The sequence below is a fragment of the Capra hircus genome, chromosome 19, assembly GCF_001704415.2.
Source record: "Capra hircus breed San Clemente chromosome 19, ASM170441v1, whole genome shotgun sequence".
In the NCBI taxonomy this organism is placed as follows: Eukaryota; Metazoa; Chordata; class Mammalia; order Artiodactyla; family Bovidae; genus Capra; species Capra hircus.
Window position 1 is genome coordinate 42,327,712 of NC_030826.1, and position 112,851 is coordinate 42,440,562.

A 112,851-nucleotide genomic window follows, 5' to 3' on the forward strand; every position below is an offset into this window, starting at 1 on the left:
CATATGGTGACCATTCACCAGTTTCACATTCCCACATCTGAATGTCCCATTGGTCATCACAGCAGCAGGCCTGTGGCCACCACCCCCACCACCAAGCCCTGGACAGGCAGTAGAGTCAGCCCAAATGCCTTTAATCTTGCAGGCAGGGCAGTGACAGAAAGCCAGTCCTGGAAAGCCCTGGTCAAGCAAGTGGAGTCTAGGATGATCAAATCAGGAAACCAAATCCAAAGCCTGGACTGGAAGCAGGGCCAAAAGTAGACCTATATCTAAGGTGCCAAAATTCGGTTATTTCAAAGGCCAGAGTTGCCTTTTTCTTTTTAATTAATTAATTTGCTGTGGATCTTTAGTTGCAGCATGCAAACTCTTAGTTGAGGTAGGTGGGATCTAGTTCCCTGACCAGGGATTGAACCCAGGTCCCCTGCATTGGGAGCATGGAGTCTTAGCACTGGACAACAGGGGAAGTCCCAGAGCCTTCTACTTCTGGTACAAGATTGCAGGGAAGTAGTCAATACACAGTGGCCTAAGTCCTCAGCAGCAAAAGGACAAAGCAGGCTGTCCATAGACTGGTGGATTGTCAGGGCCCCTCTTAGGTGAGGGTTGTAGTAACTTACATGCATGTGGACCCTGTGCCAGGTGCTCTGCATTATTTTGTTTAATCCTCAGGACAGCCCTATGAAGTAGTAAATGTTATTAACCCCGTTTTGTAAATGAGGAAACAGGCTGAGTGATTAATTTACCAAGTCGCCCAGCTGGTGAAGAGTAGAGTTAGAGTCAAACCCTGGTTTGACTGCCTGGCATAGGTGTTCCTAACCATTGGACATCCTGCTTTTGTGATACCTTCCTGGGCTGGTGTAGAAGAGTCCCATTTCTGGGGTCTTGGAGCCATGGGATGGGTCCACGGTTGTCACAGGATGTGGGGACCTGGAACACCTGTGCATATTGGGCAGGTGGAGTCCAGGGAGGGAGGGGGTGTCGGCCTCAGCAGGCAGCAGGTAAACCCACCAAGCATCCCTATCACCCCGGTCAGGGCAGTCTTCTTGCCTCACCACCAGGATGTCTGGGGCCAAACTCTGCGAACCAGGCCCTGTGGATGGGAAGGATGGTACTGGCAGGGCTCAGCAAGCAGATGAAGCACCAGCCCAAGAAAGTCCCTCCAACTCTCCATGAAGGCTGAACAGTCCCCTTCACTTTGGGTGAACTAGGACTTTTTTCCCTCTTGCTCCCTGTTAGCCTGGGGACACACTTTTCCTTTCACGGACCAATGTATCTTTCATAAAGCTCTGGATGTAAACAAAGTGAGCAACACACAGGGCAGACCTTCATGAACAAAGGGGACACTTACAGGACTGATGGACTGAGAATGCACGGTCACAAGCCAGGCCCTGGGCTGCCTGAGGGTGGCAGGGAGGCTGAACACCACCACTGTCAAAGCATGAGCCTGTCACTTTTGGTTGCCAAGTCTGTAGGTGGTGGACTCAGGAGAGCCAGCCTTGTTGTCAGCCAGCTGCCTGTTCATCCAGGAGGGAAGAAGATGACTTTAGGAAAAACCAATGGGCACCGGGTCCCTTCTCAGCTCTACCTCTGACCCCTGCACCCTGGATACCTTGTGTTGCTCCCACCCTTGCCACTGATGACCTGCCTTTCATCTCCTGGGGCATCTGCACGACTGGCTGGTGCTGAGTAGGGGATCATGAGCTAGCTGGCAGATGTGGTGAGGCTGCTGTACGTGAAGAGCCAGCTGGCCCCCCTCCAGGCCACAACCATCCCAGAACCCTCCTTTGAGAGCCTAAAGAGTATGGAGCCCAGGAGGGAGGGAATACCTAGGGAATCTGGAGTCGAAGTTGTATGTGGATATTACTAGCTACCGACCCAGAGGGGTGAATAACCTCCTCAGGAGGGGGAACTGGACTAAACAAAGATGCCTCCTTTTTCTGACTGCTGAGTGTCTCAGCACAGACTAACACCTCAATGCCAGCTTCAGAGCTGGGCCCCTCCCCCAAGGCTATTTCCAGATCACCCATCACCCCACACCAGCCCAACCCCTCCCTGTTCTTGGCCAGCAGCAAACCCCAAAGTGTGTCAACCAGAGGGCAGCGAGGAGGCCAGGTGGAAAGGGAGGGAGGCCTCTGGGATCAGGGCAGCAGGTGGTGCTGGTGAGAAAAATCCCTGTGGTCTGAGAGCCTGCCAGCCACAGAAATGATGGTCCCTTATGAGCGACAGGACTGTTTCGGAGGAGCTGGAGCAAGCAGAATGCTCAAGCCTGGAACAGGAACTGCTTCTGGACTAAGCAAATCAGAGAAAATGAACAATTTATTTTATTTAAGCATTTATTTTTTGGCTGTGCTGGGTCTTCGTTGCTGTGTGCGGGCTTTCTCTTGCTGCGGTGAGCGGAGACTACTCTAGTTTCAGCAAGCGGACTTTTTGTGGTGGCTTCTCCTGTGCTTTTCCTAGAGCACGGGCTCTAGGGCTTCAGTCGTTGCAACCCAGGGGTTTAGTCGCTCTGCGGCATGTGGAATTTTCCCAGACCAGGGACTGAACCTGTGTACCCTGTATTGGCAGGCAGATTCTTAGCAACTGAACCATCAGGGAAGTTCAAAGATGAGCCATTTAAAGGTAATTTTTCCAGAACACTTCAATGTGATGTGACCACGGGGACCTTTAAATGTGCCTGAGACAGAGATCTAGCAGTAGGAAGCACTTTAAAAACAGACTGAGGGACTTCCCTCGTGGTCCAGTGGTGAGGAATTGTCTTCCAGGGCAGGGGATGCAGCAGGTTCAATCCCTGGTCAGGGAATTAAGATCCCACATGTGTTGGGGCAAATGAGCCCACAAGCGCTGCAGCTAGAGAGAAGTCCATGGGCCACAACTAAGAGCCCATGGGCTGCAATAAAGACCCAGCACAGCCAAAAACATAAATACATTCCTTAAAAAATAAAAATAGAGTGAAACGTTGAGATGAAACCAGGAGGTGATGAACTCAAGGATGGGCAGGTGAGCAGAGCCGCTGCACAGAGTTGGTGAGTCAGTCTAGCAAGCCTTATTCATGGTCTCCACCACACACAGGTATTCTAGAAATCCCTGGAAATGGGCACTCTGCCCTAGAGAGTCAGTTAAAATCCAACACAGAGGGCTTCTCCAGTGGCTCAGAGGTAAAGAACCTGCCTGTAATGCAGGAGATTCGGGTTTGATCCCTGGGTTAGGAAGATCCCCCAGAGAAGGAATGGCAACCCACTCCAGTATTCTTTCTTTCCCATGGACAGAGGAGCCTGGTGGGCTATAGTCCATGGGTTGCAAAAGAGTCAGACAGGATTGAGCAACTAAAATCCAACATACAATCCTCCCTCCTGTAATGCCCACACCGCCCCACCACCACCACTTGCTCACTCTCCAATCCCTCTTGAGGATCTGAAGCAGGTAAGGGGCTGCCCTAGAAAAGTCACAAGAGCATTTAAATTGACATGCTGATTTATTAATCCATCATGTGTAAGTTTAAATTACATATGGCCTGACCACTACAGTGTGAAATGATAAAATTTTCTTGCACAGCTGCAGGCTCTGTCAATCAAGGTCTAATACCTCTGTGAGACCATACTGGAAACACCATCTACATATCTGTGGCATTGCTGTAGTGGTGACCTTGGTCGTGGAATCCAGAAGTAGGTACTTCTCACTAACCCTCAATCCTCAAATCCAGTGGCACTGAATTATTAGTAGGGTGACCAATTCATGCCGGTTTTGGCACTGAAAGTCTTGAGTCCCAGGAACCCCCTTCAGATTCAGTTTTAAAACTAAAATTTCCGTATTTCCTCATTCCTGGGAAAACCAGGACAGCTGGTCACCCTAAATTTAAGAACACCATAGAGAATGATTGGAAAATCTCAAGGCAGTATATGTGAGTGATTGGGGCTGAGTTCAGACCTAGTAGACATTTGTTCATAATTGAGCAAGCATTTATTAAAAATAGAGACTGGGCTTCTCTGGTGGCCCAGTGGTTAAGAATCTGCCTTGCAATGCAGGGCATACCAGTTTGATCCCTGGTCCAGGAAGATCCCACATAACATGGGGTACCTAAGCCTGCAAGCCATGACTACTGAGCTCTGCAACAAGAGAGGCTACCGCAGTGAGAAGCCTGTACACTCCAGCTAGAGAGTAGCCCCTGTTCACTGCCACTAGAGAAAGGCCTCCTGTAGCAACGAAGACCCAGTGCAGTGAAAAATAAATAAATAAATAAATAAATATTTTTAAAAATACAGACCAAGTTGCCCATTAAACTTCACAATGGACCCTACCTGAGGGGGTTTCCAATTTTATCAGGAGTGAAAGAAAGTGAAAGTGAAGTCACTCAGTCGTGTCTGACTCTTTGCGACCCCATGGACTGTAGCCTACCAGGTTTCTCCGTCCATGGGATTTTCTAGGCAAGAGTACCAGCGTGAGTTGCCATTTCCTTCTCTGGGGAGCTTCCCGACCCAGGGATCGAACCCAGGTCTCCCACATTGCAGGCAGATGCTTTACCCTCTGAGCCACCAGGGAAGCTCTTATCAGGAGTGGGCAATATATAATGTGATTTTATTACATATTCATAAAATATTAATAATATAATTTTTGTATGTCATCATGTATTTTAATTAACTGTCTCAAATATAAGTTGTTCAATTTTAAGCGCTGAATGTAAAATGTAATACAAACTAAAACTGGAATCAGTATTGAACATTTAATATACACTAAGCACTATTCTGGGCTTCCCTGGTGGCTAAGCTGGTAAAGAATCTGCCTACAATACAGGAGACCCCAGTTTGATTCCTCAGTCAGGAAGTTCCCCTGGAGAAGGGATAGGCTGCCCACTCCAATATTCTTAGGCTTCCCTGGTGGCTCAGATGGTAAAGAATCTGCCTGCAATGCGGGAGACCTGGGTTCAATCGCTGGGTTGGGAAGATCCCCTGGAGGAGGGCATGACAACCCACTCCAGTATTCTTGCCTGGAGAATCCCATGGACAGAAGAGCCTGGCAGGCTACAGTCCATGGGGTCGCAAAGAGCTGGACACAACTGAGCGACTGAGCACACACACACACAAGTACTATTTTACACACTTTACATTTATGAGCTCATTTAATATTGACAGCCATATAGATAGATATTAGCCCAATTTTACAAACAAGGAAACTGAAGCTCAGAAGAAAGTGAAGCTCAGGGTCATATGGCTAGTAAGTGGTTTTTCTGTACCTGGAAAGAAAAGACAGATGTGATGACTGTCAAATATATGATGGGCTGTCAGCGGCAAGAGGGAGGGTCTCATTCTGTGATACTCCAGGAAGAAGAGTAAGGAACAGTGGAGGGAACCACAGAGGGGCAGGACCCAGCTTCACAGCAGGGGAACTTCTCCATGATCAACACTACCCTCGAGTGGAGTAAGTGGCCACGTGGACCGTGAGTTCCCCTGCAGTGAACTTGGTCAAGTAGATTCTGCACGATGACTTGCTTGGAATGGATGGATCCCAGGAGATGGATGAGGTGACCTTAAATCCACCTTCTAACCTTAAGGACTGTTAGGAATTTCTTGAAAATAATTTTCCTTTATAATAAAGTTTATTCATTTTTATTTTAAAAAAATATTTATTTGCTCTGGGTCTTCATTGTGGCCTGCCTGCGAGATCTTCAGTTGTGGCATGTGGAACCTAGTTCCCTAACCAACGATCCAACCCAGGCCCCCTGCGCTGGGAGCGCAGAGTCTTAGCCCCTGGAAACCAGGTTATTTATTTTTTAAAAAACAAATCTATTAGAGGTGTACCATGTACCCGAATCCTTTCCAGAAACTGGGGATACCTAGATGAATAAACTAAGGTGCTTAGAATCTCAAAAAATTCACAGCCCGAGACATCTACACAGAAAGTGACAGTCTAGATGGTAAGCAAATATCAGTAGGATCACAACAGTGTATGCTCAATAAATATCTGTTGAATATTTGCAAGAAGGAGAGGCTGTGGGAGGTCAGTGTGGGAGTCCTACAGAGGAACAATTGTTGACAGGGTCTTGAACTCTGAGGAAAAGCTTCCCAAGTGGAGATGTAGGAGAGGGCAGGAGGGCTGGCATGTGCAAAGGCCCAGTCTGGGCAGGGGAGTGTGAGGTGTAGCTCACTCTCCTCTGAAGCTCAGCCATTCCTCTCCCATCAGTAGTTTAGAGGGGACACTTGCAACAGGCAAATGAGGCCACCAGGGCTCACCTAGGACTGCATACATGGCATGGCGTGCATGCTCAGTTCAACTCTCTGCAACCCCATGGACTGTAGCCCGCCAGGCTCCTCTGTCCATGGAATTCTCCAGGCAAGAATACTGGAGTCGGTAGCCATTTCCTTCTCTAGGGGATCTTCCCAGTGAAGGGATTGAACCCAGGTCTCCTGCTTGGCAGGTGGATTCTTCACAACTGAAGCACTTGAGAAGCCCCATTTAGGGCTGGGGAGACCAGACAGAGAAAGGAGATTGTGGCCCAACCCAGGTATGATAGTAGGCTTCACAGAGAGAAACCAGCCAGGGTCTTTTACGCAAAGGGAGCAGTTAAGGCACTGACGTCCACAGGGAAAATCATGGTAAGCACCGGGAAGAACGCCTGGGAGAGGAGGGAGGCCCCAAAACAGGACCGTGGGTTTGGAAGCTGCAAAGACGCAGAGGTGCATTTGGGGAAGCAATGGGAGACCAGGTCAGGGAGATATTCCAAGACCAGGCCAGTCACGTAGGGCCTTTTATGCCATGTAGAGTTCGGACTTTATTCTCAAAGCAAAGAGGAGCCCTTGAAGGCCAGCTGGGAAGCTCCAGCCACCAGCCTGCTCTTTCTAGACTTTTCCCCCCAAATGACCCTCACCCCCACCTCCTGCTTTCTTTTTTATCCCCATTATTATTTATTACAGGATGTTGCATATAGTTCCCTCTGCTATACAATAGGACAAAGTTTAACTATTTTATGCATAGCAGTTTGTTTCTGTCAATTCCAAACTCTTAATTTACCCCTCTCCCACCCCCTTTCCTCTTGGGTAACCATAAGTTTGTTTTCTAAGTCTATGGGTCTGCCTCTGTTTCATACATAAGTTCATTTGTGTCATATTTTATTTTTAATAATTTTATTGATTTGGGGCTGTGCTGGGTCTTCACCGGTGCATGGGCTTTCTTCTAGTAGCGGTGTGCAGGCTTCTCACTGTGGTGGCTTCTCTTGTTTGGGAGCACAGGTTCTAGAGCACAGACTCAGCAGTTGTGGTGCACAGGCTTGGTGCTCCGGGGCATGTGGGATCTTCCCGCATCAGGGATCGAACCTGTATCTCCTGCACTGGTACGCGATTGTTTACCACTGAGCCACCAGGGAAGCCCCTGTGTCATATTATAGATTCCACGTAAAGTGATATTATATGGTCTTTTTCTGACTTGCTTCACTTAGTATGATCATCTCGAGGTCCATCCAGGTTGCTGCAAATGGCATAATTTTATTGATTTTGATGACTCAGCAGTATCCCATTGTATACATGTACCATATTTTCTTTATCCATTTGCCTGATGATGGCCATTTAGGTTGCTTCCCTGTCTTGGCTACTGTAAATAGTGCTGCAATGAACACTGGGATGTGTGTATCTTTTCTAATTAGAGTTTTCTCCAGATATATGTCCAGAAGTGGGATTGCTGGATCACAAGGCAACTCTGTTTTTAGTTTTTCTAAGGAAATTTCATACTATTTTCCATAGTGGCTGTACCAATTTACATTCCCACCAACAGTGTAAGAGAGTCCCTTTTTCTCCACACCCTCTCCAACATTTATTTGTAGACTTTTTTTTTTTTTGGCTGCATCAGGTTGCAGCCCATAAGATCTTCGGCACACAAGCTTGCAGCTCCCTGACCAGGAATCAAACCCAGGCCCCCTGCATTGGGAGTGCATAGTCTTAGCCACTGGACCACCAGGGAAGTCCCTGTAAACTTTTGTACTTTTTAATTATCATTTATTTATGGCTGTGCTGGGTTTTCATTGCTGTGCGCAGGATTTGTCTAGCGCAGAGAGCATGGGATACTCTTCGCTGTGGTTCATAAGCTTCTCACGGCAGTGGCTTCTCTTGTTGCTGAGCACAGGCTTTAGGTGTTTGGGCTTCAGTAGGTGCAGCCCTTGAACTCCATAGCATGCAGACTCAGTAGTTGCAGTGGGTGGGCCCAGTAGAGAGCACTTGGGCTTCAGCAGTTGTGTCGTATGGACTTTGCTGCTCCACAGCATGTGGGATCAAACCCGTGTCCCCTGCACTGGCAATCAGATTCCGAACCACTGGACCACCAGGAAAGTCTCCCCTGTAGACTTTTCAATGATGGCTGTTCTGATCAGTGTGGGGTGGTACTTCACTGCAGTTTTTATTTGAATTTCCCTAGTAATTATTGATGTTGAGCACCTTTTCACTTTCCTAATGGCCCTATAGATGTCTTCTTTGGAGAAATTTAGGTCTTCTGCCCATTTAAAAAATTAGTTTGTTTGCTTTTTTGATAGAGTGGTATGAACTGTTTGTATATTTGGGAAATTAAGCGCTTGTCAGTCATGTCATTTGTAAATACTTTCTCCCATTCCACAGGTTGTCTTTTTGTTTTGTTTATGCTTTCCTCTGCTATACAAAGGTCTGATTCAGTCCCAGGGGTTTATTTTTGCTTTCACTGCAATTGCCTTGTCCACCCCCTGCTTTCTATTCCCTCCTGTTCCCTAACTTTTTTTGCAACCAATATTAGGCAAATCTGATACCAAATCTCTTGTCTATGTCCTGCCACTTCTTTCTGAAAGTGGATTCTTAAATGCCGTTGCTGGTACACTGACGCCTGCTCTTTATCATTTTTTTTTCCTCAGGAGCCAGAGCCTGCCCCACCCTAAGCTGCCCCAGACCAGTTCTGCTCAGTAGCCAAGCCCAGCTTCCTTCCCTGCCCCCAAGCCCTCAGATCATTCCTGGCCAGGCCCAGGCGGGCCTCCTCCGGGAGCTCAAACACAATATTCCCCTTTCTGTCTGTAGCACACTAGATGTACAACTTCACAATACTTTGTTAGTGTTACAATTGTATTTTTTCATGTAATTTCCTTTTCTAAACTATCAAACACAACCCCATGTAGTCCATAAAATGCTTTGGCATTCTTGCAATAATTAAGTTCCAACAAATAAAGGTGTTTTGGAAATGTACCCTATTCCTTAGCAGTTAACTCTATAATAAGACAGATTTTTTTGGTTCATTTTTTATAGTAATCAAGAGATGTGGATATGAAATGTGGACATTTTCTGTTAAAAATGAAAATATAAAGACAGGATACAAAATCCTAGCTACACACTGATTTTTTTTTAAGTTTGAAATGGTAAATTCACAGAAAAGTGCAAAGAAACAAACAGTGAGGTCTTTGACACACCCTACCCAGCCACAGGGCTTCCCAGGTGGCGCTAGTGGTATAGACCCTGCCTGCAAATGCAGGAGATGTAAGAGACATGGGTTGGATCCCTGAGTTGGGAAGATTCCCTTGCCTGGAGAATCCCCATGGACAGAAGAGCCTGGCAGGCTACAGTCCATAAGGTTATATAGAGTTGGACATGACTGAAGCGACTTACTTAGCATGCTCGCATGCACCCAGCCTTGGGTTAACATCTTGCATAACTATAGTAAAATATCATAACCAGGAAACTGACATTGGCACAATCCACAGACTGTATGTAGACTTATAGAAAACTATATATATACAGTTAGTGAATGTAAGTGTGTGTAGCCCTGTGCAATTTTACAACATGTATACCTTAACATAACCACCACCATAAACATGACACTTCATTGTAACAACAGCCCATGACTCTCTCATGCCACCCTTTTGTATCCATACTCACCTCCCCTCAGCCTGATTTAAATATGAAAAAATATTAACTGGAACACAGAAAAATTGCCAAGAAAAAAATACAGCAAAATGATTGCCAACAGATGTCTGGATTGTGGGATAATGCTTGGTTTATTTTTTATTTTTACAATTTTTAGTCTTTTTCATTTTTCTTTAGTGAGAATCCATTACTTTTTAAAATTAATTAACTAATTAATTTAAAATTACTTAATTAACTAATTTGGCTGTGCCAACGGGATCTTCAGTCTTCACTGCGGCACGAAGGATCTTTTAGTTGCAATGTGCAGAATGTTCAGTTGCAGCATATGAGATCAAGTTCCCCAACCAGGTATCAAACATGTGCCCTCTGCATTGGGAGCACGGAATCTTAACCACTGGACCACCAGGGAAGTCCCAAGAATCCATTACTTTATGAGAAAAATATCTTGATGAAATTTCTAGTGTACACTGTAACATTTATAATCACATGATCCCACAATTTTCAAACTGGAAGAAGACCTGGTGGATTTTAATTTATATTAAAGTTTACCAACAGATCAAAATAAGCCCTTCCCTTCCATGCATAAAAATTTTTCCATCTCCCACAGAGCAATTTACAAAGTGAAACATTCTGTGTTGTTCATAATTTTATCCTAGCCTGCCTTTATAAGGTTAAACTTGAACACAGTAAAAAGACATTGTTTCTATTATTTACAGATTGCATAAAAACTCTTTGCAAAACGTAGAGGCATAAAATCTTGATTTATCGTTTCTCCTGATTCTGTGAATTGACTGGAAAGTTCTTTTACTGGTCTCCCCTGGCTCACTTGGGCTATTACAGATGGCTGGAACAGCTGGAAATTCATTCCAAGTTGGCCTCATTCACAAGTCTGGCAGTTGGTGCTGAGCAGGGAGTCTCAGCTCTTCTCATGACCTCCCAACCTCCAGTAGACTAGACGCTGATCTGGGACAGTGTTCCATGAGGGTGTGCCCCAGTGCTCAGGTGCTTATCCTCCCAGGTTTGTGGGATGCAGAGCCCAAGGTTGATAGGGAGTTACACAGAGGCAAGAATACTGAGAGGCAGGATTCATTAGGGACCATCAAAAGCAATAATCTACCGCAGATAGAAGGCTTGCCCCTTTATAAGAATGTAAATATGGGCAAAATAAAATACTTCTTTGAGTCCAGTGGAAAGGCTAAGAAAGGCAATTATAAGCAATTTCTTTTTTAAAAAATTAACTTATTTATTTTTGGCTGTGCTGGGTCTTCTTGCTGCACGTGTCCTTTCTCTAATTGCTACAAGCGGGGGCTACTCTCCTGTTGCGGAGCATGGATTCTAGGGTGAGCAGGCTTCAGTAGTCACAGCACATGGGCTCAGTTTCCCCAAGGCATGTGGGATCTTCCCAGACCAGGGGTCAAACTGGTGTTCCCTGCATTGCAAGGTGGATTCTTAACCACTGGACCACCAGGGAAGCCACAGCAATTTCTAATCTTCATATAACCATGATTCAATCAAGATAATAGAAAAGGTCAATTTCCCCATGGTTAACTCAAGAACTAGTGCCTCATTAAGGGAGCTGAAAAATATAGCTCCACAATCAACTAGATGTTACATTCATATATCTATTTCCATATATAGTAATATAAGTAAGAAATTCTCTTAATATTTACCAAACATAGTTCAGCTATTTTAAAATTTTTGGCCACACCAACACATGTGGGATCTTAGTTCCCGGACCAGGGGCTGGTCACCTGAGCCTCCTGCAGTGGAAGTGGAGTCTTGGCCTCTGGACCACCAAGGAAGTCCCTATAAATTTTGTGTGCGTGTGAGCGTGAGCTCAGCCACGCAGTTGCGTCCAACTCTTTGCCAGGCTCCTCTGGAATTTTCCAGGCAAGAATACTGGAGCGGGAGTATTATGGCACTGGAGTGCCATTTTCTCCTCCAGGGGATCTTCCTGACCCAGGGATCAAACCTGGATCTCTTGCATCTCTTCATTTTTAAAAAGATTTATTTTTGAAATTCCCTGGTAGTCCAGTGGCTAAGATTCTTTGATCTCACTGTAGAGGATCCAGGTCTAATCCCTGGTCAGGGATCTAAAATTCCACAAGCTTTGCAGGGCAACCAAAAAAATTTTTTTAATAAATAAATAAATTATATCTATTGTTTTAGAACAAGTATTTATGAAAAATCTAATTAAAAGTTTACATTAAATCTTAAAAGCTATACATTAAATCAACTTTTGCCTCAGAACTAATTTCTGCAAATATGGGAAATATAAAAGGGATCAGTTCAGTTTAGTTGTTCAGTCATGTCCAACTCTTTGAGACTCCATACACTGCAGCACGCCAGGCCTCCCTGTCCATCACCAACTCCTGGAGCTTGCTTAAACTCATGTCCATTGAGTCAGTGATGCCATCCAGCCATCTCTTCCTCTGTCGTCCCCTTCTCCTCCTGCCTTCAATCTTTGCCAGCATCAGGGTCTTTTCCAATGAGTCCATTCTTCCCATAAGGTGGCCAAAGTATTGGAGTTTCAGCTTCAGCATCAGTCCTTCCAATGAATATTCAGGACTGATTTCCTTTAGGATTGACTGGTTGGATTTCCTTGCAGCCCAAGGGACTCTCAAGAGTCTTCTACAACACCATGGTTCAAAAGCATCGATTCTTTGGTGCTCAACTTTCTTTATAGCTCAACTCTCACATCCATACATGACTACTGGAAAAATCACAGCATAAAAGGGATATGCTTTTTAAATTTTTAGTAAACACATTTCAGACATCCCTGGTGGTCCAGTTTTTAAGAATCCACCTGCCAATGCAGGGCACACTGGTTCAATCCCTGGTCTAGGAAGATCCCACATGCAGTGGAGCAACTAAGCCTGTGTGCCACAAGTACTGAACCTGAGCTCTAGAGCCCAAGCTCCACAACAAGAGAAGCCACCACAATTAGAAGCTAAGCACACCAACAGAGAGTAGCCCCTGCTTGCCATAACTAGAGAAAAGCCTGCATGCAGCAACAAAGACCCAGTGACGCCCAAAATAAATTAAATACATAATGGATGTTTCTTTCACTATAAAGTAGAATCAACACATGTTATACAGCTAATTTTTGATGCATGTTCCCTCCAAAGTTTGACTGATCCAATGGCTCCCTGAAGCATATGACACTTAGATAAGACTTAAGATCCACTGAAAATTTATTTGGAGGATCAGATGTTTCAATCGATCTTGAGACTACAATAGTTCCTCAGACATCTGCTGTGAAGCTTGCTCCCTCATCTGCTAGATGCCGTCTCCAGAAGCACTGGCCCCTGCCCTTTTCTGCACAACATCTCTCCTTGGCTCCCTTCACTCTCCAGTCATGCTCGGCTTCGTTCAGGTTCTTCAACCAGTCATGCTCTGGCTTTCCAGCTCTCTTCGCATGTCTCCTCCTCTGAGATCTCCTTGCTCCACTTCCTTCCTCTGGCTGACTCCTTATTCTTCTCGCATGTTCCTTAAGAGTCACTTCCAATGAAGATTTCTGACTTTTCCATATATGTTCTACCTGCACCCTGGGGGCTTCCCGGGTGGCGCTAGTGGGAAAGGAACCTTCCTGTCAATGCAGGAGACAAGAAATGCTATTCGATCCCCGAGTTGAGAAGATCCCCTGGAGGAGGACGTGGCAACCCACCCCAGTATTCTTGCCTAGAGAATCCCATGGACAGAGGAGCCTGGCAGGCTACAGTCCCTAGGGTAACACAGAGTGAGACATGACTGAAGTGACTTAGCACGCATGAGTTTTTGATGATGTTAGCATCCTGTACTTTCCCTGCCATAATGTCACCATATTGTTATTTTTTTTTGTAAAATTTAAAAAATTGTTGTTGTTAAGCCACGTGGCATGTTAGTTCCCTGACCAGGGGTGGAACCTGTGCTCCCTGCATTGGGAGTGCAGAGTCTTAAACACTGGACCACCAGGGAAGTTCCTCACACTTTATTATTTTATGTTTTTAGCTTTATTTTTTTCTCCCTGAGGGCAAGGAATGGCCTGTTCATTGCTGTGTCTAGTGACTGACAAATGGCTGGGGCACTCAGAAATGTCCCTCTGCTGCTGCTGCTAAATGGCTTCAGTCGTGTCCAACTCTGTGCGACCCCATAGACGGCAGCCCATCAGGCTCCTCCATCCCTGGGATTCTCTATGCAAGAATACTGGAGTGGGTTGCCATTTCCTTCTCCAATGCATGCATGCATACTAAGTCGCTTCAGTCGTGTCCGACTCTGAAGCGACCCCATGGACAGCAACCCACCAGGCTCCTCTGTCCACAGAATTCTCTAGGCAAGAGTACTGGAGTGGGTTGCCGTTTCCTTCTCCAGAAATGTCCCTCAAGTGAATATAAATACAACAGAAAGAAAATTAAAGAGGCACTTTCGGTAGCCATGTTCACATACTCAATTATGCTTTTTGGCCAAAGGTGATGCTGTCAAGTCCTGACTTATAGTCTACTTACTCGTTTTTTTTAAATAATTTTAATTATTTATTACTTTTGGTTGTGCTGGGTCTTCGCTGCCGGGCCAGACTTTCTCTGCTGCAGCAAGAAGGGGCTGCTCTCTCGTTGTGGTGCTCAGGCTTCTCACTGCGATGGCTTCTCTTGTTGCAGAGGGGCTCCAGGTGGACGGGCTTCAGTAGTTCACGCGTTCAGGCTCAGCAGCTGTGGCTTGCTGACTCTAGAGCAAGGGCTCAGAAGTTGCAGCGCACAGGCTTTAGCTGCCCCATAGCATACGGAGTCTTCCAGGATCAGGGGTCAAACCCGAGTCCCCTGAGTTGGCAGGCGGATTCCTAGCCACTGAACCACCAGGGAAGGACTTCCCACCTTATTCTTACTTTTTAAGTTAATTAATGTATCATTTTTGTCTGTGCTGGGTCTTCCTTGCAACCCACAGGCTTTCTATAGTTGTGGCGAGAGGCCTACTCTCTAGTTGCAGTGTGTAGGCTTATTGCTGTGACCTCTCTTGTCCTGGAGCACAGGCTCAATAGTTGTGGCTCAGGGGCTTTGTCGCTCCACTGCATGTGGGATCTTCCCTAACCAGGGGTCAAACCCATGTCCTCTGCATTGCAAGGCGGATTCTTAATCGCTGGACCATCAGGGAAATCCCACCTTACTGTTATTTCAAATAAAAGTCTGACCTATTTGGATTTATGATTTCCTAAACCAACACAAAGTTGAAAGTACAAAGGAGAGTGCTACTTGGGACTGTCAACTAAACGCACTCAAGACCAGCAGAATCAGTCCGATAAGAAGAGAAGGAGCAGAAACACTGCAAAAAGTCACAAGGAAAGGCCAATTGGCTTAGAGGAGAAAATAAGAGATTTTGGGCAACACAGCCAAATCCAAACCTAGCATTCATGCAGTGCCTGGAGTCAAGGAGAAAAGACTGAATTTCATTGAGCATATTCCATTTAGGAAAAAAGAGGGGCCTTCCCTGGACTCTGAGCTTCCACTGCAGGGGACGCAGGTTCCATCCCTGGTTGGGTGCTGCATGAACCCCACGGTGCAGCCAAAAATTTTTTTAAAAAATAAACCAACTATAGCTTAAGAACTTAAAAACAAAAAAGAGTACATTTTACCTATTTCCATGAAAACAAACTTTTTTAATGCTTTAAGTTTGGGGACCTAGAAAAATAAGCCTAGTTATCTGGAAAATCCACTTTTCCACATGGAAAATCCCCCTCCCCCAGCCCTGGTAAAACAGTGAGGGGCTACTGATTTTCCACCGAAGGAGGCAGTATCTTGCCTCAGGGATTATTGCTGTTGTTCAGTCACTAAGTCATGTCTGACTCCTTGTGACCCCCTGGACTACAGCATGCCAGGCTTCCCTGTCCTTCACTATCTCCCAGAGTTTGCTCAAACTCATGTCTCTTGAGCCTGTGATGCTCTCTAACCATCTCATCCTCTGCTGCCCCCTTCTCCTTTTGCCTTCAATCTTTCTCAGCATTAGGATTTTTTCCAAAGAGTCTGCTCTTCACATCAGGTGGCCAAGGAACCGGAGCTTCAGCTTCAGCATCAGTCCTTCTAAGGAATATTCAGGACTGATTTCCTTTAGGATTGACTGGTTTGATCTCCTTGCAGTTCAAGGGACTCTCAAGAGTCTTCTTCAGCACCCCGATTCAAAAGCAGCAATTTTTCAGCACTCAGCCTTCTTTACGGTCCAACTCTCACATCTGTACATGACTACTGGAAAAATCACAGTTTTAACTATATGGACCTTTGTTGGCAAAGTGATATCTGCTTTTAAATACACTGTTTAGGTTTGCCTCTGGGATACCAGCCCCCTGATCACAGCTTTCCTGGCAATTGCTCCACTCTATTTCATTAATGACTCACTTCTCTGTCTCCAGCTGGCCCATGCATTTCTTGTAAGCTGGGATAGGGTCTTTTATCTCTTCAGCCCTGATATCTACCACAGTCCTAGCCTATTGTAACCATTCAACAAACATTCATTAAACAAATAAAAGAACAGTGTCAAGGCCATAGCTTCCACTCTCTGCCTTTCCTTTAAGAAGAAGACATTAAAAGCCTTGCCATACGATCACATAATAGCATCCCCCAGGATAAACTTGTGTGTTCACCACACTGGCCTACAGATCAATAACACAGTTGACTATAATCAGCCCATTTTCAAAGAGGAGGAAAAGGAATAAGAGATGTCATTTCTGCAACTTTAGAAATTTTTTTTTCAATTCCTTTTATGCATGACTGAAGAAAAGATATCCCAGGAACTTGGCTTGAATTTCTAAATTCAAGCTGAATTTCTGATATTTGAGCCTCTGGAAATGGTCCCAATGGATACACTTATACAAGGTGCCATTAGCTCCTGAATGGAAACAAACTGGTGACTAGGAGTGTTTTACTTCCTACAAGATCAGATGATAGTCATGAAGCATGAACTGGATCTGTCGACGGCTGCACCAAAACAGAGAATCAGTGGACAGTACCACAGTTCTAAGGCCCTCCCTGCAAAGTCAGCTGGGAAAGGGGGCATCAGAACTGGCACAGGCGGTAGGTCACCTATAGGGTAAAACAAAGCTGCCAACTGGATGTGCTCCCCTGAAACAGCTTTGCAGTGGCTTGCCTCGTTCAAGGAGCACAGGCTCAGCCAAGAGATGACCAGGAGGAGGAGGTGAGGAGAGAAAGCCTCGTGTATGCCTCTGTGCTAAGTCACTTCAGTCATGTCTGACTCTGTGACCCTATGGACCGTAGCCTTCCAGGCTCCTCTGTCTATGGAATTTCCCAGACAGGAATACTGGAGCTGGTTGCCATGACCTCCTCCAGGGATCTTCCCAACCCAGGGATCGAACCCATGTCTCACGTATCTCCTGCATTGGCAGGCAGGTTCTTTACCGCTAGGGCTACCCAGGAAGCCCCTGGGAGAGAGCCTCAGCAACACCCAACTACAGCTGGGCCAGTGAGAAAAACATTGAGTCAAACAACCCCAGAGATTTGAAAGTGATCCATTTTTCTTTTCCCAACCTACAGCCCCCTCCCTGGGAATTCTCACTCCCACCATGTCCCATTCTTCTTTAGGATTCTGGACCCTAGAGACAACTGCTCCCCAAAACATTTCTCTTGCCCACTCAGATTCCGTTTCTGGAAATGGTACTATCCCATCTCATCAGCGGGGCCTCAAGGTAGAAATGAATCACATAGGACACTGGTCCCAGGGATGGTGTGGAAAAAATACCAGGTCACCTGAGGTTCATGAAAAGGATCAAGTAGCAATGAATCTACTAGGCTTTATGTCCAAGGGCTAATGAAGGCCAGAGTACAACTTCAGCTTCTAGGACATAACCACAGATGATACAGCTGAAGAGGGTCCCCCACCCACAGCCAGGGGACAGCCTTAACTGAAGTCTATGTGGCCCCTGGAACTCCTTGTGACCTCACCCTCTCGTGGATTGTAAACAGACTCAGTCTGGACAACATTGTGATGCCCTGTCTTCTTTGGAGTCCAGTTGTGTTCAGGGAGCTCCCCACAGTGACTCTTCTATTCCAACCATCTAGGTTCCCTTGGACTCACATTATTTATTTCTCTGTATGCACCGTAGCTGTCCCTTGCTCATCCAGTCAGTTTCTGCCTCTAACCCGCATGTGAGTACATGCCTTCAGGTATGTTCCATTATCAGGAGATGCAACAGCTGTTAATCCATAGCCCTGAGCCACCAAATTGATCCTTCCTACCCTGTCATATTCCACTCACTGACATCCTTGCCCTGCAAATAGCAAGGCCCCTATAAATGCAGGCATTTCTTCTGCTTCCCCTATGCCGAGTTCTTAACCTCTGCTGACACATGGGTCACTTTCAAGAAACTGTTACAAACTTTTCCCCAGGAAAAAAAATAAACATATAGACTTGAAAATAATGTTAAGGGGTTCTTGACTCATAAAGCCTATGCTATGGACCCCAACTCATGACAAGAAATGATGACCATTCTACAGAGACACGCAGTCAGAAGAGTGAGAGCTAGGGGGAATTCCCTGGTGGCCCGGTGGTTAGGACTCAGCACTTTCACTGCTGGGCCTGGGTTCTATTCCTGGTCAGGCAACTAAGATCCCACAAGCCAAGTAGCGTGGCCAAAAAAAAAAAGAAGTGATAACTTAACCTACCTGTTCTCCATATGCATCAATGTCTACAGAGATTTGGGAACAAAAGTTTGTTGGTTTCATCCCTGAGGTCCGGCCAGGTGCTGTCCTCACCTGCCCACTGAGCTCAGGCAGCAAGCTCATAATAAGCAACCAAGACAGTGGCTCCTCGCTGAAGCTGGCAGACATATCAATACCCTTGCCCACATCAGTACACTCCCACCTATGGGGCCAGCCCAGATCTTACACACCTTTCCCGATGGCCATCTAGGTGATTCTGGTGCTACCTTGTCACCTTGAAATAGTGAATGAAAAGGACTTGCAACAGGTCTGCAAGGCCACACCTTCTCTAAACTGCCTACTTCTCCATTCATCCCTCTCCTCCCCTCCCTCCTTCCCTCTCCCTCTCTCACACTCACACACACATTCCAGCTGTCACTCAGGAAAGCAGTCAATGTCAGCATCCTGAGGCCTCCTTGGAGCAAATTTCCTGGAACATACCATCACAGAAGACTGCTGAGCTCAGGGATGGTTGCCACTGGCCACGGGCCAGATTATATTTCCTGGGTCACTCTGACCTCCTCAAAGGCCACAGCCAGTAGTGATCTGGTATTCTCATGTTGACATCCTACTCCAACCCTCTCTGCTTTAAAACAAAGCAAAACCTTGATCTTGTCACAAATCTAAGTGGTTATTACATACACACAGGGTTGTCACCAACCTTCCCCCATCTATTCCAAAAACAATTACATATCTCTAACAGAAACTGACCATGAAGATAATTGAGGGTCTGTGGACCCCAGGGAAGGGGAGAGGTCTCCCTGCCCTTCTGTAGACTAGAGACTTCACCCACTCTCATGTGTAAAGTGAAAGTCGCTAGGTCGTGTCTGACTCTCTGTGACCCCATGGACTATACAGCCCGTGGAATTCTCCAGGCCAGAATACTGGAATGGGTAGTTGTTCCCTTCTCCGGGGGATCTTCCCAACCCAGGGATTGAACCCAGGTCTCCTGCATTGCAGGCCGATTCTTTACCAGCTGAGCTACCAGGGAAGCCCTTCCTTTCCCAATGATGGGAATTCTCCCACCACCCCACATATCTTTCCTACTGGTAGAGTACTAGCAAAAGAAACAAAACTCTAAGGTACCAAAAGAAGCCTCTCAAGATGAACCTCAGAGTCAACTCCAAATGTTGTGGGTCATCATATAAATTAGAAATTTACACAGATAATGTGTCACCAGAGTTTTATTCCAAGATCCAGTCCAATTCTGGCCTCTCCTGACATGTGTCAGGCACTGCGATGTAATTACAATGTTATCATAACCTATGTCTCACAAGGTTGTTACTAACTAGATTTGTGATTTGGGGCAGGGCACTTCCTGACCCTGGGCCTCTGTCTCATCATTCATTCACTCAACAAACATTTATTGAGAAACTAGTAAGTTTCAGGCACTGTGCTAAGTGCTCTTGACAACAATGATGAGCAAGATACAGACCAGCTGAAGAATTTCCCACTCTATTGTTTACATGTTAATGTAAACAATTCATCATGTGACTGCATAATTAGGGCAATAGTGAAGGCTGGACAAGGTACTGGAGGAAAACTGGGAGGGGAGTACTGTCTGACTGGGGTGCAGAGGGGTCTATAAAAATGAGAGTGCTGGACTTCCAGATAAAAGAGTCTGTTACTGTAAGATCATGATGCATTCCAAAAGGCCCCAGAAGCAATTTGGATATTTCACTTCTGGGAAATGTGTGCAAGCCACCCTCCACTAGTGTAGATAAGGCATATACCATTGACGATTTGGCTCAGAGGTTAAAGCATTTGCCTGTAATGCGGGAGACTTGGGTTTGATCTCTGGGTCTGATCCCTGGGTGGGGCAGATCCCCTGGAGAAGGAAATGGCAACCCACTCCAGTATTCTTGCCTGGAGAATCCCATGGGTGGAGAAGCCTGGTGGGCTACAGTCCACAGGGTCGCAAAGAGTCGGACACGACTGAGCAACTTCACTTTCACCTCTTCCAAATCGAAGAGAAGGCAGATTCTCATTATCAGACTTTCGCAGTACCCACTTTTAATGATTACCTACAAGTGTAAAGAACACTTGATAAAATCAAGTCTCTTCCAACTCAAAGGTCAGAAAACACATTATGTATACTTGTGCCATATATATACTTAACCAGCTGATGAAACAAACACATCTTTTTGGGGGGCTGCACCCTGTGGCATGAGGGATCTTGTTTCCCCAAACAGGGATCAAACTGGTGCCTCCTGCAGCAGAAGCACACTGGCCTCCCAGGGAAGTCTCAACACATCATTTATTGTTTAGTCACTAAGTCGTGTCAGTGTTCTTGGGCTTCCCTTGTGGCTCAGCTGGTAAAGAATCTGCCTGCAATGTGAGAGACCTGGGTCTGATCCCTGGGTTGGGAAGATCCCCTGGAGAAGGGAACAACTACCCATTCCAGTATTCTGGCCTAGAGAATTCCATGGACTGCATAGGCCATGGGGTCACAAAGAGTTGGACACAACTGAGCCTGTCCTTCACTATCTCCCAGAGTTTGTGCAAACTCACATTCACTATCCAACCAATCTAACCTACTGCCCCTTCTTCTCCTGCCCTCAATCTTTCCCAGCATCAGGGTCTTTTCCAGTGAGTCAGCAACACATCTTTTAAGTGGGGAAAAAACTCAAACACAGACACACATAAAATCAAATCCATCATAAGGTTTTCTTTCAAACAAAAACAGAAATAAAACCTATTGATCTGTGATCGCTGGGAACTCACTCACCCCAAAATGCTACTGAACTAAAGTCTGCTAATTGTGGCTTACAATTAACTCAAGCACAAGTTAATACTGTCAATATTTAAATCCTCAAATACTGAAAACAACAGCGTTCCAAATGCCTTTAAAAAGGTCAATATTTATCCTTCCACGTTAGTTACTTTTTCTGCTTACCTGTTTTTTTCTATATTTACTACAACAAATATGTTTTGATGCTATAATGTTTAAACCCAGTAGAGATGATTATTTTACATAGAAAAAGTGTGTCCTCTCCCATTAAAATACTGTTTTTCCTATCTTCCCAAGGTAGTGTGAGGAAGATGATACACATCCAGAATGGCTGGTAAGTCAGTTATATCTACAACTCAGTGCTGAGATTTTGTTCTATCCTGAAGTAGAAATACAGGTAAAATACAAAGCTTCCCCATCCTATTTTGTATTCATCAGTTTATATATTCTGATATATACATTTGATATATATTTATTTATCAAAAGTTTTATGTGTTAAGAAGCTATCTCAGTGGTTGCACACTGAGGTAAATGTACTTAAAGCCACTGAACTGTACACTTAAAAACAGTTAAAATGGTAAATTTTATGTGATGTATCTTTTACCACATTAAAAAATAAAAACACCAATACAGTATACTAACACATATATATGGAATTTAGGAAGATGGCAATGACGACCCTGTAGGCAAGACAGGAAAAAAAGACACAGATGTGTATAACGGACTTTTGGACTCAGAGGGAGAGGGAGAGGGTGGGATGATTTGGAAGAATGGGAATTCTAACATGTATACTGTCATGTAAGAATTGAATCGCCAGTCCATGTCTGACGTAGGGTGCAGCATGCTTGGGGCTGGTGCATGGGGATGACCCAGAGAGATGTTGTGGGGAGGGAGGTGGGAGGGGGGTTCATGTTTGGGAACGCATGTAAGAATTAAAGATTTTAAAATTTAAAAAATAAAAAAAAATTAAAAAAAAATAATGAAAAATGTTTCATTTTTAAAAAAAATGCAATTCCCTTGTGTATATGGATCTTGAATTGTAACTTTTCCAAAGTCCCTCATTAGTTCTGGTAGCTTTTTCAGACACATTCCTTAGGATTTTCTATGTACAATCAAGTCTCTGTAAATACAGCTTTATCACGTCCTTTAAAACAGAAAAGATAGCTCTACATTAACAAAGCAAAGGCTACCAGAATATAAAATCTCTTTTTCTGTACCCTCAAATGCTTTTTTTTTTAATTAAAAAATTTTTTTTAATTTTTGGCTGTGCTGGGTCTTCGTTGCTGCATGGGCCTTTCCCTAATTGCAGCAAGCCGGGGCTATTCTCTAATTGCAGCATCTGGGCGTCTCATTGCTGTGGCTTCTCGTTGTAAATCACAGGCTCTAGAGCACACAGGCTTCAGTAGTTGCGGCACGTGGGCTCGCTAGTTGCAGCTCCCAGCCTCTAGGGCCCAGGCTCAGTAGTAAGATATGCCAAAGAGGAAGAACCATGTCATACAGATGTCAACTCAGATTAGGGAAGATCAGATTAAAATTACTTTGATTCCAACACGTGAGAATAGTTTGAGAATGATTTTGCTTCAACATGTGATTAACAGAAAAACACCTAAGTCATGTATCATTCCTGAGCCATGGAGGAACTATGGCAGAGGGAAGTGGACACAGGCTGTTTCCAGGGTTCCTGGGCTATCATCTTACTCGATCACAGGGTGATTCAACCCAGGGGGCACTGTTTCTACCTGTTTGTTCTTGGTCCATCCAGAAGGCACTCACTGACTTGCCTCTGTCACTCATTTACAGAAGGGACTGAAGCAGGCAAGGGAAAGGACTCGGACAGTTCTCACACAGAATCCTCAGAACACTCACGGATCCCCACCCTCCCCCACAAAAGCCTGCACACAGGGACTGTCTTGAGACCTGCAGAACCTTGGGGTCAGCCACCAAAGTCTTAAACTGGAGCAGTAAGGAGCCCGAGGAGCAGACAAGCCAGGACTAAGAAAATGAGAGCTCCAAAACAAACAAAAATCATTAATAAAAAGTGTTAGGGCTGGATTTTCCAATTTTCAATTAGGCTGTTAAATAACTATTCTTAGAATCTAAAAGGTTTTGTTCAATCATGTTGATTTAACAAACTAAATGATAGAAAGCAGGAAACTAAAACCATGTCAAAAGTTAATTTTTAATAATCTCCTACACGAGTTAGCCAAATACACTAGCCTGGCATAGCTAGAGAGAGGTACTGGTAGCATAAGAAACACCAGTAGAGTCAAAGCAACTAAGATGTCAGGGTTTCCCTTGTGGCTCAGCTGGTAAAGCATCTGCCTGCAATGTGGAAGACCTGGGTTCGATCCCTGGGTTGGGAAGATCCCCTGGAGAAGAGAAAGGCTACCCACTCCAGCATTCTGGCTGTCAACATACATATAAAAACAATGGAAGCTCTAGAAATAAAAACAGTCCCAGATACTACAAGAAATCAAACTATTAGATACAACAACATATTAAAGCAATACTAGAAGATATTGCAACTTACTACAATGCTTCCAAAAATGGAAACTTTCTTATTTCATCAGAAGAAAAAAAATCTAATGAAATTTTTTTCCTGTCTGGCACCACAATAGAATCTTAAAAAGGAACTCTGACCAGAGCACCAAGCCAAATACATTGTGACTTAAACAGAAATCATCTTTATTGTAAGAAGGAGAAAAAAAATACAACTTACAACAGAAGAAAGGAAAATATAAACTATTCACAATACCATTATTAGTAAATTATGCAAACATACTTTTTGAAAAAGAAATAAGCCTCAGTTTCCTCATTCATGAAATGAAAAGTTGAAATAGACTAAGTATTTAGTGATCAAAAATGTTATGTGTTTAAGTTATCTTGAGGGGAGTTCCCTGGTGGTCCAGTGGTTAAGAATCCACCTGCCAATCCCAGAAGATTCCACATGCTGCCAGGCAACTAAGCCTGGGCACCACAACTACCCAGTCTGTGAGCTGCAACTACTGGAGCCTGCATGCCTTAGAGCCTGTGCTCTGCAACAAGAGAAGCCACCGCAATGAGAAGTCAGAACACCGCACTAAGAGTAGCCCTTGCTCACTGCAACTAGAGAAAGCCGGGGAGCAGAAACTAAGACTCAGCGCTGCCAAAAATAGATAAATAAATATATATTTACTAAAGAAAATCCTTAAAAAAAAAAAGAAGCTATTTTTTGAGGCTTCTCTGGCGGTCTGGTGGTTAAGAATCTACCTTGCATTGCAGGGGACAAGGGTTAGATCCCTGGTTGGGGAACTAATATCCCACATACCTCTGCGCAACTAAGCCACAATTAAAGGTACAACTAGAGGGTCCATGCACTACAACAAAGGATACCTCATGACACAGTGAGATCCTGTGTACCTCAACTGAGACCTGACACAGCTAAATAAATAAATAAATAATTTTTAAAAAGAAGTTGTCCTGGGTGAGGTCTGGAGGGATGGATTGGGAGCTTGGGGTTAACAGATACAAACTATTATATACAGAATAAACAACAAGGTCCTAACATATAGTGGAGAAAGCTATATTCAATATCCTGTGATAAACCATAATGGAAAAATGGTTATAATGGGAAATGAGTTAGAGGGTTCACAGGAGCCCCCCAGGAACCCCTTCTGAGGAGAACTGCCTCAACCCTTCCCTTTCCTTAGGGTGTGGTTGTCATTTTCTCTGCAAACTGAAAGGGGAAAGGTTGGGAAGGCTTAATTAATAGATATTCTGTGCAGTTCATCCAGCTCTAGGAAGCTGTCACCATGCCTCCAATAAATCAAGACGGTGATGCACAGAGGCAACAATTTGAACAGACAGACCCTCCGTCCTGCACAAAGAAGTTACATACAGCAGATAATGAAAGTGACAGAAACATGTCTATCTTTCTAAAAGCTACTTTTCTGAAAAGCACACTTAAAGAATATCAAGATAAGAAAATTAAATACATTTTAAAGCAGGCATCCCTAGCAAAATGTATTTTAGGGCAGGCTGAAATGAGGGCCTAAGATCATCCATTTGATGAAACTGTATGTTAGCAATTACGAGTGCGGCAATCAGGGATAACATGGGCATGAACTAAGGACAAGAGCAAAATCCTGAAAATGCCATCATGAAATACGTAATTTCCAATCAACAGTACAAGAAGGGATGCAAAAACTACACAATAAAATAAGAAATTGAAATTTCCCCTAACTTGTTTCCAGTGAGTATAAATATATTAAAACATTATCATTTATTTTTAAAATATTGCATGATTTCTTTTACAGAGGCATTGGTGGCATACACAAATTCACCTCATTCAAGTGATTCCTAAAAGAGCATACTCAAATTTATACCTGGGATAAGCTTTTCATTTGAAGTCAATTATGGGACTTCCCATCTATTTCCCATGAAGCGATGGGACCGGATGCCATGATCTTTGTTTTCTGAATGTTGAGCTTTAAGTCAACTTTTTCACTCTCCACTTTCACTTTCATCAAGAGGCTTTTTAGTTCCTCTTCACTTTCTGCCATAACGGTGGTGTCATCTGCATATCTGAGGTTATTGATATTTCTCCCAGCAATCTTGATTCCAGCTTGTGCTTCTTCCAGCCCAGCATTTCTCATGATGTACTCTGCATATAAGTTAAATAAGCAGGGTGACAATATACAGTCTTGACGTACTCCTTTTCCTATTTGAAACCAGTCTGTTGTTCTATGTCCAGTTCTAAGATCATGGCATCCGGTCCCATCACTTCATGGGAAACAGATGGGAAAACAGTGGAAACAGTGTCAGGCTTTATTTTGGGGGGCTCCAAAATCACTGCAGATGGTGATTGCAGCCATGAAATTAAAAGACGCTTACTCCTTGGAAGAAAAGTTATGACCAACCTAGATAGCATATTCAAAAGCAGAGACATTACTTTGCCAACAAAGGTCCGTCTAGTCAAGGTTATGGTTTTTCCTGTGGTCATGTATGGATGTGAGAGTTGGACTGTGAAGAAGGCTGAGTGCCGAAGAATTGATGCTTTTGAACTGTGGTGTTTGAGAAGACTCTTGAGAGTCCCTTGGACTGCAAGGAGATCCAACCAGTCCATTCTAAAGGAGATCAGCCCTGAGATTTCTTTGGAGGGAATGATGCTAAAGCTGAAACTCCAGTACTTTGGCCACCTCATGTGAAGAGCTGACTCATTGGAAAAGACTCTGATGCTGGGACGGATTGGGGGCAGGAGGAGAAGGGGACAACCGAGGATGAGATGGCTGGATGGCATCACTGACTCGATGGATGTGAGTCTGAGTGAACTCCGGGAGTTGGTGATGGACAGGGAGGTCTGGCGTGCTGCGATTCATGGGGTCACAAAGAGTCGGATACGACTGAGCGACTGAACTGAACTGAATGGGACTTCCCTGGTGGCTCAGATGGTAAAGAATCCACCTGCAATGTGGGAGACCTGGGATCAATCCCTGCATTGGCAATATCCCCTGGAGGAGGGCATGGCAACCCATTCCAGTAGTCTTGCCTGAAAAATCCCCATAGACAGAGGAGCCTGGTAGGCTACAGTCCAGGGGGTCTTAAAGAACTGGACACAACTGAGCAATTAAGCACAGCACACATGGGACTTCCTTGGCGGTCCAGTGGTTAAGACTGCCTTCCAATGCAGGGGGTGTGGGTTTGATACCTGGTCAGGGAACTAAGTTTCCACATGATGTGGGGCATGGCCAAAACTTTTTAAAAAATAAAATATAAAAGAATTATGAAGTATATAGGGTACAATTATATGATCCTTGTTAATTTTTATGTTCTTAAACATCTAAAATAAAAGTTTGAAAGCTTACTTGTAGATTATATCTTTTAAATTTTTTAATGTTTAGGTCTTGTTATGTGCTATAAATAGCTGAATCCTAAGTGTATTATTTCAGCCTGGTCAGTCATCTCTGTTTCAGCACTCTTGCTTCAATAAGTAATCGAAAGACTCAGGAGAGCATATTGTTGAGCAATGCTCCTTAAACTTCAACATGCCTGCAGATAACCCTAGGATCTCCTGAAAATCCAGATTCTGATCCAGTAGATCTGGGGTGGGACCTAAAATTTTTTTTTTTTCTTGTAATCGTTGTGTCCGATTCTCTGTGACCCCATGGACTGTAGCCTGCCAGGCTCCACTGTCCATGGGATTTTCCAGGCAAAAACACTGGAGTGGGTTGCCATTTCCTCCTCCAGGGGATCTTTCCGACCCAGGGATCGAACCCATACCTCCTGTTTCTCCTGCACTGGCAGGAGGATGCTTTTACCACTGAACTACCTGGGAAGCCCTGAGATGGTTATTTTTTAACAAGTCTGTAAGTTACACTGATGCTGCTGGGCCAGGACCAAACCGTAGGACCATAGCTAGAGAGCAATGGCTTTCAAACTGAGGTGTGTGAGTGTCATGGGGAGGGCTCCTTAAACCAGATTGTTGGGCTCCACCCCCAAGTTTGAGGTGGGATATGAAATTCTGCATTTCTGTGTTTGTTTTTTTTTTTTGGCTGAACCAGCAAAGCTTACGGGATTTTAGTTCCCCAAGCAGGGATTGAACCTAGGCCCTCAGTAGTGAAAGCACCGAATCTTAACCACTGGACTTCCAGGGAACTCCCTGCATTTCTAACAAGTTCCCAGGCAATGGTGATTCTGCTTGTCTGGGATCCACTCGTTGAGAATCATTACTATCAAGGAAAGAATATTCGATTGTGAGAGAGAACACCTGGGATTAGCTTCAGCTCTGTTACTAACTAGCCCTCCGACTCAATCAAGTAGAAATAGAGTGAGCTGCAATTAAAAGCACATTAAATTAAAAGCAGCTTAAATAAATAGTAGTTTGTTTTTCTCCCTTGGTACATCCAGAGGTAGGCAGTCCAAGCTTGAGGTTAGGAAACCATCAAGGACACGTGGCCTTTTTTTTTTTTTTTTTTTTTTTTTTTTGGCCATGCTATACAACATATGGGATTTCAGTTCCTCCACCAGTGATTGAGGCATGTCCCCTGCAGTGGAAGTGCAGAGTTTTAACCCCTGGATCCCCTGGGATGTCCCAGGGGCACATGGCCTTTCTATTTTGCATTGCTCCATCCCTAATGTGTGGCTTTTTGTGCTCCTGGACACAAGACAGCTGCTGAACCAACTTCCAAGCAGAAGAAAGGGAATAAAGCAAATGTGGAAAGGGCATCCGGCTGCACTTGTCCTTTGAAAAAGTTTTCCCACGAGTCTTGCTCCATGGCTTCCGTTCATATCTCACTGGCCAGAACTAAAGCAACAGCAGACCAATCACTGGGAGGTGACTAGATAGAGCAGACTGGACTCACCAACCACCAGTGTCTACCACAGTGATCTCAGACAGACACAAATCTTAACATGATATCAAGACAAAGAGAAGCTCCAAAATGTCAGTACACAGCTCTCTGAACCCCAGTCTCCTCATTTGTAAAGTGTATGAGATGCACTCATACATGGCAGGACAGGTCACCTGCAGTGTGGATCTATCCTGTATACTGTGGGACATTTAGTATCTCTGATCTCTAGGTGCTAAAAGTCAGTATTGTCCACCCCCACTTTTGTGATATAACCAAATAGGCCTCTGCTGGTTTGCAAGTGCCTCCTGGTTGGTGTAAGGCATGGGAGGGTGACTATCTTCTGGGGTTGGAAACCACTGTACTAGATGGTGTCAGGTCCAGAATCGTGTGACTCTTTCTGGCCTCTTCAATAAACACCAGTTTTGTTTGTTTTTTTTGAAGCCCTGGCTATACAGCAGAAGCATGGGTCCCCACTCTCCGCCTCATGGTGGGTAGGCATTCTTTCATCTCCTTACTGCTATTTTCAGACAACTAACTTTTTAAAAGTATAGTTAATTTACAATGTTGTGTTAGTTTTTGGTGCACAGTAAAGTGATACAGATATATAGAGACATATATTCTTTTGAAGATTCTTTCCCATTATAGTTTATTACCACATATTACAATATAGTTCCTTGTGCTATACATTAGGACTATTTGTTGTTTATCCATTCTAAATGTAATAGTTTGCATCTACCAAACCCAAACTCTCAGTCCATCCCTCTTCCTCTCACCTCCCCCTAGGCAGCAAGTCTGATCTCTCTGTGAGTCTATTTCTGCTTTGTAGATAAGCTCTTTTGTGTCATATTGTAGATTCCACATATAAGCGATATCAAATGGTACTTCTCTTTCTCTTTTGAACTTACTTCACTTCATATAATCTCTATGTCCATTCACGTTGCTGCAAATGGCATTATTTCTTTCTTTTTTATGATTGAGTGGTATTCCATTGTATATATGTCCCACATTTTCTTTATTCATTCGTCTATCAGGTTGCTGTTTAGGTTGCTTCCATGTCTTGGCTATTGTAAAGAGTGCTGCTGTGAACACTGGGATGCAAGTGTCTTTTCAAATTAGAGTTTTCTCCAGATATATGCACAGGAGTGGAATTGCTTGATCATATGGTAACTCTGTTTTTAGTTTTTTTAAGGAACCTTCATACTGTTCTCCATAGTGGCTACAATTTACATTCCCACCAACAGTGTAGGAGTGTGGGGATTTTTTTCACATCCTTTTCTTTACATCCTCTCCAGCATTTATGATTTGTAGAATTTGAGATAATGGACATCTGAAGTCTGTGAGGTGATACTTCATTGTAGGTTTTTAAAAATATTTTTTTTATTTGGCTGTGCTGGATCTTTGTTGTGCCACACAGGATCTTTGATCTTCATTGCTACATGTGAACTCTAAGCTTTAGCGTGTGGGACCTAGTTCCCTGACAAGGGATCAAACCTGGGTCTCCTGCATTGGGAGTGTGGCGTCTCAGCAACCGGACCACCAGGAAAATCCCTTCATTGTAGTTTTAATTTGCATTAAACCTCAACATTCAGAAAATGAAGATCATGGCATCCGGTCCCATCACTTCATGGAAAATAGATAGGGAAACAACGGAAACAGTGTCAGACTTTATTTTGGGGGGCTCTAAAATCACTGCAGATGGTGATTGCAGCCATGAAATTAAAAGACGCTTACTCCTTGGAAGAAAAGTTATGACCAACCTAGATAGCATATTCAAAAGCAGAGACATTACTTTGCCAACAAAGGTCCGTCTAGTCAAGGCTATGGTTTTTCCTGTGGTCATGTATGGATGTGAGAGTTGGACTGTGAAGAAGGCTGAGCGCTGAAGAATTGATGCTTTTGAACTGTGGTGTTTGAGAAGACTCTTGAGAGTCCCTTGGACTGTAAGGAGATCCAACCAGTCCATTCTGAAGGAGATCAGCCCTGGGATTTCTTTGGAGGGAATGATGCTAAAGCTGAAGCTCCAGTACTTTGGCCACCTCATGCGAAGAGTTGACTCATTGGAAAAGACTCTGATGCTGGGACGAATTGGGGGCAGGAGGAGAAGGGGACGACAGAGGATGAGATGGCTGGATGGCATCACTGACTCGATGGATGTGAGTCTGAGTGAACTCCGGGAGTTGGTGATGGACATGGAGGCCTGGCGTGCTGCGATTCATGGGGTCGCAAAGAGTCGGATACGACTGAGCGACTGAACTGAACTGAACAATAATAGATGTTGAGCAACTTTTCATGGGCCTCTTGGCACATGTCTTCTCCAGAGAAGAACAACTTCTGACTGTTATTTGTTTTATTGAGTCGTATATGGTGGTTTACTTGCTAAGTTATGTCCGACTCTTTGCGGCTCCATGGACTGTAGCCCATCAGGCTCCTCCATCCATGGGATTCTCCAGGCAAGAATACTGGAGTGAGTTACCATTTCCTTCTCCAGGGGATCTTCCTGACCCAGGGATTGAACCCAGGTCTCCTGCATCACGAGTAGATTCTCCCCCCCTGCCCCCTGCCCCCGCAGGTAGATTCTTTACTGAGTGACCAGGGAAGCCCATTGTGTTGTATGAGCTCTTTGTATATTTTGGAAATTAAGCCCTTGTCCATTGCATTGTTTGCAAATATTTTCTCCCAGTCCATAGGTTTAGATAATTACTGTCACCTTGCTGAAAATGCCACCCTTCTCCTTTGAGGCACCTATTATCCACCACCACACTCTTCTGCTTGTTCCAAAGATCCACCTACTTCCAAGACACTCTTCCACCTTCTCCAGATTTTCCTCTGCACTCCAAACCTCACCTTCACGTTTACATCCCATGGATGGTCCTCGTTGGACTAGCTGTTTCTTGACCTCCTCACCTCCAGTGCCCTTGACTAGTTCTCTACTTATCATACACACTATGGACAGACCACACCACCTGCCATCCACAAACTATTCCTTAACCTCAAACCTGACTGGCTAACTCTTGGACCACCACTTCCTGCACCTCAACCTTCTCATTCCGAGTCCCACTCTGTTACTTCTAATTTTAATTTCACTCTTCCAAGCAATCAGTCCCTTCCTAGCTTCACATTCTTCTCCAGGCAGTCTGGATAATCTGATCCATCCTTCATTTACTCCCCTGATCTTCACCCCCATCCTCCTGGTAAAACCCAGCCCTGGCTTTCACTGATCTGCCCTCTGACTCCCACACCTGGGCAGCTGAACACTGCCCAAGGCAGCACACTCCCACTTGGACTATTGCCTTGACATCCTGGTGGTCCCTAACTGTCCCAGCCCTCTTCACACACTGGGCGGGGAGACCTCATACTTGTGCCTGTCAGCCCTCTCTTCTGCTCCCTACCTTTGTCACCTCCCCTCTTACTCTCAGCAGATAACTTCACTCCTACTAGATGGTGAAAATAGAAGCCATCAGGCAGAATCCCCCTCAACTTCCTGTCCCCTGCTCCCACCCCACTAAAACACTTATTTTTATCCATACTCATTCTTTCCTCCCTTTCACTGTGGGAAAAGTTTCCTTCCTGTAGTTAATCCCTCCACCTGAGCCCTGCATCCCAAGAGCTCCAGTCTCCTCAGGGACTTGGTTCTTAAAATCCCCTTTGTCCCTTTAGCATTCCAACATCATGTTGAAATACTGAGGCTTTTGCAAGCTCTCCCATGCTCTAAAAAACAGTGTTCCCCAGACACTGCATTCCCACCTCCTCTGTACAAGTCTCCCTTTCTCTTTTCCCGTTGAGAGCTAAGTTCTTTTTTAATTGCTGTTTTATTATTATTTTATTTTGGATCTTAGTTTCAACCGAGGATAGAACCCATGCCCCCTGCAGTGGAAGCATGCAGTCTTACTACTAGGCTGCCAGGCAAGTCCCTAGAGCTGAGTTCTTAACCCTTATCACACCACAGATGCTTCTGGAATCCAAGGCATGCTTTTGGCAGTCTGGTGAATGATGCAGTTTTTTAAAAAATATTTTTCTTAATTTATTTATTTATTTGGCTGTGCTGGGTCTTAGCTGTGGCACTCGAGATCTTTGATCTTTGTTGTGGCGTGTGAACTCTTAGTTGTGGCACGAGGGTCTAGTTCCCTGACCAGGTTTTCATATAGGTTTGATCGCTGTATCCGTCTGGGAATAGTCCACAATGTCGCAAGGACAACTAGGCCTGTGCACCGTAACTACTGAGCCTGTGTGCTGCAGCTACTGAAGCGTGAGCACCTAGAGCCTGTGCTTTGCAATAAGAGAAGCCGCTGCAATGAGAAGCCCACGCAACACAAAGAAGAGCTGTCCCAACTCGCCGCAACTAGAGAAAGTCCATGCGAAGCTATGATGCCCCAGTCCAAAATAAACAAACAAATAAATTATGGTATAATCATACACGTACTTCTTTCATTTTATTTTTGTGTCCTCCATGAATGTATTAAATAACAAGATCTCGAAGGGGCCTAACAACTCATTCACAGGTAGTGAAGTTTATAAACAATATTTTGTAACATCTGCATCAGCTGTGATGTGATCTAAAAATAGCTGTGACTTTTAGCAGTGACAGAGTCACAGGCACTGCTCGTACTAGTGGAGTGTGATGCCTACAGTTACAATGGAAGGGAAGGCTAAATTTTAATTAGAGGTGAGTGAAAAATCAAAATATAATTCGTTCCATTTAAGTTCATGGTCTGTTCTATCCATAAACCCCTTGGAAGTGATCAGTGATCCCCATATTAAACTCACTGTTTCCAACTCCCTGTTCCCCTCCTTATCTTCCACATATCTTAATTTTATGTTTCCTCAAATATTCATCAGTGGCAACTATGTATAAGGGTAAGTGACTTTTGCCAGGAGATGCAGGAGACATGGGTTCGATCCCTGGGTCAGGGAAGATCCTCTGGAGGAGGAAATGGCAAGAAATTCCTCCAGTATTCTTGCCTAGGAAATCCCATGGACACAGGAGCCTGGCAGGCTACAGTCCATGGGGGTCACAGGGAGTTGGACATAACTGAGTGACTGAGAATACACATACAACCTTTTGCAATCTAGCTTTTACTCCCTGGGTTACTATGCTCACTGAAGTCATTAATAGTCTCCCACACTAGAAAAACCCTTTTCTATGTCCATATTACTCCATCTTCCTACAGCCTCAGATGTCAAATCATCTCCTCCTAAGAACGTTCTCTTTCCTAGGTTCCTTCAGTATCCTTCTCTGTGGCTATGCCTCCATTGTTGCTTAATCACTAAGTTGTGTCCAACTCTTTTGCGACCCCATGGACTGTAGCCTGCCAAGCTCCTCTATCCATGGGATTTCCCAGGCAAGAATACTGGAGTAGGTTGCCTCCAGCTGCAAGTAAGAACAATAATTTTTTTAAAAGTTTAAACTATAAGGAACTATCCCACATTTCAAGAGGTCCAGATACAAGGCAGCTCCAGGGCTGATTAATTTGATGGCTCAGCAGCAGCATCAGAGACCCAGGTGCCTTCCATTTTTCTGCTCTACCATCTTTAGCATGATGGCTTATCTTCAAGAAGCTCTCTGCACAATTAAAAGATGACTGCAGCAGTCCCAGGTGCCAACATGCAACTGAAGAAGACATTTTTTACAGTGTCTCGTGGCTTGCAGGATCTTAGTTCCCTGATCAAGGGGGTTGGATGCAAGCCTCTGCAGTGAAAGTGCCAAATCCTAACCACTGGACCACCAGGGAATTCCCTCTTCCTATCTACTTTTATCCAGCGAGGAGACCTTCCCCAGAAGCCCCCAGAAGTCTTTCCTTACATCTCACGGACCTAAATCGCATCACATATCCCTTCCTAAATCAGTTGCTGGCAAGGAAATTGTGAGAACCATAGTTGGCTTGGATTAATCAGGATTTACTGCTGCTTAGAGGAGGGGTGGAATGCAGAACAAAACCAGGGCTCCACCAGGAACAAGGAGGGTAGGCAATCAAACCTCACTGATGGGCTCTAATTTTTCTTCTGCCTTTTTGTTTGCTCTTTCATTTTTCTTTGCAATAAAATCTTCCTACCCCTTAGGTGTTATATTCTATTGGGTTCTATTCCAGTCCTCTTCCAGTCCAGGACCATCCCACACCATGCATCCTCCCTGAGTGATCCTATTCAGGCCTATGGCTTCCACTGCCACGTGGTTACAGCCAACTCTCCACCTAGACCCTGCTCCTTCACTCTGGGCCTCTGTATTCTCTGTTGCCTGCCAGCCCCCGACTTCTATCTGGATGTTCCCCAGGCTTCTCAAACTCAACCTCTGCAAACACGTTCCTCCTGAATTCCCATGTCTCAGTACATGGCCCTACCTTCACCCAGCGTCCCGATATTGGTATCTGTCTGCTCAGACTCTTCCCTCTCGCTTAATCCCATGACACATCCAGTCATCTTGAACTGTTGTGGATTCTCTTCATTGTGTCTCTAGAATCTGTCGCTTGGGCAGGGCCCTTCTCATTTCAGGCCTGGCTAGAAACCTTGCCTGTTGCTCCATTCAAGCATGCCCGTCTCACTGATATCAGAGGGATCTTTCCTTTTTTATTTTTTAAGATTTTTTTTTTAATGTGGACCATTTTTAAAGTCTTTACTGAATTTGTTACAAAATTGCTTCTGTTTTATCTTTTGTTTTTTTGGCTTCGAGGCAAGTGGGATCTTAACTCCAGATCAGGGATTGAACTTGCACTCTGCACTAGAAGGCAAAGTCTTAAACACTGGATTGCCCGGGAAGTTCCTTTTTTCTTTTCATTTATTTATTTTAAATTAATGTATTTATTATTGTTTTATTTATTTTTTTAATTTTTAATATTTATTTATTTGGCTGTGTCAGGTCTTAAGTTGTGGCTTAGTTAGGGCAACAAACTCTTAGTTTTGTGCATGTGGGATCTAGTTCACTGACCAGGGATCAAACCTGAGACCCTGCGCTGGGAGCAAGGACCCACTGGAGCCACAAGGGAAGTCCTCAATCCATTTTTTTCTGAGCTTGTGTTTTCTTCTTACTGATTTGTATCCACTCTCTTTCCCTCACCCCCATTTTCTCCACCTGCCTAATTCCTACTAGACATTCAAGGCAGGACAGGGACGACCTCCTCCAAAAGTGAAAGTCAGTTGTGTCTGACTCGTTGTGACCCCATGGACAATATAGTCCATGGAATTCTCCAGGCCAGAATACTGGAATGGGTAGCCTTTCCCTTCTCCAGGGGATCCTTCCCAACCCAGGGATCGAACCCAGATCTCCTGCATTGCAGATGGATTCTTTACCGGCTGAGCCACAGGGGAAGCCCTAGAATACTGGAGTGGGTAGCCTATCCCTTCTCCAGCGGATCTTCCCAACTCAGGAATTGAACTGGAGTCTCCTGCACTGCAGGTGATTCTTTACCAACTGAGCTATCAGGGAAGCCCTCCTCCAAAAGTATTCCCCAATTCTCTGGCCTCTTCTTGCCCCCACCCCAAGTTAAGCCAGCTCTACACTCTCTACACACCAACCTTGTAGAGGGGGCCTGAGTCTGATGCCTGGTCAGGGAACTAGAGTTCGCACGCCACAACTAAAAAGACTCCAAAACTGAATGATCCGGCATGCTTTAACGAAGATCAAAGATTCTGCATGGTGCAACAAAGACCCGGCACAGCCAGGTAAATCCAAATAAGTAAAAATAAATAAATATTTTTTTAAAAGACATTATTTGGGAGGCACCTTTGTTTCTGGGCTTTCCTGAATGCATAATAAAAGAATAAGCAAATAATAGGCAAATAGGATTACCTTCAGGTTTTTTTTTTTTTCCGTATTCCTTAAGGAAACAACACAGAACAAAATAGCCAGTTTTGTTCTACTTCACAACCAAACTATGAATTTAGTAAAACTCCTTTCACATAAAGAGCTTCAGCTTTCTGCCTCCATTGTTTAACCTTTTTCCTTGGCATCATTTTGAAAGTTAAACTCCCTGGGGTCACAGTATCCCAGTCTCAAGACCCTGAGACACACCCTCATTTTCTCAGCTCACACCACTGCCTCACTACCTGTGTTCCTGGCCTACCATAGGCCAGGCATTCAGGAAAGCCCAGAAACAAAAGTGTGTCCCAAATAATGTTTTAAAAAAATATTTATTTATTTTTACTTATTTGGATTTACCTGGCTGTGCTGGGTCTTTGTTGCACCATGCAGAATCTTTAATCTTCGTTGAAGCATGCCGAATCATTCAGTTTTGGAATCTTTTTAGTTGTGGCGTGTGAACTCTAGTTCCCTGACCAGGGATCGAACTCAGGCCCCTGCATTGGGAGTGAGGAGTCTTAGCCACTCAACCACCAGGGAAGTTCTCAAAATAATGTCTTACTGGGAATTCCCTGGGGGTTCAGTGGTTAAGACTCCATGCTTCCACTGCTGAGGGTAAGGGTTCAATCTCTGGTGGGGGAACTAAGATCTGGCAAGGCACAAGATGCAGCCACAAAACAAATTAAAGTTTTATTCAATCTGGAATGTTCAGTAAAGGCTTAGGACATTTAACAAACTTGTTAGTTGACAAATGCTACGTGTATTATCAGATGCAAATCAAAGCCTCAGACAAAGGAATGCCAAATCCCACTACCTGAATCAGAGATCATAGAGCCAAACAAATTAAACTCAATACTCAATAATCAAGCTGTGGGTAGTGACCTCCAGGTCCTATGAGATAGACCATGAACCTGGGCCTTCTGTTCAACCTCAACAGAATTCTGCTCTGAAACTGAATCTGTAGGATCATCACAAAGTAATTAGGTTTTAAGTTTTTTCACATTTATTTAAAACAATCATTTAGTTTTTACCCCAAATAAGATCTTTCATCTCTAGCAGCAAACTATATTTCAATTCCAATTGCATCTTGTGATATAACAGCAGCTAATATTTGCTGAGTGTTGACTATGAGTCAGGCACTGTGCTAAGTGCTCATGCATCATCTCATTTAACCCCAACAGACAGGTCAGTTCTCAGCAGAAATGGAAAGCACACCCTGCTAATAACTGGGAGGATTTATGTTCAGCTCAACTAATGTACACAAGCACCTCAGTTTCCAACCCATTTCTGCAGAGGAGGAGGAGCCTCAAGCTTGTCAGAGATGGCTCTCAGAGAAAACTTACACTGCAACTTCTCCAACTCAGAGAAATTCACACGTTCTAACCTGTTTGCCTATAAACTGAGATTTCAAGGAAGTTTCCCTGCTTCTGGGAGAAGGAGGAGCAAGGCACTATTGTTAATTAAGAAAAGGCTGAAATTAAATTCCCACGTTTCACAAGTGTTCCTAAAGGGCTTACAGCTTATTATTTTAAAGGAAGCAAACAGCCATTCCAGGCTCAAAAGGAGGGGAGGCCTGGCAAGTTTACTCTCACGTCTGAAGCCTTGCCCTTCACCTGGGCAAATTCTGAGAACGGCCTGGCAAAGCCTCTGAAGACAGGCAGCCCTAAGGAGCTGTTTCGTCGGGGGAGGGGAGATTCAAGGCTAACGGAGGCGCTCAGACCCCACCTTCAAACTTCAAAGGAAGCAGCCAGATCCTCCCAGAACAGGCCGGCCGGCCTGCGTGCGGATACTCTGGGAGGGCGCTCGAACTCTTCCGACGGCAGGGCGGGAGCTGGAGGGAGCTGGCGGGCAGGCCCGGTAGGGTTAGGGGAGGGAAACTGAGCCCGGGAGAGGACAGGCGTGGGGCCAGCCAGCGCCTTCTAGAGAAGCCCAGATTCTTGGCGGCCGGGGCTGGAAGGCGGCCGAGTTCTCCTTTAAAAAAAAAAAAAGAGAGAGAAAAACAAGACCTAAAAAAAAAAAAAAAAAAATCCTCGTCTGAGCATGACTCTTGGCCGCGGTGCTCTCACCAGCGTCTCTGCAGCGGCTCCCAGAAAAAGCTCGCCAGACGGGGACAGAACCACAGCCCAATCGAACGGAAGAGCGGCCAGAAGCCAGCACACGTCGGAGCCAGGGCTTGGAATGTTGGGGGCGGGGGAGAGGCCGAACTGCACCGACTCTACAATAATTGGTTCGGAGACAATTGGCCATCCAGATGGAAAAGATAAAGTAGATCCCTATCTTACAGCAGGCCTCCAAATAAGTTCCAGATGCACTAAAGACCTGCAAGAAACAAGCAAAACTATTGGTCTTTGGGACGAAAACAGCTGAGGACAGCTTTAAAATAGTGGGAGAAGAGGCAGGTCCTTTAAGAAGGAATAAAACGTGCAAATCGTAACTGAAGAGATGGGTAACTTTGTCTACATTAAAATGAAAATCGTCTCTGAGGCAAAAGACATCATATACAAAGGGTAAAGACAAGCCATAGGCCCATAATATTTGCAATCCATAAAACCAAGAAAAAATTCGTAGACTATCTTGAATTAAGAGAAACAGCCCAATAGGAAAAAAAAAAAAAAAAGGTGGGGGGCAAAGGAAATGAACAGGCAATTCCCGGGGTCAGTAACAAGAGAAAATTGAATCAGCTTTGATTGTGATCCTAACTGGAAGTTACAGCTTTGAGTTACCTAGAGCTGACAAAAATGAAGATCTGATAACCCAAGTGTGGAACTGAGTATAGGGAAATGAAAATGCTATTGCTGGTTAAAAGTACAAGTTGGTACAACCATCTAGGAAAAAATATGCCAAACCTGGTAAAGTTGAAGCTGCACAAGCTCTTGGTAAAGATATTTTTCTTCAGGTTCACAAGTGGATAACTCCTGTAGGCATTTTAACACCAAATAAGTGGAAACAATCAAATCACCCCTGTGTGGAAATAGAATAAACTGTTTTTATCCATCCAATTAAATACTATGAAACAGTTAAAAGGAACAAAATGAATCTACATGTATCAACATAGCTAAATCACTAAAGCTAAAGTAGGGTGAAAATAGCAAGATACAAAAGGATATTACACTCATACCATTTATGTAAAATTTCAAAATAAAAAATATATAGTAAAAAATCAAAATCATGCTTGTATGTTTAAAACTTTTTAAATTTTAAAATAAAATAGAAACTATAATGAGATATCACCTCACATTCATTTAGATGGCCTTTTTGTTTTTTTTTTTTTTAAGTAACAAGTGTTGATAAAGATGTGGAGAAACTGGAACTCATGTGCATTGCTGTGGGAATGTGAAATGGTGCAGCCACTGTGAGAAATAGTATGGCAAGTCCTCAAATAAAGGAAACACAATCCTGCCATGATCCAGCAATTCTGATTCTGGGCATATACCCAGCAGAATTGAAAGTAGGCACTCAAACAAGATATTCTACACCCATGTTCATTAACAGCATTAAGTAGAAGCACGCCAATGTACATTGACAGGTGGACTGATAAAACACAAAACGTGGTATATGCATACCATGGAATATTATATAGCCTAAACAAGGAATAAAAGTATGATACATGCTGTAACATGGAGTAACCTTGATAACATTACCTAAGTGAAACAAGCCAGACACAAAAGGACAAATACTGTGTTATCCCACTTGTATGAGGCACTTAGTCAAATTCACTGAGACAGAAAGCAGAATGGTGATAAGGGCGAGGTTACTGTTCTACAGGTAACAGCTTGGGAAGGTGCCAAAGTTCTGTAGGTGACTGCTGGAGACCGTTACAGAACAATGTACATGTACTTAACCTCACAAAATTGTAATTTAAAATGGTTAAAATGGTAAATTTTGTTGGATACATATAATTTAAAAATAGAAATTTAAAAGACGAAAATTGGCTTGTATTCAGCCCCTCTACCTATCAGAGCAGGCAGAGCCGCTCACCTACCTATAAGGCAGAGCGCCGGTGATTCCAGACACCTGGACGTCCCCTCCCTCACTTCCCTTCCCCCACACTCGGTCACTCCCCGCTGCCCGGCGCGTCTCACTGCGCAGGCGCAGAGCTGGGGCGGGTGGGCAGGAGGGGGCGTGGCCTCACTCCGCGCCTGCGGAATTCCAGCTGCAACTGCTGTGGGGGAAAATGATGCCCAGGTTGGGCTCCCGGGCCGCCGGCCGAGAGGAGGCCCGCACTGCACACGCGCAGACGGAGCATCCGCGTCAAAAGCAGAAGAGAGCGCGCGCTCCCCACGTCCTGCGCGCCCAGCTGCCAAGCATTCGTCCCCGCAGTGACTCCTGCCCGGCCTGGCCAGGCTGGCGCGGCCTCATCTGAAGAGCGATGCCCCGGGAGATCATCACCCTGCAGCTGGGCCAGTGCGGCAACCAGAGTGAGCGAACGAGAGCCGGGCCCAGCTAGTCTCCGGTTCTGCCCCTTCGGGTCCCACCCGAGTGCTTGGCATCCTCCAACACCACCACCCCACCCCCGCCCCGCTTCCGTTCCATAACCCCCCTGTCCTACTGCGCATGATGACACCCAGCACGAGAGACATGCCTCTAACCCTGAACTGTCACGGCGCCCAGATCCGGGCGTCTTGGGCCCACCCTGGAATGTGTGACAGTGTCTGAGCCTCACCCTGGGCTCCCGAGCCCTCTACTAGAGGGCTTTAGCAGACCCAGGCGTCTCTCCCCATCCCCCAGTTGGGTTCGAGTTCTGGAAACAGCTGTGCGCCGAGCATGGTATCAGCCCCGAGGGCATCGTGGAGGAGTTCGCCACCGAGGGCACTGATCGCAAGGACGTCTTTTTCTACCAGGTGCCCCCAGCGACTTAGCCAGGGTTGGCAATGGCCCACAAGGCCTGAAAGGAAGGGCTTGGGTACTGGGAAACCCACTGGGCAGAGGAGCCAGGGCGGCTGGTTTGAAGGAGGAGGGCAGGCAGGAGCCAGAGTTGGGAGGACTGGAGGACTGGGCAGGCCCGAGCTGATTGGGCCCCTTCTGGACTCCTCTTGACAGGCCGACGATGAGCACTACATCCCGAGGGCAGTGCTGCTGGACCTGGAGCCCAGGGTGATCCACTCCATCCTCAACTCCCCCTATGCCAAACTCTACAACCCAGAGAACATCTACCTGTCAGAGCATGGAGGAGGAGCTGGCAACAACTGGGCCAGTGGATTCTCCCAGGTATCCAGGTGGCCATCCTGGAGATTCTTGATGTTCCCTTCCTGGGGTAAGGCAAGCACAAGCAGTCTGGTGATTAGACCATACTGACAGTGAGAGACAGGGGACTACCCTGATAAGAGGGACAGACATAGAAAAGTTTATGCAAAGTAGCATTTCTGGGGTGAGGGCCACAGTCGGGGCTCTGCTTGAGGTGTCAGCAGTGTCCCAAGGTAGAGTTACTGGTGCTGAAAGGAGATGCTCTCCAGAAACGTCATCCTCACGTCTCTATAGGTGTCTCCTCCCTCCTCATCTCTCTATACAGGGTGAGAAAATCCATGAAGATATCTTTGACATCATAGACCGAGAAGCAGATGGAAGTGACAGCCTAGAGGTGAGGTTCTGCCCCTTTAGGGGAGAGGAGGGAGGAAGCTGAGAAGTGCTGGGGAAAGTCAGGAGGTTGCCTCCCTGGTGGCTCAGATGATAAGGAATCAGCCTGCAATGCAGGAGACCCAGGTTCAAATCCCTGGGTCGTGAAGATCCCCTGGAGAAAGGAATGGCAACCCACTCCATTATTGTTGCCTGGAGAATTCCATGGACAAAGGAGCCTGATGGGCTACTGTCCATGGGGTCACAAAGAGCCTGATCAGATGTGTGATGGGGGCAATTTAATTCATAACTCTTAACTTGAGTATCAGATGTGAGACGGTGAAGTAAATAAGGTTCAGTTTGTGTCCTCAAGAAGATCCTAATCTGGATGGCATCAGCTCCTTCCTTCTCAAGGAGCCTCACACTGGATGGATATAGAAGAAACCCTGAGACTTGAGAGGGTTGGGAGTGGGACATGAGACAAGCCTGAAGCCTCTCCCCCAGATCCCTGGAGACTGCTTCTCCATTCCTTCCCCTGCAGGGCTTTGTGCTGTGTCATTCCATCGCTGGGGGGACCGGTTCTGGCCTGGGCTCTTACCTCTTGGAGCGATTGAATGACAGGTAAGCCTGTGTTTGGGAAGAGAGCATTAGCTCTGTTTCCCTGGGTAATGTCTTTTCTTTTGTCACTTTTTTCTTTTGGCTGAAAGCCCTATTACTACTGCCCTTGAGTTACAAGTAGGAACAGAGCCTGGCCTCCCAGGGAACATCTTGGAAGCAATAACTCCCAGGAAGCAGAGGGTCTGCATAGAGGACCTAGGAGGGAGGGAGGTTTGATGCTTCAGGTTTATCTTTTTTGGCTTCTGGGCTCTAAAGACTCCATTCTGCCCTCACTCCTTTTGTATAAGACCTTGGTGGCACTTGGAAAGGAACGGCCCCTGTTATTCCTGGAGAAGACAAAGAGGGGCAGTGATGAGAGTCCTTCCAAGTCACTCTGCTACCTGCCCATTTCCCTCTTCCTCACCCCCAGGTACCCCAAGAAGCTGGTACAGACATACTCAGTGTTTCCCAACCAGGACGAGATGAGCGATGTGGTGGTCCAGCCCTACAACTCACTGCTCACACTCAAGAGGCTGACCCAGAACGCTGACTGTGTGGTGAGCATGGGAGGAGGAAGTGGGGCCTTTGGCCTACCTCCCCAAACCAGTGAGACACCTACACTCTGCCCTTCCCAAGCCCTTGCCCAGAGAACAGACAACCAACGAAGCCATACTTGGTGGCCCAAAGTATGAAATAAGAACCTGACCCCAAGCTTCTCATAGTTCCTTTAGGTAGCAGGACTCTCAACAAAGTAACACCCCCCTCCCACATGTCTCCACTTAGCCTATTTAATACCTACTCATGTTTCCATTCTCAGCCTAATGGTTACTTTCTTAGCAAAACCTTCCCTTACCACCCAGACAAGGTCAAATTCCTCTGTGCTTATTTCAGGCATAACTATACTTTTCTGTTGTTTTATATTCAATGCCAGGCTCCCTTCTCTAGACCAGGGGTCCCCAACCTCTGGGATCTAATGCCTAATGATCTGAGGTGAAGCTGATGTAATAATAACAGAAATAAAGTGCACAATAAATGTAATGCACTTGAATCATCCTGAAACCCCACTCCTAACCTGGTCCAAGGAAAAATTGTCTTCCACGAAACTGGTAAAGTTGGGCACCACAGCTCTAGACTATAGACCTGGTGAGGGGGAAGACCATGCCTGCTTTACTGTCTATGGTTTCTCCAGAGCCAGGTACCATGCATGGCACATGTTGGACAGTCAAATATTTCTCTAATGCACTGGATGGTAGAAAAGTGTCTCCTGATTCCCCAGAGACAGTACTTGCCCTTTAAATTAACACACCTACTTCCTAGTTTTGGAGTTTAGAGGAAGACTAAGCTAATAACTTATTTCTCTGCCCCCTTTCTCCTCAAAAAGGTGCTGTGACCCTCTTCTGTCCCCCCAGGTGGTGCTGGACAACACAGCCCTGAACCGGATTGCCACAGACCGCCTGCACATCCAGAATCCCTCATTCTCCCAGATCAACCAGCTGGTGAGCCCCCCCGCTCCTGGACTCCCTGTTTCCCGAAGCACCATCTAGGGAAGGGAGGCCCCCAGGACAAGGCCCATGACCCAACATGCTGTCCCCAGGTGTCCACCATCATGTCAGCCAGCACCACCACCCTGCGCTACCCCGGCTACATGAACAACGACCTCATCGGCCTCATCGCCTCGCTCATTCCCACGCCACGGCTCCACTTCCTCATGACTGGTTACACCCCCCTCACCACGGACCAGTCGGTAAGAGCAGCCCTCAGGCCCAGCAGGCCCTGACCAGCCTTTCCCTTCTCTCTGCTGCACCCAGAGGCCCTGCTTCCTGGCTGACTTGCTCTCCTCTCCCGCTGCCTGTGGCGCCCTGCAGGGCCCGGGCTATATGGAGTCTGCTGATGCTCCTGCACAAGGGCATGAGTTAGCAGAGCTCGGGGGGACTGAGATCGCTGATGCCTCAGTGAGGACCTGAGTCTAAGGACACTCCCCAGAGACCAGGGTCCCCTGCGTCTGATGGGGCCGTGCATCACCTCATGCTCTCTGTCCATGCGTCTCTCTCCTCGGCCCTGAGTGCCGGGCTGCCCTGTGGCTACTCTCCCCCCAGGTGGCCAGCGTGAGAAAGACCACGGTCCTGGATGTCATGAGGCGACTGCTGCAGCCCAAGAATGTGATGGTGTCCACAGGCCGGGATCGCCAGACCAACCACTGCTACATCGCCATCCTCAACATCATCCAGGGGGAGGTGGACCCCACTCAGGTAGGTGAAGCCCCTTTGTCCTACCCCCAGAGCCCATAGGGGTAGAGGAGAGGCTACCACCACCATTCCTGTGCCCACCCCAGGTGCACAAGAGCCTGCAGAGGATCCGGGAACGGAAGCTGGCCAACTTCATCCCCTGGGGCCCCGCCAGCATCCAGGTGGCCCTGTCCAGGAAGTCGCCCTACCTGCCTTCTGCCCACAGGGTCAGTGGGCTCATGATGGCCAACCACACCAGCATCTCCTCGGTGAGCCTGGCTGCCTGGTCTGCTTTGGCCCCTTTTCCACCTTCATCATTCTCCCCCAGATCCAATCCAACCCCCTGTCTCACCCTGGCTCCCATCCTGGAGATTTTTATCTTTTTCAGCTCTTTGAAAGTTCCTGCCAGCAGTACGACAAGCTGCGGAAGCGGGAGGCCTTCCTGGAGCAGTTTCGGAAGGAGGACATCTTCAAGGATAACTTTGATGAGCTGGACAGGTCCAGGGAGGTTGTACAGGAGCTGATTGATGAGTACCACGCAGCCACTCGACCAGACTACATCTCCTGGGGCACCCAGGAGCAGTGAGTCCTCCCTACTGCACCCTCTGGACAGTAAGCACAGCCCCATCATACTTGGTTCCTCTGGTCCAAAATCCCCTTACCAACAAGGTTCTAGATTCTTCTCCAACTCAAGAGTGGGCTTTGCTTCTTCCTTTTGATGCTTTCACCCTTGATACACTTATTTAGCTCTAATAAAGTAATAAAGCTTAGTTGTGAATATAGTCAGGCCTTGGTCTGTGAATAGCTGTCAGGCCTTGGTGGGTGAACACGGGGGACAATGAAAGGATCTCCGTGGTGCCTCACAGTTCCCAGGCATGTGCTGGTAGGGTAGGCTTTACCTGCTCTAGTCTTACCAGGTAGTCCCGGTCTGTGTGTCCATTGTTTCCATGAGCATCCCTGCCTAGAACCAGGCTGTTTTACTGCAGCCAGCGTTACTGATGTCTGCTGTCTCCTCTGTGCCTAAGGTCCTGCCCGAGGGTAGATCTACATTGCCCATGTTGCCCCAGCCTCCTCCACTCAGGGCAGAGGCTGTGGTGGCTGCTGAAAGAAGGCCTGCAGCATTCTGAGCAAGTCAAGAAAGCCAAGACTCTGGATTCCCAGGCCCAAGGCATTTAGATCCTCAGGAGTTAACCCAATTCAGCTTGATCTGATAAAGCAGTAACAGAGCTCAGGAGTAAAGCTGAGCCCATCCCAATCTATGCATTGTCTGTGCCAGAGCAGTTCTTGGGTCTGATCCTGCTCCAGGCTTCTTCTGTTCCAGGTCCAAAGCAGTAGGCACATTAAAGATGGTCCCAACTAAGACCCAGAAGCAGGACACCAGGGTAGGACTGGGTAGTGCCAGTCCTGGTGACTCACTGCCCTCGGGCCTCAGGGACGCCAAGAGGCCACCCCCATGCCACTCAATGGAAGAAGAATGAGTAATTGCCAGCTTCTAAAACTGCCCTCTTGCCTGCCCCACCCACCACCCTAGGGCAGCATACTGGCCACGAGGAGGTTAAATCTAGAAGGTCAAGGAGGGTGGAGCCCTGCGGTGTTCAGACTCCTCTCAGTGCTGGTAAAAGCCTGGGAGTGTGGGCGTCCCTGGGGGTGGAGCTCTGAGCTCTGGGGCTCCAACTTGTCGCACTGACAACACTCCCACAGGAAGGGTTTGTGTAAATAAGGATTTTTTTTTTTTGGCTTCTCTTCTACAAATAAATTAAGAAACAAACTAGAAAATTGTCTGCACCCATTGCAGCCCTTATGTGTGGGGTATGCCCTGTCCCTGCAGGGCCAAAAGGGTCCATGGTTCCCTGAAATCTCAGAGTAGTCCAGATCCAGGCTGGAGGCAAGAGGGAGGTCGTGACCTCTTGGCAAGCTCAGTCCTGCAGCTGCCCCAAACAGCCAGACTGTCCCTGGGGCTCGTCCAGGCCCGGGTGCTGGCTGGGAGGGGAGGTGTCTGGCAGGTCTTGGCATGGAGGAGGGCTGCTGCTGGGCCTCTCGGGGGAGGGGTTGGCCAAGTAGGCATTCACCAGCTGCACAATCTCTTCCACCTAAGAGAGGGCAGAGGTCAGAGTACAAAAGGGGTCAATGAGTTCTCCTTTGTCTCATCCTCCACCCAGGCTCCTTCCCAAGGCCTTATGTGAGCTGCCCTCCTCAACCTTTCCTTCCTCATCACCACTCTCCCTCACTCTGTGCCTATCACACTTCTGCTCCTCTATTATCCTAAGGTGAGTCTCATCTCAGGACCTTTGCACTTGCAGGTCCTTCTGCCTGAAAAGCTGTGTCCCAAGATCTCCTTTGGGTGTTGTTGAGTAGCTTTTCCTGACCATCCTACCTAATGCTCTGATCCCCTCCAGTCACTGCCTGTCTCACTACCCTTTCCTTCGTAGCATTTGTCACCGTCTTTAACAGTCTTTGATTCCTTGTTCAGTGTCTGATGGCCAGTACTAACGTAAGCTCCTTGAGTTTGTCTTTGATCACTGTGGGATCCCTAAGGTCTAGGGCTGTAGATCCATGCTCAATGTTTCATAAATGTTTCTTAACACCCTCTCCCTCCCTTCCTCCTTCTACACCCTCTTCCCACTCACCTGGGGACTCTGCAGGAGGAGCTGGCTCTCTCCCACCCTCAAGGCCAGGGTGTGGGGACCCATTAGCTGGCAGGCGGCCACACGGCCATAGCTGACGCTGTGGATGGGCTCTGTCTCACCGGGCCGCGAGAGGGACATGGCCTTGGCTCCCAGGCCCAGGCATAGCTTCTGTGGAGCGCCCCCACCAGGCTCCTGCGGATGTGGACACACAGGCAGAGTCAGGGTGGAAAGAGGGGACCCTGCTGCATTATTTTTGGTGGAGGGAGATGGCTGTGAGCAAGACGTTTCCTGGTCCCTCCCACCCCCCACATGATCCACAGCTGCAAAGAGTGAGGGCCTCAGGGACAGTGATTCCTGGGCTTTGAGATGGGCAGCTGTGCTGGGTGTAGGGAGTGCAGTGACCCACAACGGGGGCCTGTGGCTCTGGGGCAAAGGTGTGGGGCTTGGGCCACCAGAGTCCCCCTCTCCCTTCTCCCCCTCACCGTGCTCAGCTCCAGAACGTCATACCGAGCAGCGCCGAACCCTGGACACTGCGCCGCCAGAGCCAGGTAGGCAGCCATGGCCTCAGCTCGGCCCATGCCCCGTAGCCGCTTCCAGCCTCCCAGCACAGCAGCTGCCCTGCCGGCGCCACCTCCTCCCTCGCGGGCCACGCTTCCAGCCGTGCGGCCGGCCCCGCCGTGCCGGGCCCGCTCAGCCCGCCTCTTGGCCAGGCTCGGGCTCCAGATCGCCCCGGCCAGCAGGGCGGCGGAGGGGGGAGGCCTGGGCACCGGGCGGGGAGGGTCTTCACGCGGCCGGGCCGGGGTTGGTAGCAGGCGGTCCAGGCGCGGCAGGGGCGCCCGCGGGGAGAAGTCCCGGTGCAGGCTCTGCAGGCGCAGCGCCGCCAGGGCGCGCAGCGTGTCGTCGGGCGGGGGCGGCCGGCCGCGCAGCAGCAAAGCGTGAGCCTACGGGGAGGCAGCAGGGATCAGCACCGGAGCCGCGGGCACCGTCGCGAAGACACCTAGGGTGCGGAACTGTAGGTCTGGGTTGGAGCACCGCCTCCCCCGGGGTTGTCATAACGACGAAAAGCGAAGGCCCAGAAAGGGAGGGGTTCAGGCTACGGGGTCTCCCCCGGGCGTGAGTGCGGGAGAGCCTCACCTGCTCAAAGAGGAAGGGCAGTTCGTGACCGTCTGGGGACAGCCCCTCAGGGTGCAGAGGTCCGTGAAGACGCAGACACAGTCTCCAACCGGTGTCCGGCGGGTCCTCCAGCCCGGCTTCCTCCGCCGCCAAGCTGCAGCAAAAAGAAGGGAGCGATACGGCCGGGCAGCAGGGCCCCGCAGGCGGCCGCCCAGGGGAAAGAGGCGAGGCCAGATGTTTGGGGGCGGGGCCCGCCCGGGCGGAGTGGACCGCGGAGGAGAGCCTGGAAGCCCGACTGCAAACCGCCGGCAGGCAGGAATCCACCTGTGAACTTCACCGTGCCGAGGCCAGCGCTCGGTAAACGTTTACTTAGGGATGGATCGAAGCAGAGAGGCCAATGGGCTAACGGAGAGCAGGGCTGGGGCTGGACATTTACTTCTCAAACCTGGTGAGCACGTCGGCCACGAGAGTCCCCCCGGCCAGGGCTCGCTCCTGCGCCCCTCGCTGCTCGTACAGCGCGAATGTATTACGGCTCCGGGTCAAGCCCAGCCGCCCCACCAGTTCTCGAGCCACCTGGAAGGCAGGGAGCATAAAGGGAAAGTCAGGCTCAGACCGCGCAGGGGGCCTGCCAGTACTTCTGGAAGGGTCCAACTGGAGGGATCTGTCAGCTCTCTTAGTCCCGCCACACTCAGCCCTTATCCAGCTGATGACTCTCAGACTCGGGCAAACCTAGAGTCCCGACACCACGAAAGCCAGGCACGGGACGCTGGGAGGCTGAGGTCTCCGGGGTTCTCTCTGGTCTTACCTCTCCCGCCGTGGTGTGGGAGTCTATGGCCACAGGGCAGACACCAGCCCCCGGACAGTGCACGGTACACAACAACTCCTGCCGTCGGCTCAGCGCGGAAATCTCGGCCAGCGATGGCACTAGCTCCCGGCCGCGCGTCCGGCCCAGCGCTCTCCGTATGAAGCGCGCATATTCCGCCAGTTCCGAGTCCGGGAGCGCCTGCTCAGTCCTGGATTAGGGACAACTGGAGGGTTAGCGCTCCCAGGGCTTTCCTTCTCCTCCTCCCTATTGCCTTTTTAGCTCAGACTTTATTTCACCTCGCCCGATTCCCTCCCCTCCAACTCTAAGTTCCTTGAAGGCAGCACCACCAGCTGTTCTGAATCTAAACCCCACCCCACCCCACCCCGACGCTCAGTAAGGAGCTGAATTACTTTCTAAGGCCCTTGGCAGCCTATCTGCCCCCTCCCACTTCCCAAAATTTCCATGCTCCTCCTTTGGGTTGAAATCCAAACCCCAGCAGTATTCTGCCTTCCAGCCAAAAGTCCTGGCGCTGGACTGCATCAGCCCCAAGGAAAAACAGCCTTTTAATAATTCTTCTGCCCAAAGTGGGAGCCTTTTTTGTAATTCCTCCTCCCACAAGTGGGGTATGAACTTGTGATTCCCACAAAGGCACTGCGCTCCGGAGCAGCGGCCCTGACCTTGGGCAAGTCCCTTCCCTTCTCTGGGTCCAAGTTCTCCATCTGCCAAACCCTTTGGAAAGGCCTGCCATTCTTTCCCAGCTCCCTCCTCTCCCTTGCCTTGGCCTTTCCCCCACGCCTCCCCTCTCACCTCTCCAGATGCCCAAGGAGGTGTCCCCGTACGGCTCCCCCTGGCCGGAAAGTGCAGCTCATGCAAGTGAGGAGCTGCCAGTACCGCAGGGCCGCGGGGTCTTGGGTAGCTGGAGGCCCGGGGGGCCCCGCGGGGCCTGAGGTCTGCTTAGCCAGCTGCAGGAAGAGTTCGTCTCGGAGCGCGGGCAGGTCCCGGCAGGTCTGGAGCACACCCTGCATCAGGGGCCCGGGGCGCCGCGCCCCCTCCAGGGCCTGCAGCGCCAGGAACAGCCTCACGGCCTCCTCCCGCAAGGGCGCGTAGCCGGGACCTGAGGGAGGGTTGGGGGCGGAGGGACGGTTTGGAGAGGGGAAACAAAGACGGGCCCTGGGAGGAAGGCGTGAACCGCGGGAAGGTCAGAGGGAGTATAAGGGGACAGGGGTGGCAAGGAGGGGAGAGTGCGAAGGACAGGAAGAGTGAAGGGAAAGCAATGGTCCCCACAGAGCCAAATTCAACCCCTGCCTCCCAGGAATCTCCCCCTCTAGACCCACTAAGGCTAGGCTTCAAGTTAGTAACACTTGGAAAAAGTGTTAGTCGCTCAGTCGTGTAACTTTGCTTCTCCATGTAGTGACTCTGCTTCCCCATGGACTGTAGCCTGCCAGGCTCCTCTGTCCATAGAATTCTCCAGGCCAGAATACTGGAGTGGCAAGTGTTCCCTCCTCCAGGGGATCTTCCCGACCCAGGGACTGAACCCAAGTCTCCCACATTGCAGGTGGATTCTTTACCGCGTGAGCCAGCAGGGAAGCCCTAGTAACTTGGAGGGATAGACTAAAAGACACAGAGTCAAACCGTGGGTTCTGTACTTAGGTACTGAGAGTCATCACTGGGCCAGAAGACAGGCTGGACTGAGAGTCAGAAAACCAAGGCTCTTCTCCCAGCTCCCCTTATTCCTCTAGCTTGAGAACCTGGGCCTGTCATTATACCCTTTGGGGGAGAAGTGTAGCTAAATGAGGTCAGCACATTCTCCTGAGGTGGTGGCTTTTCCACCACTTGTAAAGGAAGTATGTCATGGTGTTGAGAGTATAATGAAAGAACAAGAGAGAGTGTGTAAAAGCTCGTGAAGGAACATCGGTAGTCAGAATGAGACCCAAAGAGAAGGTAGTCAGTCAAAGGGGGTCTTTACTTTCTGTGCTGGCTTCCCTCCCCCTCTACCCTGGGTATCAGTCTGCTCCGTTTCTTGTTTCATCTTCATCCTTTGAAAAATGAGGGGCTAGGGGCTAGTCCTCTGAGGACTCCTAGATCCCTATCAAGTGAGACCCCATCCCAGTGACTTGGGCCATGGCACCACTCACCTGGGGCAGTGACTCCGTAGGGCAGAGGCAGGAGTGGGGCATACAGGGCTCCACTGGTGTGCCTCAGAATCGGGTTTCTTCTGTAAATAAGGGCCACGGCTTCTGGGTCCCCACGACTCTCCTAGAGGCCAGGGAAATGATCTCAGTGATGGAGAAGGGAGCTCCCCCCGTGAGCCCGGAAAGCTTAGGGGTCCATCACCCTCCTCTTTCTCCATGGAGTTCTCTCTCTCGCACCTGAATGTCCCTGAGCAGCAGCTGGGTGGGGGTCTCCAGAGGCGCCTTGGAGGCAATCACCTCCCGCAGCGCCACCCCCCAGCGCTCTGCCTCCGACTGGCGAGGCGAGCAGAGCCGAACGCTGTGCTTCCGGCCACTCACGGTCACTGACCACAGACCTGGGGGAAAGAGAGGCCGTGGGGGGCGGGCAATCAGGGCTGCCTGGGGCAGCTGCCTGGGGAGGTAGGAGAATCCCCAGGAGGTCTCACCGGTCTCCTTGGGCCTGCGCTCAGGGCCTGAAACTGAGCACAGGCTGGTGAGCACTAGGCTCCCGAGCCGCCTCGCCCCCTTCCCGCTGCCGCTGAACTGGTCCAGGGAGTCCCGGGTGAGCACAAACCAGGCTCGGCGCGGGGGCAACCAGGGCCGCGCCCCTCCTCCGCGGGGCTCTCGGTACAGCCAACCTTCGGGGAGAAGGCGGGAAAGGGGATCAGCAGGATAAGACATCATCCCCTGGAGGGTTGGGATCGGGGCCTCTAGAGCGTATGAGGTGGATCCCCACCTTTCACGACGACATCTGGGTCGTCTTCAGACGGCCCCTTCTCCGGGATGAGGCTCCGCGTCTCCTCCCAGCTTTGCAGCCTGGGCAAGAGGGGAGCGAGGGTTGGGCAAGCCTGCCGGTCCTGCACCCCGCCTCCAGGAGGCTCTTCTCTAAGGGCTCCCCAGGCAGGCCACGAGGGGTGCCTACTCCCGGCTGGGCACCCCTCCCCCAGGCTGTGGGAACTGCTGGGCCATTCTGACCTCGAACCAGAAATAGCCTGGACCCCCCCCCCTTCCTCCCGCGCCCCCAGCCGGACCGCCCCCCGGGACCCTGGCCAAACCACAGCGTCCGGCGTAAGGCCTCTCCCTTATTGCACAACCGCGGGAGGGAAGGAGAGGATGGGGGTCCCAGGAACTGGCTGGGGTCTCCAGACCATGGGACTGCAGGGGCTAGGCTCACCTGTCTGAAACTGGCCCACTCCTCATAGGCTGAGTCAGCGTCACATCTAGGGGGCCCTGGGGAAACAGACAGGGCATCCCTCAGGCTCAGAACCCTCCTTGCAGGATGCCAGTGGCTTCTGCTCTGGGACAGCGCAGCTCAGGGAATTGAGGAATCGAGGCGTGGGGTGGTGACTGTGACTGACCCAGCGAGCTGAAGCCACTGGACTTGCCCCTTCCACCAGTCTCTACCCAACAGCCCAAGCTAAGAAGCCAAGACTCTCGTCTTGTCTGTGATTCAAGAGGCAATCAGGGGTTGGGGAAAAGCAGAAAAAGCACCAGGCAGAGTCAGGAGACCAGGGTTCTAATACCAGCTCAAACATCAATTCCAGTCAGAAACTCGCTGTGGAACCTGGGCAAGCCCCCCTCAAGTCTTTGGGCCTTAGCTTCCCAATCTTTGAAAAGGGAGTGGTGGATGAAGTCCTTTCTTGCTCTGGCAGACTCGAAGTCACCCCCCCTCCTCCTCATTTTCCCTTCTTTGGCTGGTGGGCGTTCAGGCTGGCAGGCAGGTGGTAGGCATGGAGGTGAATGAAGGGAAGAGGAACACTTTCAGTATAGGAGTTTCTCCAAGAGCTTCTTATCCCCTCCCACAGACACCCCTGAAACTCAGTGGTAGGTAGAGACCCTGCCCTTTCGCTGGGGCTCAGGCCAGGCTGAAGAATACTCTGCATGGAAGGTACAGTCCAGGATTTTGCCCTCCCTCCCCCATCCCACCTTTGTGCCCTGGAACTTCTACCGTAGACTGGGGTCTAAGAGAGGCTGAAAACCCATCCAGGAACCAGGTCAGGCGGGAACTGTGCCAGGGTCCCATTGCGACCAGGCAGCTAAAGCCAGGAGGCGGGGGAGGGGGACCAGGGACACCTGTCCCCAAGCTCTGGGGGGAGGGGGTGGAGGTGGAGCAGGAGGGAGGCAATGGCAGTGGTTCACAAAGCCGACCCAGCCCAGGCTGGAAGCTTGGGGACGCCTGGGTCCAATGCCTTCAGGGACCAAGAGGGGCTCTCAGCCACACCACCGTAGGGGCAGGTGCTGACCCCTCTCTTAGACCAACTACCCTAATCACAGTCCCCTGCTTCCCTCCCCCGCCCCTCTATATTTATCCGCCCTCCGCCTCCGCCAGGTGCTGGCGCCGGCCCCGGCGGGCGGCGCAGCCCGCCCCACCCGGGCACTGAGCCACTGGGCCTGCTGGGGACCCCTGAGCGGGGGATGGGAGCCTGACCCAGGCCACAGCACACGAGTCTGGCTGCCCGGAGTCTGGTGGCTGCGGTGTAGGGGCATGAGAGAGGGGACGTCAGGGCGTGATCTACATCAGTAGAGCCTCAGTTTCCCCACGGCAAGATTCGACGAAACCCCGGAGCCGAGTGTCTCTCACCATTCCCTCAGGGATTCCCGAGGAGCCTCACCAGGAAGGTCGGAGAGTTCTGTCCTGAGTGCCAGGGTAATGATGAGGGGTCCTCGGAGGGCTGTGGCGCCCAGCTCCCTCTCCATGGAGCCCCCGCCACAGACCCCAATCTAAGGATACCTGCTTCCCCTCGCCCATGTCCCTGCGGCGGGAACTCCCGCATCTGGCCCCAGCGCCCTGCGCTCGTGAACTGGGAGCGGAGCGGACCCAGGCGTCCGAGCTGCCCAGCCGGCCTCGCCACATTCCTCGGCGCTGGCGGAGGCGGAAGGAGACGGGATGGGACGCGGGCCCGGCGGGGAAGGGAGAGGCAGGGCCAGGTCGGGCCAGGCGTGACACCTCCCCTGCCTCAGGGCCCCCAGCAGGTGGACAGCGCCCAGCGTGCTGCGCGAGGCCCACAGGCAGATCCCAAGGCGGGCTGCTGCTGGAGCTCTCGGGGGCTTCGAGCCCCCAGGCAAAAACGTCTCCTGAAACCCCAGTCCACACGGCGTTTGCTGGAGTCTGGAGCAGGATTAGGCTTGACGGCCGGTTGTAGTAAGAAGGGTTGAGACAAGGCTCCAAACCCCTCAGGGACTTACCCTCCCGCCGCCCGCTGGACTCGGGGTCCGTAGCTCAAAGGTCTCCTCGTCCTCGTCTTCGTCCCCGTCCCCGCTAAGCTCGCCGTCCCCGTAGTCCCGGTGCAGAAGAGTAAAGCCTCGACGGCAGCAGAGGAGCCACCACAATCCCCCGGGGAGAGGCATCCGGGCGAGCAGCCGCGGGATGGGGGCGCGGGCAGCCGAGGCCGAGCTGCAGGGGGTCGGGGAAACTGGCGGGGCTCCGACTCAAGCAGGAGAAAGATGAGGCGGGAGGAGGAAAAGGGAGTGGGGGAGTGGGAGGAGATGGTGTCTGGCGCTGGGGTGCAGAGGGTCGCTAGCTGGAGCCTGCAGGGGGCTCGGAGTCTGGGCCCCCGGAGGGGGAGGGGGGAAGCGTCCAGGGCAGGGGGTGGGGGGGAGGGAGCAATGTCCGGAGCTGGGAAGTAGTGTCCGTTGTAGTGTCCAGCCCTGTGGGGGGCAGTGTCCGGTGCAGTGTCCGAGGTGGGCAGTTGTCCAAGCTCCAAGGAGGGTCGTGTCCGGTAGGGCGTCCGGTGGCCGGGGCCCGGGCCGCGCGCGCTGCGCTCCCTGCAGCCCGGGGACTGGCGCGCTAGGGGCGCGAGCACAGTGCCGGGACCCCGCCTCCCCAACCCCCTCCTCTTCGGGTCCCCCTCCCACTTCTTTCTCTCCTCCCTCCTTTTCAGGGCTGTGTCCAGTTTTCGTCACAGCCTCCTCTGTCCAATCCTTGTGCCTGGCGCCGGGCGCGGCCACCAATCAACCTACTAGACCGCGGCGGGTTGCATCATGTGCCCCTGGCTTGGTGACAGCGGGGAGGGGCCGGGGAATAGGGAGGGAGGGGGCAGTGTGATGTTAGCCACGCCCCCGCCTCTGAGGTCGGACGCGGACTGCTAGTGACGTCACGGAAGCCCGCCTTCATGCTCTTGTTTTAACTCTTGGCTTACCACCAACAAATTAAAAGCCCTCTTGGGCAAGAGCTTTGGAGAACAAAGTGCCCATAGGGCAAACAGGAAAGCTCCGAGTGCTGCCCTCCGACTGCTGGCTCGTCACAGGGCTCCTAAGAAAGGAAAGAGCCTTAGCTACCTGCGCCACGCACAGCCCTAGAGGTGTAGCCCTCCGCCCATGGATGGAGTCCAATTCCTCGATCTGAGTCACCTCATTGAGGTGTAGAAGCTGAGGCAGAAACTCCGGGAAAGTACAGTCCATGGCCCGAAATAAAATCTAATTTAGAGCGCACAACTCACTGAACTCCAGTTGAAAGAGTAGAGTGACGGGATTCTAGGGCATCCCGTGGTCTTCGAATGGAGTGGAGGCTTCTCTGGTGACGATCCTGCGGTTCTGGGGTAGGAAAGGGTTAACCGAGGCTCTAAGCGGACGGGGCGGGGCCAGAGGGGCGGGGCCAGAGTGACCGCGGGCGCGCGCGTGCGTTGCTGACTCAGCGGCGATTCCCGCGAGCTCTGGTGGAGGGTTCCAGGTTGACCCCCAGTGGCTTGGACCCTTTGAGGATCGGCGCCATCTCCGGGCCTTCCCTGGAGCCTGGTACCGGGAGGCCGTGCTTCTTAGTCTCAGCCCCCGGAGGCTCCGAGAAGGAAAACTAGCCCGAGCTGGGCGGGGCGGGACAGGGCAGGGACGACAGGCCAGCGCCTCCCTGGAGACATCCCCGCCACTCTCCGCCCTTCTTGCCCTGGGTCCCCAGACCCCTGGCTGCAGTAGTCAGGGCAGCTTTGCTGACCGGATGTTAAACTGCGAGAGTTGTGGCACGTGGACACCATTCTGCGTGTCTTGACTATGTCTCTAGAGGCCATCCCAGCCTTGTCCTCGCCCCAGATGAGAGAGGCCTGCCCTGAGACTTCTTCGGGATGGAAACCATATACTCTTTTCCCTGTCTGGATCCCAGGCCCTTACCTGCAGGGAAGTTCTTTCCGTTGTCTTTCCAGCAGGCTCAGTGCATTCCCTCTGACCCTGTCCCGAAGGAAGACGGAGAATGGCTTCACCCCCACCCCCACCTCACCCGTGGTAACCACTCTTTGTAAATCTGCAAATTGGAATTCTCTCCTTGGATTTTCTCCAAGGTGAAAAACTTCAACTCAACTTTTTAGATTACTTTTTTGTCCCTAAAAGAGAACCTTAGAAGGGACTCTAGAGTGGTAACTGAATCCAAAAGCACACCCAAAACGGGAATCTCCTGGCCCCGTTCCTACCCCCACACCAGGCATAGGCACACACAGTCCCGGACAGCCTCAGCCTGAGCATTCCAGAGGCCAGAAACTCGGTACTTGCTAAGGCAGCCATTACTGGATAGCACTCTAGTTGTTAGAAAGCTCTTCCTTACACTGTATCAGGAGGAACCCCCACCCCTCCTCGCCTGGCAACTTTCCCACCTTACCTCTGCTGGCAGAGGCCCGGTGAGAGTGGGTGTCAGTGTCTAAAGCTTTAGCAGGCTCAGGAGACCCCCACCCCCACCCAGGCTCTCAGCGCCTTCCTCTCAGAGCCAAGAACGGGAGAGTGGGAAGGCGGGGCGGGGGGAACCACCATTTCTGCCCTGCTACAAATCATTTCCAAGCCGGTGACTCAAAAATAGTAACAGTTGTTGAGTTGCATCTCATTTCCATGTCCTCTATTTAATGTGCCAAAGTACAGAAGCAATTCCTTAGGTCCCTACCTCTTTCTCAGTGCCCCCCACCGACTCCCCCTTCCCACTACTCTCCCTGGAAACATTTCCTCAGCCCGCCCCATCCTCTTGATTCGCAGCCCTAGTGGTCCCAGGAGGAGACACTGTTGGTCTCAGTGGGAGCCGAGCAGGAAGAAAGGCGGGGCCGGCGGGGGCAGCGGCCGCCGCCGGGGTGAGGCCCTGGACTGCAGCCCCCTCCCCTGAGGAGCCTCCGCAGGTCCTGGCGGAAGCGCAGGCCCAAAAAGGCGTAGAGCACCGGGTTGAGGCCGCAGCGGGCTAGGGCCAAACCCCCGGTCACCAGCAGTGCCAGATCCTTGCGCTTGCTGGCGGGGCAGCTCCGCTCGCGGGCCGCCAGGAGGTCGGCAGTATCCAATAGCAGGGCGAGACTGTAGGGCAGCTGCAGCACCACGAACGCCGCCACCAGGGCCACCACGACGCGCAGCGCGCGCCGGCGCTCGGGCCCCCTGGTGGCCAGCAGCGTGCGGCCCAGCAGCGCATAGCAGGCCGCCATGACGCCCAGTGGCAGCGCGAAGCCCAGGACCACCTGCGCCACGGCGCTCGCCCCTTTCACCGTCTGCGTGAGGCCCTCGGGGAAGATGAGACGACAGCGCCGCTGGCCTTCCCGGTGCCCATCCTGGCTGAAAAGGAGAGCGGGCAACGCCAGGAGCAGCGACAACAGCCACACGATGACTGAGACCAAGTGTGCACGGCCGGGCGCCGAGGGCCGCGGTCCAGCTGGGAGGGCCCGCGCAATGGCCACGTAGCGGTCGGCGCTGATACAGGCCAGAAAGAGGAAGCCGGCGTGGAAGGAGGCCGAGTAGAGGCCAGAGATGGCACGGCAGGTGGCACTTCCCAGACTCCAGCCTTGCAGAGCCCCGGCTGCGGCAAAGGGCAGGGTCAGGGCCAGCAGAAGGTCGGCCAGGGCCAGCTGGAGCAGGTGGGCGGAGGTGGGTGAGCGGGCAGCACGTCGGGCCGCCAGATGGGTGGCCAGGACCAGGCCATTGCCGGCCAGACCCAGTGCAGCCACCGTCAGGGAGACACTGGGTTGGAAGGCGCGACTAAAGGCCTGGACGTCCGCCTTGTAGCAGAGCTCTGGCAAGGGCTCAACCGAATATGCCTCCTCATCCTCCCCAGAGTAGGGTCCCCAGGAGACCTGAGGAAGCCATAACGAGAAGAGAGACCTTATGAGACAAGCCTCAACCACACGGCTCCCCCTCCCACACAAGCATTCCAAGCTAGGAGCCTGTGTGTGACCAGGTACAATGGTACAGTACACAGGGCAAAGACATAAACTCTTTTCTAAACTCTTCCTAGCATATCCTCGACAGGCCTTGACTTCCGGCACACCCCTCCTGTCCCTACATCCAGCTTCCTGGGTGACCTTGAGCAAATCATTTGCTTTTCTGGCTCTCCACCTGTCTAATAGGTAATGTGGAGATCAGAAATCCCCAGGGGTGGTTCGAAACAAGGATTGTTTGAAATAAGAAAGATAATGAATGTGAAGCATCTGTGCTCTCTGAAGGGCCCAGCGTCTGTATTATTAATAAATCTTAAGAGCTTCCGTTCTTTTGCAGCGCCATCTCCTGGAAGAACACCCATATTCAGACTTTGCCTCAGACTTGGTCCCTGGAATTCTTGCTTGGTCTGGAGAATCGTTTTCTCTCTCTCCTTTCCCTTCTCTCCTCCTCACCCCCACCCCTAAGCTTCCAGTACAAGGTTCACTGAACTACTCATGATGTAAGGGTTGGAGTTCAGGTTTTCTGGGCTCAGTTAGGACCTTAGACCTAAAGATTCAGCTCACCCTTCCTCTCATCCCCAGTCGTGTCCCCCAACCCCAGCCTCTCATTACTAGCCCCTTCTATCTGGAGGACCCCTGGTTCCAGAGGGTTCCAGGCATCCTAGGTAGGTCATAGGAAGGCAGAGGCCTGGTGCCAGGTGGGGAATCCCATCCGTTCACATTTACCCTCCCTCCCTGTAACCCTTTCCTCCCCCCTGCCCCCACTCCCACCTGTTCTGCGGGCTCAGTCCCCATCTCTGGCTACTCAAGTTTCTGAGGTAAAGCCACCGGGGAGAGAAGTTATAAACTAATGGGACAGGAAGGAAGGGGCGGGGAGAAGGGCTGAGAAGGAGGTGGGGATGAGGGTCTGTGGGCCCTCTTTACCTGACTTTCCTATTCTACCTCCTAAAAAAAATAATTTACCTTGCCAGTAGAAAAAGAATGTGTTTTGGAATATTATCACTTGGTAGCTACCTGTGGGATCTGAATAATTTTTTTTTTTTTTTTTTTTTTTACCTCTCTGAGCCTCAGGTTTTTCATCTGCAAAATGGAGTGAGGTAAAAATGCAGAATTCACAGGATAATGAAGGTGCCTAGCACGCGTGCCTGGAGCAGAATTTGCTGTCTGAAAATGTTAGATTCTTTCTACTTACACTTCTCCCTATCTCCAAGCACCCTCCCTTTCCATCTCTCTTCTTGGATTTTCCAGGATCCCCCAGCCGGCCCCTGTCTCCCTTCCCCCATCTTTGCGGCCACAGTCCCTTGTCAGCCTCGGGTTATTCAGGGTATTTCCCGGTGGCGGGAGGCTCTCTACCCCCGCCCTTTCGCAGCGGGGCTGAGGCGCGCGCTTGCGCGGGGTCTGGGAAAGCGGCGCGTGCCAGGAGAGCGAGGCTGGGGAAGGGGGGAGGTGAGAGAGGGTGGAAGGAGAGGAGAGAACAGCAGAGAAGCAGGAACGGCACCTAAGGAGACAAGAAAGAAGGGCTGGGGGAGAGTGGGAAGAGAGAGGGGTGGGTAAGGGGGAGAGACAGCCATTCGTTGCAAAAACCCAGGAGGATAGCCCAAGCTGAAACTGGAGCCCTAGCCGGAGCCGGGCACTGGAAGGCGGCCGCCGAGACCCGTCAGCCCTGCATGATGCATCTCCGGGTTTTCTGCATCCTACTCGCCGCGGTCTCAGGAGCCCGGGGCTGGGGCTACTGTGAGTGCAGGGCTCGCAGGCAGGCGGGGTTAGGCCCGGGAGTCCGAGGTCTGCAGGGCGGGTCCCGCACCGCATTGCGGCTGGGTGGTCGCGGGTCGCTTCTCGGCCGGCGCGCACTCGCGCGCTTTCATCCTTTGCAGCCTCTCCCCCGCGCTCCGCAATGCAGCTCCGAGGCTGGCGCGCGCGCCCGGAGCTGGGGCTGGGCTCCGAGCTGAAGACAAGAGTCGGCCCGGGCGGGGACTTGGGGCTGGGATCCAAGCGGGAGCGAGTGCCGGGTTTGAGGGTTGGGAATAAGAGTGGTACTGGTGACTCGGGCTAGGGTTAAGGGACTGGGGCTGGGCTTGGAGCTGGCCCAGGGACCAGCGTTTGGGGTTTGCGGCTAAGGCTGGGGCTGGATATGGGGGTTGGGATCCAGGCAGTATTTGGTGAGCCTATACGATGCTAAGTTTGGACATGGAACTGGTGGCGCTAGGACTGGCTGGGGTTGGGGCTAGGCCTGCATTTGGGCTCCGTGCGCATTTGCGGGTGCTGCTGAGTGGGACTGAGGCTAAGTCTGGGGATGGATTGATGTCTTGGGGTGACTCAGGTTCTGAAAGATGCTGAGGTATGGGATTGTGTTCTGGGGAGTACTGAACTCCAACTGGCCCTTGGGAGGGTCTGGCCTAGGGGTTCTCCCAGGAGGAGAGGCCAGCTTCCCCTCAGTGTGCAGCTGTAGCTGCAGGCCAAGTTGAGCAGGTGGTTTAAGTTAGGGCTGGGTCTGCACTGGGGGGAGTGAAGATCGAGCGCCAGTTGCTCAGCGTTCTGGGCCTTTGGAAAGACTGGGAGGGGCCGCCCTGATAAACATGTCTGTTCCTGCAACCCAGATGGCTGTGATGAGGAGCTGGTTGGGCCCCTGTATGCACGCTCCCTGGGCGCCTCCTCCTACTATGGGCTCTTCACTGCGCCCCGCTTTGCCCGGCTGCACGGTGAGCACGGTGGTGCCCCATGGTGGGGTGAGGGACTCTAAAGGGCTAGAGGTAAAGGGGGAGCCAGTGGTGAAAGCCCTTGTCCCTTCTGTAGGAATAAGCGGATGGTCTCCCCGGATTGGGGACCCAAATCCCTGGCTCCAGATCGACCTAATGAAGAAGCACCGGATTCGGGCTGTGGCCACGCAGGGCTCCTTTAACTCGTGGGACTGGGTCACACGTTACATGCTGCTCTACGGTGACCGAGTGGACAGCTGGACACCGTTCTATCAGCAAGGGCACAACGCGGTACTCCAGGCTCCCTGCACACACACTTGGGGAACCTTCTCAACTCCGTGACCTGGGCTGGGCTGGGCACATTTGGGGGGAGGGGGAGGAGGTGGTGGTGAGGGCACAGATGAGGAGCAGTGACTTTCGCTCCAGGGACTCAGTCCAGAAGGACCGTCTGCTTGCCGTGTGTTCAGGATACGCCCAATTGACAGGGTTTAACATACTTCAAGGTAAAATCTGGGAGAGCTTCTTGGAGGAGGCGACATCTGAGTTGACCTCTGAGGAAATACTGGGATGGTGGAGAAGACGCTCTAGCCTAGGGAAACTGTAAAGTTAGGAAGGCGGGGGAGATAAGGAGTGTCTGCCTTCCAAAGGTCGAGATTAGCTGGATGCGACAGCTGCGGGCTGGGAGGCTATGGAAAAGCAAGCAGAGGGTGGGAACGTGGTCACCCCTCTCCCCTTGCCCTTAGACCTTCTTCGGTAACATGAACGAGTCGGCGGTAGTTCGCCACGACCTGCACTATCACTTCACCGCGCGCTACATCCGCATCGTGCCTTTGGCTTGGAACCCGCGCGGCAAGATCGGCCTGAGGCTTGGCCTCTACGGCTGCCCTTACAGTAAGGGTGCGGGGTCTTGGTGGGGGCGGGGCGGGAGACAGAATCCCCTGGCCCCCGCCCCACCTACGGTCCCTCCCGCAGAGTCCGACGTGCTGTATTTCGATGGCGATGATGCCATCTCGTACCGCTTCCCGAGAGGGGTCAGCCGGAGTCTGTGGGACGTCTTCGCCTTCAGCTTCAAAACCGAAGAAAAGGACGGGCTCCTGTTGCACGCCGAGGGCGCCCAGGGCGACTACGTGACACTCGAGCTGCAGGGGGCGCACTTGCTGCTGCACATGAGCCTGGGTGAGCTCGCGGCCGCGGCGCGGAGCCCCAGGCTCTCCTCCCACGTCCCTTGTCGCACCTCCTCCGCGAAGCCGCGCCCCATTCCTTATCTTCCCCTTCCTTAACTGTTTGGACCCATCTGCCTTCTTCGTGTAAAATTTGGTGCTTGCGAAACTCTGGACTGGGAATTAGGACAAGCGGATTCCAGCACCTAGCACCTACCAGCTGTGTGACCTTGGACAAGCACTTCCCCAGTCTGTTTCCTCATTATAAAAACATTGTGTATAGGTATACAGGTGCGCGCGCGCGCACACACACACTCCTGAAGCGTTGTTATTTTGTATCTCATTCGCTTTCCACAATATGCCCATGATGAGGTAGAACCAGCTATCGTGCCCCGTTTTAGTGATAGGAAGACAGGCTCTGCTGCTGCTGCTGCTGCTGCTAAGTCGCTTCAGTCGTGTCCGACTCTGTCAGAGGGGTTAAATGACTAAGTCCGTACTTGCCAAGGGCCACCGATCCATCGCAGGCTGAGGGTGGTCCAGTCTCTATGTGCCCACCCTCCCTGGCCGTCCTGGGCCTTGAGCAGTTCCTCCTCTGTGTTGCAGGCTGTTGCTCCGCCTGGGGGTGTTGCTGGGCGATAGGGTCCAGGTTCCCAGTCTGACCCAGCCCTACCCCACCCTCAGGCAGCAGCCCCATCCAGCCAAGGCCGGGTCACACGACCGTGAGCGCTGGCGGCGTCCTCAATGACCAACACTGGCATTACGTGCGTGTCGACCGATTTGGCCGTGAGGCAAATCTCACCCTGGACGGCTACGTGCAGCGCTTCGTGCTCAATGGCGACTTCGAGAGACTGAACCTGGACAACGAGGTGAGCAAAGAGGGGAGGAGCCATTTGGTTAAGTGAGATGCTGGGTGGGCCGGTGGGGGGCGGCACTTCATTCAGAGGTAAGACTCTGCTTTCTGAGTATGCTAACAAGAGTTGGCAAACTCCCAGAAAAGCTTGGGTTTTGTTGTTGCTGGTGTTAGCATGCCGATTTCCGGGCTCCACCCCAGAGCTGCTGAGATGGAGTCTAGAAATCTGGATTTGGGGGATCAGGCAAGATGAGAAAATTGCCCTCTCCTGGCCCTGATATGCAGATAAAGAACCCCAGACAGGTTCATCGACTTACCCAAGGGCATGCAGCCAATTTGTGGTGGGGTCAGGGCTAAAACCCAAGCCTCAGGAGGCCCAGCGAGCTTCCAGCTTCAATACCGATACTGGGGCAACGTGTGTCTCAGACCTCAGCCTGAGCGGGAGCGCGAGAAAGGCGCGCACGCTGCCGCATCTAGGGAAGCTTACTCCTCACCCCGCCCACAGATGTTCATCGGGGGGCTGGTGGGCGCCGCGCAGAAGAACCTTGCCTATCGGCATAATTTCCGCGGCTGCATTGAAAACGTCATCTTCAACCGAGTCAACATCGCAGACTTGGCCGTTCGGCGCCATTCCCGGATCACCTTCGAGGCCAGTGGGCAGGGGGATCTGGGAGGACGGGGCATCAAAAGCCACCCGGAACAAGTGGGTGGAGCGGGGAGAGGTCTTGAGAATCATCTAAAAGCCGAGGAGCCCTCTCCCTGGCCAGCTGCTCACGTTGGGGGCGGGGCATCACTGACTCACAGGAGTTGCAAAAGGCCAGCTCCCAACCCCGCTCCCGCCTAGTTAAAAGCTGCGGTCTGATCTCACCATGTCCTCAGTTATAAATGAAGAGAATACGGTGTGGAGGCCCGGAGTGGCTCGGCCAGGGGTCACACAGCGCAGAGTCTGAGGAGGGACTTGAGGGCTGTTTAGGTATTATGTGGTCCCCCCTACTCCAACTCAGGAGCTAATCAGGCGCTCCTGAGATGATCAGGAGATGATGTAGGTCCTGAGGGCTGACTTGGTGGCTGGAGACCTCTCCACACCTGGACGTGTTTCTGGGCGCGGTGCGGCTGGGGAGGTACACCCAGGGAACCTGGCTCCTCACAGAGGCCGGGGTGCGGCATCAGCTTCGGTGCTGATGCATCCTCACTTGGGTCCCCAGGGTAAGGTGGCATTCCGTTGCCTGGACCCGGTTCCTCATCCCATCAATTTCGGAGGTCCTCACAACTTCGTGCAAGTGCCTGGCTTCCCCCGCCGCGGCCGCCTCGCAGTCTCTTTTCGCTTCCGCACCTGGGATCTCACTGGGCTGCTGCTCTTCTCCTCACTGGGGGACGGGTTGGGCCACGTGGAGCTGATGCTTAGTGAAGGGCAGGTCAACGTGTCCGTGGTGCAGACCGGCCGAAAGAAGCTTCAGTTCGCTGCTGGTGAGCAGAGGGAGAGGAAGGGGAAGCAAAGGGAGGCCAGAGCAAGGTAGAGACCTAGGAGACTGTAGACCTGGACTGAGGCCTTTGCACACTCAGAGGGCTGAGGAAGGGAAGGGAGGGAGCCCTGCAGGAGGCCCCAGGATTTAGACAGCTGGGAGTTGGAGGGCGGGGCAGATCTGAGGGACTAAGGCTGAGAATCCTGGTACTCCATTTGGAGGGTCCCTGTAGGTATCATTCACTGATGACTTTTGACTCTGTGTCAGCCACTGGGGTTCCACATAGTGAAGAGAGACATTCGGGGATATCACCTCTCACTGTAATAAGTGTAAAAGTGGGAAGCACAGAGGCTGCTGTTAGGACAGAGTGGGGTTGCTGCTTCTCCACTCAAGACACTCTTCCAGAGCATGGTGCCTCCCCCACCCACACTGTCTTCCTGTCCTGTCCAGGGTTCCGCCTGAATGATGGCTTTTGGCATGAGGTGAATTTTGTGGCCCAGGAAAACCATGCAGTCATCAGCATTGATGATGTCGAGGGGGCAGAGGTCAGGGTTTCATACCCACTGCTGATCCGTACAGGAACCTCATACTTCTTTGGAGGTAAGTGGAGGTCAACCTGGCTAGACCCCTGTCTCTGGGTGGGAAGGCCCCATCTAAGTCCACCCAGATAGGGCTACATGGAGAGTTTTGTAGCAGTAAATCTCTCTTGCCCCTCTGGGGCCTTGGGGACTGGAACATCACTGTCATTGTCTACTGGCCCCCTTCCTTGCTTCCTTTCTTCATGTCTGGCTCTCCCTTGGCATCTCCCTGGGGGAGGGTCGCTGGAGTCTCCCCTGGGGAGGGCCTCACAGGGGTGGTTGCTCCAGGTTGTCCCAAGCCAGCCAGTCGATCGGGCTGCCACTCCAACCAGACGGCGTTCCATGGCTGCATGGAGCTGCTCAAGGTGGATGGTCAACTGGTCAACCTGACTCTGGTGGAGGGCCGGCGGCTTGGATACTATGCTGAGGTCCTCTTTGACACATGTGGCATCACTGATAGGTATCCAGAAGCCCCTCTCCCTCCAAGAGGTGACCCCCTCCAAAGCCCTCTTCCACAGTCTCCCAGTGATGGGAATGGCATTTCTCAATGATCTCCCTTCTGGTCCCAGCTCCTGAGTCTCCCACCTGGGGAGGATTGCTTCTTGACCTCTCACTTCCCAGTTCTTCCCTTCAAGTGGCACATGCTCAGAATGGAAATGAAGCATCTGTTTTTGGTCCTAGAGGGTTTTCTTTGGGGGGAGGTGAGGATGGGATATAAGGCATTATTAATAATTTGGGGAAGAGGCAACAGTAGTACTTGAGCCCTGAGGCCTTCCTAATGCCCCAACATTCAGGCTTCTACCTGGCTACTTATGTGGAGTATGTTAGGTGGGTTCTGGTGCTCTCAGGACCTGGGACTGAAGCTTGTAGGGGTCAGACCCTACTCTGCAGCTCCCCATAAGGCTCCTTCCCTGCGTGCTGACCCCCTCCCGTAGGTGCAGCCCTAACATGTGTGAGCATGATGGTCGCTGCTACCAGTCTTGGGATGACTTCATCTGCTACTGTGAACTGACAGGCTACAAGGGGGAGACCTGCCACCAGCGTAAGCCAGCTGGAGTGTGGGGGAGAGTCAGGAAGTTTCTGGGGATCGTGAGGCAGCTAAAGATGGTGGGGCTGGCCCTTCTAGCCCCCAACCCCCTAACTACCTTTTCCCCAACTCACTACCCACCAGCTTTGTATAAGGAATCCTGTGAGGCTTATCGACTCAGTGGGAAAACTTCTGGAAACTTCACCATTGATCCTGATGGTAGTGGCCCCCTGAAGCCATTTGTGGTGTATTGTGATATCCGAGGTAAGTGGCTCTGACTGAGGGGTGATGGGCAGCGGATGATGAAGTGTGGGAGTATGGGGGGGAACAGGAAGGATGGAAGGGTGGACCGGAGCCAGTAAGATTAAACGGCGGAGGGGTAACGGAGGACAGAGCGGGAAGGGAACATTCAGGAGTTTGTAATCTAGCCTTGCAGCTAGATCTCAGCTTTCTGGTCCATTCCAGCTGTCTCAGAGATGTGATGTTGGAGACGTAGAGCTGGGCTGGAACGGAGCTTCTGGCCTCATTGATTGGCTCTGAATTGCAGCAGTGGTGCTGGAGGCAGGTAGAGAATGCTCCTCTCCAGCCACAGCTCTGCCTTGTCCCCTCCCCCAGAGAACCGGGCATGGACAGTTGTGCGCCATGACAGGCTGTGGACGACTCGGGTGACGGGTTCCAGCATGGAGCGGCCATTCCTCGGGGCCGTCCAGTACTGGAATGCATCCTGGGAGGAGGTCAGTGCCCTGGCCAATGCTTCCCAGCACTGTGAGCAGTGGATCGAGTTCTCCTGCTACAATTCCCGGCTGCTCAACACAGCAGGTTAGGGCTGGGGTGGGGAGGGCAGGGTGAAAGCTGGAGGAGAGACCCATGGGGTCTGGGAGAAGAGGACCAGAGGGCTCAGGAAGTGGCCTGGGCTGGTTGGAAGGGTGAGGGAGGAGCCCTGAGGCTAATGGAGGGTGGGGCCTGGAAGCTGCCTGTCCCTCGTCCCCAGGAGGCTACCCGTACAGCTTTTGGATTGGCCGAAACGAGGAACAGCACTTCTACTGGGGTGGCTCGCAGCCTGGGATCCAGCGCTGTGCCTGTGGTCTGGACCGGAGCTGTGTGGACCCTGCCCTGCACTGTAACTGTGACGCCGACCAGCCCCAGTGGTAAGAGGGGCAGAGGAACAGGGCTTTCAGGATGCTGGGGGCTGCCGAGCAACAAGGGCTGAGCCACCGCATCCCCATCCCCACAGGAGAACCGACAAGGGCCTGCTGACCTTTGTGGACCATCTGCCTGTCACTCAGGTGGTGGTGGGGGACACAAACCGATCCAGTTCGGAGGCCCAGTTCTTTCTGAGGCCTCTGCGCTGCTACGGCGACCGTGAGTGGCAGAGCCTTTTTGTGTGCCTTTGCAGGCTCTCTAGTTCCAAAGCCCTGACCTACTGCGGGGGGTGGGGGTGGGGAGGGTGTCTCCAGGACACCCTGCCAGACACCCTGGCTCTGGCTGTGACATGCCCACACCTGTTCCTGTGCACCTGCACCTTCCTCTCTTTCATGACACGCCTTAGTCTCTCCCTGGGTTCCCCCAGCTGTCCCCCTTTGCCCTGTCGCCTGCCTCCCGTCCTGCTGACAAGGCCTTCCTCCATTTGGTTCTGTAGGAAATTCCTGGAACACCATCTCCTTCCACACTGGGGCTGCACTACGCTTCCCCCCAATCCGGGCCAACCACAGCCTTGACGTCTCTTTCTACTTCAGGACTTCGGCTCCCTCGGGAGTCTTCCTAGAGAATATGGGGGGCCCTTACTGCCAGTGGCGCCGGCCTTACGTGCGGGTGGAACTTAACAGTGAGCAGGCAGACACTGCGGGAAGACCCTTGGGGAGATGTGGGGTGGGTGGAGGCTGGGCTAAGTGGCAAGGCCAGATGCCCTTTTGAAAAGCAGCATAGGAAGGGCTTTAGATGGGCCTGGCTTCTAGACCCAGCACCATCTCAATAGCTGGCTTTGTGACCCTGAGCACCGACTTGGCCTGTCTGGACCTTTGGCCCCTGAGTTGTGAGTGAGGAAGCTGGACTCTGGTGGGTTGGCCTGGGGTGGGTGCGAGGTGCAGGGCTCCTATTTGATGAGCTATGCTTCTAACCTGAGAGGTGGGGCTGGGAAGCTGGCTCCAGGGATCTGCGAATGTGGGAGACCAGAGGTATGAGGTTTTAAGCACTTTATGGGTTTTGTCCCAGGCTGTAAACAGATTGGGCTTCCCAGGTGGTAGAAGCTAGTAAAGAATCCGCCTGCCAATGCAAGAGATGTAAGAGACTGGGGTTCAATCCTCTGGGTCAGGAAGATCTACTGGAGAAGGAAATGGCAACCCACTCCAGTAATCTTGCCTGAAGAATCCCATGGACAGAGGAGCCTGGGGGGCTACAGTCCATGGGGTCTCAAAGTCGGACAGGACTGAAGCGACTTAGCACGCTTACACGTAAACAGATTGAAGGGACAGTCAGGGAGCTCCGAAGAGCAGAGAAGAAGGGCTGTGTCGACCCCTGAGGGCCCTGGGGGCGCTGAGTTGTCTCCCCCACCCCCCACACTGTCCAGCGTCCCGGGACGTGGTCTTCGCCTTTGACGTGGGGAATGGGGATGAGAACCTGACGGTGCACTCAGACGACTTCGAGTTCAGCGACGACGAGTGGCACCTCGTCCGGGCGGAAATCAACGTGAAGCAGGCCCGGCTGCGCGTCGATCACCGGCCTTGGGTGCTACGGCCGATGCCCCTGCAGACCTACATCTGGCTGGAGTACGACCGGCCCCTGTATGTTGGTGAGCAGCAACCTGGAGGCAGGTCTGAAGCCTCTGTCACCATCCTACCCTCTTGAGGCCACTCTCCTTGTTTCCAGGAACCCCATCTCTTAGGTCACAATCCCCTCAGCCTCACAGTGAGCCAAGGCCCACCCTTCCTCTCCAGTCCCTGGCATCTCTTCCATTCTTCTAGCCCTCCACTGCCTTTGCAACCCCAATACTTTCCCCTGTCTCTGCTCTACACCCATTTCTCCACCTGCCCACTTTCCCCCCAGGATCTGCAGAGCTTAAGAGGCGGCCTTTCGTGGGTTGCTTGAGGGCTATGCGTCTGAATGGAGTGACTCTGAACCTGGAGGGCCGTGCCAATGCCTCTGAGGGTACCTCACCCAACTGCACAGGCCACTGCGCCCACCCCCGGTTCCCCTGTTTCCATGGCGGCCGCTGTGTGGAGCGCTACAGCTACTACACCTGTGACTGTGACCTCACGGCTTTTGATGGGCCATACTGCAACCATGGTCAGTGCTGCTGGTTATGGGAGGAATGAGCCAGAGGGCATCATGGGATGTAGGGAGGTCAAGGAAGGAGGGAGGATGCAGTGTCAGCATCGGGGAAGACTGTGGTCATCCTGGGCTCTTGAGCTTTGAGCTGGGCTCTCAGGCAGCTGAAGCTGCTGGGTGATTCCAAAGGAATAAAGTGGGACAAGGAAGGGATGGCACAGCTAGCTGGCATGACAAGAACAGCAGCAACAAAACAGATAACTTCCCCATCTTCTCACTGTCACCAAGGGAACCCAGGTTGCCCCCCTTGCAAGCATATCCCCATCAGGCTGCACAATGCCCTCCTATGCCATTTCCTAGTTGACAATCGCTGCACGCCTAAAACATGTCTACAGCCTGGTTCTTGGTTAAGGCGAGCCTTGACATTCACCATAGCAAGATTCTGCACATACACCAAGAACACATCCTCCCCAAGGCTGGTCTAGGAGGATGCATGAGCAGGTAGGTCACTGGTGAGGTAGGAAGACACAGGGACTAAGGGACCCACAGAAGCCCTTTGGTCTTGGTTCAGAAGTGCGAGTAGTGGCAGGTGGGTTTGTGGTATCTTGATTCTAATTCTGACCCTCCACTTACTATGTATCCTCAGGCAAGTCGCGGCCCATTTCAGAGCCTTGCTTTCCCCATCTGTAAAGTGCAGGGGTTGGATCAGATGATCTTTTCCATTTCTTATGATTTTAAGATTCCATTCCATGACATAGGGCCTCCAGGGGACCTAAAAGTGAATGGAGATGGGTTGTGGTGTAGCAGAAACAGGGGACACGTGCCAGACGGTGTGCGTGGATGACATACATAGCGTCTGGAGGTGGGGACGGGCCCTGACTTCACTACTTCTGCCTCAGACATTGGCGGTTTCTTTGAGCCTGGCACCTGGATGCGCTATAACCTCCAGTCGGCGCTGCGCTCCGCAGCCCGGGAGTTCTCCCACATGCTGAGCCGGCCAGTGCCGGGCTACGAGCCTGGTTACATCCCCGGCTATGACACTCCCGGCTACGTGCCCGGCTACCATGGCCCTGGGTACCGTCTGCCTGATTACCCGCGGCCAGGCCGGCCGGTGCCAGGCTACCGCGGACCTGTCTACAACGTCACTGGAGAAGAGGTGTCCTTCAGCTTCAGCACCCAGTCTGCCCCCGCCGTCCTCCTCTACGTCAGCTCCTTTGTGCGTGACTACATGGCCGTGCTCATCAAGGAAGACGGTGAGCTCCCCACGGCTCTCGCCCTCCACTCCAGCATCCTCTGGGTGCCCTCCATTCTCATGACTATTGACCAGCACAGGGACTCAAGTGCTCTTCCAAGGTGGCGGCTTCGGGGGACTTCCCTGGTGCTTCCAAATGCAGGGGCCACAGGTTCCATCCCTGGTCAGGGAACGAAGATCCCATAGGCAGCATGGCGAAGCCAAAAAGGAAAAAAAGATGGGGACTCTGGGAGCTGAGGGGAGACCCCCCTCTTCCTTCTTCCCACCCCACAGGGACCTTGCAGCTGCGCTACCAGCTGGGCACCAGCCCCTATGTGTACCAGCTCACCACCCGCCCTGTGACAGACGGCCAGCCCCACAGTGTCAACATCACCCGGGTCTACCGCAACCTCTTCATCCAGGTGTGTGCCAGGGGTTCAGATCATAACCTCTTCATCAAGGCTGTGGCAGTGGGAAATGGCAGATGTTTAGCATCTGTAGAGCACATTCCAATGTACAGAGAATGTTCACATGTAGTATCATGGGACCTCACAATCGCCCTGTGAGGCAGTTCAGGTAGGCAGCTCTTCTTATCTTCATTTGACTAGTCACGAAAGGGGCTCTGACAGTAAAGTGGTTTTTCCAAACCCCCGTAAGCTGCAAAGACAGGGCTCAAAACCAGTTTGTGAGGTTTTTAATACCAAATCCTGTGTCTGGGCCCAGGACTTGCCCACGTGGGACTGAGTTAGGACCCACCACCAGTCGGGAGAGGAGAGTCCCAGCCTGGTCTGGGCTATGTCTGCTGCTGGTCTGCTGGTTCTCCCTCTCATCTCCTTTCCCCTCCCAATTCAGGTGGACTACTTCTCCCTGACGGAACAGAAGTTCTCACTGTTGGTGGATAGCCAGCTAGACTCACCCAAGGCCTTGTATTTGGGGCGCGTTATGGGTAAGCGGGGGTTGAGACGGCATTTGGGGTCAGGAGCTGCGGACTCCTCTGGAGTCCAGAGGAGGGTGAAGGATGGGGAGTGGCAGTGAAGGTGCTGCTACGGAAGTGGGAACCTAGGGGTGGTGAGAGGGACCAGGGCTGTTGGGGGGTCCAAGTCTCTTTCTTTCTGGGCTGCCTCTCCCTCAGAGACTGGAGTGATTGACCCAGAGATCCAGCGCTACAACACACCGGGTTTCTCGGGCTGCCTGTCTGGTGTCCGATTCAACAACGTGGCTCCTCTCAAGACCCACTTCCGAACGCCTCGACCCATGACTGCGGAGCTGGCTGAGGCCCTTCGTGTCCAGGGAGAGCTGTCTGAGTCTAACTGCGGAGCCATGCCACGTCTTGTCTCAGAGGTGCCCCCTGAGCTGGACCCCTGGTATCTTCCCCCAGGTACATCCCCAGGGACACAGAAGAGGAAGGGAAAAGAGGGACAATGGGGAAAGGAAATGACTCTTAATCTGCAGGAGGCTCCTAACCGGTGCGTTCTTTTTTCAGACTTCCCGTACTACCATGATGACGGATGGGTTGCTATACTTTTGGGCTGTGAGTGGCACCGTCCCTACCCTGACCTCTCATTCTACCCTCTGGCTGTCAGCCTTCCCTCCCTGTCCCTGTATCCTCAGGCCTGAGGGGTAGTGAAGGCACTCAGTATATGGTGGTGCCAAGAACCATGACACAGGCTATGCTGAAGGTAGCTGATAATCAGCTTGGAGATTTTTAACTATTGGCAGATTCTATAGATTTTAATAGAAATGAAATATTAACACTGGGCCAAAGTTTTTACAGTGATGTGCCTATCACTGCCTGACTCAATATATCATTTCCCTGTAATGGTAGTCCATTGCTGGTCACGTCTCTGACTTTATGACTTTGTGGATCAGATAATGTTCACTTCATGATGAGCAGCTTAAGTCATATGCTCCTCTGTTGGGTCATGGCCACACATTCCCACCAAAGTCAGGGGTTTAATATCTAAAAGGTCCCAGAATTAGGCAGGAACTGTGTCTTAAAGGGAGCTTTACTGCACTATAAAAGAATACATTTTATGGTATGTTAACTATATCTCAATAAAGCCGTTATAAAAAAAAATAATTGGGGCTAAAGCTAAGGGATGAGGAAACGGGTACAGTAACATCCAGAAAAATGAGAAATTGGCGTAAGTACCAAGGATTTTGAAAGAGAGTGTTAGAAATAGGATAGAATTCTATTATTAGAAAAAGAAATTTATTAAACATTACATACACCATATGAGAAACAGAAATTCTAATATTAGAAACAGAATAGAAGCCAGGACTTTAGACCAACCAGACACATCAAGAATAGCTTGATGTGGTTGTACAGCTGATGCTGTCGGACACATATGCTTTAAGCCAAAAGGATACATGTGTGTCTGTGTATAGGTGAAACCCCAAAGATCTGCCCTGAATTGTTCCTTTTTTCTCTTTCAGTTTTGGTGGCCTTCTTGCTGCTGGGACTGGTGGGAATGTTGGTGCTCTTCTATCTACAGAATCATCGCTATAAGGGCTCCTACCACACCAATGAGCCCAAGGCCACACATGATTACCATGCTGGCAGCAAGCCTCCTCTGCCTACTTCAGGCCCGGCCCCGGCCCCAGCCTCAGCCCCGACCCCGACACCAGCTTCCACCCAAGTTCCAGCCCCAGCTCCAGCTCCAGCTCCAGCCCCAGCCCCAGCCCCAGCCCCTGGCCCCCGGGACCAAAACCTACCCCAGATTCTGGAGGAGTCCAGATCTGAATGAATCGGGAGAGGGGCTTCAAGGACCAAGCCCGTCTCCTCCAAATTCCCCAATCCCACCTCAACCCCATCCTTGCAGGGACATGTGGCTCCTCTTAGCTGGCTCTGCTCATCTAGAGGATTTCCCTCCTGCCAAGTCTGGTGGGCAGAGCTACAGATGGGACCAAAGGGAGTGGCTGAGCCTCACTGCCTAAAACCAATGCCCTGCCCATCCCCATTTCCCCAGGCTCCTGGTTGTTTGCCTGCCCCAAAGAAGCCTCGTGGGGTTGGCCCAGGCCTTTCCTGCCACCCGTCCCAGCTACGGCCAGGGATTAACACCAGAGTGCAGGGGAGATTAACCGCCTCCCTTCAAATATTCAATCTCAGCAGGGACAGATGTGTGGGATTGCAGGGGCGCACAGGGCATGGGGGGAGGCTGCTCAATCATACCCCTCAGCCTCCCCACTCCCCTGCAGAACATCTTCCACCTGCTTCCCCTCAGTTGGGGGTTAGGGAGGGCTTCATTGCTGCCCCCTCCACACCCCTTTTTGTTTTTTAGAGACCGAGAGGCCTCACTTTAGCACCTTAGTACCTCCGCTGCTTTACACGCTTTAGCCAAAGCCATAAAAAAACTTGCAATGTAGAGAGAATAATGCAGACACACTGACTAGCCAGCCCTCTACTCTTCCTCCCTCCTCCAAGATATGCAATAGCCTTGGTGCCTGTCCAAAGGCTTGGCCCCCCTCTCCAATGCATGAGGAGCCCTCTTTCCTCCGCTCAGAGATGCTGCTTCATTTGTCCAGGAGGTCATATTCTTTATATATATTTTTTGTTGCAAAGTCTCTCTCTAGAGAAACTATATATATCACTCTAATTTTTTTAAATTATCAGTTTATATATAAAAGACAAAATCAATTGACTGTCCTGTCCTGTGCCCAGTGCGCTTCTCCTGTGTTGAGAAGCCCAGTGTGCTTCTTCTGTGTTGGAAGTCTCATGAGGTCTGCTGGTCACTCACCCAAGCCTGATCCAGCCTCCACTCTGAAGCTGTGCTCTCAGTCTCGGAGCTGTTCTAATAAAGCAGAGTGACAGAGCTCCAGTCTGTGTGTGGTAGTTGGTGGCATGGCTAGCGGATAAGCGGGATGACTTTCAGGGAAATAATCTGACAGCTCCAGAATCTTTAATGGGGAGCACTCAGAATCCCAGCATCGCCTGCTGGAAGGCTGCTTGGTTCTTGCCAACCCCCTGCCCCAGATCTCCTCCAACCGTGGTCTCCGTGGACAAGTGGAGATCAGAATACTCAAGCTTCAGCCTGTGCTGCCCCTGAACTGCCACCCCTGGATCCTTCCAGGGTTCATCCCTGGACCCCAAAGCACACAGCACACAACTTGCCAAAATGGATTCTACCACTTTATTCAGATAAGAGGTCACAAGCCACAGGACTTTAAAGTGCGTGAAATTCACTGGCAACAGAGCCGCACATATACCAGCCTCCCCCGCCATCCCCACCACCTCACTCCATCCATCATTACTTGTCTTGGGGGAGGGGTTAAGACCCGTCATTTAAAGGTGGGTGAGATCAGGGGAGAGGATGGGAATGCTGGAGCAACAGCAGCTGGTAGTGGTATGACACAGGGGAAGGCGGGGTCAACCACAGTGATTCTGCATGCCGAGGGAAGGATAGGGTCAGTCTAGCCTTTCAAAGGCTGGATGTCAATTTATCCCCATCTACTCCTCGTAGCAAGCCCCAGACTGCATTTCGAACAGTCCTAACCCTCCTTCCTCTGTCTCTGGTTTTTCTCTATAATTTATGAGTAATTTGGAGCCCACAGTCCAGCTAGAGGGTGTCCCCTATACACAATGCGTACAAACCACAGCAGATGTAGATTTCAGAAGCATGGCAGGGGCTGGCCCCGTCGGGTGGCAAGAGGCTTCTGTCAGGAACTGGCTGGGCGTGTGCTCAGTGCTGAGTGCCTGTGTGCCCACTAGCGTGGTGAGTGAGGGTATGTGAGTGAGTGAGTGTGTGTGTGTGTATGTGTGTGCACACGCATGTCCCACAGAAATCCCTAGGTGACAGTTTGGCCAGAGGGAACCCTACTCCTTGCTTCACTGGGACAGCCAATGGGGTTAGAGGAAGGGGGTGGTCCACACAGACCAGGGAAGACAGGCTCTGATTCCCCACAGAGAAGGGAGAAGCTGGCTCCCTTATCTAATACACCCTAGGCTAGTCTGTACCTGCTCATTTCTCTTTCTCTAGCACAAAGCTCCTTATTCCCTGCAGCTCAGCACCAGCCATAGACACAGGGGCGGTTCTTAGGGCTGGAGCCATTCTCATTCAATTCTGCTGTTTCAAGGCAGCTCCTTCTGCCTCCACCAGGACATGAGATAGAACTGGAGGAGAATCTTCCACCACCTCTTCCCTGCTCCCTCAGGAAAGAGATTCAGGCAGGGACCCCCGAGACCTTAGCTCAAACTCCACCTCAATCTCCAGACCTTCTAAAGGAAATAAAGTGCTTCCATGAATCCCAGAGAGAATGTCACTATGAACTGGCACAGGTGGCTGGCCTGCTTCTTCTTGACATTTAAATACCCTCTGCCAGTCTGCCTGTATGGTGCCATCCTAAACATGCGTAACCTGGGAGCTCCTCGCCCACCTCCAAACACATAGTGTCAACTCATCCTTTCCAACAGCAGGGACTCCAGGCAGGAAAGTGATCCACCAACAACCTTCCACTTCTCTAGTCCAGGCCTGTACCCCACTACCTGGAAGACAGGACCAAGAGCGGCCCCATAGGCCCAGCCTCTAAGGGAAACGAAAGGCCTAAAAACAGCTACATCTGCAGGGAACAAGAGCGTCACACCCAGGTTGCACCACCCCTCCAGTTCTTCAGCAGCAGTGTAATGCCCACCTGTCGTTGCCAAATCAGAACTTTGGAAGGGGTTGACAGGGCACTTGTATCTGCTCCCGGGAATCTGAAAAATACCCATTCGTCTCCAGAGTACACACAGAGGGTGCCCCAAAGCCTGCTGGGCCCTAAGCTTAGCAGTTTATTATTGTCGTCGGGCTGGTTCTCACTGTCTGCAGAAGGATGGATGGCACTCAGCTTTCTTTCTCCCAGTCTTGAAGAGCTTTTCTTAGAACCCACACTCTTTCAGTTTGAAGCATGTCAGGGGGAAAGAGGTAGTAGTCAGGTGCCCCATCTCCCCTCTGAATTCAGTCTGCTCTGCCCACCAGGCTCATCTTTAACCCTGATCACTCATAAGCTCCGGGTACCAAACTTCACTGAACCTGTCCTCTCCAGGTCTCAGGACCACAGAGAGATCTGCTGGTGACCCAACTACAGGAAGGATCCTTGATTTGGAAAGTTACGCTAATGCTTGTTAGGAACCGTCCAAGGTGACTCCTGAGGCCCACAGCCTGGGGAGCCATTAAGAACTCAAGCAAACGTCACCCGCCCCCAGCCTGTGCTCTCTTCCTCCAAGGCCTGAGACGCAGTCTCCCACTGGTGCAACTCTCTCTCCTGGGAGCCCAAGCCCTAGCCGCCTGTGTCTCCCCTCTAGCTGAGACAGTTCTGTCCCCGCTGGACACAGGTGAAGCCTCACTACAGAGGGAGCGGGTGGGGGGTTTCTCGGTGTAGGAGACACTTAGTGCAGGAAACTCGAGCAGCAGTGGTGTGTGCATGAAAGCAGGACAGTGCCGCGACCAAGGCGCTGGCGAGGGGCCCACGAGGCCTAAAGGACATCCGTCTCCCGCTCGATCCCCACGTACTTGAGGGCATCAGCTTGGCTGTACCTGTCCCAGGGCAGGAGGAGGAACCAGGTCACTACCGAGGCCTTTGTGATTGAAAAGATGAAGTCCCCTCCCATTTCACTTCCCCTCCTACTCCTTCCTACAAGGCTCCTGCTTCAGAGGCAAGGCACCAGAGAGCACCACAGAGAAAAAGCCTTGGTCACCATGAGATCTCCTCCTTCATCCATAGCGCTCACCCTCAGCCCCCAAGATAAATTTCAACAGCCACCCCCCTCTGCCCTTTGGGCCACCTCCCTAGGACTATTCCTGGCCGCCTCACCTGTAATCAAAGAAGAGCTCTTCGCCAGCTTGAATTGCCCTCTTGGCAAAGATCCCAATTCGATGATCCCCATTCACCATGACCACTGAAATAGGATAAACCCAGGGCTAGATTCCCAGTCACTTCAAGTCAATGATCAGTAGTGAGTCTGGGCCGATTTTCTCCAAATTCCCAGTGAAAACACACATGAAGAGGAATCAGAAAGTCATCAATGAAGGTAGATGTCTCTATGCCTTTATATCTGTTATTTTGGCTAGTGACACAGGGAAAGAATTATCTTCAAAAAATTCACGTTAGGAAAAAAGGTTTATAATGTATTCAGTCAGAAAAGCAGATTAAAAAACCAAGACAGAAGGGCTCAAAATGATATTAGACATTAATCATGATTATCTTTGGACAAAGAAATAATTCAGTTATTTAAAAAAAAAAACTGAACTAATGGATAGAAATCATAGTAAATGAAGCATCCATTATCTATCCCACCTCCCAAGTTACTGGGAACTCACCTTTGGCATAACAGTTGGGGTTCACCGAATGGTTTGCAAATCGAATTTTGTTGCCTTTCCGGGTAGCATCCACTACAAAATCTATAAAGGAAACCAGGGGGACTATGAGCTTACCAGGCAACTCTACAGCTTCCTGAGCCTGAATCTGAAATCAACTAAACTGTAACAGAAACAATACAATGCAGGGGCAACTCTGAGTTCTGGCACACTAACTGGAGCTAGAAACAGCCCCTCATGGAACCATTCCCTTCCTCTTGCGGGAATCACAGACCTCCCCTCCCACCTACTGGGAAGGGAGATTTCTGAGGTATAAGCGCTCAGGGCTGATTAACAAACACAACCTGGAAATGGAGGTTCTCCCAGAGCAAGCAAACTGTGGCTCCTGGAGTCTCTGAGTTCAGTCTCACCACTGTGCTCTAAGCATTGGCTGGAAGACTCAGGGCTGGTCTGAACCTGGACGATGACCAGGGGAGTGTGGTAGGAAGACCTGCCTGAGACCACGTGGGGATGAAAGAGAGACTCCCTACCATTGTTGAGGTTGAAGAGGAAGCTGGACATGTACTTGTCATAGACCTTCCCTCGTCGATCGGCCTCGTCCTGAGAGATGAGCTGTAGAGACAGACAGGGAACAGACAGTGGGGATGTAGCTGCCTGCTCAGGGCATGGCACTCTGCCTCTAGAAAGGGCCAGGAGGGGGCTTATGGAGGACCACAAGAACAGTAGTCAGAGGGGGAGCTCAGCTAGTTTCATCCCAATCCCTGCACAGGCTAACCAACACTGAGACAGACCAGAGTCCCCCGCCTGCCTGGCCCCCTTGTGTAACCTGAGTTGCCAGAAAGTCGAAGAAAGAGTGGTTTGTTTCAGGATTGCAAACAGTTCTGTGGGATCCCCCGAGAGGCCACATGAGAACTTGGCTGAGTTATTTAGAGATTAGTTCACAGAAGTCTGGCCCACAGAAAATCAGGGTTTCTCATCGGTATCTCTCCATATAAGAACGTGGGCCAAACCGATAGCACTCACCTCACCACAGTATTCAGAAATGAATTCATTCTTCTGCACAGACTCCTTAATGAAGGTGCCCCATCCGGCCACATCTGAGGGGGCCAGCAGCAGGTGCTGGGGAACAGGGAGTCAAACCTCAGATTACAGGGCGTGTGCGAGCCGGGGGTGGGGGGGGAATGTGTGTTGGACGCGCACGTGGGCTATGGGGAGCAGGGTGGAAAGAACTAGCAACTGTAAGAGGATCTGAAAACAGAAAACGGTCTAAGCCATTGTGTTCTGGTAGGAGGTGATGAAAAGAGACATGACACCTCTTCCTCTAGCCTGGGGAACTTCCTACACCAGACCCTGTGGAACTCACTGCAAGTGTCCACCGAAAACAGACATCTGCCAATGACATGGCCTCTTCTCTGCTCCTCTCAGTCTGGCCAAGTCAAGGGATTACTTCTCTAATCCTTCAAGGGGACCAAAGGCTTGATGAACTCAGAAAATGTGTGTCTGTCAGGAATCACCAACACTGGTGTACAAATCGTCTAAGGAACCAGTAGACAGAGGCTGCTCAGATCTTCAGTCCTTCCCACCCAACCTGGCCTGGAGTCCTGGGAAAAAGCCCTCACCTTTTTGAGGCCACGCTGAATGCTGCAGTTCTTACAGGAAACCACCTTGCAGTCCCAGTGCTCCGAGGCCCCACAGGTGAGACACAGGTCGGGGTCGCACTCCCGCACTGCCAGGTAGCACGGGCACTGCTTGGTATTGCACTGGGTCTTACAGCGACAGCCGGGAAAGCGATTCTGACCTGCGCGGGACGGCAGGGACCGTCAGGGAGAGACGCAGGCTAATGCTGGGGCTCCGGTTTGACTCAAGGGACAGCAGGGAAGTCAGTGTTATGGGTTCAAGGATATTTGGCAAATAGCAGAGAAACTGCCTTCCCAATAATCACATGTTGTTGTTATCGTTTAGTGGCTCAGTCGTGCCCAACTCTTTGCGACCCCATGGACTGTGGCCTGCCAGGCTCCTCTGTCCATGGGATTTCCCAAGCAAGAATACTGGAGTGGGTTGCCATTTCCATTTCCAGGGAATCTTCCCAACCCAGGGATCGAACCTGCATCTCCTGCACTGGCAGGCAAATTCTTTATCTGGGCAGTCCCAATAATCACAGACTCAAGTGTTTTTCAGAGAAAATGGAGCACCTCCCAGCATTCACGTCTGAGTCAGAAAAGCAGGTTTGATTCTGGAGAAGTGTTTTCTAGAGGATCCCTAACAATGTTCTCCCCTTACCACCTCCACTTTGTTGGGAAAATTTGGAAGGGAGGTGAACAGTGCTCCAGAGAAGAAATCAGTGCTTTTCACTGGTAAATCCTCACCATCAAAACAAGAATCATTTTGAGAACATAATGCATCCGTTCTATGCCATCGTCCTCCACCCACTGCCCTCCCAGCACAATCACCCACCCCTCTATTGTGGTTAAGATTGCTATCTTGTGTTACAAGGTACTTCCAGCACAACTGCCTGGGCACCCAGGTCTGCAAGCTCTGGGGGCTGCCACCCAACTGCTCAGCCTCAGTGGGGGCGGGCAGGCAAGGGTAAGAAGAGAGAGAAAAGCACTCTTGAGTCTCTGTCCCACCCTCTGCTGACATCCAGACCGACCTGAGGCTAAAACTCCAGATAGGAGACTAAAACAGACACACACAGAGCTGTAACTTATATACGTTGTAAAACAACATCCTGGAAAGCGAGGCTGTATTTACACATTAAGGTAAAAGATTCTCACATTTCTTAATGCTGCCCTAGAAGGTGAAGCTGGAAAAGCGGCTTATTTCAGTGTAACTATGGCTTTTAGAATCATAACCTCAGGATTTTAAAAAAAATGACTTCCCCTGATCTTAAAGATCTTGTTTCCTCTGTAGAATGCTTTAAGTGCCACACAGAGGGTATCAGAAGGCCCGTAAGCAGAGAAGGGTGCGAGGGGAGGGAAACCCGGGCTGCTTAGGTTGACAACTATGGCCAACAGAGAACTCTTACAGTCGGGGTTGCACTGGCAGAACTTCTCACAGAAATTCTGAGTCATGATGCAGGGGCAGGTGCTGTCACAGGGGCGGTCCGGGTGGTCGCAGGGCTGGTAGTTGTACACCTGGGTGGAGGAGTTATCTAAGAGAGAAAAGAACACACTACTGTGGCCACGCTCCTGAGCCGCCTTCTCTCCCGAGGGTCCAGTTGCCCCTATTCAAAGGAGGCTGGTTCTGACCAACTTGGACATGCATTTAGCACCTGATGTGAGAAGCAATCACAGGTGGTGGTGGTCCATAAGCTACAATGGAGTGATCTGCTTTGTAGGGAGAGTGTGGAAATGGTGTGATTACAGGGCAGTTATTTTAAACACTAAAGGAGGGGACTTCTCTGCTGGTCCAGGGGTTAAGACTGTGCTTCCATGGCAGGGGGCCTGAGTTCAATCCCTGGTGGAGGAACTAGGATCCCACATGCCACTTGGCCAAAAAAATTAAAACAAATCCCACCTCAAAACACTAAATGAAGCCTAGAACCTTGTATATGGCTCACGATGAAAGTCAGAGACCACAGGCCTGTGACTCTATCTCCTGAGAGGTCTTCTCAGCTGCAGTGAGGAGCTGAGCTGTTATCAGCTGTTGCAGGGGGGACCTGCAATGTGCGGAAGCCATGCAGGGTCAATAAGTGCAGCCACAGGTGGGGCGGGGGAGGGGCGGCCACAGGCTGCAACCTGAGCGCAGTGCCCCAGTGGAACTTACCTTTCTTCAGCTGAATTTTCCGGCAGTGTGCAGCCCACAACCTGCAAGAGACGGTACAGCTCAGGGTTGTGGCCCTGGGAACTCTGCAGATTTGGGTAAATGATAGCATGACCTCCTCTGGGGGACTGCGATCTGATCACTGGGATCCTCCCCAAATCCCTTCACAACAGGCCTGGATGCCGGTCCACAGAAGCTGGAGCCCACTTTACCTGCAGCTGGCCTCTGGCTCAAGATTTAAACAAGAACAACACATCCCACCCATAAACAAACATACATAAAAAAACCAAAAACAAATGCAAGACCAAACCAAACCCTCTACATCTATTAAAATGCTACTGTTTCTCCATTTCTCCTCTCCCCTGCCCTCCCTCTCTTAGAGGAGGTGGAGATGTGGGAGCGTTTCAGGATGGGGAGGTGGGAAGACTTCAGAAATCTGCTCTGAGTGAAGGAACTGAAAGGGAGATGCCACAGGGATTTCCTTCTATATCTGGAACCAGTGTCAGTTTTTTACAGAACAAAGCCAGATGGAGTATTGGCTGCAAAAAAAAAAACACCTTCCAACCTTAAGCAAAGGTTAGCTAGAAGACAGTGTTATTATGCAACTTAGAGATACAAGTGCCAAAAACAGAACAACAAAACTCTGGTCAGAGTTGAGAAGTGAGCACAGTGGTAATAACAACCCAGTGAGAAGAAACGGCCTCAGGGTGGAGCCACGAGGCCAGTTCACATCCTGCTGGCCGGGAGCTTAAAAATCAGTTATTTCATGGTCCACAGCGCTGCGGGACAAGGGAAGGGCTGATTCAAGGCACAGACTCGCAGGGAGCACTGAGGAGACTGGCCCTCCACTGGGTGATGCTGAACTGATGGGCAGTGGCTGCAAAGGGAGGCAGCAGCGAAGCCCTAGGGGAGGTCAGGGCACAGGGAACGGTCTGGCCACAGAAAGCCTTTGGTCTAAGCCTTGCCTGTGCTTTCTCTTCTTCTTCTGTGAGGGGTTCATAAGCTCATCTGTGGGCAGCTTCAGGATAAGTGACTCTTTGACTGCAAACTGGAAGACCTGGAAGAGAAATCCAACAGGACCTGTTACCTCTTGAGCTGAGGGGTCAGATAAGTGACGTAGGCAGGTGCTGGTTTCTGGAGAGCTTGTGGGCAGATGTCTGAGCGTCTTTAGCAGGCACAGACAGAGCGGCACCGGGACACCAGGTTGCTGTTTCTGAAGCTCTTTGTTTCTGGTTGTGTTTTTGGTCTTGATTTGTTTTTGGGTATGCCATGTGATGTGCAGGACCTTAGTTCCCTGTTCCCTGACGAGGGATTGAACCCATACCCCCGGCATTGGGAACAAGGAGTCTTAACCACTGCATCACCAGGGAAGTCCCTGAAGTTAATTCTTAAGTGTTTATCCTGACTGAGCACAGGTACGGTTTTTCTGGTCAGTCGCTTTCATCTACTGCTCTGCCTTCCAACCCAGAGGGAGTCAATTCTTATCAACAGTATCTGCTTCTTATTAGGAAGGGCAGTGTTGTATACTTTGTGTAACTGAGTCTGATGTGACCTGAAGTACCACCCGGCTAAGTGCTAGCTCCCTCTGTTGGCATAAAGATGTTAGAGCCTTGACTATTATTTTAGCAGGACAGCATTTCAGGAAGGCCGGGTCCCTTTTAACATGCTGTTTCCCTTCGAACATTTGTTTTTTAGCTTTTTCTTTTCGGTTACAGGCCCTCTCGCAATTCCATGAAAACTGTGAATCTTATATTCAGGAAAATAACACACAAAAATTGCTTTGTACACAGTTTGCAGGCTTTTAGATCAAAAACCTGTGCCTTGGGGAGATAGGTATGAGATTAAAAAAAAAAAAGGAATAGGGGACATGCCTTTTTCAAGGCATGAGCCCGCTGTGTCTCCTTTTGCCTGGCAAAGCAATAAAGCTATTCATTTCTACTTCCTCCAAAACGGCCTCTCGTGCCTTCTGAGATGGCTCACACTCCATCTACGGAGTGTGTTTTCCCCTTGAGTAAACCTTCTTTCACTTAAGAAGAAAAGAAAGCAAAGGGCACTTCAGCTCATGGTTCTACTACTTGTTCTAAATAGAGAGTACATGCAGAAAAGATTGCAGAGACTCTTCTGGAAAGTGGGGAGCTAAGCGAGGAGGGCTCAAGCTCTGGTGTTCCTGTTTGGACCAGCTGGCCCCAATACCTGACTCCCTATCCCTGTGCTTCAGTTTGTCTGCTCCCTGTAGGCTTCTCCCGCCTCCAAAACATCAGAAGTTGCTATCAGATGGTGATTCTAGTGATGATGTAAGTGAGATGCACAAGGTCCAGACCCAGCCATTAGGGGTGGTAATTAGGAAATCTAATGATAGAACATTTGAAGAATAAACAACTGAGAAGACTGACTGGGGGGGGGTGGTGGCAGCTGCAGCTACAGAAGCAGGAGCAGGGGTGTGAGATAAGAAGATCCCCAGAAGGACCCAGGAGTGCCTTCCAGGAAATGGGTCCACATTTAGAAAGAAACGGAGAAGGAAACAGCCACCCACTCCAGTATTCTTGCCTGGAGAATCCTGTGGACAGAGGAGCCTGGCGGGCTGCTGTCCATTGGGTTGCACAGAGTCGGACACAACTGAAGCGACTTAGCATATATGCATGCATTAGAAAGAAAGGCAAGAACACCACTGCCACCACCAAAGAAAAAAAAAGAAAAAAACCTAAGAGAGGGTAGAAACATCCAGAAGAGTTAGATAGTGGCTAGAGACAGAAGTAAGGATTCAGCAAGGAGAGCAGATCCTAAGTATTGCTAGGCCTGGTATTTGCAGAAAGCCCCCCAAGTTTGGGGAATCCACCTCCTGGTCCAGAAGCACAGGCTCATGAAAGACTGAACCTAAGACAGCTTCTGTCCAGACAGGCAGCCTTACAAAGTGACCAAAGGGCTCCCGGGGCAAGGACTTGTTCCCGTCCCCTTCAGGCAGTACCTGCTTGCACGTCTTAGTCCCCAGAAGTCTGGCTATGGAACAGAAGTTGTTGAAGTAGGTGCCATGAAAGACTCGAAAAAGAGATTCTTCAGCCCCAGTCCACTCCACAGGCTCTGAGGGTGCTTCCACTACACAGAGCTGAGGTGGGGCTGGACTCGCCTTCTGTTTCGTGGGTGTCTGACAGCGAGAGTTCGCCTCTAAGAGAGAAAGGAATGAGAGAAACACAGAAGGTGGAATGCAGCTGGCCTCAGTGGTTTGCTACAATCTCAGCACTTCATTCTACACCAAAAGGTAGTAGAATTAGGAACGAAAATATTCCCTGTCTCTACTGCTTACAGGTGAACCTGTGGAAAGAATGAACAATTTAAAAAGGTAGTAATGTTAACTGTTACGGCATGATCCTGGGTTTACCTTGTGTAGCAGGAAGAGGTCATTTTCTGCTCACTGTACCTGAAGAACTGGAGGCCCAGTCATTGCCAGTGTCCCTGTCACTGTCCCCTTCTTTGGTCTCAGCCACAGCAGAGGCTGAAGTGTTGGAGCAGGAAGCATTGACCACGTGGTGCCTTCGCCGGCGACGCCCGGAGCACTTGGAGCGAGGGTTGTGCAGCATGGCGTACTCCTTTGCTCCTTCCTGCAGAGGTCATGTTACAGTTAGGAAGCAGAAACAGGCCACCATATCAGTCCCATCATCACAAACCATCTGCAATATCTGTGCTGACTTGCAACTTGACACTTTTCTTTGCCTCTGTACCATATATGACCATGTGATAGCTTCTTAACAAACATCTTAAAGCTTACACACTTATCTCTTGACAAAGAGCTGCCCTATAATACAATCTTTACAAAGATATAATCTTTATATATTATGCACAGATGTTTCTATGCATCTTTGACTGTCCAGTGAGTCGTATCTTATACTCATTTGCTCACAAGCTGACTGGAATTTGAGAATACATTCTCCTGTAGATGAGAAAATGAGGGATGTGCTGAGAGCATGCAGCTAATTATTCCAGAACAGGTACAAGAATCAGGGCCCTTCATCCCCAGGCCTCACTGTTCTTTATGTTTTACCACACTTGTCTCTGTTTCAGTAAGAAAATATATAATCCTTAAATTTGTATAATATTACCACTCAATTGGTCATGTATGGCTGTCAGAGTTCGACTGTGAAGAAAGCTGAGCATCAAAGAATTGATGCTTTTGAACTATGGTGTTGGAGAAGACTCTTGAGAGTCCCTTGGACTGCAAGGAGATCCAACCAGTCCATCCTAAAGGAGGTCAGTCCTGGGTGTTCACTGGAAGGACTGATGCTGAAGCTGAAACTGCAATACTTTGGCCACCTCATGCGAAGAGTTGACTCATTGGAAAAGACCCTGATGCTTGGAGGGATTAGGGGCAGGAGGAGAAGGGGACAACAGAGGATGACATGGCTAGATAGCATCACTGACTCGATGGACATGAGTCTGAGTGAACTCTGGGAGTTGGTGATGGACAGGGAGGCCAGGCGTGCTGTGATTCATGGGGTCGCAAAGAGTCGGACACGACTGAGTGACTGAACTGAACTGAACCACTTAATTTAGGAAATTCCCTCCAAGTCAGTATTTTAAACTAGGATGAATATTTTATTACTTTATTACTTTACAGCTATGCTTTTTTTTAAAGACCAGATAATTACTTAGCTGGATCATCTATCTTCTTGCTAGACTTAGTTTCCAAAGATTTTGAGCTGTTTCTGGAAACTAAATCTACAAGTAAAGGATAAAGGTTTACCATTATTAAAAATATTCAGAATAATATACTGTAGGCCCTCAAAGAAATTCCAAGAGAGAAGTTTTTATTTTAACTGAACCCGATACTACGTGTCTATGCTCAGTGTGACATATACAGGATTCCAGGATGACCACTCTGGGGAGGGCAATGCCCTTTTTATTTTTTTAAATTTTCACTTATCTATTTATTTTTGGCTGTGCTGAGGCCTTCACTGCTGTGGGGCTTTCTCTAGCTGCGGTGAGCAGGGGCTACTCTCTAGTTGTGATGCACAGGCTTCTCATCACAGTGGCTTCTCATGCTGCAGACGACAAGACGCAGGGCGCGGGGGCTGAGGTAGCTGCAGCGTGTGGGCTCAGCGGTTCTGGCTCCCAGGCTCTAGAGCAAGGCTCAGGAGTAGCAGAGCACGGGCTGAGTTGCTCCTTGGCGTGTGGGCTCATCCCGGCTCAGAGACTGAACCTGTGTCCCCTGCACTGGCAGGCAGATTCCTTCCCACCGAACCAACAGGGGAGCCCCGGCAACGCCCTTCTGAGTTATACAAAAAGCATGAGCTGTGGGGTTGGACCAGAGCTTCAGTTTCATCATTGCCACACCACTGACACAGTAATGAACTTTAGGCAAAATGTGTAACTTTTATGACCTATACTTTATCCACCTCAGGATGTTGTTATAAGCATGAAAATAAGATCATATATGTTAAGGGTTAGCACAGTACTTTGACACATAGGAAGGAATTAATACATATTATGGAAAAAATAAATCAGATAAAGTCTATTTATTTTTTGTTTGTTTAAATGGAATTTTGGGGGCATACAGTTCTATGCATTTTAAATATTTATATTTATGTGTTTTGGCTGTGCCACATTTTAGTTGCAGCGTATGAACTCTTAGTTGCAGTATGTGTGATCTAGTTCCCTGACCAGGGGTCAAATCTGGGTCCCTTGGATTGGGAACGCAGAGCCTTAACCACTGGACCACCAGGAAAGCCCTATTTATTTTTTTGCTATTACCATGTGGCACATTTTCCAGATTTTTACCCAATGGCACTCTCTATCATCTTTCAATTATCCCACTAAAGATAGTTCCAAAACCACCTAGCTATATAATCTCATTTTAATTGGGAGCAGAAATTTTATCAAGGTATTTTATTCTTTACCTAAGCTCACCCTATCGTGTGAAAGTGAAAGTTGCTCAGTTGTGTCTGACTCTTTGCAATCCCATGGACTATACAGTTCATGGAATTCTCCAGCCAGAATACTGCAGTGGGTAGCTGTTCCCTTCTCCAGGGGATCTTCCCAACTCAAGGATCAAACCCAGGTCTCTCACATTGCAGGGGGATTCTTTAACAGCTGAGCCACCACGGAAGCCCAAGAACACTGGAGTGGGTAGCTTATCCCCTTTTCAGCGGATCTACCCGACCCAGGAGTCAAACTGGGGTCTTCTGCTTTACAAGTGGATTCTTTAGCAGCTGAGCTACCAGGGAAGCCCCACCCTGTTGTGTAGAAAGCAGAACTCTGTCTTTTACAAGTCCGGCTGAACCTATTCCCTTCTAGCTCTCAGTGGACTGCCTCCCCACATAAAGGCAGGAGAATTTACGCTGCTACGTGAGGTCTGTCCGCCAGCAAGGGTCCATCTGGCTGATTAACTCATATAAGACATGAGCACCTTTATGTGTTGTTCCTCCTACATTTATATGCAGTTAAAGGGAGACAGCAAAGATAGGGTCTCATGCACACACATACAGCTCCAAGTCAAACAAAGCAGTTTCAGACTCTGAAATCTGAATAAATGATGTTTAGGGCAAGAAAGCCTTCAATGTTCTTCACACCTCACTCCACGAAACCAACTTCACAGTGCTACTGCTGCAAAATCAGGGCGCTCCTAACGAGCGGAAGTCATGTCTCATCCACACTTTGTGACCCTCAGGGTGCTATATACCAGTTCACGTGGTTTGTGTTCTCTGGGGCAGAAAGCCCAAGGACCGTTTCCTGCTCAGATTTCCACCAATTTCAACCATGGCAGAAGAATTTAAAAACGTACCAGCAGAAGGAAGCAGTCTGTGCCACACGGTTCTGGCTCAATCTTGATTTCTTTGTTCTTGCGTTTATACACGTTAGGGGTGGCATGGAAAGCTGGAAAACACAAAACTGTCCTGTTGGCAATGGCTCATCTGCTTGACAGGAGGAGGAGGAACAAATGTGAATCAGGGAGCCACTGGAGGAGAATTTAGATATAAACAGCTATCATCAAGGTGAATCATGCTGAATCATTTCTGACATCAACACAATTCTTCCAAAGCTAGAGGAAACTCAGGGACAACTGTGTTGCTGGTTAATCTGTCCTCATCGTGTGAAGCACGCCACGCTATAACTACACAAGAGAAAAGAGAACTGGCCCTTTGTAAAACCATCATCGGATCAGAAGCCAGGAATTCCATTGGAGAAACTAAAAATAAAGAGAATGAAATGGTGGCTGGGGATGGAAAACAGGAGAGCATTTCAGAGCAGCCCACTCACGGTGAAGGAAGCAGTCATATTTGAAGCAGCGCCGGCAGAAGAGTGTGTGGAAGGAGTGCAGAGACTGCTCCCGCTGCACAGACTTGGCGTTGGGGCCGTCGATGTTGGGTGTGCACTGTGGGGGGAGCGCATTGGGGTCTGACATCTCTGTGAGCTCTCGGTACCTGGTTCGGAAAAGAGAGGTAAGAGTGCCTTCCAAGGGACTGTCTCCACTGAGAAAATGCAGACTGACATGGGGAGCTCTACTCAGTGCTCTATAATAGCCTACACGGGAAAAGAATCTAAACAAAAACGAAAAAGACTGAATACATGTACATGTGGGCCTCCCTGGTGGCTCAGTGACAAGAGAACCAGACTGCCAATGTAGGAGGCACGGGTTTCATGGGTTTGATGCCTGGGTTGGGCAGATCCTCTAGAGAATGAAATGGCACCCCACTCCAGTATTCCTGCCTGGAGAATTCCATGGACAGAGGAGCCTGGTGGGCAACAGTCCACGGGGGTCACACAGAGTCTGACACAACGTAGCGACTAAACAACAGATGTATATGTATAACTGATCCACTTTGCTAAAACGAACACATTGTAAATCGAATATACTCCAATAAAAAGCTTTTAATTAAAAAACAAAAAAGAAAATGCAGACTGAATACTGACAGTTATCCAGAAATGGTCTGCCAAGGGAGAAAAGGGAAGGTGGGTGTTTTTTTTTAATAGGTCTTTATGTATAAGCAGGTAGGTTCACCATTGTAATGATGCCGGGCTCGGTGTGTGTGTATATGAAAGTAAGGGAAGGGAAATATTTTCTAAATATGGTGCTGGAGTAACTCTCCAGTAAAGTGGCAAAATCTTAAAACTTCTCTGCCCAGATTTATGCAAAAGCCAGCAAACGATGACCTTTAACGTGCTAATGAGCATTTAGAGGTAATCAGAAGTGTAGGCAAATCAAAATGCACTTACCAAAAATGAGACTTTTTATAACCCCCCAAAAAAGCATGTATGCAATCTTTGCCTGAGTGGTCTACATGGCCTGCGGAGGGCAGCCGTCCTACCTCTCCTTCATGTCGTCTGGGACACCGTTCTCAGGGAACATCGAGGCGATCGCACTGAAGATCATGTCATTTGGGAACTGTTTCTTGGAACTCTTTTTGCTGCCTGGATTGGAAACGATAAACAGCTTCTGAGTGCCATACAGAAGCACACAAACAAAGCTAGTTGATCATCTTGTACTTCTGTCACGGCGTTCTGATTAGAGCTGCTTTTTAACTCAACCATTGACTACGTCAGAATACAGAAAGGTCAGTGCTACCTGGACCTATCTAACAGGCTACTGGTAGATAAGGAGATCAGAGTCATCTACATGTTAACAACGAAATCCACAGTCCAGGGGAATTCCATGGTGGCCCAGTGGTTAAGACTCTGAGCTTTCACTGCTGAGGGCCTGGATTCAATCCCTGATTGGAGAACTAAGATCCCACAAGCCTCATGGTACGGCCAAAAAAAAATCTACAGTGTAAGACAGAATCTGGAAGTGAAAATAGAAGTTTTTATGGAGAGGCCCGAGTATAGAAGTACCTACCATAATGGTGACGCCAAAGAACAAGATGGATACTGTAAATTTGTTATAAGAAGAGAAGACACTTTGTGTCTAGACATATGGTATAATTAAATAACAAAGTACAATTAAATATGAAATTAATTAAATATTGTCTAACGTGGGAAAATGCTCATGATGTAAGATTAAATAATAAGGGATATAAAATTACCTATGTGTATACACACATATGTGGTATGATACTAACTTCACCTACCATATATATATGTTGATTTACTTAGGTACTTTTTAAAAACTGAGATAAAATACACATAATACATTTCAGATGTACATGTGTATATTTTTATATATACATTTTTTAAGTCTAGAAGGAAATATTAATACTAAAAAAAGCTACTTCTAGGTAGCAAGATAATAGGGTAATTTTACTTTATTCTTTATAACTTGCCATATTTTTCAAACACACTATTTTTTTTTCAAATACACTATTTTTTACAATTAGAAATGAACAATGATTATTGTCTAAAGTTCTCCTACTTTTTTCTTCAGCTAAATCACAGCTATCTTAAACCATCAGTCAGTAAACACATTCTCCTTTTAAGTGGACCAGGGAGAAGTGCCAACAGCCTTTAATAAGAAATAAACCTCTCTTTTGCCTTCTTCCCTTTCCCTGTCACTCCAGGTGGAATAAGGAGGTCATGCTCTTCACCTTCAATAGCATGCCGTTTTCTCTTTCTTGTTACTGGCAGATCCTCTTTGCTGTCATCTTGCTTTCCATCTGAGGTGTCATTGTGCCCTTCTTCATCTTCATCCGAGTATTGATTCAGAGCATCTACCAACTCCAGGAAAACAGCATCACTGATCAGGACAGAGCCAGGAATCATCTCTGAAATATAAGAATTAGATGGATGAGCAGTGGTCATTTCATACTCCATTAGTCCTCCTTGGAAGGTTTTCCTGTATTCACTCCTGAGACTCAAGATAATGTATGTACATTTTTATGTGGACAACCAGGGAGTTACAATAATTTGATTGGTTCTTACAATTGCAACGGTTCAGCTGGCTAGAGTGGGAAATCCAGCTATGGACTTCATTTTTACTGAGGTTTTCACGTCCTCAGTAATAGATCAACCTGTATTTATGGTCCAAAATATCACAAAAGTGGGCCAACAATACAAACAGGACAGAGAAAAAAATGATGAAAATGTACTTGGTTTTGCAAGTGATGGGTCAATAGTAACTTCGCTGACTCAAAAGACAATATACTTGAAAAAAAAATCATACTACATGGGGTTATACTATTGATACAACTTAGGATAAAGCCTCAGAACACTAGAGGGCACTGTGTATAAACAATGCATTTCAATGGCATCATGACAGCATTCACAATTGTCAGAAGAGCAGGTTGAGGCCACTGGTTTGCAATCTATGAAAAGTTTTCCCCTATCTTTCCCCTTCTTACACACTAACAACTTTTTCTAAAACTACAACTAAATACAAATGCCTTGCTTTTGAAATCATACACAAGTTCCTTTGGCCTTCGTCCTCTGAAGTAAAAGGTTTTTGCTTTAGTTTCCGGGTCTTCCCTAAGTCACCAAAAGGTTGGCTCCAGAGGTAATGATTAAGGAATGTGAAGACATAGAAACAAAGAATAGCAGTTGGGCCAGGAAACTGGTAACAATTTAGACTATAAACCTGCAACACAGCAGAATCCCTGTACTCCCAGTTCCCCAAAAGAAAGATAAAGGCCTGACACACATTCCTAAGTTGTTTTATAAGAAGCAGACCTCCCACCAGACAAAAACTGCTGACCGCAAGCATGAAGACCCTAGACTGGCTGAAACCAGAAGGTTGATGAGGATTGAAACTTCACCCAGATGCCAACCAATCCAAGAACTGGGCACAACTGATCATACACCCTGCAGTTCTCTCCCTCACAGTGCCTTTAAAATCCCTCTCCTGAAAGCCATTAGGTAGTTCTGGTCCTTTGAGTTTGAGCTGCCCCTTCTCCGTGCTTGGTGCCCTACAATAAAGATTGTACTTTCCTTCACCACAACCTGGGGTCAGTAGATTGGCTTTATTGCACTCAAGTGAGCAGACCCAAGTTTGGTTTGGTAACACTTTTAGGAAAGTCAGAATATTACTGCCAACTTCTGGGAGATCCAGGGAGTATTTGGATCTAAGAAGAGAGGTTATGCTCATTGCCAGTACCACAGAAAGGGAAGCAAAGAACAAAATAGCCTTGGATGGATTTATGGCAGACTTCTAAGACCAAACTTATTTATTCACTAAATTTTCTCTCCACCCACTGGAGAGAAAATCATATTACTATATAACCATTACATTACTATACCATCCTTTATGTCTCAACTCTTTTTTTTTTTTGGCCATGCTGCATGGCTTGTGGGATCTTAGTTTCCTATCTATCGACTGAACCTCAGGACCCTGGAAATGACAGCATGGACTCCTAACCACTGGACCACCAGGGAATTCCTCCAAATCCTCTTAAAATTTAACTGGGGTTATTTGTAATATAAAATGTTTACTCCCAGCCATGTGGTGACATGGAAACAGTCTTCAGTGTATACACCATGAGGCAGCAGATAACAGCAAGCCAATAATACGTGAAACAAGAGGCACCATCCTAATAAAGTCGTCTCCTTAGGAGCCCAGAGCCACTACCTTCTTCACCATGGACTTTGCCATCGTAGTTATTGATCAGCTCCTCAATGAAAGTCTCATCTTCCTCTTTCACCTCATCTCCCATGTAGGGGATATTGCACAAAACTGTCTCATCTTCCACCTGAAATCAAACCAAATGTAATTCATTTCATGAACCAGCTGTGCATCTCCTCTGTCCTGTTTTGTTTTTTTTTCTCTTTCCTGTTTAATGGAACCTGTGCTGAACCATTTTTGCTGCTGTAAAGCTCCTAAAAATGCCTTTGGTTACAAAGTTCACTACATTTTAAAGACCAGTCATTTTGGCAACAAAACCTCAAATGGAAGGGAGTCATGCTACTCTTGGAAGAAAAAAAAGTCAGCTTTACTACCTGAGGATATTAACTACCAAATGTTAAGCTGGATGTTAAAAATATTCCCACCAACACCTAAAATCTGACAACACATTTCTTTCTCATAGTGATTCCAGCTATTATGTCATTTAATCCACTAAACTTTGTGAAATTGGTACAAATATCACATAAACAATAGTCTAAAAGGTCTTTAATTCTAATTCTTCTCATCAGTAGAAAGACAGATGAAAAGGAAAACCTTCAAGAGTATAAACTACAACATAACAGTAGTTAAAACAGAAATTGGCAACCATAAAATATTTGTATATTCTATTATACAGACTAAGATTAACCTCCCATAAACATAATAAAAATTATTATTACAACTGATATCACTCACCCTCAGTGAGAACCTAAAGTTAATTGCAGAATGAGCGATGTATATTTTGTGGCAATAAACAATATGAATGGATTTTGTTTTGTGGTTCAGCAGAAAACAGTCATTTTCAGATCTATAGCTATCAAGTAGAGTTACTCTGAAGTTTTCTTCTAAGTTTTCTTCTAAGAGATGATTTCCTTCTGTAAACCTATATCCTATTCCAGTCAGCAGAACTGCTATCTGTCACCAGACACAATAAGCGATGGCAGTATTTAGCGGCCTGATTATCAGAACCACAAATAATCCTGGCAGGAGTCAGCATAAAGCCCCAGATGAAAGGACTGGAGATCCACGTGTGCCTCTGCTATCTCAGTTGCTTTCACAGCATCTTGCCTTTAGGGGATTAAGAAAGGATTGCTCCATCAGCAGGGAGCTGTCAACCTGCTAAAGCCTGAAGTGTCTGATTTAGAATACATTTAACTGCACGCAATGTTATAAAATTGGACCAAGGTAGTAAAGGAAAGCTGGACTCCTGCCCAATCTCTTTCATTCAGAAAACAAACAGCATCAACTCTGAAGTACACTCCAGAGAACGCAAAAGCTAACAAGTTAGAACAACTTGCAATATGTGTTTTTCAGAGTCAGTAAATCACAAAAACATTCTGCCCTGCAAGTCCAAGCTTTGTTAAGTATATTCTGACAATCTTTACCCTGAGAGGAGTGCCAGCATTTCAATGTTAAAAAAAAAAAAAAATCATTCCATTTAAACAATCACCATAGTACTTTCAATACATACCATGAAGTTCTGCTGGAGAGGGGACCACGAGTACATGATGGGAACCAAGGCAACTGTGTTCAGAGACCTCATTAACATGTGCTGGCTTGCAAATCCTGGGAAAATGCTCTCTATGGTACACTGAAATACAAGCAATGACATGGAAAGGGAAGGCAGGTCCACAACCCAAGAGAGAATCTTGAGTTTCCTTCCAAAATTATCCCAGTAGCCTTCTAATTCCTACAAGTGGATAAGTTGAGGGTTTTGTAACATCAAGCTCCTAAAAGGAATCCCTCAGTTGTAAACCTGTGGGAAGCAGGAACTGTCTCTTATTGCCCTTGGCCTCCCATATTTAACTGTTGTTCATCTCCATCTAAAACTGTTGATCTCTTTGGGCTGTACCTGACAGCAAAGGGCCTCTGAGTGTCCTAGGAGATGAGAACGAAGACAAGGAAGTTTTCCTGAAGACCTAAACTTTAGACAGTGGACTTCCACTTAGCTGCAGAGCTGATGGGGACAGTACAGGGGGAAGCAAAGTAGTGTAGAGATTATGGTCACCTTCTGCTTTGGGAAAGAAAAGTGCCCTTCATAACCTATCTGTTTTTTATATTTTAGAAACATCATCTCTATAAGAAACTAACAGAGTGATGTTTTTAGTTTACAAAAAGGATGTCCTGTTGACCATATTGGTCAATTACCCACAGCATTCCTTTTCTAACTTCAAAATAGCTGAGGTGCCAAAAAAGCCACAAAAGAGGTTGCTTTGAAGCTTGTATACAGAGCCCAGGAAAGTAGACAACAAATGTCTTATTTTTCTAGGTAAAACTCATGATTAAACTCATTATCTGCAAAGAACAAAAGGCAAAACCGTTTTTCTTTTTTTTTTTTCAGTAATACAATTTGGTAATGAGTTTGATGTCCTTTTGATTTTATTTATTTATTTATTCTCAGGCTACAGCCCAGAATATACAGGATCTTAGTTCCCTGAGCAGGGACTGAACTTGTGCCCCTTGCATTGGAAGTGTGGGGTTTTAACGGCTGGACCACCAGGAAGTTTCAGTTATTCTTTAAGTTACAGGTTCACCATCCCAGTTATTCAAAGATGACTACAGTAATTGTATCCATTGTCTTTATTTTCTAATAATAATAGGTGTGACCCCATGGACTGCAGGCCACCAGGCTCCCCTGTCCATGGGCTTTCTCCAGGAGAGAATACTGTGTGTGTGTGTGAAGTCACTCAGTCATGTCCGACTCTTTGTGACCCCCGTGGACTGTAGCCCACCAGGCTCCTCCGTCCATGAGATTCTCCAGGCAAGAATACTGGAGTGGGTTGCCATTTCCTTCTCCAGGGGATCTTCCCAACCTAGGGAGTGAACCCAGTTCTCCTGCATTACAGGTGGATTCTTTACCATCTGAGCCACCAGGGAAGCCCAATAAGCCAGAAATACAGAAAAGAAAAGAAAAGAAAAAAATCCTTAAATCCAAGGAAAAGAGAAAGGCCAAGGTGAGACACTGGATTACCTTTTTGAGAAAAGGATGCCCACTCACAGGCTTCATTAACTGAACAGGTTGGACACGAAGCTTCTTCCATTCTTCATTGAGGATCTGGGTTTTTTCTTGAACTTTTGCAAAATTTGCTACATAGAGAGCCTAGCAGAGCCAAGGAAAAACTTGTTAGGATTTTAAGAGAAGAGTTAAAAGATAAAAATAAAAAATCCAACCCCTCCATATTGAATCAATTTATAGCCTTTCACTTGTGAAGTATTTTTACCTTTGCACCCATATTCGCCTGAAGCCGTTTAAGCTGCCGAAGTCGCATGTATTCAGACTTAACTTTCCTCTTCCAGTAAGTGATACATTTGGAAGTCGGGGGATTTGGTATATCCATTTTGCTGTAATCTAAGAGAGACAGAGATGACAAACGGCATTTTACTTCCTGGAAATGACGCATTCCTCAAATTCAAATAAACATGGTCAGTTATGCTTTCATTCCCATTACATTTATTCACAAAAACAAGATTTGTGTAAAGAACACAAATCTATGAGTTCAACAGAAAGTTCCAATTAAGAAAAGATTTCATATCAGTAATGGCTGGTCTGATTACCTAAAAGCTTAGCCACTGTCCTCTGTGGTAACGTGCTTTTAATTTAGCTCTCACTTTCACAGATATTTAGAAACTTGGATTACTTGCAAATGTGGAAGCCTGTTTACTACTTTGATTAAGAGAAATGTTTAGCAGGAACCAAGTTAATATCAAGAGCTTCATGGAAAGATTCACCCACACAAGAAAACTATACCTGCCAAACTGCCTAAATCTACCAGATGTCTAGCAATTAAGGTCGAATATGACAACAACATAATCTCATGTCCAAGTCACCGGCATGACACATGGAAATACATAACACTGCCAATCACTGGTTTGTTTTTTGTTTTTTTTGAGGCACTTGAATTAAAGTTCAGTTTTAAAGAAGTACTTATTGGACCACGCTCTACCTACCTCATAGAATGCAAGGCGAAGGGTAGGGTTTTACAAGTGGCTTCTGTTCTTCAGAGGAATGGCAAGACACAAAAATAAATGTTGAGCTTTTCAAAAGAGAACAGACAGTCATTTCAAGTCAGTGGAGCATAGCCAGATCCTCAGAAGGATGTTCCCCAAAAAACTATGAAGACTTTAAAGTCTCTGCTACCACAGCATTTGCATGTAATCAGATCCTAATAATACCTGATGCCATTTGAGAAGGGAGCTTTATTTTATTAAATTCTATCTTTCCAGGCATACAAACAAATATATTCTCACAATTACCAAGTGCACTTTTCTGCTTTTCTGCACCAATTTCTAGGCTCAGCCACCAGGCCCATCAATTACTTTAGAGAAAGAACAAATACTAAGTACATGTAAAAATTCAATAAAATCTACAAGATTTTTATTCTATATCAGCTACTTAGGTTTCCTGGAGAACTAATTCTATTATTTCACCTAATATACTAAATTTCTAAAAACATTACGAGGAGCTATAAATGAAAGTTGCTCAGTCGTGTCCAACCCTTTGGCACCCCATGACTACAAAGTCTATGGAATCCTCCAGGTCAGAATACTAGAATACTGGAATGGGTAGTCATTCCCTTCTCCAGGGGGTCTTCCCAACCCAGGGATTGAACCCAGGTCTCCCACATTTCAGGCAGATTCGTTACCAGCTGAGCTACGAGAGAAGCCCAAGAATACTGGAGTGGGTAGCCTATCCTTCTTCAGAAGATCTTACCGACCCAGGAATCAAACCGGGGTCTTCTGCATTGCAGGCATATTTTTCACCAGCTGAGCTACCAGGGAAGCCCCTAGAAGGGGCTATGAAGAGCCAAAATTTGAAACAGAAACTAAAGTTTAGAAGCATGTGAAAATTACCTGTTTTTACCCATAAGAAATAATAGCACAGACAAGAAAACAGCAAAATTCAACCCAAGGTCACAAATATGCCATTCATCATATCATGACTATCATACCTCATTCAACTGGACTTTAAGAGGACTATATCGGAATGTTTCATTTGAAGAATCAAAATGGATGGGTGTAATGCTATATTAAACTCAGAGAATACATCAAGGAAGGACAGGACTTCCCTGGTGATCCAGTGGTTAAGAAGCTGCCTGCCAATGCAGGGAACATGGGTTCAATCCCTGGCCCAGAATATTCCACATGACGTGTGGCAACTAAGCCCATGTGCCACAACTTCTGAACCTATGCCCCAGAACAAGAGAAGTCACTACAGTAAGAAGCCCATGTACCACAGCTAGAGAAAGCCCTTGCACAGCAATGAACACCCAGTACAGCCAAAAATAAAAAATAATTAATTTTTTTTAAAAAGGCAAGACAGAATAGCAAAGAAACAGACAGACTCACTATGCTCACTCTTAATCACTTGTAATCAACTGATTCAAGCTCTTAAAAGCAATTCTCTGTGAGTTAAATATTATCTCTCTAGGGGAAGGGAATGAAACACCACCATAATCTAAGAACTGGAATCCCAGAAGCTAAAGTGTTGGGTTATTAAAAAAAAAAACTTTAGCAATTCTGAATTTATTCCCTATAAATTACAGCATCTCTCTTTCTCTTATATCTTTTAAGTATGTTTCATTCCTCTATGAAATGGAGGCCAAAAGAGGGACTCTTTCTTAGAATTAAAAAACTATTTAATAACATATACCCCGCTCACATGTAATATTAAGTAGCTGCCCATCTAATTTCTGCCCTGAACAAGCTTAATAATAATTTGATCCAGGAAATGAAAAAATGGTTCAAATCTAGGATAAAACTGCCTCCCTAAGAAACCTTAGGCTACCCTTTTCGAGACCCAAATGACCCCCAAATTTATTCTGAACTGCAATCCCTCTCCCATTGCTTTTGGAACTCATTTCCCTTTTTTGAAACAGTAAGCTTAAGGGAGGTCTACGAGTTCCCTTGCAGTCCAGTGGTTAAAACCCTGCATTTTGACTGCCAAGGGTCTGAGGTTCAATTCTGGTCTCAGAACTAAGATCCCAAAAGTCTCACAGCTGGATAAAAATAAAAAAAAAAAACCACAAGCAGACAAAAATGAGGTAAAAATGGAGACCAAGTAATGGAAAAGAATCCATAGCTGCTAGTATATATGTGTGTGTAGATTTCTCAGAGGAGACAGCCACAGGAAAACATCAATATTTTCATTGAGAAAATAAAGAAAGGAAGTTACAGGGCTTCCCTGGTGGTTCAGTGGTAAAGAATCTGCCTGCCAATGCAGGAGATCCCTGATCCAGGAAGATCCCACATGCCAAAGAGCAGCTAAGCCCAAGCACCACAACTGTCGAGCCTGTGCTCTAGAGCCTGGGAGCTGCAACTACTGAGTCCACGCTCACTTATAGAGCCTGTGATCCACAACAAGAGAAACCGCAGCAAGGAGAAGCCTGTGTATCAGAGCTAGAGAGCAGCCCAGGCAACAAGGAAGACACAGCACGGCCAAAAATAAGTAAATAAATAAAATTCTACATACACAAAAAAGGAATTACAGCTGAAATGTGATCTCCTATAGTCTGTCAAAAGAGATGATAGTAAGCACACCAGAATAGTCTAATAATCAATGGCACTATTTCTAATTTTACTCAAGTGCTTTATTTGGCCAGAGTAGTACACACATATACACGAACATATCATTGGGTTTTATCCAGTCATAACATAAAATAAGCCACCCTTCCTTCTTTTACAATTAAAGTGACATTTGAATCTCATGTGATCATGAGCCAATATTTATTTTGCTTGGCTTTTTAATGGTTTTTCAGTATCTCTAACAGTTTATTTGGCAGTTAATCCCCACAAAGTATATGAGGAAGATGAGACATACTGTTTGGAACAGATAGGTATGATTAAACACAGCCATAAGATGGGTTCTCATAGCACTCGAACACTAACAACTATCACTTCAAAAATTAAAAAAAAAAAAAAAAAAAGCAAGCAAACAAAAAACTCAGCATTTACTAGAACAGATTAGGAGAAATAGGTTTATTCATCTTAGGCAAAAGAAGTGCCACACAAAAAAATACTTTAAATTTTACTGTATCTGTTATTTAATTACTTACATATGCAAAACACTATTCACATTCCAGTTAAGTACTAAGCTAAGAGCTTTTCATTACATTCACCTATACATTGAAAATAAACTCCAAAACATATGCTGTCATGGTCAAGAAGTTTAAAAATAAGTCTTTATATGAATAACACCTACAATTCAATAATAAGATGGACACCAAATAAAAAGTGCGCCAAAACTTTGAACAGATACTCCACCAAAAAAGATATAGAAATGACAAATAAGCCACAGAAAGATGCTATCATTAGTCACTGGGCCTCCCTGGTACCTCAGGCACTAAAGAATCCACCTGCCAATGCAGGAGACTCAGGTTCGATCCCTGGGTTAGGAAGATACCCTGGAGAAGGAAATGACAACTCACTCCAGTATTCTTGCCTGGGAAATCCTGTGGACAGAGAAGCCTGGCAGGCTACGTACCCCGGACCATGGGGTCCACAAAGAGTTGGACATGACTAAGCAACTAAACAACAATCATTAGTCATCAGGGAAATGCAAATTAAAACCACAATGACGTAATTATTATACAACCATAAAATGGCTAGTATTAAAAAGATTTATAACACCAGTGGTGAAGGTGTGGAGCAGCTGGAATCCTCATATACTGCTGGTGCAAATGCAATATGGTACAACCACTTTGGAAAAGTTTGCCAGTTGTTTTTCCTTTTTAAAAATTATTTGTTCATTTGGCTGAGCTAGGTCTTCCTTGCTGTGTGGACTTTTCTCCAGTCGCACTGATTGGGGGCTACTCTAGATGCAGTATTCAGGCGTCTCATTGCAGTGACTTCTCTTGCTGCAGAGCACAGGCTCTAGGGCACTTGGGCTACACTGGTTGTGGCCCCCCAGCTCTACAGCACAGGTTCAATAGTTGCGGTGCACAGGCTTAGTTGCTCCTTGGCATGTAGCTTCTTTTCAGATCAGGAATCAAACCCACGTCTCCTGCTTTGGCAGGTGTTTTCTTTACCACTGAGCCACCAGCGAAACCCATTTCCTTTTTTTTCGGTTTTTGGCCATGTCACAGCACATGCGGGATCTTAGTTCCCTGACCAGGGGTTGAACCTGCGCTCCTTGCATTGGAAGCATGGAGTCTTAACCACTGGACTGCCAGGGAAGTCCCCTTTTTAAAAAAGTTAATGTGTACTTACTACCCAACCTGGCCTGTAATTTCTAATTATTTATTGGAGAGAAATGAAAATATATGTCCCCATAAAGACCTGTACACAAATGTGCAAAGCGTCTTTATTCATAATAGCCACAAAGTGGAAACAATGCAAATATCTATGGATTAGTGAATGTATACAAAGTGCAGTGTATACATACAATGGAATACTACTCTCCAATAAAAAGGAACGGACAGTTCCTATACATGAAGATGTACTGCAAACAGTTCCGATATATCGCAAAAGCCTTATGTTACGTGAAAGAAATCAGACACAAAAATTTTATACTTATGATTATACTTATATGACTAAAATGATTCTAGAAAGGAATTACATGGAAAGAAGCATAAGGGACATTTTTGAGGTGATAAAAATACCTTGGTTGTGGTGATGGTTATATGACTATGAACTTTTTTTTAGTGGTTTTTAAAAAGACGTATTTGTTTTTGGCTGTGCTGGATCTTCAGGGTCATGTGGCTTTCTCTAGTTGTGGAGAGCAGGGTCTACTCTCTAGTTGCGGTGCTCGGGCTTCTTATTGTGGTGGCTTCTCTTGCAGAGTACCGGCTCTAGTGTGCTGGCTCAGTAGTTGTGGTGCACAGGCTCAGTTGCCATGCAAAATGTGGGATCTTCCTAGAGCAGGGATTGAACCTGCGTCCCATGCATTGGCAGGCAGATAATCTTGAACCACCAGGGAAGCCCTAACTATGTACTTTTATGAAAACTCACTGAACCTCTGGGCACTGTACATACAGAAAAAAAAAATCACTAACAAGAAGTTGTGACCCTGAATTCTTAATTTAAAATAAAATTATAGCATTAACGTTTTCTAGTGTTGCTTTTTTAAGAGAATCAGGTTGTGTGCATTTGAGACAACAGTGACAAAAATCAAAGCAGAATTAGCTTTTATGAGACCCAAGGAAAACGCTGGCTCTCAGGATGTACAACACTGATTCAGATGAGTTAAAGGAAACTCCTAACAGGCTACAGCTCTACCGTGACTGGTTTTGAATTACAGAAGCACAAGGCTTAATGTTTTCTGTCTAATGGGAATTCCCTGACAGGCCAGGGGTCAGGACTCCATGCTCTCACTGCTGAGAACCTGGGTTCGATCCTTAGTCAGGGAACTAAAATCCCATAAGCCTTGAAGCTTGGCTAGGAAAAAAAAAAAGTATGTAGACTGCTCATTATCATTAATAAAACAAGACTTTTCAGTTATTCCATTCTGAATCAAAATATTAGGGCAAGTACGTCTGAAAATATAACACATCAGAGGCACTAAACTCTACCTCATTACGGAACTCTTGCCTTCAAGGTTTGGAGTGATGAAATCCCAAATGATAAGACAGTTGGACTAAAGATGTTGGGTAAGAGCTCAATACACAGTTTGGTGAAATTAAAAATAAGCAAAACTAGGCATTTTCTGGAATGGAGGTATTCTCTAAAAGCAATTTTTCCTCTTAAAACCCTCTCCCTCAATCCTAACCTAATTATCTTCACCCTTCTCTACATATTTTCATTTTTAAATTTGTTCTTTTATCTTTTAGATTCCACATATAACAGAAAACATACAGTATTCATCTTTCACTGTCTGACTTATTTCAAGAAGCATAATACCCTCCAGGTCTATCCACGTTGTTGTTAACTTGCAAAATTTTTTGTGCGTGTCACATTTTTACTCATTCATCTGTTGATGGGCACTTAGGTTGTTTCTATATCTTGGGTATTGTAAATAATGCTGCTTTGAATATTGGGGTGCAAATATCTTTTTGAATTACTGTTTTCATTTTCTTCAGCTAAATAGCCAGAAGTGAACTTGATGGATTGTATGGCAGTTTTTAAAAATTTTTAAGGAATCTCCACTGTGTTCCATAGTGGCTGTACCAATTCACATTCTCACCAACAGTGCAGCAAGGTTCCCTTTTCTTCACATCCTCACCAGCATCTGTTTGATATCTTATTGTGGTTTTTATTTGCATTTCCCTGTTGATTAGTGATGATGAGTAGCTTTTCATGTGCCTGTTGGTGATCAGTGTGTCTTTTTTGGAAAAATACCTATTCAGACCCTCTGCCTTGTTTTTTTGTCTTTTTTTCTCTGCAGTTTAACTGTCTGATGTAGAAATGTAAAGTGTTTTTCAAACGTTCAGTTCAGTCGCTCAGTCATGTCCGATTCTTTGCGACCCTATGGACTGCAGCACGCCAGGGTTCCCTGTCCATCACCAACTCCCGGAGCTTGTTCAAACTCATGTCCATTGAGTCGGCAATACCATCCAACCATCTTGTCCTCTGTTATCCCCTTCTCCTCCTGCCTTCAATCTTTCCCGGCATCAGGGTCTTTTCCCATGAGTCAGCTCTTTGCATCAGATGGCCAAAGTGGCTAAAACACTTGCCTCAACTCTTTCTTGGAAAATAATTAACAAAGCATAAACTTAAAAAATATATATATATATTTATTTACTTGGCTCTGCCAGGTCTTAGCTGGAGCATACAGGATCTTTAGTTACAGCAGGTGGAATCTAGTTCCCTGAACAGGGATCAAAAGGCTCTGGCACTGGGAGTGCAGTCAGCCACTGGACCACCAGGCAAGTCCAACAATGTATACACTGTTTAAGAAGTTTTTAAACTTGAGTACAGGCATGAAAAAGATAAACTTAGTGAAATAAACTGTTACCTGTTTCACATAAGGCACAAACCAAGGGTGGGAACTGTCACCTAGAGAACTAAGAAGGCCAGATTTCAGATCTCAAGAATTAAAAAGCTAAATATAACATTTTAAATAGCTATTTAAAGGCATGCTAATTCGAAGGCAAGTATAAAAGAAACAAGTCTACATTTTCTACCCTTTTCCTTCCTCACAAAAGTCTTCTTGGGCATAAAATTTCATTTTTAACCCTAGGCTCCTTCTTCTAGTGCTATTTCAAAGAGAACTAAAGTAACAGCACTTCCACTTAAGGAAGTTTTAAAACTACCTTGGCATCCAGTTCCATGACTGGCCTATGAGTACTCTGTCAGTTCTTCCACTAACTGGATCCAGACCTCCCAACTTCCAGTCCCAGGGATCTTCCCACTATTTCTTCATTCCACAAACATGTATTGAGGGGACTTCCCTGGAGGTCCAGTGGTTAGGAATTCATCTTCCAGGGAAGGGGGTGCAGGTTTCATCCCTGGTAAGGGAACTAAGATCCCACATGCTGCCAGGAGTGGAGGAAACAAGAGTGCTGCAGCTAAGATGCGACGCAGCCAAAAATAAACAGGTAACTAATTTTTTAAAAGATGTATTGCTCACCTACTGTGTGCCTGGCACTGTTTTAGCATTCAAAGTGCATCAGTGAATAAAACAAGCCAACATTTCTCTGGGAGAAATAATTCTGGGAGAATTAATTCCAGCTATCTGTAATACACACACTCAGCATGACAATAATAGTATTATTACATCTTTATAGATGATTTTTGCCTCTATTATAAATGCGTGCACGCACGTGTGTGTTTAAAGTACTTTATCTCCTCATACAGACTCTCTTCTACGCAATTAAGTAATCTTTTATCAATGCCACACATTCCAGCTCCAGGGATTCCAAGGCTTAAAATAGACAAGCTCTCACAGAAACCTCTGATAAAGTTAGCACCTTCTAACGCTGGAAACTTCCTTTAAGTTTCTTAAACTTAGAAGAACCCGGTGGGGGATTTTTCTCTTCACAGGCATCATGGCAGCAAAGGCGGAAGAGACTCGCATTCGTGGCCATCTTCACACGCACCCATGGCTACCTCGCCTCTTAGCCCCCATCCTCATCCCTCTAGCTCTGGACTATCGCGATACCTAGGCGACTCCAGTTATAATCCCGTATTTCACCTATGAAAAGCCCACTCTCAATATTTCCACCGGCGGCACGAACACTCTTCCACATCCTTTCCCCTCCCCCGAAACAATTTCTCAGTAGTAACTTTTTACCGAAATAAGTTTGCTCCACATTTCCTAATAGGCACGTCCCAAATACACCACCTTGCCTTTGCTTCAAGGCTCTTTCCCTTACATTATTTGATCCCCAAGAGAATTCTGGGGTGGCAGGGATTGGCGAGAGACCAAATTTGGAGAGAAGCCTCTTACTCAGGGCCAGGACTTGGGGGAGGCGAGAGGGGCACCGAGCGTGAGAACCCGGAGGCACGCGGCACCACCTGGACCCCGAGAACGAGCGCCCCTTTCCATTCTGCGTCTTAGGACCCTCACTCGCCTCACCCCGTTTTTACTGCTACCGCTTCCTCAACACCCCTCAAAGTCATCGAAAGCTGACCCCTCGCGTCTGGTCCTCCTCAAGTCCCCAGCAGTCCACCTCGCTATGGGCCCCCGCAGGTGCCACCGCCCACCTTGCCCAACCCGCGCGGGGGTCCCGCCCACCTGGCCCACCCCGCCCTCCAACGGGATTTCGCGTTCCCGGGCCCGCCCCCGCCGCTCCTCCTCCTGGACACACCGCCCTCCCCGCCGCAGACGCGGTCCTCGCTTGGGGCTCGCTCGGCCAGCTGTCCTCTTTCCCCCAGCTCTCGGAACGGGGAGTGGGCGCCCCGCTAAGCCCAGGCAGGCAATTGGTGTGTCCCTCCACTTCCCCCTAGTTCTCTGACCCCTTCGACTCTCCCTCCCTCAGGCTCCCCGGTGGTGAGGTGCGGAGGCCCGGCCCCACCGGCGGGCCGGGGCTTGTTTACTCACTCACTCTCCATCCCGAGCCGCAGGGACGCACCGCTAGCACGCCTGCGCGCCGCGGCCCCGCCCCCGCGCCGCGGCCCCGCCCCGCGCCTCCTCCGGGCGCCTGCGCACTGCTCCGCCCGCGCCCGGGTGGTCAGGCTCCCTGGGCTTCCTTCTTCGCAGGTCTGTGGTCTGGCGCCAGTACCCCAAACTCAGGAGTCGGAGGTGGTGCAACCCGCCCCGAAGATTTCTAAGGCGGCGTTGTCAGGGGACAGGAAGGGCTCTTGAGAAACTTCCTGGAGCCAGTATTATCTTCTTGAAGACCCAACCAGCGTTGCATCATCCCCACACACTGGTGACATGCCATTTCTCACTTCAGCATTTGACACCAACCTGCAACCCCTTCATACAGATCTTTGACAGACATTTGATTTACAAATATCCCCAAACACCCGTCTAGGGCTCTAAGTTATCATTCTTGCTTTATTTACACCGGGCTTCCCTATTTCTGTCAATAGTTTTCCCAGTCACTTAGATTCAAATCAGTTGCCTTGAGTCAGAGTATCCTCTCACAAGATACATATTAAGTTACACAAGGAAAAAAAGTAACTTTACAGGAGAGAAATCTAGCAGACATCACCTTAACCAAATGATCAAAGTTAATATCACTAGTGCTGAGATAATATTTTTACTAAGTACCTCTCAATAGTCAATGAGGACACAAAATCCGTTCCACAGTAGTCTTGAAAAAAATGCATAAGCTGAATTAACCAGGAGGAAGCAACAGACAAATCCAAAATAAGGGGTAAATTTGCACAATAAATGGCTAGTATCTTCAAAAATATCAAGATTGGGACTTCCCTGGTGGTCCAGTGGTTGACTGTGCTTCAGCTGGAGGGGGTCGAGGGTGCAGGGCAAAAAAAAAAAAAAAGACAAACGGTGAGGAACTGTCCAGATTGGAGGAGACTGAGGAGACATGACAAGTAAATGTAATGTGTGATCCTGGATTGGATATTGGTCCAAAAAAGGCACACAGTGGGATAATTGATGAAATTAAAATAAGATCTATAGATTAGTTAATAGTATTTCGTCGATCTGAATTCCTGGTGTGGGCAATCAAACTTTGTCAACAATTGAGGAAGTTGGCTCAAGGGAGTACAGGAAACTCTCTACACTTGTAACACTTTTGTAAATCTGAAATTATTTCAAAATATAAAGTTAAAATTAAATCTTAAAATGCAAATTAACAGCACCTTAAATTTGTCTCCACATACTTTTTTTTCTTTTGGCTGTGTAATGCACCTGTGGGATTTGGGATCTTAGTTCTCTCCACCAGAGATTGTTTAACCCATGACCCCTGCTGTGGAAGTGTGGGTTCCTAACCATTGGACCACCAGGGAATTCCTGCTACATACATAATTTAAAAGCCGATAATAATTTTTTTCCCAAATAGTCATAACAACTCTGTAAAGTAGGTAAGGAGGATTTTAGTTTCCCACACAAAGCTATTCTGGCATAAAGGAGTTAAAAGATTGTCTTGATAAAAAATTACCCTATGAGGTCTCTGGATTTCAGATTTAGTATTTTTTTCGTTATATCAGAACTTTTTCTTTTATTCTCTTGCCTACACCCAATTCACCACCAAATCAAAGTAAATATTCCTTCACACTTGGCAGTTTGCCATGATGTTCCTTTCCATTCCAAATGCCTTTTTTAGATCAGTGGTTCTCAAGCTCGGTTCACATTGAAGTCACCGGGACAGATTTAATAACTACTGATTTCCTCCTCCCACCTTCAGAGAGCCTGATTCATTGGTCTGGAATTTGGCTTGGGCTTCAAGAAGTCTAAGACCATCCCAAGTGATTCCACTGTGTAACAAGCTTAAGAACCATGGCACCAGTGGTCCCCAAGCCTTTTGGCACCAGGGACCAGTTTTGTGAAAGACAGTTTTTTTCACGGATGGGGGAAGGGATGGTTTCAGGATGATTCAAGTACATTACATTTATTGTGCTCTTTATTTCTAACCTAATGCTGCCACTGATCTGATAGGAGGTACCAGTGCATGGCCTGGAGGTTGGGGATCCCTATGTTACACTACATAAATACTTGTAGAAATAAAGAATATGGTTGAAAAAAAGGCGGACGGGGGTGGGGGGAGTGGGCAGGTGGCAGATCAAAAAAAAAAAAAGGAATGTGAGTTACCTAAGGGAAGATGTTCAGAAGATCTGAACATCAGGACTGAGACTGGAGAGCAATTTGGGAAACATCAACTCTGTTGGTAACTAACACCATGGGAGTGACCCACGTTGTTTTAGGGAAGCATGGAGTATGCCAAGTGACAAGAGGAGAACAAATGTCTTTATTCTGCATAACAAAGGCAATATATTTACAAAAATATTTTGATGTGGAAAGGAAGGAAGGTGAAGGGATTTATGTCAAAGTTATAGATCAGAGTGTATAATCCATCTCAAACTCCACCTCCTCATTAACCCACCCATCCCCCAAGATCTCCCCCAGCTTCAACACTGTTACCACCTTACACTCACTACCAGGCTGTCTACCTCTTTCCTATCCATCACAACATTTGGCATAGGACTAAACCCAGGGTTTAATAATCTTTGTTCACTAAAGGATTATAAAAACAACTTTCCACATCACCAATAATTGTGGGGTTCTTGGGGAAAATTTGTCTGCCAATTGGTTCCTCTCTCCCTCTCTGAAGGGAGAGAGTTTTTCCTAGACCAGGCTGTTTCTTAGCTGACCCAGGTCCACGAGATACTATAAGCCAATTTTTTGTTTGGCTAGCTCTTCCTCTTTTTCTCTTCCAACCCTTCAGGTCTTTGTCCTATAAATTCGTAGAAAAACTGTTGGCAAGTGGTCAGCTACTGGACCTTTGAAAAACAGTACCATCACCCCTGCCCCACTCCTCCCAGCCCCACCCCCAGGCAGTTAATAGGAATAATTGTGTCACTCCTGGCTTCCAGTTGCTCATCTTGCTCTTAAATCGCAGGCCTCTGGGGCTAAAAGAAACTGGACAAAGTGTGCTGAGTAGCCTAATGAGGTTGGTTCTTTTTCCGAAAGTTCTCTATTGCGGAAAAATAAAATTATGTGTTTAATTTCTGAAACCTGAGGCCTGATTTGCCTTGGCAGCCCTTCTCCCAGGCTTGGCCGAGAGTCCAGTAATACTAGCACACTGATTAATACCAGCTCAACTTGCTCCCTGGAGAAGAAGAGCATTATTTACTTGACCATTTTCTTAAATCCTTTTAAATTTGCATGTATTTTAGCATGATCTTCTTGGCTTTCACGTGCTGTGTCTCTGACCACTGGCCCCAAAGAAGCCTCAGGGAAGACTGTTCTTCTCTGTGCCCTCAGTATCCCCATCCCCAAGCAAGATTTTGTTCCCCTCAGTGGTAAGAAACGACATTTCTGTCACATGTTCTGTTCTTCCGAGGCAGGCAAGTTCGAAGTGTACTTTTGTCCCCTGCTGGTCTTCAGGCCACTGTTAGAAACGGAAGGAGCTGATGCTTCCCAGAATTCAAACAGAATTCTGCACTATTCCTTTCTCTCTGCCAACTTTTCTCCCTTCCTCCTTCCTTCCAGCCCCCCTTGGACGGTGACCCCTCTGCTCATTCAGCCCCTCCTTTGTAAAGCCCACGGGGCTATCAGATAGCGTTTCTCCAAGGGGAAACAGGAGTGAAGAAAGGCTGAGCCCCAGACAGTCCCTGACAAGGGAAGTGTAAACACAGCTGCGGAGATGGGAGCAGACCATCCTCTCTCCTCCCCCATTTCCCACCCAGAAGCAGGGGAAGGCCACCCTGCTGTGGAGGAACAAACCAGCAAACATAGCACAGCACAACCCCAGAGCCTGCACTAAGGTCACCAGAAACTGGGGCTGCTGCCCAGGCCTTGGTGGGGCCAGCTGAATTGCCAGACCCCTCCCTGAACACTCAGAGTCAGAGGCAAAGGCGACTCCAAAGCAAGTTGAGGTCTGGACATCACTGAGCCTGGAAACATAGCTCAAGTTTTGAAGCTTCTCCACTCCTGGACATTTTGTCCTCTGATCTCCAAAACCCAGCTTTCCGCCTCAGGTGCTTAGCCTCTGACCCCTAGTTGCTTCGGAATCATAATAATGCATTCAGTTCAGCAAGTAAGAACAGGCCCACAATAAACCCTTGTCCGTGGCTCTTAAAAAGTTTAAATTCTGAACCTCCAAGCCAAAATATTAGAAAAGGGCCTCCTTAGTTTTTGTTAATTACAAGGTAAATAATTCTAGCAGGAAGCGGAATTTGGGGGATTACGTGGGTGGGATTCAGGCCTTGCTTTGCACATACTCGGAAAGCTCCAAGCCCTCGGCTAGGGTGGTGCTACCCGCTCTCACTCTCTCAGCACAGTTAATGCAGGGCCTTGATCCCACGGGACACGCCTTTGGCAAGGCCTGGCCTGGGAAGTGGCCCCAGTCGGGTGGACAGCTAATGGGCTGTGCTTCCTTCCTGGCTATCAGGGTCCTTGACTGTATAAGTGCAGAAACAGAAAACAATCACAGCCTTCAAATACTGACCATTCAGTGTGTGCCTGGAATTGTGCTAAGTTTTTTTATAATGGGTCATCTCATTCCATAGGAAGTCAGCAATATTCTTATGCTCATTTTACAACCGAAGAAACCAGGGCTTACAGAGATTGTGGAACTTGCCCAAGATCAGCCAGCTGGTAAATGGTGAGGCCAGGATTTGGGCCTCATCATTCTGACTCCAAACCTATGCTCAAAACCTCTTCATTCTCCGTCCTCTTGTCTCTAAGTTCTTTTAGCTCTGAATCACAGGTCTGGATTGTCCCCCTGGTTTTCTCCTTTCACCAGTGGCGCCAGAAAGAGAAATGTGTCTGGGACTCTCCTCTGCAAGTTCAGAGGAAAACAGTTCCTAATCAACAAGGGGCTCCTTACTTCCTCTGTGCTAGAGATGCCAACCAAAGCTGGACACTGGACAGGCCCCCGTATCAGCAGGGCACAGCCTGTGTGCAAGACAAATAAATCCTAGCCAGACAGGAAAGGAGAGTTCCCCTTGGTTCTATGACTTCCTCTTCTTTCTTCCCTGGCTTATCAGCAGGATCCTATACTGCTGATACTATGGTCCTTTGAACCCCACTGCAGCTAGGATGGAATACAAGGCTATAGAGACTTTTTTGGAGAAAGTACAACAGATCCCATCTACAGATCCCATCCATGACACCTTAGGGAAAGAAACAATGAATCACATTTATTTATATATTCAACACATTGCCTTTAGCATTCACATAAATTCATTAGCTGGTGGCTCAGACGGTAAAGCATCTACCTACACTGCGGGAGACCAGGGTTTGATCCCTGGGTCGGGAAGATCCCCTGGAGAAGGAAATGGCAACACAATCCAGTATTCTTGCCTGGAAAATCCCATGGATGGAGGAGCCTGGTAGGCTACAGTCCATGGGGTCGCAAAGAGTCGGACATGACTGAACGACTTCACTTCACTATTGTATTGGATGTGAACCTACCTTATCTTGTACAATCCTTGCAAGATGCCTGGGGAGGGGGTAGGTCTTGTCATCCCCATTTTACAGAGAAGAAAACTGAGGCTCAGGGAGATTGACAACGTTGGCCATAACCACATGACTGGTAAGTAGGAGGGCTTGGAATTCAAACCCAGGCTGGGACTCTCTGACTCCAAAGTCTGTATTCTTTTCAATAAAGTGTTGTGTAATTTAAAAAAAAAAAAAAAAAAACAAAACTGAAATTACGAAATGGGAAGGATCTCAGAATATCTTGGAAATAAAGTTTCATAACTGTGTGTGGTACACATTACGATAGTAACTACCATTTGTCACATGCTTACTAGTGCCAGACATTGGGCTAAATACTTTAACATGCATCATTTCTATTGCTCAGTGAGATATACATTAGTAACCCCATTTTTGTGGATAAGAAACCAAGCAAGTTCAAAGGGATTAAGTAACTTGTACAAGGTCACAAATAGCCAAGAGTGATGGTGCTGGGATTCAAATTCAAGTCTGCTTGACTCCAAAGTGTGTGCTCTTAATCGCTTAGGCAAGAGAAATAATAAATGTTGACTATGAGCCAAGCACTCCTCTAAGCTCTTTAGCTCATAACTTAAAGATACTATTCGCTCCACTTTAAAGATGATGAAAATAGTGTCTTTTATAGCATCACTTAGGCTTCCCTGGCTCAGACAGTAAAGAATCTGCCTGCAGACCTGGGTTCGATCCCTGGGTCAGGAAGGTACCCTAGACAAGGGAATGGATACCCACTCCAGTATTCTCGCCTGGAGAATCCCATGGACAGAGGAGTCTGGTGGGCTATGGTCCATGGGTTCACAAAGAGTCAGACACAACTAAATGACTAAGCACGTCAAGCTTACATTACACACACAACATGTGTTAAATACACAGGCACTGTTAGTGTCATATTTGCTTAACTTATGTTGGATCCTTGTTATGATCTAGAAAATTACTTTCTTCCTAGTGTCATGGATTTTTTTTCCCCCCAATATCCACCTAAGTA

At 48.5% G+C, this 112,851-nt stretch overlaps 5 protein-coding genes across 12 annotated transcripts; 2 read left to right on the plus strand and 3 right to left on the minus strand.

Annotated features, from left to right (window-relative positions):
• Positions 40,744–46,525, plus strand: LOC102188627 (tubulin gamma-2 chain). The gene is made up of 12 exons (XM_018065138.1): positions 40,744–40,792; positions 41,103–41,215; positions 41,415–41,582; positions 41,884–41,952; positions 42,469–42,548; positions 42,955–43,081; positions 43,934–44,020; positions 44,119–44,268; positions 44,621–44,773; positions 44,857–45,018; positions 45,138–45,361; positions 45,775–46,525. Exons 1-11 carry the CDS (start codon positions 40,744–40,746, stop codon positions 45,333–45,335), a joined length of 1,356 nt encoding a protein of 451 aa, XP_017920627.1. The 3' UTR covers positions 45,336–45,361; positions 45,775–46,525.
• Positions 46,457–55,354, minus strand: PLEKHH3 (pleckstrin homology, MyTH4 and FERM domain containing H3). Of its 6 annotated transcripts, none has more exons than XR_001919754.1 (13): positions 54,652–55,354; positions 52,640–52,695; positions 52,202–52,281; positions 51,912–52,103; positions 51,664–51,821; positions 51,430–51,550; positions 50,102–50,408; positions 49,295–49,502; positions 48,926–49,062; positions 48,511–48,643; positions 47,884–48,317; positions 47,377–47,568; positions 46,457–46,839 (listed from the first exon to the last, which is right to left on the minus strand). XR_001919754.1 is itself a non-coding variant. In XM_018065133.1 (13 exons), exons 1-13 carry the CDS (start codon positions 54,811–54,813, stop codon positions 46,666–46,668), a joined length of 2,379 nt encoding a protein of 792 aa, XP_017920622.1. In that variant the 5' UTR covers positions 54,814–55,354; the 3' UTR covers positions 46,457–46,665. The 6 variants fall into 6 exon arrangements, 4 of the variants coding, with proteins under 4 accessions (XP_017920622.1, XP_017920621.1, XP_017920619.1 ...); XM_018065133.1 differs by having other exon boundaries at positions 47,859–48,317; XM_018065132.1 differs by having other exon boundaries at positions 47,859–48,317; positions 48,935–49,062; positions 51,664–52,103.
• On the minus strand, positions 57,263–59,550 carry CCR10 (C-C motif chemokine receptor 10). Its single transcript, XM_013972151.2, has 2 exons — positions 59,340–59,550; positions 57,263–58,484 (listed from the first exon to the last, which is right to left on the minus strand). Exons 1-2 carry the CDS (start codon positions 59,361–59,363, stop codon positions 57,414–57,416), a joined length of 1,095 nt encoding a protein of 364 aa, XP_013827605.2. The 5' UTR covers positions 59,364–59,550; the 3' UTR covers positions 57,263–57,413.
• On the plus strand, positions 59,634–74,655 carry CNTNAP1 (contactin associated protein 1). The gene is made up of 25 exons (XM_005693860.3): positions 59,634–59,740; positions 60,157–60,302; positions 61,166–61,267; positions 61,362–61,555; positions 62,008–62,155; positions 62,237–62,440; positions 63,106–63,290; positions 63,780–63,923; positions 64,480–64,741; positions 65,188–65,337; positions 65,604–65,775; positions 66,251–66,357; positions 66,487–66,606; positions 66,958–67,161; positions 67,334–67,490; positions 67,577–67,704; positions 67,982–68,167; positions 68,909–69,130; positions 69,385–69,624; positions 70,506–70,859; positions 71,132–71,259; positions 71,690–71,783; positions 71,970–72,215; positions 72,321–72,368; positions 73,274–74,655. Exons 1-25 carry the CDS (start codon positions 59,691–59,693, stop codon positions 73,582–73,584), a joined length of 4,302 nt encoding a protein of 1,433 aa, XP_005693917.3. The 5' UTR covers positions 59,634–59,690; the 3' UTR covers positions 73,585–74,655.
• On the minus strand, positions 74,949–106,353 carry EZH1 (enhancer of zeste 1 polycomb repressive complex 2 subunit). 3 transcript variants are annotated; one of them, XM_018065135.1, is made up of 21 exons: positions 106,323–106,353; positions 97,355–97,440; positions 96,628–96,755; positions 96,378–96,506; positions 94,878–94,997; positions 93,374–93,494; positions 91,401–91,577; positions 90,189–90,291; positions 89,140–89,303; positions 88,664–88,755; positions 85,307–85,487; positions 84,857–85,053; positions 82,857–82,948; positions 81,895–81,935; positions 81,155–81,280; positions 79,749–79,927; positions 79,153–79,248; positions 78,660–78,741; positions 78,133–78,213; positions 77,627–77,711; positions 74,949–77,349 (listed from the first exon to the last, which is right to left on the minus strand). In XM_018065135.1, exons 3-21 carry the CDS (start codon positions 96,742–96,744, stop codon positions 77,289–77,291), a joined length of 2,244 nt encoding a protein of 747 aa, XP_017920624.1. In that variant the 5' UTR covers positions 96,745–96,755; positions 97,355–97,440; positions 106,323–106,353; the 3' UTR covers positions 74,949–77,288. The 3 variants fall into 3 exon arrangements, with proteins under 3 accessions (XP_017920624.1, XP_017920623.1, XP_013827607.1); XM_018065134.1 differs by having other exon boundaries at positions 96,628–96,748; positions 106,323–106,341; XM_013972153.2 differs by lacking the exon at positions 106,323–106,353 and having other exon boundaries at positions 97,355–97,999.

Coding starts and splice junctions, on each gene's coding strand:
- EZH1 (XM_018065134.1), bottom strand. Junction 93,495..94,877: donor CTCTCCAGCAGAACTTCATG/GTATGTATTGAA, acceptor GTTTGATTTCAG/GTGGAAGATGAGACAGTTTT. Junction 85,054..85,306: donor CTGGGCCTCCAGTTCTTCAG/GTACAGTGAGCA, acceptor TTTCTCTCTTAG/AGGCGAACTCTCGCTGTCAG.
- CCR10 (XM_013972151.2), bottom strand. CDS start 59,363: ATGGGGACTGAGCCCGCAGAACAG. Junction 58,485..59,339: donor GGACTGAGCCCGCAGAACAG/GTGGGAGTGGGG, acceptor TGGCTTCCTCAG/GTCTCCTGGGGACCCTACTC.
- PLEKHH3 (XM_018065130.1), bottom strand. CDS start 54,813: ATGCCTCTCCCCGGGGGATTGTGGTGGCTCCTCTGCTGCCGTCGAGGC. Junction 51,551..51,663: donor TGCTGCTCAGGGACATTCAG/GTGCGAGAGAGA, acceptor CCTGGCCTCTAG/GAGAGTCGTGGGGACCCAGA. Junction 49,063..49,294: donor CCCACACCACGGCGGGAGAG/GTAAGACCAGAG, acceptor CCTGCCTTCCAG/GTGGCTCGAGAACTGGTGGG.
- CNTNAP1 (XM_005693860.3), top strand. CDS start 59,691: ATGAAGGTGCCTAGCACGCGTGCCTGGAGCAGAATTTGCTGTCTGAAA. Junction 62,441..63,105: donor GCTGCTGCACATGAGCCTGG/GTGAGCTCGCGG, acceptor CCCCACCCTCAG/GCAGCAGCCCCATCCAGCCA. Junction 65,776..66,250: donor ACATGTGGCATCACTGATAG/GTATCCAGAAGC, acceptor CCCCTCCCGTAG/GTGCAGCCCTAACATGTGTG.
- LOC102188627 (XM_018065138.1), top strand. CDS start 40,744: ATGCCCCGGGAGATCATCACCCTGCAGCTGGGCCAGTGCGGCAACCAG. Junction 40,793..41,102: donor GGGCCAGTGCGGCAACCAGA/GTGAGCGAACGA, acceptor CCCATCCCCCAG/TTGGGTTCGAGTTCTGGAAA. Junction 44,269..44,620: donor CCCTCACCACGGACCAGTCG/GTAAGAGCAGCC, acceptor CTCTCCCCCCAG/GTGGCCAGCGTGAGAAAGAC.